Source organism: Salmo salar, chromosome 20 (genome assembly GCF_965601325.2).
Source record: "Salmo salar chromosome 20, fSalSal1, whole genome shotgun sequence".
NCBI lineage: Eukaryota > Metazoa > Chordata > Actinopteri > Salmoniformes > Salmonidae > Salmo > Salmo salar.
This window is the reverse complement of record NC_138310.1, coordinates 56,190,897-56,333,410: the sequence shown is the minus strand read 5'-3', so window position 1 is coordinate 56,333,410 and position 142,514 is coordinate 56,190,897. Positions and strand designations below refer to the sequence as shown.

General features: G+C 45.4%; 2 protein-coding genes across 2 annotated transcripts in view; both read right to left on the bottom strand.

Moving 5' to 3' along the window:
- Nucleotides 1-31,448: 31,448 nt before the first annotated feature.
- On the bottom strand, nt 31,449-136,424 carry LOC106580906 (PTB-containing, cubilin and LRP1-interacting protein). The gene is made up of 3 exons (XM_045703651.2): nt 136,223-136,424; nt 120,823-120,969; nt 31,449-32,205 (listed from the first exon to the last, which is right to left on the bottom strand). The coding sequence occupies exons 1-3, from the start codon at nt 136,250-136,252 to the stop codon at nt 31,708-31,710; spliced, it is 675 nt and encodes a 224-aa protein (XP_045559607.1). The 5' UTR covers nt 136,253-136,424; the 3' UTR covers nt 31,449-31,707.
- Nucleotides 136,425-139,695: 3,271 nt separating this feature from the next.
- The window catches only part of LOC106580885 (delta and Notch-like epidermal growth factor-related receptor), a 77,666-nt gene continuing 74,847 nt past the window's right edge, over nt 139,696-142,514 (bottom strand). The window contains exons 10-13 of the mRNA XM_045703650.2: nt 142,275-142,388; nt 141,913-142,044; nt 141,554-141,800; nt 139,696-140,986 (exon numbers count right to left, since the gene is read on the bottom strand). Of these exons, the coding sequence (XP_045559606.1) occupies nt 140,875-140,986; nt 141,554-141,800; nt 141,913-142,044; nt 142,275-142,388 (605 nt within the window). The 3' untranslated portion in view covers nt 139,696-140,874. The remainder of the gene's footprint in view (nt 140,987-141,553; nt 141,801-141,912; nt 142,045-142,274; nt 142,389-142,514) is intronic.

Below are 142,514 nucleotides of genomic sequence, written 5' to 3'. Positions count from 1 at the left end.
GCTGTACTTTTAGTTTATGGTTGTTGGACATTAGTCTATCAGCGGTGTTTAACAAGTTCAAAGGACATGAATGTGTTCAACTGGTATATACGACTTCCCACTTGGTTATGAATAAAGCATTAGTTCGCAGTTAGCATCTTAGCATACACAAGATAAGAAGTTATAGCCTTTAGCTAGCAGTTAGCATGTCTTAGCATACAGTAAGGGAAGCTATAGTCTTTAGCTACCAGTTAGCGTGTCTTAGCATACAGTATGGGAAGCTATGGTCTGTAGCTAGCAGTTAACGTGTTTTAGCACACAGCATGGAAAGCTTTGTCCTTTGGCTAAGTGTTAGTATGTCTTAGCATGCAGCATGGGAAGCTATGGTCTTTAGCTAGCAGTTAGCATATCTAAGCAGCACACAGTATGGGAAGCTACGGCCTGTTGTGGCAGTACTTGCTTGTTGCTTTAGTGGCATCACCATTCTACTACAACCTCATTATCACTGAAGATGAAAAGGACTTTGCTGTATGATGAGAGATTTGTCTTGTAGGTCTTAAATTATCCACAGAAATAACACATTATTATTTATGAGAAAGTCAATTTTATTCAAGTGCCTTATTCTGTTCTTGTTCTTGTCAACGTCACCCCCCAAAGAACAGGTTCTTTTGGTGATTTATAAATACATTGAAATGGAAGCTGTGTCATGGGAAGACAATTCCAAGTACATCAACTCATTAAAAAGCCATACCGGCTGTCTGAACAACTTGTCCAACACACCCAACTCATACAAGTTCCACCCGCAGCCTATACAGGAATCTAACAGCATTCTTTATGGAAAATACTCAGAGAATAGAATTTAATTGTGGTACTATATACAGTACTGTAGGCGTATGCATGTACTATTATGTGTATGATTTACTGCTTGATGTGATGGTAAAAACCCTTTAGTGGTCCCTTAAGCGGTCGTTGTAGAGCCCTTTCCAGAGAGGGTTCTACATGGAACCAAAAAGGGTTCTACCTGGAACCAAAAAGGGTTCTACCTGGAACCAAAAGGTTTCTCTTATGGGGACAGCTGAAAAACCCTTTTGGAACAATTTTTTTCTAAGAGTGTACGGTATATGTGTAGATGTACCGTATGTGAGTCTATCTGTGTCATGTATAGTGCATGCGTGTATGTGTGTGTGTGTGTGTGTGTTTGTCTGTGTGTGTTCCAGTCCTGAGAGTGGTGCCGTGTTGAAATGTGACATGTGAGCTGTCTTCTGTGGACACACATACACACACACACACACACACACACACACACACACACACACACACACACACACACACACACACACACACACACACACACACACACACACACACAAAGATACAAATAATTGTCATACTGTCAGGACAAAGTCTGTCTCCCCATCTGTCTATTCCTGTCCTCCTGTACATGCATGTGATTCAACCAATAAAATTAATCAATATTCTGCTTAGCGATGTGAAATATAATAACCAAATTATTTCACTCCTGTGTGCCTCAAGTACTAACACAACTGTGCTTAGAGAAAACAACATTTGCAGTGGTGCAAAACAGCATATTACAGCGTATAACAACAAAGTAGAGGTCGACCGATTAATCAGAATGGCCGATTAATTAGGGCCGATTTCAAATTTTTATAACAATCGGTAATCGGTAATCGGTATATTTGGCCACCGATTTGCCGTTTATTATTATAATAATATTTTGTTATTTTTTTTACACCTTTATTTAACTAGGCAAGTCAGATTAAGAACACATTCTTATTTACAATGACGGCCTAGAAACGGGGGTTAACTGCCTTGTTCAGGGGGGGATTTGTTTTTGCAACCTTCGGTTACCAGTCCAACGCTCTAACCACCTGCCTTACATTGCACTCCACAAGGATTAACAGGCTGACTACCTGTTACGCGAGGGCAGCAAGAAGCAAAGGTAAGTTGCTAGCTAGCATTAGACTTATAAAAAACTATCGATCTTAACATAATCACTAGTTAACTACACATGGTTGATGATATTACTAGTTTATCTAACGTGTCCTGCGTTGCATATAATCGATGCGGAGCCTGTTAATTCTCATAGAATCACATCCTACTTCGACAAACAGGTGTTGATTTAACAAGCGCATTTGCGAAAAAAGTACTGTCTTTGCACCAATGTACCTAACCATAAACATCAATGCCTAACAGGAATATTTAGACTTAGCCACCCGTTAGATAAAATACGGAACGGTTCCGTATGTCACTGAAAGAAAAAAACTTTTGTTTTCGAGATGATAGTTTCCGGATTCGACCAAAATAATGACCTAAGGCTTGTATTTCTGTGTGTTTATTATATTATAATTAAGTCTATGATTTGATAGAGCAGTCTCACTGAGCGGTGGTAGGCAGCAGCAGGCTCGTAAGCATTCATTCAAACAGCCCTTCGCTGTGCTTCAAGCATTGCGCTGTTTATGACTTCAACCTGGGTGGGTATAATTTGTGGAACGTTCCAACAGGAATCTATTCCAAAAACTTCGTTAATTATAAGGTTTCCAAAAAACAACGCATACAAAGTTGTATAGCGACAGAATAAGATACCGGATAGGGAGTGGTCTATTTCATTGCGTTTTTCACTCATCACGTTTATTCCAAAAAATGTCTGTCCTCACATGTCTATTTGCCTATGGACAAACATTAAGAATAAGCTACGTGGTGAGTTGATGCCTATTCGGCAGCTAGTTAGCTAGGTTTGTATGCGTTGCTACTTTGTATGCGTTGTTGGTTGGCAACCTTTTACTTTACGTTTTTTGGAACAGATTCCTGTTGGAACGTTCCACAAATTGTACCCACCCCTTCAAGCCTATGAAATCCCAAGATTAGGCTGGTGTAACCGATGTGAAATGGCTAGCTAGTTAGTCGGGTGCACACTAATAGCATTTCAAACGTCACTCGCTCTGAGACTTGGAGTAGTTGTTTCCCTTCCTCTGCATGGGTAACGCTGCTTCGAGGGTGGCTGTTGTCGATGTGTTCCTGGTTTGAGCCCAGGTAGGAGCGAGGAGAGGGACGGAAGCTATACTGTTACACTGGCAATACTAAAGTGCTTATAAGAACATCCAATAGTCAAAGGTATATGAAATAAAAATCCTATAGAGAGAAATAGTCCTATAATTCCTATAATAACTACAACCTAAAACTTCTTACCTGGGAATATTGAAGACTCATGTTAAAAGGAACCACTAGCTTTCATATGTTCCCATGTTCTGAGCAAGGCACTTAAACATTAGCTTTCTTACATGGCACATATTGCACTTTTACTTTCTTCTCCAACACTTTGTTTTGCATTATTTAAACCAAATTGAACATGTTTCATTATTTATTTGAGGCTAAATTGATTTTATTGATGTATTATGTTAAGTTAAAATAAGTATTCATTCAGTATTGTTGTAATTGTCATTATTACAAAAAATAATAATAATAATTGGCCGAGCAATCGGTATCGGCTTTTTTTGGTCCTCCAATAATCAGTATTGGTATCGTCGTTGAAAAATTATAATCGGTCGACCTCTTCAACAAAGAGCACAATATCAACTGTCATTGAGTGAGCAAGAAAATTAAACAACACAGGAGGGGACACGTGTTGACAGGACAGCATACATTATGTTAAAGTGCCACACTGTGCCAACAACCAGCTTGCTTTAACATATTAAAATATTTTTAAACAAACATTCTGTCGTCATATCATAATTATGGATCTTCTGTCATCATCATCCCACGCTTGGTTCAGGAAGTCGCTTCATCCATCATCACAAGGCCACTCAATAAGATCCAGCTATGACTCACTGCTCCATCTGGATTCTAATCAAGTTTCCATTGAAGATGGAGTGATATTGATTTAAACTCGTTAAGACTGACTCCAGTGAACTCTGACATGAAAAGAGTTAAATATCAATTGAGTGTAGTCTTTCATTCTTTCTTTCATCTTTCATTCTTTTCTCATGTACAGCTATTTTTATACTCATATCTCTCTTTCCTCCCACTTCCTTTCCATCTTACCCTCAAAGGTTTGTTTCTTCCCACTAGGCACAAACTGGTCAAATCAATGTTGTTTTAACGTAATTTGTCAACGTATTGTGAAGTGAAATCTACAGTGCCTTGCAAAAGTATTCATCCCCTTGGCGTTTTTCATATTTTGTAGCATTACAACCTTAATTTAAATTGACTTTTATTTGGATTTCATGAAATGGACATACACAAAATAGTCCAAATTGGTGAAGTGAAATGTTACAAAAAATTCTAAAAAATAAAAACCTGAAAAGTGGTGCGTGCATATGTACAGTGGGGGAAAAAAGTATTTGATCCCCTGCTGATTTTGTACGTTTGCCCACTAACAAAGAAAGGATCAGTCTATCATTTTAATGGTAGGTTTATTTGAACAGTGAGAGACAGAATATCAAAAAAATGCATGTCAGAAATGTTATAAATTGATTTGCATATTAATGAGGGAAATAAGTATTAGACCCCCTCTCAATCAGAAAGATTTCTGACTCCCAGGTGTCTTTTATACAGGTAACGAGCTGAGATTAGGAGCACACTCTTAAAGGGAGTGCTCCTAAGCGCAGCTTGTTAACTGTAAAAAAGACACCTGTCCACAGAAGCAATCAATCAATTCGATTCCAAACTCTCCACCATGGCCAAGACCAAAGAGCTCTCCAAGGATGTCAGGGATAAGATTGTAGACCTACACAAGGCTGGGCAAACGTACAAAATCAGCAGGGGATCAAATACTTTTTTCCCCCACTGTATTTACCCCCTTTGCTATGAAGCCTCTAAATAAGATCTGGTGCAACCAATTACCTTCAGAAGTCACATTATTAGTTAAATAAAGTTCACCTGTGTGCAATCTAAATGCCACATGATTTCTCACGTGATCTCAGTATATATACACCTGTTCTGAAAGGCCCCAGAGTCTGCAACACCACTAAGCAAGGGGTACCACCAAGCAAGCGGCACCATGAAGACCAAGGAGCTCTCCAAACAGGTCAAGGACAAAGTTGTGGAGAAGTATAGATCAGGGTTGGGTTATAAAAAAATATCAGAAACTTTGAACATCCCACGGAGCACTATTAAATCCATTATTAAAAAATGGAAAGAATATGGCACCACAACAAACTTGCCAGAGAGGGCCGCCCACCAAAACTCACAGGCCAGGAAAGGAGGGCATTAATCAGAGAGGCAACAAAGAGACAAAAGATAACTCTGAAGGAGCTGCAACGCTCCACAGCGGAGATTTGAGTGTCTGTCCATAGGACCACTTTAAGCCGTAAACTCAACAAAGCTGGGCTTTCCGGAAGAGTGGCCAGAAAGAATATAATTGCTTAAAGGAAAGAATGAGCAAACACGTTTGGTGTTGGCATGTGGGACACTCCCAAAATACAGTGAGGGAAAAAAGTATTTGATCCCCTGCTGATTTTGTACGTTTGCCCACTGACAAAGAAATGATCAGTCTATAATTTTAATGGTAGGTTTATTTGAACAGTGAGAGACAGAATAACAACAAAAAAATCCAGAAAAACGCATGTCAAAAATGTGATAAATTGATTTGCATTTTAATGAGGCAAATAAGTATTTGACCCCTCTGCAAAACATAACTTAGTACTTGGTCGCAAAACCCTTGTTGGCAATCACAGAGGTCAGACGTTTCTTGTAGTTGGCCACCAGGTTTGCACACATCTCAGGAGGGATTTTGTCCCAGTCCTCTTTGCAGATCTTCTCCAAGTCATTAAGGTTTCGAGGCTGACGTTTGGCAACTCGAACCTTCAGCTCCCTCCACAGATTTTCTGTGGGATTAAGGTCTGGAGACTGGCTAGGCCACTCCAGGACCTTAATGTGCTTCTTCTTGAGCCACTCCTTTGTTTCCTTGGCCGTGTGTTTTGGGTCATTGTCATGCTGGAATACCCATCCACAACCCATTTTCAATGCCCTGGCTGAGGGAAGGAGGTTCTCACTCAAGATTTGACGGTACATGGCCCCGTCCATCGTCCCTTTGATGCGGTGAAGTTGTCCTGTCCCCTTAGTAGAAAAACACCCTCAAAGCATAATGTTTCCACCTCCATGTTTGACGGTAGGGATGGTGTTCTTGGGGTCATAGGCAGCATTCCTCCTCCTCCAAACACGGCGAGTTGAGTTGATGCCAAAGAGCTCCATTTTGGTCTCATCTGACCACAACACTTTCACCCAGTTGTCCTCTGAATCTTTCAGATGTTCATTGGCAAACTTCAGACGGGTATGTATATGTGCTTTCTTGAGCGGGGGACCTTGCGGGCGCTGCAGGATTTCAGTCCTTCACGGCGTAGTGTGTTACCAATTGTTTTCTTGGTGACTATGGTCCCAGCTGCCTTGAGATCATTGACAAGATTCTCCCATGTAGTTCTGGGCTGATTCCTCACCGTGATTATTGCAACTCCACGAGGGGAGATCTTGCATGGAGTCCCACGTCGAGGGAGATTGACAGTTCTTTTGTGTTTCTTCCATTTGCGAATAATCGTACCAACTGCTGTCACCTTCTCACCAAGCTGCTTGGCGATGGTCTTGTAGCCCATTCCAGCCTTGTGTAGGTCTACAATCTTATCCCTGACATCCTTGGAGAGCTCTTTGGTCTTGGCCATGATGGAGAGTTTGGAATCTGATTGATTGGTTGCTTCTGTGAACAGGTGTCTTTTATACAGGTAACAAACTGAGATTAGGAGCACTCCCTTTAAGAGTGTGCTTCCAGTCTCAGCTCATTACCTGTATAAAAGACACCTGGGAGCCAGACATCTTTCTGATTGAGAGGGGGTCAAATACTTATTTCCCTCATTAAAATGCAAATCAATTTATAACATTTTTGACATGCGTTTTTCTGGATTTTTTTGTTGCTATTCTGTCTCTCAATGTTCAAATAAACCTACCATTAAAATTATAGACTGATCATTTCTTTGTTGGTGGGCAAACGTACAAAATCAGCAGGGGATCAAATACTTTTTTCCCTCACTGTACATGGAAGAAGCTACTCTGGTCAGATGAGACTAAAATTGAGGTTTTTGGCCATCAAGGAAAATGCTTTGTCTGGCGCAAACCCAACACTTCTCATCACCCCGAGAATACCATCCCCACAGTGAAGCATGGTGGTGGCAGCATCAATCTGTAGGGATGTTTTTCATCGACAGGGACTGGGTAACTGGTCAAAATTGAAGGAACGATGGATGGCGCTAAATACAGGGAAAATCTTGAGGGAAACCTGTTTCAGTCTTCCAGAAATTTGAGACTGTGACAGAGGTTCACCTTCCAGCAGGACAATGACCCTAAGCATACTGCTAAAGCAACACTTAAGTGATTTAAGGGGAAACATTTAAATGTCTTGGAATGGCCTAGTCAAAGCCCAGACCTCAATCCAATTGAGAATCTGTGGTATGACTTAAAAATTGCTGTACACCAGCGGAACCCATCCAACTTGAAGGAGCTGGAGCAGTTTTGCCTTAATGAATTGGCAAAAATCCCAGTGGCTAGATGTGCCAAGCTTATAGAGACATACCCCAAGAGGCTTGCAGCTGTAATTGCTGCGAAAGGTGGATCTACAAAGTATTGACTTTGGGGGGGGTGAATAGTTATGCACGCTCAAGTTTTCAGTTTTTTTGTCCTATTTCTTGTTTGTTTCACAATAAAAAATATTTTGCATCTTCAAAGTGGAAAGCATGTTCCATAAATCAAATGATACAAACCCCCAAAAAACAATTTTAATTCCAGGTTGTAAGGCAACAAAATAGGAAAAATGCCAAGGGGGTGAATACTTTCGCAAGCCACTGTATATGGAAAATACACTAGATTTGACTTATGTCATCAACGTAAACTGTTGCTTTGACTGTAAAATTTCAACCACAGGATTATGTCACGATGGTAACCAATTTTCAACATAGACAAACCTTATAAAATATGTTGAATTTGTACCTTTGAAACGTCAGATGTTTAATGTAATATCCACTATAAGAAACAACAATAGGCTGGGCAGCACCTTCTACTGGAGAGTTTATCTATGTACAGGAGGGATGGGCAACTGGTGGCCTCGGATCAATTCAGTTTTTCTCTTGTTATGTCAGTCACTGATAGTCAATTAGCCAATGTCAGAAAAACATTTTAGATTGCTAAGCAGTCAGCTATCTAAAATTGTTATCATGGTCGAATTTCCGTCCGGGGGGCCCCCCATTGATTTTGTTAGTCAGTCTCACTCTGACATGATATTAAAAAAAAAAACATTTCCCTCCACCCAATTGCAAAATGAGTAGAATTGCATGAAATGAGTTATAAAATTGCTAAATCTTCTCTCCGCCCCATGGCAAAATGTATATAATTACAGCAAACTTCCTTTAAAACTGCTACATTTTCTATATACCCCATTGCAAAATGTGTGCAATTGCACAAAATTAACTCTAAAATGTATCTCCACTGTCAAGAGGGGGGCCACTAAAATGTTTTGCTCACAATGTGGATACTCAGACCCACAAGCAACCGCTGCCCCTCATGATGAGTTCAGATTTTTTGAGGCTCCCATGCCCATCAAATTTGTCCATCCCTGATCTACAGCTATCCCTTTGGTCTCCAATCCAAAGTTTTAACCAAGCCCAGCCCTGCTTGGTTTTGATATTTGTCACTGACTATTGCGATCATGAGAATGATTGAGAAATCATCACTTAATAGATTCACCTTTGCTATTGAAATCATTGCAAAGGGTAGGTTCAACAGAGCAATGTAACATGTAACCATCCTTTATCAGCCATGTATCATCAATGATGCTATTTAGGCCTATATAGCATTCAGGAAGTCATCAAAAGCTATTGTTTATATTCAGCCCAGGATTCAACTAAAAATAGACAATACATATAAGCCTATGGCTTCAAGCTTTGGTTGATTTCAAATGGAATCAACAAGTTAATAATAAATATATTTGCTTCACGTCTCCATCTCAACCAAAAATCTAAGTTAAAGAATGGGATTAAATCAAATCAAAGTATTCAAAGTGCATTTAAAGTTTGACTTGATTTAGTCCTTTTCTTTAAGTTAGATTTTTGGTTGAGATGGAGACTTGAATCCAACATATCAATTATTAATTTCTAGACAAACTGGAATTAAAGCCAGACTCAGTGGCACAGATGGAGCTATCCAAGCAGAAGATACATAGCCTTCATGTTGATATTTGGTTGCGCTGACAACCAAGCACAATTTAATATCACTTTTCCAATATGGTAAATAGCCAATTAACTTGTAGACAAGTTAAATGATATGTTGGATTCAAGTCTCCATCTCAACCAAAATGAAAAGTAAAAGAATAGGATTAAGCCAGTGGCTCAGATGGAACTCTCTCCTTTAAATGTTGATATTCAATTTTACTCTTGTAAGACATTAAATAGCGTAATGGACACATTGAGGTTACTGTAACAATGAATGTCTTCCTTAATGTAATCACAGAAAGCGTGCATGTTCAGGGTCGCAGGTCTGTGGAAATGTTCACAATTGCTATAATAATCTGCACAGAATCTCAAATGGCATGTATCACTTGCACCATGTACTTTAATGTCATCTCCACTGCAATCCAGGTCATTTGGTTGTGGTATTGGATGAAGCACAGTGATAACGCATTAAGTTGTATAAATGAACAAAATATCTGACATTGTATTCCCATTTGAACTTTGTTGTGCTTTTAAATGGTTGAAAGCACAGTAAGACATTTAGCAGACATCTAAACCAAAAATCAAACAAAGATTTTCCACTAGAATTTGGTTGTTCTTTTAGATAGTTGAAAGCATATTGATAACACATATGGAATCTCATTATCTACCAAATATTACCCAATTGTCCACATTGAAATGATGTGGTGTTCCCAGTGGGCTCCTTCCATAGTCTCCCTTATAGTTTACATATGCAGGTTGCTTGGGGCCAGTTCTGCCACCTGAGATGAGTGGTTGACTGTGGCGTTCTTTACATCAACCCATATGGGAGAACAAATACATTGCAAATATATTTTTTATGGGATACATGTTAAATATTTAAAATTGTCCAAATGTATTTAGTTTTTTAAATGTATTTAATAAATACATTGTAAATACATTCCGACATATATTAAAGTATATATGCACAGTGCAGTATTCAGACCCCTTCACTTTTTGTTACGTTACAGCCTAATTCTAAATTGGATTAAAAATCAATTAAAAATCAATTGTTCAAACATCTACATGCACTACCCCATAATAACAAAGCAAAAACAGGTTTGGAAATGTATTACACTTTTAAAAATATTTTTATATCACATTTACATAAGTATTCAGACCCTTTACTGAGTACTTTGTTGAATCACCTTTGGCAGTGATTACAGCCTTGAATCTTCAAGCTTTCCACACCTGTATTAAAGGAGTTTCTCCCATTCTTCTCTGCAGATCCTCTCAAGGTCTGTCAGGTTGGATGGGGAGTGTCGCTGCACAACTATTTCAGGTCTCCAAATCAAATCATGTCCAATCAGTTGAACTTACCACAGGTGGACTCCAATCAAGTTGTAGAAACATCTCAAGGATGATCAATGGAAACGGTGCACCTGAGCTCAATTTTGAGTCTCATAGCAAAGGGTCTGAATACTTTTATGTAGCTAAGGTCTTTCTGTTTTTTATTTTTAATACATTTGCTCAGATTTCTAAAAACCTGTTTTTGCTTTGTCATTATGGGGTATTGTGTGTAGATTGATGAGGAGATTTTTTTAATGTAATACATTTTAGAATAAGGCTGTAATATAACAAAATGTGGAAAAAGTGAGGGCGTCTGAATGTATATCAAATATATATCACAATATATGTTAAATGCATAGGGAAATGTATTTAATCCATTTCAAAATACTTTCTGAAATATTGTACATTAAATAAAGTATTGTAGATTATATTTAGGTCAATATAAAAAAAAATTAAAAAAGTAATGCTTCTAACCCCCCCCCCCCCCCCTTAAAAGATTTAGATGCACTATTGTAAAGTGGTTGTTCCACTGGATATCATAAGGTGAATGCACCAATTTGTAAGTCGCTCTGGATAAGAGCGTCTGCTAAATGACTTAAATGTAAATGTAAATGTAAATATATTTGTAAATGTATTAGGAAATGTTTTGTAAAATATATTCCAACATGCATTGAAATGTATTTTTAAGAAATATATTTTTAAATGTATGGTAAATAAAACATTTTGGCAAATCATATTGTAAGAAAGTGGTGACTGTCTTAACAATGACACTTTAGTGTCATATTCAGTTATATCCGTCTCATTAATAATGCATAATTGGCAGTATACATGCATGACCTTTAATCACAGAACACATTAATGTTTAAATCATTTAGCACATGACTTTAGCAATTAGGGTGAAATGCATTACTCAAGGGTATGTGAACAGATTTTTCACCAAGTAGGCTCAGGGATCTGAATAAGAAGCTACTGGCCCAATGCTCGTTACTGTCCGCGTACCTTCCGCTGCTAACTGCTGTGCTACTGGCACAACAATCCGTCTCAATGACAAAGCTACACCTCCAACAAGTCACGCCCCCAAGTCATCTTATAGGCTGCCGTCGCTACAATATGTTTAATCAAAATGCTTTTTTATTGTGCTTGACACATACCAAAAGCATACCAGAAGCATTAACATGCATTTAAATGTTATTAAACTACAACAATGAAGAGCTGAAGAGAGGCACTTACTCTAGACATGTTCTTACCTCGAGATGGGAAAACGTGCTTTTATGAAGTTGAACATGTGCTCTTTATGACAGAATATTATAATTAGCTGAAATCAAGTTAATTTTTACTCACCATCACAATATAAATTATATCACCTTTTTTAGCCTTGGTGGCCAAAAAAAGGATCTCTATTGATCAATTCGTTAATAAACATAACGGGGGTCTACTAAGCTATATGGAATTGTTTTAAGAAGGCCATACCAAGGATCATGTTGCTATTTGATTTTGAATTGTAAGACCCCTTGTAGTATCTAAAAAATATACAAAAAAATGATTTGATAAAAAACATTTTGCCCTTACTTCTATTAGTCCATACATACATGTTCACATGTTAGTAGACACTCTTATTCAGAGTGACATACAGGAGCAATTAGGGTTAAGAGCTTTGCTTGAGGACTTACTAGTGCTCTTCCATGCCATGCCTAGAAGGGGTGTGTCACTTGAGTGGGTTGAGTCACTGATGTGATCTTCCTTTCTGGGTTGGTGCCCCCTCGGGTTTGTGCCGTGGGCTATACTCAGCCTTGTCTCAGGGTAGTAAGTTGGAGGTTTGCGGATATCCCTCTAGTGGTGTGGGGTAGAGGTCGACCGATTATGATTTTTCACCGCCGATACCGATACCGATTATTGGGGGGGCCAAAAGGCCGATACCGGTTATAGACTTAACTATAATATAATAAACCTTAGGTCATTAATATTGTCAAATCCGGAAACTATCATCTCGAAAACATTATTCTTTCAGTGACATACGGAACCGTTCCGTATTTTATCTAACGGGTGGCATCCATAAGTCTAAATATTCCTGTTATTTCGCACAACCTACAATGTTATTTCATAGTTCCGTAAAATTCTGGCAAATTTGTCCGCAACGAACCAGATTCTGTATACCCTGATTCTGCGTGCAACGAACGCAAGAGAACTGACACAATTTCACCTGGTTAATATTGCCTGCTAACCTGGATTTCTTTTAGCAAAATATGCAGGTTTAAAAATATATACTTCTGTGTATTGATTTTAAGAAAGCCATTGATGTTTATGGTTAGGTACAGTCGTGCAATGATTGTGCTTTTTTTCGCAAATGCGCTTTTGTTAAATCATCCCCGTTTGGCGAAGTCTGCTGTCTTTGTTAGGAAGAAATGGTCTTCACAGTTCGCAACAAGCCAGGCGGACCAAACTGCTGCATATACCCTGACTCTGTTTGCAAGAGAAGTGACACATTTTCCCTAGTTAAAAGAAATTCATGTTAGCAGGCAATATTAACTAAATATGCAGGTTTAAAAATATATACTTGTGTATTGATTTTAAGAAAGACATTGATGTTTATGGTTAGGTACACATCGGAGCAGAGACAGTCCTTTTTCGCGAATGCGCACCACATCGATTATATGCAAAGCAGGACAGGCTAGATAAACTAGTAATATCATCAACCATGTGTAGTTAACTAGTGTTTATGATTGATTGATTGTTTTTTTATAAGATAAGTTTGATGCTAGCTAGCAACTTACCTTGGCAACGTAAAGCAGGTGGTTAGAGCATTGGGCTAGTTAACGTAAGGTTGCATCCCCAAGCTGACAAGGTAAAAATCTGTCGTTCTCCCCCTGAACAAGGCAGTTAACCCACCGTTCCTAGGCCGTCATTGAAAATAAGAATGTGTTCTTAACTGACTTGCCTAGTTAAATAAAGGTAAAAAAAAAAAAACATAAAAAAAAATATATATATTTTTTTAAATCGGCAAATCGGTGGCCAAAAATACCGATTACCGATTGTTATGAAAACTTGAAATTGGCCCTAATTAATCGGCCGTTCTGATTAATCGGTCGACCTCTAGTGTGGGGGCTGTGCTTTGGCAAAGTGGTTGGGGTCACATCCTGCCTGGTTGGCCCTGTCCAGGGGTATCGTCAGACGGGGCCACAATGTGTCTCCCAACCCCTCCAGTATCTATGCTGCAATAGTCTATGTGATGGGGGGCTAGGGCCAGTCTGTTATATCTGGTGTAATTCTCCTGTCTTATCCGGTGTCCTGTGTGAATTTAAGTATGCTCCTTTTAATTCTCTCTCTCTCCCTCTCCCCTCCCGGAGGACCTGAGCCCTGGGACCATGCCTCAGGACTACCTGGCCTGATGACTCCTTGCTGTCCACAGTCCACCTAGTCGTGCTGCTGCTCAAGTTTCAACTGTTCTGCCTGCGGCAGAAATCATATTGTAACAAAGTGTATTTATTAAGCCCTTTTTACATCAGCAGATGTCACAAAGTGCTTATACAGAAACTCAGCCTAAAACCCGAAACAGCAAGCAATGCAGATGTAGAAGCCGGTGGCTAGGAAAAACTCCCTAGAAAGGCACAAACCTAGGAAGAGACCTAGAGAGGAACAAGGCTCTGAGGGGTGCCCAGTCCTCTTCTAGCTGTGCCTTGTGGAGATTATAAGAGTACGTGGCCATTAAGGCCAGATCGTTCTTCAAGATGTTTAAACGTTCATAGAGGACATAGGCGGATGCGGTAGATTGAGACCCATCCAATGCAAAAACATTTTTTTATCTCCAGCTTAAATTGAAGGATTTGTATGGGGATTTTTGTATTATGCTAACTCGATTTCAGCGGGGGTGCAGACATCAACCTTAGAGTGTTTAAGAAGCCGAATTAGGAACCACCTTTCCCAACCTGTAGACTAGATGGCTTAGCCATGCATTTTTGGAATATTGTCAGGTATTACATGCATTTTAGCAAAGATGTAAATGTATTTACATGTTTTTTAAATACATTTGAGGTGACATTAAATGTATTGAAATAAATGTTTTTCCGTATTGGGGGAAGGCTTTGCAAATTCTTCCCAGCCGTTGACTGAACTAAAAACATAAACAGGACATAACACTAAAATATCCTCTAAGGATAAATCTAGAGCTCTTTCCCCTAGTCCAAGTATTCCCAAACTGGGGTACGCAAACTGGGGTACCCGCAAATCCGTCGGGGGTAAAGCAGAAAATTTTTTTTTTTTTTTTTTTTTTTTTGTGTAAATATTTCTTTATTTTGTTACATTTGTTTCTTCTTCACATTTTCAAACAGTCCATTTATATTTTCCAACGGGGCTACACATTTTGGATGAGGTATTTTTCTCACCTGAGTAGCCTCGTTTCACTGGCAAAAATAAAATTAAACCATCTAGTGTTCAGCGAAATAACAACACAATGTCAAATACAGGTAGCCTAGTAAAATAATTAACATCCAATCATATTAACCGTTACTCTCTCGCGGGAATTCCACTAACGGTCCGTATGTAGCCAAACGTAGCTGCTGCTCATGTTGGTATCTGTACTGATGGTGCAAAAGCCATGACTGGGAGACATAGCGGAGTGGTAACGGGCGTCCAAGCAGTTGCTCCCGACACCACTTGAGTACACTGAAGCATCCACCGAGAGGCTCTTGCTGCCAAGGGAATGGCTGACAGCTTGAAAGACGTTTTGGACACTACAGTGAAAATTGTTAACTTTGTTAAAGTAAAGCCCCTGAACTCTCGTGTATTTTCTGCGCTATGCAATGATATGGGCAGTGACCATGTAACGCTTTTACAACATACAGAAGTGGGCTGGTTATTAAGGGGCAAAGTATTGACAAAAAAAATTAAATTGAGAGACAAGCTTAAAGTTTTCTTTACTGACCATAATTTTCACTTATCTGACCGCTTGCATGATGACGAGTTTCTCACACGACTGGCCTGTCCGGTTGATGTTTTTTCTCGCCTGAATGATCTGAATCTAGGACTACAGGGACTCTCCGCAACTATATTTAACTTCATTGGGATAGGGGGCAGCATTGGGAAGTTTGGATGAAAAGCGTGCCCAGAGTAAACTGCCTGTTTCTTAGGCCCAGAAGCTATAATATACATATAATAGTATATTTGGATAGAAAACAGTCTAAAGTTTCCAAAACTGTTAAAATCATGTCTGTGAGCATAACAGAACTCATACGGCAGGCAAACACCTGAGAAAAATCCAACCAGGAAGTGGGAAATCTGAGGTTTGTAGTTTTTTTAAGTTATTGCCTATCCAATATCCTGTGTTTATGGGGTCAGACTGCACTTCCTAAGGCTTCCACTAGATGTCAACAGTCTTTAGAAAGTTGTTTCAGGCTTCTATTGTGAAAGGGGAGAGAATAAGACCACTCACAGTAAGTGGCTCAGCTGAAAGCCTTTAGTTGTTTATTGCGCGTGGCTGTGAGCGCGAGCTCCGTTCCCTTTCCTTTCTAATGACAACGGAATTGTCCGGTTGGAATATTATTGAAGATTTATGATAAAAAGATCCTAAAGATTGATTATATACATCGTTTGACATGTTTCTACGAACTGTAATGGAACTTTTTTGACTTTTCGTCTGGACTTTGTGCTCGCGCTTTGTGCATTTGGATTACTGGACTAAACGCGCGAACAAAAAGGAGGTATTTGGACATAAAGATGTACTTTATCGAACAAAACGAACATTTATTGTCTAACATGGAGACCTGGGAGTGCAATCAGATGAAGATCATCAAAGGTAGGTGATTCATTTTAACGCTATTTCTGACTTTTGTGACACCTCTCCTTGGTTGGAAAATGGCTGTATGGTTTTCTGTGGCTAGGCGCTGATCTAACATAATCGCATGGTGTGCTTTCGCCGTAAAGCCTTTTTGAAATCGAACACAGCGGCTGGATTAACAAGAAGTTTAACTTTAATCGTATGTTAAACACTTGTATCTTTCATCAGTTTATGATGAGTATTTCTGTAATTTGATGTGGCTCTGCATTTTCACCGGATGTTTTGTTTGAGACAACGTATTTCTGAACATAAAGCGCCAGTTTCAACTGAGGTTTTTGGACATAAAGATGAACCTTATCGAACATAACACACATTTATTGTCTAACATGGAGTCCTGGGAGTGCCATCCGGTGAAGATCATCAAAGGTTAGTGATTTATTTTAACGCTATTTCTGACTTTTGTGACACCTCTCCTTCTTTGGAAAATGGCTGTATGGTTTTCTGTGGCTAGGCGCTAACCTAACATAATCGCATGGTGTGCTTTCGCCATAAAGCCTTTTTGAAATCGGACACTGGCTGGATTAACAAGAAGTTTATCTTTAAAATGGTGTACTTATGTGTTTGAGGAGTTTTAATTATGAGATTTCTGTTGTTTGAATTTGGCGCCCTGCAATTTCACTGGCTGTTGGCGAGGTGGGACGCTAGCGTCCTGAATGATCCCAGAGAGGTTTTAATGTGCGGGACAAAATTGAAGCTATGATTAAGAAGCTCTTCTCTGTCTGCATTAACAAGGACAACACACAGGTCTTTCCATCATTGTATGATTTTTTGTGTGCAAATTAACTCAAGCTTACGAACAATGTCAAAGGTGATATAGCGAAGCACCTGAGTGAGTTGGGTGCGCAATTACGCAGGTACTTTCCCCAAACGGATGACACAAACAACTGGATTCGTTATCCCTTTCATGCCCTGCCTCCAGTCCATTTACTGATATCTGAACAAGAGAGCCTCATCGAAATTGCAACAAGCGGTTCTGTGAAAATGTAATTTAATCAGAGCACACTGACAGATTTCTGGATTGGGCTGCACTCAGAGTATCCTGCCTTGGCAAATCGCACTAAGACACTGATGCCCTTTGCAACCATGTACATATGTGAGAGTGGATTCTTGGCCCTCACTAGCATGAAAACTAAGTACAGGCACAGACTGTGTGTGGAAAATGATTTAAGACTTAGACTCTCTCCAATACAACCCAACATTGCAGAGTTATGTGCATCCTTTCAAGCACACCCTTCTCATTAACCTGTGGTAAGTTATTCACAATTTCGATGAACAAATAAGGTTTTATATGTAAGATGGTTAAATAAAGCGCAAAATGATTGATTATTATTAAATTATTTGTGCCCTGGTCCTTTAAGAGCTCTTTGTCACTTCCCACGAGCCGGGTTGTGACAAAAACTCACAGTCATTCTTATGTTTAATAAATGTATCGTGTAGTGTATGTGTGGCAGGCTTACAATGATTGCAAAAACAACATTTGAGAGTGCGCTGACCCTGGTGCTAGAGGGGGTATTCAGCTGGAGGTTGAATGTTTGAAGTGGTACGGGACTATAAAAAGTTTGGGATCCACAGCTCAAGTCTAATCTTGAATTTCTTGATAAAGGTAGGGGGCTAAACATCTGAAAACTATGGATTGGGGAGCGAGATTCTATCACAGATGAATCACGGGCCATTTCCAGTTATTTTTCGTCCACGGAGCTACTGTCTGGGATTAAGGCTCTGGGGTCAGCGATGGATGGACAAACACAGCCTTTCAATCTTTGATGTTCTGTTAAGACCCTATCTGAGACCAGTGGGGAACAGATTGAGTCTACACCATATGGGCTCCACTGCTCTGCTGGGTCTCTGAGGGTCTGACTCCATCTCAAAACCTCCAGCCCTGTGCTCTAGACACGATCAAACCAAACTGGTTCACATACTATCTGCCGATCTCCCTTTTCTGGCTAAAATGCCCATGTGAAATGTCAGAGCAAAGGAGCTTGGAAATGTTCCTGCTTGCTGGTTAAATTCACTTCCCTTGGAAGCCGTTGTCAAGTAGGGCTAAGCGTAATTGAACACACCCAACTTCAATTGGTCTTCTTTAGGATGCTGAGAAGCTGGCCTGTGTTCTGAGCTAACCCCTAGCAAAGTATATTACTGTGGTGTGTGCACTCAACCTGCCTGGACTAGGGCTTGTTGACTGTATGACCTTGCCTGGCTGAGACTGGTTTTGTTAAACGACTACTTTATGACAAAAGGAAGGCCTACCAGAGGATGATTCGGAGACGACTGACTGGAGCCCAAACCAGACATAACCAGATAATTTGATGCCCTAATCTATGGATTTCTCATGACTGGGCAGGATGCAGCCATGGGTGGACCTGGGAGGGCATAGGCCCACCCACTGGGGAGCTAGGCCCCCCCCCCCCCCCCACCAGAAGATCCCGCAGGTGAAGAAGCCGAATGTGGAGGTCCTGGCTGGCGTGGTTACACGTGGTCTGCGGTTGTGAGGCCGGTTGGATATACTGCCAAATTCTCTAAAACAACATTGTTGCTTAAGGTAGAGAAATTAACATTCAATTATCTGGCAAAAGCTCTGTTGGACATTCCTGCATTCAGCATACCAATTACACTATCCCTCAAAACTTGAGACATCTGTGGCATTGTGTTGTGTGACAAAACTGCACATTTTAGAGTGTATTTTTATTGTTTCCAGTTCAAGGTGCCCCTGTGTAATGTTCATGCTGTTTAATCAGTTTATTGATATGCTACACCTGTCAGGTGGATGGATTAAGTTGTGCACAACATTTGAGAGAAATAAGCTTTTTGTGCATATGGAACATTTCTAGGATCTTTTATTTCAGCTCGTAAGTACAAAACTTTACATGTTGGGTTTATATTTTTGTTCAGTATACATACAGTATCAGTCAAAAGTTTGGACACACCTACTCATTCAAGGGTTTTTCATTATTTTTACTATTTTCAACATTGTAGAATAATAGTGAAGACATCAACACTAGGAAATAACACATATGGAGTCATGTAGTAACCAAAAAAGTGTTAAACAAATCAAAATATATTTTATATTTGAGATTCTTCAAAGTGGCCACCCTTTGCCTTGATGACAGGGTTGCACACTGTTGGCATTCTCTCAACCAGCTTCATGAAGTAGTCACCTGGAATGCATTTCAATTAACCTGTTAGGGCTAGGGGGCAGTATTTGCACGGCTGGATAAAAAAATGTACCCGATTTAATCTGGTTACTAATCCTACCCAGTAACTAGAATATGCATATACTTATTATATATGGATAGAAAACACTCTAAAGTTTCTAAAACTGTTTGAATGGTGTCTGTGAGTATAACAGAACTCATTTGGCAGGCAAAACCCTGAGACATTTTCTGACAGGAAGTGGATACCTGATGTGTTGTATTACCTTTAAACCTATGCCATTGAAAAACACAGGGGCTGAGGAATATTTTGGCACTTCCTATTGCTTCCACTAGATGTCACCAGCCTTTACAAAGTGTTTTGAGTCTTCTGGAGGGAGATCTGACCGAACAAGAGCCATGGAACGATGATGGCCCATTAGACACCTGGCGCACGAGTTCATGTTGGGTACCCTCGTTCCAATACGTTATAAAAGAGTATGCATTCGTCCACCTTGAATATTATTCATGTTCTGGTTAAAAAAGGCCCTAATGATTTATGCTATACAACGTTTGACATGTTTGAACGAACGTAAATATATTTTTCCCCCTCGTTCATGACGAGAAGTCCGGCTGGCTTAGATCATGTGCTAACAAGACGGAGATTTTTGGACATAAATGATGAGCTTTTTTGAACAAAACTACATTCGTTATGGACCTGTGATACCTGGAAGTGACATCTGATGAAGAGAATCAAAGGTAATGGATTATTTACATAGTATTTTCGATTTTAGATCTCCCCAACATGACGTCTAGTCTGTATCGCAACGCGTATTTTTCTGGGCGCAGTGCTCAGATTATTGCAAAGTGTGATTTCCCAGTAAGGTTATTTTTAAATCTGGCAAGTTGATTGCGTTCAAGAGATGTAAATCTATAATTCTTTAAATGACAATATAATATTTTACCAATGTTTTCTAATTTTAATTATTTAATTTGTGGTGTTGACTTGACTGCCGGTTATTGGAGGGAAACGATTTCCTCAACATCAATGCCATAGTAAAACGCTGTTTTTGGATATAAATATGAACTTGATAGAACTAAAAATGCATGCATTGTCTAACATAATGTCCTAGGAGTGTCATCTGATGGAGATTGTAAAAGGTTAGTGCATCATTTTAGCTGGTTTTATGGTTTTGGTGACCCTGTCTTTGAATTGACAAAACATTACACACAACTCTTGTAAATGTACTGTCCTAACATACTCTAAATTTATGCTTTCGCCGTAAAACCTTTTTGAAATCGTAAAACGTGGTTAGATTAAGGAGATGTTTATCTTTCAAAGGGTGTAAAATAGTTGTATGTTTGAAAAATTTGAATTTTGACATTTATTTGGATTCAAATTTGCCGCTCTTGAAATGCACCTGCTGTTGATGGAGTGCACCACGGGGGGGACGCTAGCGTCCCACCTAGCCCATAGAGGTTAACAGGTATGCCTTGTTATAAGTTAATTTGTAGAATTTCTTTCCTTCTTAATGCATTTGAGCATTTTTGTTGTGACAATGTAGCGGTGGTATACAGAAGATAGCCCTATTTGGTAAAAGACCAAGTCCATATTATGGCAAAAACAGCTCAAATAAGTAAAGAGAAATGACAGTCCATCATTACTTTAAGACATGAAGGTCAGTCAATCCGTAAAATTTCAAGAACTTTGAAAGGACTGCCACAGGAAAGGAAGACCTAGAGTTACCTCTGCTGCAGAGGATAAGTTCATTAGAGTTAACTGCACCTCAGATTGCAGCCCAAATAAATGCTTCACAGAGTTCAAGCAACAGACACATCTCAACATCAACTGCTCAGAGGAGACTGCGTGAATCAGGCTTTCATTGCCAAATTGCTTGAAAGAAACCACTACTAAAGGACACCAATAATAAGAAGAGACCTGCTTGGGCCAAGAAACACAAGCAATGAACATTAGACCGGTGGAAATCTATTTGACCAAGAAGGAGCGTGATGGTGCGGCATCAGATGACCTGGCCTCCACAATCACCCGACCTCAACCCAATTGAGATGGTTTGGGATAAGTTGGACCGCAGAGTGAAGGAAAAGCAGTCAACAAGTGCTCAGCATATGTGGGAACTCATTCAAGACTATTGGAAAAGTATTCCTCATGAAGCTGGTTGAGAGAATGCCAAGAGTGTGCAAAGCTGTCATCAAGGCAAAGAATGGCTACTTTGAAGAATCGAAAATCGAAAATATATTTTGATTTGTTTAACACTTTTTTGCTTACTTACTAAATTATTCCATATGTGTTATTTCATAGTTTTGATCTCTTCACTATTATTCAACAATGTAGAAATTGTAAAAATAAAGAAAAACCCTTGAATGAGTAGGCGTGTTCAAACTTTTGATTGGTACTAGACAAAAACCTCTACATCCCTTGTCTGTAACGAATGCTGAATAAAATTATATTTTAGCTTACTCTACCAATTGTCTGTGTGGTTGGTTCTTATATAGGGTGGCATATGAGACAAAATATCCAAAGGAACGTATTATTAAACACTTTCCAATTGTGGGTCTGTTGTAGACACACTTCCTCTCTCCTTTTCTTGTGTCAAAATAAACGGCCTTAACGTGCACCATATGTGAACAAACAAGCGCTAACTTTTATTTTGACATGAGGTAAGCAGAGAGGAAGTGGGTATCATGTGTGGTGGTCCATCTGTGGGGAGAAGAGGAAACCATCTGTGATCCCTGGATCTTCTCCCAGAAGATCACTGAGGAAAAAGCTCCTGCCAAAGATGGTGGATAAATAAAGAAGTCCCACTCAGGCTGTTTACCATTTAAAAAAATGGTCACAGTTCAGGTTTGCTCAAGGGGTGTCTCTCCCATAGGCACCAATGCATTAGTAGCTGGGTCTGGTCTGCTTAGTTCATTGACTGTATATGAACCAGAAAAGGAGTGAGTGAGATGTCTCTGCTACTGCTACCTTGCTACTCTGTTGTGTGTTAATGAACAATCATGCAGAACCAATAGAAAGATGTGGAATCGGAACACAGAGTCCTCAAGTTTTGGTTACTGCTCAGAGTCTGTCCAGACTCAGAGTCAGATATTTCCCCCAAAATACTCTTTCACTTGTATAAACTAGCAGAGTCAATAGCCTAGAAAAAAAATTGTAAATTGGATGTGTTCTCAAGTTTTAGACTGCTAAGAAGTTGTCCCAACACAGATATTTCCTAACAAGATAATCTTTCACTTTGTACATACACAAGCCAGTAACACCATGATGATATTTCTTTAAACAACACAACTGCACCATCCTAGCATTTGAAGACTGTTCATTTGAAAAACTGCAGTGCCCTCTTGAGGAAATGAATGTGCGGTAGCATCCAATTAGTGACTCCAGTGGGAACAGAGGCAGATCTATTGCAGTAAATGGAAATGAATGGCCACAAATTGGAATTACTCACTGCAATTTTCTAACCACATTGTATAATGTGTTGATATGATAAGATAGAGAAAACCTACAGTCCTTGTGTTCACCTGTCATCCTCAGTAGGTAACATTGAGGACAAGTTTATCGTGCCTTTCCAAGAGCTTGACTCTGATGACATCAAGTGGTGTACAATAGACTTCTGTTTTGTCAATTGACACATTTTTCATAGAAACAGAAACGGATGTAAGATGATATCAGTTGAATCCTGAAGCCCAATGCCAATGCATAGATTCTACTACCAGTCTAACTGCACGTCCCTAAGAATCATAATCAACCTCAATACAGCACCACCAACTTGTCATCAAAATAAATAAAGGTTTATAATGAGGTACATTGTTCAACAAGGCCTTAAGTATAATGTTCTGAAACACAGCATAGAGTAAAAGATTTAACAATTGGTAAAGGGCATTTTCATTGACTGGGTGTGTTTTGAGTGTGTGGGAGGTTTGTGTATATTTGTGTATACTATGAATCTGTCTGTGTGTGAGTGTATATATGTATGTGTGTGCACATTTGTGTTTGTTTGCGTATGTGTCTGCTTTGCTTTGCTTGTTTGTCTGCTGTTCTCTTTCCAGGCGGTGTTTGTGGCCCAGTCAGCAGGATGTGTGTATGTTGCGTGCTGCAGTGTTGCCCAAATCTCCCCAAGGCATCTGTGAGCAAGATGCCCGTGTGGGCAGGCAGGAATCTGTGTGAATCCCAAAGAACATTTATACTTTGAATCCCCCTGAGAGTAATGCACTGCATTCTTCTTAGTTGATTCTCTCCTGGGGTTAACACACACACACACACACACACACACTTCTGGGATCAATCATTCCCATAGCACACTCTGCTCTGAGCTCCTATTTTTCATGGATGAGATTCTCAGACATTTCCTGTGTTCTGAGCGCACGATGAAATAGGACTTGGAAATGTAGGTTCAGTGGGATAGTGGTGTGCCGGAAATCCTGGATTAACTTCCAGGGATGAGAGAATCTGGGGTCTTATGGTCAGACACTCCATCTTTCCTTTCATGAATGGTTTATGAGCCAATCAAGACTTAAGGAATGAGTAGGGATGAAGAGCTTGGACATGACTGAAACATTCTGTAAGTCAGACAGGGACCTTGTAGTCCTCTATGTTTTGTTCTGTAAAATACATCAGGTTTACTAAACTTACCTTCCTTTCTCATTCTCTATCTCGCTCTCTCACACACACACGCACAGAGGGTTGGGGAGTAAGGGATTACAAAAAAGCGGTAACTGTAATCCGTTACGTTACCAGCAAAAATATTGCAATCGGATTAAAGATACTTTTGAAAAACTAGAAGATTACTTCAAGGATTACTTTAAAATTCAGAAATGATGTTTGCGGAAAAAAATCTTTGACACTTCTCTGTTTTCTCAATGACATTCAAATCAGTATTGAAAAAAGGCACAAGTTTAAGTTTGTTCCACCTGAGCGAGTCTGACCACAAATCAGAGACCACTATGATGACACACCAAATGTTTGATGGATCGCGGGAAAAGAGCAGGAATAGGCTTTTATAGACTACAGTCCAAGCTATGTCTTCCAATGATGCGACTGCTGTCGGCATCCAAAGATTATCCAACTTGAATAAAAGCTTGGAGGTAAATTTGACAGCAGTGGTGTAGTCAACGGTGATATGGATATCACTTATCATTGATATCTACATAGCACATTAATGTGAATCACACTGCCTCTCTCTCATTTAGGTATTTGCACTTTACGGATTGTGGTTGTTGTGGATGGCTGTTCACAAATCTAAATGTGTATTTGAACCCAATAATAGTTGAATTCAAGAAGTTTAAGCTGCCTATCAATCATTGTTATTGAAACCAGTGGACAGCCAGTGAAAAATGCGCTCTTGCAGCAGCTGCATAGTGCGGATCCCAGCCTATAGAATGAAAGTGGAGCTTTTAATGCTCAATCTAATTTATGCTGATAAAAAAAAATCCATATGTCTAATGGACACATGCTCAAATTTACACACTTTTGATAAACTTAAAGGGGCAATTTGTAGTTGCTACCTCCATTTTGGACTTATAAATTATCTGTATTAATGTAAAGATATACACTACCGTTCAAAAGTTTGGGGTCACTAAAATCATTAAAATAACATGAAATTGATCAGAAATACAGTGTAGACATTGGTAATGTTGTAAATGACTATTGTAGCTGGAAACAGGCGATTTTTATGGAATATCTACATAGGCGTACAGAGGCCCATTATCAGCAACCATCACTCCTGTGTTCCAATGGCACATTGTGTTAGCTAATCCAAGTTTATCATTTTAAAAGGCTAATTGATCATTAGAAAACCCTTTTGCAATTGTGTTAGTTGAAACAGTTGAAAACTGTTGTTCTGATTAAAGAAGCAATAAAACTGGCCTTCTTTGGACTAGTTGAGTATCTGGAGCATCAGCATTTGTAGGTTCGATTACAGGCTCAAAATGTCCAGAAACAAAGAGCTTTCTTCTAAAACTCGTCAGTCTATACTTGTTCTGAGAAATGAAGACTATTCCATGTGAGAAATTGCCAAGAAACTGAAGCTCTCGTACAACGCTGTGTACTACTCCCTTCACAGAACAGCGCAAACTGTCTCTAACCAGATAAGAAAGAGGAGTGGGAGGCCCCGGTGCACAACTGAGCAAGAGGACAAGTACATCAGAGTGTCTAGTTTGAGAAACAGACACCTCACAAGTCCTCAACTGACAGCTTCATTAAATAGTACCTGCTAAACACCAGTCTCAACATCTACAGTGAAGAGGCGACTCTGGGATGCTGGCCATCTAGGCAGAGTTCCTCTGTCCAGTGTCTGTGTTCTTTTGCCCATCTTAATCTTTTATTTTTATTGGCCAGTCTGAGATATGGCTTTTCCTTTGTAACGCAACATTAACACTGTCTTTCTGATCAATTTGATGTTATTAATGGACAAAAAATGTGCTTTTCTTTAAAAAACAAGGACATTTCTAAGTGACCCCAAACTTTTGAATGGCAGTGTAATTTAATCATATCATTATATGTAGTAGAAAGAGATGGGTTAAAAGAAGCCTACATAACTAACCCATAAAGTAAAGTTGAACAGCCATATATGGCCAGCTATGTACATTTTAACATTGATTTATCCTGCAATAGATGTCGTTAAATTGGTAAAATACATTTTTATCTTCTTCTAATGCCTCTTAAAGGGAATGTAATCTAAAAGTAACTGAATGTATTCAGATTATGTTACTGAGTTTGGGTAATCCAAAATTACGTTACTGATTACGATTTTGGACAGGTAACTAGTAAATGCCGGAAATCCTGGATTAACTTCCAGGGATGAGAGAATCTGGGGTCTTATGGTTGTGATAGGCACCGGCCTCCTCCACTCAGACACTCCATCTTTCCTTATGGTCGGGATCTAAATCACATGAATGGTTTATGAGCCAATCAGATGTGAGGGATGAGCTTGGACATGACTGAAACATTTTGTAAGTCAAACAGTGACCTTTTAGTCCGCTCTGTTCTGGAAAAGACATCAGGTTTACTAAATTTACCTTCCTTTCTCATTCTTTCCTATCTCTCTCTCACACACACACACACACACACACACACACACACACACACACACACACACACACACACACACACACACACACACACACACACACACACACACACACACACACACACACACACACACACACACACACACACACACACACACACACACACACACACACACACACACACACACACACACACGCTCCCGAGTGGCGCAGCGGTTTAAGGCACTGCATCACAGTGCAAGAGGCATCACTACAGTCCCTGGTTTGAATCCAGGCTGTATCAAACCCTGATCTGTTTCACCTGTCTTTGTGATTGTCGCCTATCTTCCCCATTATCCCCTGTGTATTTATACCTGTGTTCTCTGTTTATCTGTTGCCAGTTCGTCTTGTTTGTCAAGTCAACCAGCGTTTTTGTGTCTCAGCTCCTGCTTTTCTCAGTCTTTCTTTTTCTCGCCCTCCTGGTTTTGACCCTTGCCTGTCCTGACTCTGAACCCGCCTGCCTGACCCCTCTGCCTGCCCGACCCTGCCGACCTGTACCTTTGCCCAACCTCTTGATTATTGACCTCTGCGTACCCTGACCCTGCCTGCCGTCCGGTACCGTTGCCCCACCTCTGGTTTACTGACCCCTGCCTGCCTTGACCTGTCTATTGCCTGCCCCTGCTGGATTATTAAACCATTGTTAATTCGACGTTGTCTGCGTCTGGGTTTTACCTTCATACCTGATAATCCGGCCATGATTGGGAGTCCCATAGGGCGGCACACAAACAATTGAGGATGGGAAAACAAAAAAAAAGACAAAATATTTAAGTACCTTTGAACGGGGTATGGTAGTAGGTGCCAGGCGCACCGGTTTGTGTCAAAAACTGCAACCCTGCTGGGTTTTTCACATTCAACAGTTTCCCGTGTGTATCAAGACTGGTCCACAACCCAAAGGACATCCAGGCAACTTCACACAACTGTGGGAAGCATTGGAGTCAACTTGGGCCAGTATCCCTGTGGAACGCTTTCGACACCTTGTAAAGTCCATGTCCCGACATATTGAGGCTGTTCTGAGGGCAAAAGCAGATGGTGTAACTCAATATTAGGAAGGTGTTCTAATTGTTTTGTAAACTCAGTGTATATATCCATTAAACAAAATCTCCACTTCAAAGTGATCACAGTTTTACGCAGACAGTTGGTATTAGTGAATGTCATGGAGAGCAAAAGTTATATAGAGCACATGGCAATGTCAAAATGAGTCCTCACAACTATTTACAGTCCACTCCTAATGAATCCAGGTTCAAAGTTTAAAGTGCACGTTGGAGTGTAATCTGCTCTTCACAAGTCCCACCTCAAATGTAACCATTGTATTTACTCAGATATCTGCATACTCTGTTTTAGAGCAGACATTCACAACAGTCCCAAGTCACTTACTGCACATACTGTACTCACAGGAATCACCTATATCTGTGGGCTGAGTTACGGCCTTTATACCTGAGGGCAGAGAGTGAACTGAACATGTGCAGCAGGGAGGTAGGCCAGTGCTCCGATCCTGACAATATGGAGGTAGGGCCATTTCCTTTAGTGTAGTGGGTGATGTATTTCTCTGCATACAAATGCTACACTCCTCCTCTCGCTCTTCATGAGACCCAGGCCCCCTGCTTTGGGAAAAAGTGAGTGACTGAGTGAGTAACTCCTCACTCACCTAGCCTGTAACTCCAGATGTTCAGTGAAATGATGGAGATATGAGAAAGAGAGAGAGAAATGAGAATGAGAAACGAGGGAGAGGGGAGCAGAGAAAGGGGGGAGCAGATCAGAGAGCTGTGTGCTGGCAGAGTGTTCCCCAGGACTGGACCTCAAGCATGCCGGCGCAGGGCAGGTAGCTAGGCGGTGTGGGGACCCAGCGGACACCAGCCAGCTGGAGGAGGAACAGAGTGGTATTGTATGGCTGACAGACGCCTCGTTGGAGGAAGCAGGCAGGCTCCGGCAGGGGTGGCCTCATTCTGGGCCCCGCGGGCCCCCGGCACTGACGTACTATACTCCCAGAACTAGGTCAAACATAGAGGAATACTGGAGCACAGGAGAACACTCAACACATCTCAGAGACAAAATGGTGGAGCAACTTGAAAGGTTCAGGCTGGCTCCTCAACCAAGACAGAAAGTGACACAGAGACAGAGAAGCATACTCTGACTATGTAACTGTCTACACATTAAGTGTATGGAGACAAACAGACAGAGACAGACAAGTCCTTAAGAATTAGTCAATTTGGGAGTTGTGATACAGGGCCAGAAATGGTCATTCCGCACACTTATCATATATAATGAACTCATAACACAAGTTATCCAAATATATTCTTTATGTGTGTTACTGTACGCTCTTTTATCTGACTGGGAAAGTGAGGAAGGTGTTCCTCTACTTTCCAGAAGGAGGCAGTGCTCCCATTCAGCAGTAATATACACTGTTTCCAGCATCCATTTTGCTCTCAATTCTCTGCAGTTTCTGAGCAGCAAAATGATAGCAAAGACTACAGTATGAAGATAGGCTAAAACTGCTTCTCCAATAGAAATCTCTGATCACACTTGTAGGTGATGTCATGGCGACATTGGCTAGCTAAGCTCAGGCATAGAAACACGTCATCGGGTCAAACAGCCGTCTAGCGCCGAACTGCGCATGTGCAGGACGTCAAATCAAAGGCACTCCTTCAATATCAATCTGTTTTTGACGAAAATTAAAACGTGTCAGTTTGTCACTTTCACAAGGTTGTGCCTTCAGATTTTGAGAAAATTAACAAATTAGAAATAATTTTTCACTTCTCTCTTACGATGTTGCACCTCTAGGTTTAGAAGCTCTGTGATGATAGCCAACTGTATAAGCACCCGAGTTATGGGAATACCTTGAGACTGATGTGGGCACCAAAATGGCTGCCACACATTGCTTGTGGTTGAGAAGAACTTTGCGTTCTGCGAATGTAAGAAATGGAGACAAATACAATTAATGGTAGGACTGGAGCAAACCTCTGACTGTAATACTGTATGTGTACACAAACCTAATACATAAACAGCCCTTGAAATTCACCCATGTACGATTCCTAGTACTGTGAGAAACATTTGATATGGAGGCAAAGCATCACAGCCAACCTGAATTAACATGAAAGTTTTTGTAACAAAAAAGAGACTTCATCAAATTCAGTCAGTCTTGGTAAATAGTTTATATGTGATTGCTTCTTTATCTTTGCAAATTCTGTATAGAAAACACTTGGTAACGTTTCCAGACATTTAAAGCACGTCTGAGCCTTCAGACAAGACATGACACAGTAATCTACAGCTTTATAAACATTCTCTCCTCCTGTCATCCTGGCATTTCAAGCCCTGTGTCCCGGGCTCACACACTCTTAACAGCCAGTTCTATGGAACTCTACATATTCACAATTTACTTTAAAACATTGGTGCTGTCTTTGATGTTCCCGTTGTTTATTTAAAATAGCTATCAACATTTAATGCTGTAATATTTGGAAACAGATCTTTTTTTTTTGTATTTACATAAGCTTATTGAATGAGTTTCAAATACAATGTATATATTTATATATGTATGTACTGACCAGAGCCATCTTAATAAAATCTGCTTCAGTCACAACAGAAAAATTACATGACCCACCCACTGTGAGTACCAGTCCATTCAAAAAAGTCTTGTTAGAAAAGGGGGTGGGAGGGGTGGAGCTCTTGTGCCGTGGAGGCTTCCAGTTGCCCCAAAATGGTCGCTCGTACCCTTCGACAGCACAGAGAAACTGAACTGTGTGTGTCTGTTCATGGACTCAACACGCATCCAGCCCACGAGACATAATTGTTCCCTTAAGGTGTCTGTACAGAAAACTGCCCTTGCCAACTGCACCTAATCCACATAAAACAATGTAGAAGAAATGTACTAAAAAAACAAAGTAACTAAAAGGTGTAAGGAGCTTGCAGCACAACATACCTATAGTACATTCAGCACAGGCCAATAGGCTTCAGGCATTCTTTATGGATGGCTATTTTTGGGGTCCTAGAACATCGGTTTCTGTGACTGTCACATTTACTTACCCTTTTCATACAAAACAAAACAAAAAAATGTGGCAAATGGTCACATTCCTGTTTAAATTTAAAAAGCCCTGCAGAGCTTCCCAAAATGGATGCCACAAAGGCTATGACACTTCTAGTTGGATTACTAGGCCATTATCGGTCATGCTCTCTCTCCTGACAATCCTTTTTCTTAGATCACACATTCCACACACACATGCACATGCACGACTACACACACACACACACACACACACACACACACACACACACACACACACACACACACACACACACACACACACACACACACACACACACACACACACACACACACACACACACACACACACACACACATGCACACGTTTGGGATTGCGGGACAGAGACCAGCCTTGGTATGTTAGAAGTGAGGCACAAAATCAACAGACAAGACACAGCTAAAAGACTCACTTTTGGTATGCTTCCAAAAAAGGAATAAAAATGTGATCGATAAGAGATGACGCTCTTGTGGCCTAATAAATATGTCAGGACCTCCCTCCTCCCGGCAACCTTCCACACATATATTAGAGTCAAGGCTTTCTCTTTAAATCCCACATTTAACAGTGCTACAGGCATAACTCGTAACTCCATAGTGCTGTTGTTTTAAAGTCAAAACATGAGGCAGTGATCTAGGATTCTTAGGAAGTGTTCTGGGCTTTTGATTGGGCGGGAAGGGGTGGGTAAGGGGCGCGAGGTGGGGTAAAGAGGCAGAGTCTCTCTGCACATTGCAGACAGACAGACGGACGGACAGACAGCAGAGTCGATTGGGAATGTCTTATAACCATTATTCACTAATCTCTAATGGGCAGATCATGCGCTTCAATGGCTATCCAGATGTTTGAGGACCTATTTATCCAAAGAGGCAGTGCTAGTGTAGTTTTGCTTCCCCGTATGTTACGTCTCTTGTGGTTCCTTTGTCCTCCTATTTTTCCCTTTTTAAAACTACGTCCTCGTCATCCTTTAGTCAGCGTTTGCAGTCTGTGTGTCGGTCAATTTTAGTTTTTTCCTTAAACCAGAGTAGAGTAAGAGAGACAGAGAGTAGAAAGAGTGCTCCGGCTGCCCCTGTGCACCTCCCCTCACGGCTTGCGACCGGGGAGGGGGGCGGCAACCCTGGTGCTCAGCCGTCCTCCTCGGGGGTGGAGTCATCTGGAGTGGAGTCGTCAGTGGCGAACTCGTCCGAAGAGCCGCTCTTGTGGATGCGTCCATCGCTGCGCATACTGTGGAAGGTCTTGCGGAAGGCTTCCATCATGGAGTGGGCCAGCTTTTTGGCCTCCAGCTTGCTCTCACACTCCACGGCGTGGCAGTCCATCTGGAAGGTCAGGTCGTCGTTGATTTCCCGGTAGATCCAGGCGAACACATTGGGGCTCGTGCAGTGGTCCGCCGTACAGTAGGCGATGCGCGCCACCTGGTACGTGTCCATGGTAACAGAGGCCTCGCCGCGCCCGTCCAGGTGGTGCAGGCGCACCTGGAAGGGGCGGATCTCCAGGAGGGAGTTGGCAGGGAGGTGCTCTTCCTGGGCCAGCACACGGCGGTTCCACAGGCCCACCACTGCCGACTCTGTGCAGCCCGACAGGAACTGGGTCCCTGAGATGGTCACCTTGCCCAGATACGTCACCTGTGGAGAGAACGCAGAGAGAGAGAGGCTGTTAACCATCTGACAGCATCTAGTGGTAGGAAACTATGACTACCTATGTGGCTCAACTGGTAAAAGTGTAGGACTTTCAATGCTAAGGTCATGGGTTAAATTCCTGCAGGGATCACATACACACATTATAAGCAATGTACCCTTATGCATTCACTGTACTATAAGTGTCTGCTAAATGGCATATTATATACGTATCAACAAGAAACAAATATGTACACTCAGAATCATTCAGCCGAGTACTAGTTGCAAATCAATGGTTTTCTATTGGGACACCATTTGTAAGTCTCCAGATGTGATGAGAGGTTTGTCTTTTTGTATGTGGTGACTGTGCTGACATGCTGAGGGACGTGTGTGTTATTTTCCCAGAGGGAAAACACTGTGTGGAGCTGAGAGTCTTCTTACGGCTGCAGCAGCCAGCCAACACTACAGAATACCATAGTAGTGACACACTACACACTGGGAGAGGCTACTACACTGTACTGACAGACTCTACTCTTGAGGGAGAGAGAAAGAGAAGTGGGAAGTGGGTGAGTGGGAGCAAGGAGAGGGGACAGTATGAAGGATTGAGGGAGGGAGGGGGAGAGAGAGGACAGTATAAAGGGTTGAGGGAGGGAGGGGGAAAGGGGGAACAGTACAAAGGGTTGAGGGAGGGAGGGAGGGAGGGAGGGAGGGAGGGAGGGAGGGAGGGAGGGAGGGAGGGAGGGAGGGAGGGAGGGGAGACAGTATAAAGGGTTGAGGGAGGGAGAGAGGGGGGACAGTATAAAGGATTGAGGGAGGCAGGGAGGGAGGACAGTATAAAGGGTTGAGGGGACAGAGGTTTGAGGGAGGGAGGGTTGAGGGGTCAGTATAAAGGTTTGAGGAAGGGAGGGAGGGTCGAGGAGAGGGAGTATAAAGGTGTAAACCAGAGGGCTAGAGAAAGGTGAACTGAACACAGCCTAGTATCTCAGTGGGAGTGGGTCCAGCCCAGGCCTAGGTCCAGCCCAGGCCTTGGTCCAGCAGGCACAATGGCTGACTTGAGAGCTCTCTCTCTCTCTCTCTCTCTCTCTCTCTCTCTCTCTCTCAATTCAATTCAAAGGGCTTTATTCAATTCAAAGGGCTTTATTCAATTCAAAGGGCTTTCAATCTCTCCCTCTACGTGCACTTTATGACTTTATAAAAATACACAGAGGAGGTGCCTGGTTGGAGTAAAGCACTTGCAGACTTTCTCCTCTCAGTATATGTTTACAGGGATGGGGGGATAGAGCGATGGAAGGGGGTTGGGGAATACTCTCCAGAGTTCACTCCATGTGGCCTCCTGACTCCATTCCCTCACTTCCTCAGCTGTGTGTGTAACGTATTAAATATCAGCAAGCAGGTCATGAAGAAAAGGAAAAAGTTCAAGACCAATCTCCTTTCCACCTCATTTATCACCTGATTTACTTAACAAAAGGTTCATAGGTGGTCCAGGTATGACATGGCATGGCACAAGTGTGTGTGTGGGGGCTTTCCTCTTTGTTCTATTTTTGCACCTCTATGGTTCTCACAAGCAAGGGGGAGGCCAGTGACATCAGAGTAAACACATCAGACCCACCCCTTGATTGGCCAACTCTTGAAGTTTGCAATTTTGCTCAGAACATCTTTTTTTTTATTTCCCTTAAGTGTGTGTACATTATTGCATGTGTACATGGGATATTGTTTTTCAACTGGAAAAGCTCAGAAATAGCTGGGGTATTTCTTTAAAAGCATAACATATGACATCAGAATGCATCGTACATCTCTAGACCCTAGAGCAAGCTGGTAAAACGGTGCATCATTAAGGGACACAAAAGTAAAGACACAAAACACACATACTGTACACACAACACTGTAAACAAACAACACAACAGTTACTCTGAAAGATACAGTGCTATCTGATAATATGTCAAGGACAGGGGCACACAGACGTCCAGTAGTATCAATGAAACATTGACACAGACAGGAACTATGAAGGAGACAAGCGGGTGAAAAAATAGAAAATATAACTTCTGTGACTTTTGTCTGGCCGTTTTTTTCTTCCCTCTGGAAGTTTTGTTTAGTCTGTGACCACAAGGTCTATATCTGTACCTCTCTCTCTCAGTCTCTCTCTCCCTCTCACCCTTCATCCCTCCATCCATCCCTCCTGCCCTCTCTCCTTCCTTCCCATTTAGACACTTTTTTCCCAGTCTCAGTCATTCCATCCACAAACTATTATAACCCTGTAGTGGTGAAGCCTGGGAGAACAGAGGACAGAGGAAGGTCTTCAGGCTGGCTGGCTGGTGTGGGAAGCACTAATCCCCACCACATCACACCACAGAGAGCCCAGCCAATAGAGTAACCACAGCCAGAGCCAGAGCAAGCGAGACGGACGGAGAGAGAGGGAGACAGAGCAAGCGAGACGGAGCGAGAGGGAGCCAGAGCAAGCGAGACGGACGGAGAGAGAGGGAGACAGAGAGGACAGAAAAAAAGAGAAAACAGGCAAGCAAGAGAGTGACAGAAACAGAAAGATGAATAGAGAGAGAAAACGAGAGTACAGAGAGAATCCTAGTCACTAGACCCAGCTGCTGCAGTCTCAGCCTTAGCATCAGGCAGCATGGTTGTCATCAAGGGGTGACCGCCCCGTTTCTCCCCCGAAGCTTCTCCAGCAGATTCATCATGGTGAAAACCTCTGGAGCGCCCCCAGTTGCCAGGCGGTTAGCCAACTGACCACACTGACACCCCGCTCTCAGCCAACTGACATCCACTGACATCCACCCACCAGGATATTCACAGTGGAAATACAGTATAAATCAAGCAATAATTCATTGTTATGGTCTTTTGAGGGAATTATTTCATTTTTTCTTTAGTTTTTTATCTACTTAGTAGTTGAGTGCGGGCTGGCAATGATGGCCTGTGGATGGCCTATGTACTGGACATTTGGATGAAGGCTTGATGCCAATAACGCATGTTAAAAAGTAATAATTGAAATCTACCTCAGCATTCAAATCCAATCTATGTGTATGTTAGATCTATCTGTCCAACTCAATTCTCTGACACTTTCCCCTCTCACACTGTCCCCCCTGTCCCCTTCTGTCCCATCTGTCCCCATGCCAGGAAAGTCGTACTCTGCTCTGTGTCAGGCAGCTCTGGGAGTGGCTTGGGGTCAGCAGGGACAACTGGCCCATTCTAGAGGCCCCTGGTCTACCGGTTGTACTGGGTGACCAGTGAGCTCACCTCACCACACGCATGCACGTACATATGCATAAACACACACATGGGCATACACACAAACACACATGCATACACACACACGTGCTCACACACGTGTGCACACACACACACATACACGGTATGGGAGGTGTTTGGGGTTGCTACAAGGGAACAGAGGCCTCCTCTATTCCTCCGAGGCTGGTGCTCCACAAAGAGTCCCTCACTCCTCAGTCTCACTCACTGGTCTCTGCAGTATTTCTGTCCTCAAAGCCCCTCATTGACAGCAATTCTCTTTGGTCTGTGTAATATCACACAGACTAAACATGTTTACTCTAATACGACTGAAGGGAAATGGGGCAGGGAGGGGAAGGGCTAGGTAGGTAGGTAGGTAGGTTTGTAGGTAGGTAGGTAGGTTTGTAGGTAGGTAGGTAGGTAGGTAGGTAGGTAGGTAGGTAGGTAGGTAGGTAGGTAGGTAGGTAGGTAGGTAGGTAGGTAGTGTAGGTAGGTAGGTAGGTAGGTAGAGTAGGTAGGGTAGGTAGGGTGGGTAGGCAGGAATCATGCAGTGAGGATGTACAGCTATAATTATTATTATACATACTGTAGTGAAAGGATGGGGAAACCCTGATTCTACCGGCCTCCTTTTACATGTCTTGGAGGCTCAGTCAGGAGAAGACATTCAGACAGAAACAATCCACCTCTTTCCAGAGACCTTATTAGGGTGTTTTCACATATAATGCTAATAAAAAAAACGATGTCAGTCCTCGTTAAAGTGAACTCCGGGGTAAAAAAAGCAAAGTAACTCAGTTCTCTTTGGATTCACACTGCCCTTGCCTTTATTTATTATTATAATTTTTTTTATTTAACCTTTATTTAACCAGGTAGGCCAGTTGAGAACAAGTTCTCATTTACAACTGCGACCTGGCCAAGATAAAGCAAAGCAGAGCGACACTGTAACGCCCTGGCCATAGAGAGGGGTTTTGTTCTTTATTTTGGTTAGGCCAGGGTGTTACATTGGGTGGGCGTTCTATGTTCATTTTTCTATGTTTTTGTATTTCTTTGTTTTGGGCCGTGTGTGGCTCCCAATCAGGCACAGCTGTAGTTCGTTGTTGCTGATTGGGAGTCACACATAAGGAACCTGTTTTTCCTTTGGGTTTTGTGGGGGATTGTTTCTGTTTCTGTTTAGTGTTTTGCACCTGACAGGACTGTTTGGCTGTCGGTTTTCTTGTTTTGTGTAGTGTTCTTTAGTAAATTAAACTTCAATGATGAACACTAACTCCGCTGCATATTGGTCCACTTTCTCAGACGATGACTTCTCTGTTTCGTCTGACGACGAAGACAGCCGTTAAAGAATTACCCTCCAAAAACGGACCAAGCAGCGGAGGAAGGAGAGGCACCAGGAGAAGGAAAGTAATATGGACTCATGGACTTTGGAGGAGATGGAGAGGTGCGTTCAGGATTCCTGGAGATGGGAGGAATTGCTCGACGGAGGTGGACCGTGGGCTCAGGCTGGGGAGTATCGCCGCCCGCAGTGGGAGATCGAGGCGACGATAGCTGAGAGGCGCTGGTACGAAGCGAGGGAGCGCAACAGGCACGAGAGGCAGCCCCCCAAAACATTTTTTGGGGGGGCACACGGGGAGTGTGGCGGAGCCAGGAAGGAATTCTGGGCCAACTCCCCGTGCTTACAGGAGGCAGCGCAGTACTGGTCAGACACCGTGTTATGCGGTAAAGCGCACGGTGTCCCCAGTACGCGTTGATAGCCCGGAGCGCTACATGCCAGCCCCCCGCAAGTGCCATGCGAGAGCAGGCATCGAGCCAGTACGGATTGTGCCAGCTCAGCGTGTCTGGTCTCCAGTGCTCCGTTTCGGTCCAGGCTATCCTGCGCCGGCTCTGCGCACTGTGTCTCCAGGGCGCTGGGAGGGCTCAGTTCGCCCAATGCCTGCGCTCCGCCCGTGCCGGGCAAAAGTGGGCATTCAGCCTGGAGTTTGGGTGGCAAGCCTACGCACCAGAACTCCAGTGCTCCCCCACAGCCCGGTTTATCCTGTGCCTCCTCCTTGGACCAGGCCTCCAGTGGGTCGCTCCAGCCTGATTTATCCTGTGCCTCCTCCCAGGACCAGGCCTCCTGTGGGTCTCTCCAGCCTGGTCTATCCTGTGCCTCCTCCCAGGACCAGGCCTCCTGTGGATCTCCCCAGCCTGGTGAGTCCAGTGCCTGCGCCCAGAGCCAGGCCTCCTTCATGTCTCCCCAGCCTGGTGAGTCCTGGGCCAGAGCCGCCAAAGCCGTCCGCCAGTCCGGAGCCGCCAGAGCCGCCCGCCAGTCCGGAGCCGCCAGAGCCGCCAGTCCGGAGCCGCCAGTCCGGAGCCGCCAGAGCCGCCCGCCTGTCCGGAGCCGCCCGCCTGTCCGGAGCTGCCAGAGCCGCCCGCCTGTCCGGAGCCGCCAGAGCCGCCCGCCTGTCCAGAGCCGCCAGACCCGCCCGCCAGCCTGGTGAGTCCTGTGCCTGCGCCCAGGGCCTCCTTCATGTCTCCCCAGCCTGGTGAGTCCTGTGCCTGTGCCCAGGGCCAGGCCTCCTTCATGTCTCCCCAGCCTGGTGAATCCTGGGCCAGAGCCGCCAGAGCCACCCGGCAGCCCGGAGCGGCCGGAGCCGCCCGCCAGCCGGGCGCAGCCAGGGTCGCCCGCCCGCCAGCCGGGCGCAGCCAGAATTGCCCGCCAGGCGGGCGCAGTCAGGGTCGCCCACCAGTCCTCCGACTCGGCCAGGGGCGCCACCTAAGTGGGCGACGCTGAGGCTGGAGCAGAGGCCACGTCCCGCACCTGAGCCGCCGCCGTAAGAAGGCCCACCCGGACCCTCTCCTTCAGAGTCAGGTTTTGCGGCCGGAGTCCGCACCTTTGGGGGGGTACTGTAACGCCCTGGCCATAGAGAGGGGTTTTTGTTCTTTATTTTGGTTAGGCCAGGGTGTTACATTGGGTGGGCGTTCTGTGTTAATTTTTCTATGTGTTTGTATTTCTTTGTTTTGGGCTGTGTGTGGCTCCCAATCAGGCACAGCTATAGTTCGTTGTTGCTGATTGGGAGTCACACATAAGGAGCCTGTTTTTCCTTTGGGTTTTGTGGGGGATTGTTTCTGTTTCTGTTTAGTGTTTTGCACCTAACAGGACTGTTTGGCTGTCGGTTTTCTTGTTCTGTGTAGTGTTCTTTAGTAAATTAAACTTCAATGATGAACACTAACTCCGCTGCGTATTGGTCCACTTTCTCAGAAGATGACTTCTCTGTTTCGTCTGACGACGAAGACAGCCGTTACAGACACAAACAACACAGAGTTACACTTGGGATAAACAAACATACAGTCAATAACACAATAGAAGAACATCTATATACAGTGTGTGCAAATGTAGTAAGATTTGGAAGGTAAGGCAATAAATAGGCCATAGTGGCGAAATAACTACAATTTAGCAGTTAAACACTGGAGTGATAGTTGTGAAGAAGATGAATGTGCAAGTAGAGATACTGTGGTGCAAAGGAGCAACAAAATAAATAACAATATGTGGATGAGGTAGTTGGGTGGGCTATTTACAGATGGGCTGTGTACAGGTGCAATGATCGGTAAGCTGCTCTGACAGCTAATGCTTAAATTTAGTGAGGGAGATATAAGACTCCAGCTTTAGTGATTTTTGCAATTCGTTCCAGTCATTGGCAGCGGAGAACTGGAAGGAAAGGCGCCCAAAGGAGGAGTTGGCTTTGGGGATGACCAGTGAAATATACCTGCTGGAGCACGTGCTACAGGTGGGTGCTGCTATGGTGACCAGTGAGCTGAGATAAGGCGGGGCTTTACCTAGCAAAGACTTATAGATGACCTGGATCCAGTGGGTTTGGCGACGAATAGGAAGCCAGCCCAGCCAATGTGAGCATACAGGTCGTGGTGGTGGGTAGTATATGGGGCTTTGGTAACAAAGCGGATGGCACTGTGATAGACTACATTCAATTTGCTGAGTAGAGTGTTGGAGGCTATTTTGTAAATGACATTGCCGAAGTCAAGGATCAGTAGCATAGCCAGTTTTACGAGGGTATGTTTGGCAGCATGAGTGAAGGAGGCTTTGTTGGCATATAGGAAGCCGATTCTAGATTTAATTTTGGATTGGAGATGCTTAACGTGAGTCTGGAAGGAGAGTTTACAGTCTAACCAGACACCTAGGTATTTGTAGTTGTCCACATATTCTAAGTCAGAACCGTCCAGAGTAGTGATGCTAGATGAGCGAGCGGGTGGGGGCAGCAATTGGTTGAAGAGCATGCATTTAGTTTTACTTGCAATTAAGAGCAGATGGAGCCTACGGAAGGAGTGTTGTATGGCATTGAAGCTCGTCTGGAGGTTTGTTAACACAGTGTCCAAAGAAAGGCCAAAAGTATACAGAATGGTGTCGTCTGCGTAGAGGTGGATCAGAGAATCACCAGCAGCAAGAGCGACATCATTGATGGATACAGAGAAAAGAGTCTGCCCAAGAATTGAACCCTGTGGCACCCCCATAGAGATTGCCAGAGGTCCGGACAACAGGCTCTCCGATTTGACACACTGAACTCTATCTGAGAAGTAGTTGGTGAACCAGGCGAGGCAGTCATTTGAGAAACCAAGGCTGTTGAGTCTGCCGATAAGAATGCGGTGATTGACAGAGTCGAAAGCCTTGGCCAGGTCGATGAAGATGGCTGCATTGTATTGTATTTTATCGATGGCGGTTATGATATTGTTTAGGACCTTGAGCGTGGCTGAGGTGCACCCATGACCCACTCAGAAACCAGATTGCATAGCGGAGAAGGTACGGTGGGATTTGAAATGGTCGGTGATCTGTTTGTTAACTTGGCTTTCGAAGACTTTAGAAAGGCAGGGTATTATAGATATAGGTCTGTAACAGTTTGGGTCTAGAGTGTCTCCCCCTGTGAAGAGGGGGATGACCGCGGCAGCTTTCCAATCTTTGAGAATCTCAGACAATACGAAAGAGAGGTTGAACAGGCTAGTAATAGGGGTTGCAACAATTGTGGCAGATCATTTTAGAAAGAGAGGGTCCAGATTGTTTAGCCCAGCTGATTTGTAGAGGTACAGATTTTGCAGCTCTTTCAGAACATCAGCTATCTGGATTTGGGTGAAGGAGAAATGGTGGGGGCTTTGGCGGGTTGCTGTGGAGGGTGCCGGGCAGTTGACTGGGGTAGGGGTAGCCAGGTGGAAAGCATGGCCAGCCGTAGAGAAATGCTTATTGAAATTCTCAATTATAGTAGATTTATCGGTGGTAACAGTGTTTCCTAGCCTCAGAGCAGTGGGCAGCTGGGAGGAGGTGCGTTTATTCTCTATGGACTTTACAGTGTCCCAGAACTTTTTTGAGTTTGTACTACAGGATGCATTGAGGGCATCTAACTTAGATTGTAGGTTAAGCATATCCCAGTTTAGGTCACCTAACAGTACAAACTCTGAAGATAAATGGGGGGCAATTAATTCACAAAGGGTGTCCAGGGCACAGCTGGGGACTGAGGGGGGTCTATAAAAGGCAGCAACAGTGAGAGACTTATTTCTGGAAAGGTGGATTTTTAAAAGTAGAAGCCCGAACTGTTTGGGCACAGACCTGGATAGCATGACAGAGGACTCAACTATTTTGCCAGTTCACTTCAACTATTTTGTGAACCGAGTCCTCTTTGCATTCACATTGCTATGTTTAGAAAGAAACCAAGATCTTTTTCCAACATGAACTCTGGGTATTTACAAAGTGCAGGACTAGTCATTCAATCAGAATGTGTTATCGCAAAGCTAGATATACATTCCAGTACTTACATTTTGGAAACTAATGGATTGCCTGTAGTTAAAATATGAGACATAATAATTGTAATCAGAAGGTACTATTAACATGTACATTTGATTGGTAACAGAATAAATAGCAATAGAATAACTGCAGAATAAATCACGCTGTAATTGAACCTTCTACCCCCAAAGGTAGGCTACTGCCCCTTTAAGAGATAGAGAATAGATGTTGTACCCTATGTTGTGATGTCACCAAATCTGTTGTCATCACACACTATTCAAACCCCACTAACAATAAACAGCTTATTGAGCTCTCTTGGCCTATAGATCACATATTGCAAACAAATAAACTGAAGTAAAAACTCCACACATTTTGGAATTTCTGTGCAGTCCTTGACAATCGCTAATCAATATCCAAAAACTGCACACTTTTTCTTGTTGTTATGAACCTGCACATCATCATCTTCTCTCTTTTGTGGCACAAATGTGAGGGGTTATGGCAAGGGACACATTGTTGCAGTAGTCTAGTGTGAGGGGTTATGGCAGGAGAAACAGGGTTGCAGTAGTCTAGTGTGAGGGGTTATGTCAGTAGTCTAGTGTGAGGGGTTATGGCAGGAGAAACAGGGTTGCAGTAGTCTAGTATGAGGGGTTATGGCAGGAGAAACAGGGTTGCAGTAGTCTAGTGTGAGGGGTTATGTCAGTAGTCTAGTGTGAAGGGTTATGGCAAGGGAAACTGTGTTACAGTAGTCTAGTGTAAAGGGTTATGTCAGTAGTCTAGTGTGAGGGGTTATGGCAGGGAAACAGTGTTGCAGTAGTCTAGTGTGAGGGGTTATGGCAGGGGAAACAGTTTTACTGTAGTCTAGTGTGAGGGGTTATGTCAGGAGAAACAGTGTTACAGTAGTCTACTGTGAGGGGTTATGTCAGTAGTCTAGTGTGAGGGGTTATGTCAGTAGTCTAGTGTGAAGGGCTTTGTCAGGGGAAACAGTGTTACAGTAGTCTAGTTTTAGGGGTTATGTCAGAGGAAACAGTGTGAGGGGTTATGTCAGTAGTCTAGTGTGAAGGGTTATGGCAGGGGAAACAGTGCTGCAGTAGTCTAGTGTGAGGGGTTATGGCAGGGGAAACAGTACTGCAGTAGTCTAGTGTGAGGGGTTATGGCAGGGGAAACAGTGTTGCAGTAGTCCGGTGTGAGGGGTTATGTCAGTAGTCTAGTGTGAGGGGTTATGTCAGTAGTCTAGTGTGAGGGGTTATGTCAGTAGTCTAGTGTGAGGGGTTATGTCAGGGGAAACAGTGTAGCAGTATTACAGTAGTCTAGTGTGAGGGGTTATGGCAGGAGAAACAGTGTAGCAGTATTACAGTAGTCTAGTGTGAGGGGTTATGTCAGGGGAAACAGTGTTGCAGTAGTCTAGTGTGAGGGGTTATGGCAGGGGAAACAGTGTTGCAGTAGTCTAGTGTGAGGGGTTATGGCAGGGGAAACAGTTTTACTGTAGTCTAGTGTGAGGGGTTATGTCAGGAGAAACAGTGTTACAGTAGTCTACTGTGAGGGGTTATGTCAGTAGTCTAGTGTGAGGGGTTATGTCAGTAGTCTAGTGTGAAGGGCTTTGTCAGGGGAAACAGTGTTACAGTAGTCTAGTTTTAGGGGTTATGTCAGAGGAAACAGTGTGAGGGGTTATGTCAGTAGTCTAGTGTGAAGGGTTATGGCAGGGGAAACAGTGCTGCAGTAGTCTAGTGTGAGGGGTTATGGCAGGGGAAACAGTACTGCAGTAGTCTAGTGTGAGGGGTTATGGCAGGGGAAACAGTGTTGCAGTAGTCCGGTGTGAGGGCTTATGTCAGTAGTCTAGTGTGAGGGGTTATGTCAGTAGTCTAGTGTGAGGGGTTATGTCAGTAGTCTAGTGTGAGGGGTTATGTCAGGGGAAACAGTGTAGCAGTATTACAGTAGTCTAGTGTGAGGGGTTATGGCAGGAGAAACAGTGTAGCAGTATTACAGTAGTCTAGTGTGAGGGGTTATGTCAGGGGAAACAGTGTTGCAGTAGTCTAGTGTGAGGGGTTATGGCAGGGGAAACAGTGTTGCAGTAGTCTAGTGTGAGGGGTTATGTCAGGGGAAATGGTGAAACAGTAGTCTGGCAGGGGAAACAGTGTTGCAGTAGTCTAGTGTGAGGGGTTATGTCAGTGGTCTAGTGTGAGGGGTTATGTCAGTAGTCTAGTGTGAGGGGCTATGGCAGGGGAAACAGTACTGCAGTAGTCTAGTGTGAGGGGTTATGGCAGGGAAAACAGTGCTGCAGTAGTCTAGTGTGAGGGGTTATGGCAGGGGAAACAGTGTTGCAGTAGTCTAGTGTGAGGGGTTATGGCAGGGGAAACAGTGCTGCAGTAGTCTAGTGTGAGGGGTTATGGCAGGGGAAACAGTGTTGCAGTAGTCTAGTGTGAGGGGTTATGGCAGGGGAAACAGTGTTGCAGTATTCTAGTGTGAGGGGTTATGTCAGTAGTCTAGTGTGAGGGGTTATGGCAGGGGAAACAGTCTTGCAGTAGTCTAGTGTGAGGGGTTATGGCAGGGGAAACAGTGTTGCAGTAGTCTAGTGTGAGGGGTTATGTCAGAAGTCTAGTGTGAGGGGTTATGTCAGGGGAAACAGTGTAGCAGTAGTCTAGTGTGAGGGGTTATAGTAGGGGAAACAGTATTGCAGTAGTCTAGTGTGAGGGGTTATGTCAGGGGAAACAGTGTTGCAGTAGTCTTGTGTGAGGGGTTATGTCAGGGGAAACGGTGTAGCAGTAGTCTAGTGTGAGGGGTTATGTCAGTAGTCTAGTGTGAGGGGTTATGTCAGGGGAAACAGTGTTGCAGTAGTCTAGTGTGAGGGGTTATGGCAGGGGAAACGGTGTAGCAGTAGTCTAGTGTGAGGGGTTATGTCAGTAGTCTAGTGTGAGGGGTTATGTCAGTAGTCTAGTGTGAGGGGTTATGGCAGGGGAAACAGTGCTGCAGTAGTCTAGTGTGAGGGGTTATGGCAGGGGAAACAGTGCTGCAGTAGTCTAGTGTGAGGGGTTATGGCAGGGGAAACAGTGTTGCAGTAGTCTAGTGTGAGGGGTTATGGCAGGGGAAACAGTGTTGCAGTATTCTAGTGTGAGGGGTTATGTCAGTAGTCTAGTGTGAGGGGTTATGGCAGGGGAAACAGTCTTGCAGTAGTCTAGTGTGAGGGGTTATGGCAGGGGAAACAGTGTTGCAGTAGTCTAGTGTGAGGGGTTATGTCAGAAGTCTAGTGTGAGGGGTTATGTCAGGGGAAACAGTGTAGCAGTAGTCTAGTGTGAGGGGTTATAGTAGGGGAAACAGTATTGCAGTAGTCTAGTGTGAGGGGTTATGTCAGGGGAAACAGTGTTGCAGTAGTCTAGTGTGAGGGGTTATGTCAGGGGAAACGGTGTAGCAGTAGTCTAGTGTGAGGGGTTATAGTAGGGGAAACAGTATTACAGTAGTCTAGTGTGAAGGGTTATGTCAGGGGAAACAGTGTTGCAGTAGTCTAGTGTGAGGGGTTATGTCAGTAGTCTAGTGTGAGGGGTTATGTCAGTAGTCTAGTGTGAGGGGTTATGGCAGGGGAAACAGTGCTGCAGTAGTCTAGTGTGAGGGGTTATGGCAATAGTCTAGTGTGAGGGGTTATGGCAGGGGAAACAGTGTTGCAGTATTCTAGTGTGAGGGGTTATGTCAGTAGTCTAGTGTGAGGGGTTATGGCAGGGGAAACAGTCTTGCAGTAGTCTAGTGTGAGGGGTTATGGCAGGAGAAACAGTGTTGCAGAATTCTAGTGTGAGGGGTTATGTCAGGGGAAACAGTGTAGCAGTAGTCTAGTGTGAGGGGTTATAGTAGGGGAAACAGTGTTGCAGTAGTCTAGTGTGAGGGGTTATGTCAGGGGAAATAGTGTTGCAGTAGTCTAGTGTGAGGGGTTATGTCAGGGGAAACGGTGTAGCAGTAGTCTAGTGTGAGGGGTTATAGTAGGGGAAACAGTATTACAGTAGTCTAGTGTGAAGGGTTATGTCAGGGGAAACAGTGTTGCAGTAGTCTAGTGTGAGGGGTTATGTCAGTAGTCTAGTGTGAGAGGTTATAGTAGGGGAAACAGTGTTACAGTAGTCTAGTGTGAGGGGTTATGTCAGAGGAAACAGTATTACAGTAGTCTAGTGTGAGGGGTTATGGCAGGGGAAACAGTGTAGCAGTAGTCTAGTGTGAGGGGTTATGTCAGTAGTCTAGTGTGAGGGGTTATGTCAGTAGTCTAGTGTGAGGGGTTATGTCAGTAGTCTAGTGTGACGGGTTATGGCAGGGGAAACAGTGCTGCAGTAGTCTAGTGTGAGGGGTTATGGCAGTAGTCTAGTGTGAGGGGTTATGGCAGGGGAAACAGTGCTGCAGTAGTCTAGTGTGAGGGGTTATGGCAGGGGAAACAGTGTTGCAGTAGTCTAGTGTGAGGGGTTATGGCAGGGGAAACAGTGTTGCAGTATTCTAGTGTGAGGGGTTATGTCAGTAGTGTAGTGTGAGGGGTTATGGCAGGGGAAACAGTCTTGCAGTAGTCTAGTGTGAGGGGTTATGGCAGGGGAAACAGTGTTGCAGTAGTCTAGTGTGAGGGGTTATGTCAGGGGAAACAGTGTAGCAGTAGTCTAGTGTGAGGGGTTATAGTAGGGGAAACAGTGTTGCAGTAGTCTAGTGTGAGGGGTTATGTCAGGGGAAATAGTGTTGCAGTAGTCTAGTGTGAAGGGTTATGTCAGGGGAAACGGTGTAGCAGTAGTCTAGTGTGAGGGGTTATAGTAGGGGAAACAGTATTACCGTAGTCTAGTGTGAAGGGTTATGTCAGGGGAAACAGTATTGCAGTAGTCTAGTGTGAGGGGTTATGTCAGTAGTCTAGTGTGAGAGGTTATAGAAGGGGAAACAGTGTTACAGTAGTCTAGTGTGAGGGGTTATGACAGAGGAAACAGTATTACAGTAGTCTAGTGTGTTGGGTTATGTCAGTAGTCTAGTGTGAGGGGTTATGTCAGAGGAAACAGTATTACAGTAGTCTAGTGTGAGGGGTTATGGCAGGGGAAACAGTGTAGCAGTAGTCTAGTGTGAGGGGTTATGTCAGTAGTCTAGTGTGAGGGGTTATGTCAGTAGTCTAGTGTGAGGGGTTATGTCAGTAGTCTAGTGTGAGGGGTTATGTCAGGGGAAACAGTGTAGCAGTAGTCTAGTGTGAGGGGTTATAGTAGGGGAAACAGTGTTGCAGTAGTCTAGTGTGAGGGGTTATGGCAGGGGAAACAGTCTTGCAGTAGTCTAGTGTGAGGGGTTATGGCAGGAGAAACAGTGTTGCAGTAGTCTAGTGTGAGGGGTTATGTCAGGGGAAACAGTGTAGCAGTAGTCTAGTGTGAGGGGTTATAGTAGGGGAAACAGTGTTGCAGTAGTCTAGTGTGAGGGGTTATGTCAGGGGAAATAGTATTGCAGTAGTCTAGTGTGAGGGGTTATGTCAGGGGAAACGGTGTAGCAGTAGTCTAGTGTGAGGGGTTATAGTAGGGGAAACAGTGTTGCAGTAGTCTAGTGTGAGGGGTTATGTCAGGGGAAATAGTGTTGCAGTAGTCTAGTGTGAGGGGTTATGTCAGGGGAAACGGTGTAGCAGTAGTCTAGTGTGAGGGGTTATAGTAGGGGAAACAGTATTACAGTAGTCTAGTGTGAAGGGTTATGTCAGGGGAAACAGTGTTGCAGTAGTCTAGTGTGAGGGGTTATGTCAGTAGTCTAGTGTGAGAGGTTATAGTAGGGGAAACAGTGTTACAGTAGTCTAGTGTGAGGGGTTATGACAGAGGAAACAGTATTACAGTAGTCTAGTGTGTTGGGTTATGTCAGTAGTCTAGTGTGAGGGGTTATGTCAGAGGAAACAGTATTACAGTAGTCTAGTGTGAGGGGTTATGGCAGGGGAAACAGTGTAGCAGTAGTCTAGTGTGAGGGGTTATGTAAGTAGTCTAGTGTGAGGGGTTATGTCAGTAGTCTAGTGTGAGGGGTTATGTCAGTAGTCTAGTGTGAGGGGTTATGTCAGGGGAAACAGTGTAGCAGTAGTCTAGTGTGAGGGGGTATAGTAGGGGAAACAGTGTTGCAGTAGTCTAGTGTGAGGGGTTATGTCAGGGGAAACAGTATTACAGTAGTCTAGTGTGAGGGGTTATGGCAGGGGAAACGGTGTTGCAGTATTCTAGTGTGAGGGGTTATGGCAGTAGTCTAGTGTGAGGGGTTATGTCAGAGGAAACAGTATTACAGTAGTCTAGTGTGAGGGGTTATGACAGAGGAAACAGTATTACAGTAGTCTAGTGTGTTGGGTTATGTCAGTAGTCTAGTGTGAGGGGTTATGTCAGAGGAAACAGTATTACAGTAGTCTAGTGTGAGGGGTTATGGCAGGGGAAACAGTGTAGCAGTAGTCTAGTGTGAGGGGTTATGTCAGTAGTCTAGTGTGAGGGGTTATGTCAGTAGTCTAGTGTGAGGGGTTATGTCAGTAGTCTAGTGTGAGGGGTTATGTCAGGGGAAACAGTGTAGCAGTAGTCTAGTGTGAGGGGTTATAGTAGGGGAAACAGTGTTGCAGTAGTCTAGTGTGAGGGGTTATGTCAGGGGAAACAGTATTACAGTAGTCTAGTGTGAGGGGTTATGGCAGGGGAAACGGTGTTGCAGTATTCTAGTGTGAGGGGTTATGGCAGTAGTCTAGTGTGAGGGGTTATGTCAGAGGAAACAGTGTTACAGTAGTCTAGTGTGAGGGGTTATGTCAGAGGAAACAGTATTACAGTAGTCTAGTGTGAGGGGTTATGTCAGTAGTCTAGTGTGAGGGGTTATGGCAGGGAAACAGTGTTGCAGTAGTCTAGTGTGAGGGGTTATGGCAGGGGAAACAGTGTTGCAGTAGTCTAGTGTGAGGGGTTATGGCAGGGGAAACAGTTTTGCAGTAGTCTAGTGTGAGGGGTTATGTCAGTAGTCTAGTGTGAGGGGTTATGTCAGGGGAAACAGTGCTGCAGTAGTCTAGTGTGAGGGGTTATAGTAGGGGAAACAGTGTTGCAGTAGTCTAGTGTGAGGGGTTATGGCAGGGGAAACAGTGCTGCAGTAGTCTAGTGTGAGGGGTTATGGCAGGGGAAACAGTGTTGCAGTAGTCTAGTGTGAGGGGTTATTGCAGGGGAAACAGAGTTGCAGTAGTCTAGTGTGAGGGGTTATGGCAGGGGAAACAGTGCTGCAGTAGTCTAGTGTGAGGGGTTATGGCAGGGGAAACAGTGTTGCAGTAGTCTAGTGTGAGGGGTTATGGCAGTAGTCTAGTGTGAGGGGTTATGGCAGGGGAAACAGTCTTGCAGTAGTCTAGTGTGAGGGGTTATGGCAGGGGAAACAGTGTTGCAGTAGTCTAGTGTGAGCGGTTATGTCAGTAGTCTAGTGTGAGGGGTTATGTCAGGGGAAACAGTGTAGCAGTAGTCTAGTGTGAGGGGTTATAGTAGGGGAAACAGTGTTGCAGTAGTCTAGTGTGAGGGGTTATGTCAGGGGAAACAGTGTTGCAGTAGTCTAGTGTGAGGGGTTATGTCAGGGGAAACGGTGTAGCAGTAGTCTAGTGTGAGGGGTTATAGTAGGGGAAACAGTATTACAGTAGTCTAGTGTGAAGGGTTATGTCAAGGGAAACAGTGTTGCAGTAGTCTAGTGTGAGGGGTTATCTCAGTAGTCTAGTGTGAGAGGTTATAGTAGGGGAAACAGTGTTACAGTAGTCTAGTGTGAGGGGTTATGACAGAGGAAACAGTATTACAGTAGTCTAGTGTGTTGGGTTATGTCAGTAGTCTAGTGTGAGGGGTTATGTCAGAGGAAACAGTATTACAGTAGTCTAGTGTGAGGGGTTATGGCAGGGGAAACAGTGTAGCAGTAGTCTAGTGTGAGGGGTTATGTCAGTAGTCTAGTGTGAGGGGTTATGTCAGTAGTCTAGTGTGAGGGGTTATGTCAGTAGTCTAGTGTGAGGGGTTATGTCAGGGGAAACAGTGTAGCAGTAGTCTAGTGTGAGGGGTTATAGTAGGGGAAACAGTGTTGCAGTAGTCTAGTGTGAGGGGTTATGTCAGGGGAAACAGTATTACAGTAGTCTAGTGTGAGGGGTTATGGCAGGGGAAACGGTGTTGCAGTATTCTAGTGTGAGGGGTTATGGCAGTAGTCTAGTGTGAGGGGTTATGTCAGAGGATACAGTATTACAGTAGTCTAGTGTGAGGGGTTATGACAGAGGAAACAGTATTACAGTAGTCTAGTGTGTTGGGTTATGTCAGTAGTCTAGTGTGAGGGGTTATGTCAGAGGAAACAGTATTACAGTAGTCTAGTGTGAGGGGTTATGGCAGGGGAAACAGTGTAGCAGTAGTCTAGTGTGAGGGGTTATGTCAGTAGTCTAGTGTGAGGGGTTATGTCAGGGGAAACAGTGCTGCAGTAGTCTAGTGTGAGGGGTTATAGTAGGGGAAACAGTGTTGCAGTAGTCTAGTGTGAGGGGTTATGGCAGGGGAAACAGTGCTGCAGTAGTCTAGTGTGAGGGGTTATGGCAGGGGAAACAGTGTTGCAGTAGTCTAGTGTGAGGGGTTATGGCAGGGGAAACAGTTTTGCAGTAGTCTAGTGTGAGGGGTCATGGCAGGGGAAACAGTGTTGCAGTAGTCTAGTGTGAGGGGTTATGGCAGGGGAAACAGTGTTGCCGTAGTCTAGTGTGAGGGGTTATGTCAGTAGTCTAGTGTGAGGGGTTATGGCAGGGGAAACAGTCTTGCAGTAGTCTAGTGTGAGGGGTTATGGCAGGGGAAACAGTGTTGCAGTAGTCTAGTGTGAGGGGTTATGTCAGGGGAAACAGTGTAGCAGTAGTCTAGTGTGAGGGGTTATAGTAGGGGAAACAGTGTTGCAGTAGTCTAGTGTGAGGGGTTATGTCAGGGGAAACAGTGTTGCAGTAGTCTAGCGTGAGGGGTTATGACAGAGGAAACAGTATTACAGTAGTCTAGTGTGTTGGGTTATGTCAGTAGTCTAGTGTGAGGGGTTATGTCAGAGGAAACAGTATTACAGTAGTCTAGTGTGAGGGGTTATGGCAGGGGAAACAGTGTAGCAGTAGTCTAGTGTGAGGGGTTATGTCAGTAGTCTAGTGTGAGGGGTTATGTCAGTAGTCTAGTGTGAGGGGTTATGTCAGTAGTCTAGTGTGAGGGGTTATGTCAGGGGAAACAGTGTAGCAGTAGTCTAGTGTGAGGGGTTATAGTAGGGGAAACAGTGTTGCAGTAGTCTAGTGTGAGGGGTTATGTCAGGGGAAACAGTATTACAGTAGTCTAGTGTGAGGGGTTATGGCAGGGGAAACGGTGTTGCAGTATTCTAGTGTGAGGGGTTATGGCAGTAGTCTAGTGTGAGGGGTTATGTCAGAGGAAACAGTGTTACAGTAGTCTAGTGTGAGGGGTTATGTCAGAGGAAACAGTATTACAGTAGTCTAGTGTGAGGGGTTATGTCAGTAGTCTAGTGTGAGGGGTTATGGCAGGGAAACAGTGTTGCAGTAGTCTAGTGTGAGGGGTTATGGCAGGGGAAACAGTGATGCAGTAGTCTAGTGTGAGGGGTTATGGCAGGGGAAACAGTGTTGCAGTAGTCTAGTGTGAGGGGTTATGTCAGTAGTCTAGTGTGAGGGGTTATGTCCGGGGAAACAGTGCTGCAGTAGTCTAGTGTGAGGGGTTATAGTAGGGGAAACAGTGTTGCAGTAGTCTAGTGTGAGGGGTTATGGCAGGGGAAACAGTGCTGCAGTAGTCTAGTGTGAGGGGTTATGGCAGGGGAAACAGTGTTGCAGTAGTCTAGTGTGAGGGGTTATGGCAGGGGAAACAGAGTTGCAGTAGTCTAGTGTGAGGGGTTTTGGCAGGGGAAACAGTGCTGCAGTAGTCTAGTGTGAGGGGTTATGGCAGGGGAAACAGTGTTGCAGTAGTCTAGTGTGAGGGGTTATGTCAGTAGTCTAGTGTCAGGGGTTATGGCAGGGGAAACAGTCTTGCAGTAGTCTAGTGTGAGGGGTTATGGCAGGGGAAACAGTGTTGCAGTAGTCTAGTGTGAGCGGTTATGTCAGTAGTCTAGTGTGAGGGGTTATGTCAGGGGAAACAGTGTAGCAGTAGTCTAGTGTGAGGGGTTATAGTAGGGGAAACAGTGTTGCAGTAGTCTAGTGTGAGGGGTTATGTCAGGGGAAACAGTGTTGCAGTAGTCTAGTGTGAGAGGTTATGTCAGGGGAAACGGTGTAGCAGTAGTCTAGTGTGAGGGGTTATAGTAGGGGAAACAGTATTACAGTAGTCTAGTGTGAAGGGTTATGTCAGGGGAAACAGTGTTGCAGTAGTCTAGTGTGAGGGGTTATGTCAGTAGTCTAGTGTGAGAGGTTATAGTAGGGGAAACAGTGTTACAGTAGTCTAGTGTGAGGGGTTATGACAGAGGAAACAGTATTACAGTAGTCTAGTGTGTTGGGTTATGTCAGTAGTCTAGTGTGAGGGGTTATGTCAGAGGAAACAGTATTACAGTAGTCTAGTGTGAGGGGTTATGGCAGGGGAAACAGTGTAGCAGTAGTCTAGTGTGAGGGGTTATGTCAGTAGTCTAGTGTGAGGGGTTATGTCAGTAGTCTAGTGTGAGGGGTTATGTCAGTAGTCTAGTGTGAGGGGTTATGTCAGGGGAAACAGTGTAGCAGTAGTCTAGTGTGAGGGGTTATAGTAGGGGAAACAGTGATGCAGTAGTCTAGTGTGAGGGGTTATGTCAGGGGAAACAGTATTACAGTAGTCTAGTGTGAGGGGTTATGGCAGGGGAAACGGTGTTGCAGTATTCTAGTGTGAGGGGTTATGTCAGAGGAAACAGTATTACAGTAGTCTAGTGTGAGGGGTTATGACAGAGGAAACAGTATTACAGTAGTCTAGTGTGTTGGGTTATGTCAGTAGTCTAGTGTCAGGGGTTATGGCAGGGGAAACAGTCTTGCAGTAGTCTAGTGTGAGGGGTTATGGCAGGGGAAACAGTGTTGCAGTAGTCTAGTGTGAGCGGTTATGTCAGTAGTCTAGTGTGAGGGGTTATGTCAGGGGAAACAGTGTAGCAGTAGTCTAGTGTGAGGGGTTATAGTAGGGGAAACAGTGTTGCAGTAGTCTAGTGTGAGGGGTTATGTCAGGGGAAACAGTGTTGCAGTAGTCTAGTGTGAGAGGTTATGTCAGGGGAAACGGTGTAGCAGTAGTCTAGTGTGAGGGGTTATAGTAGGGGAAACAGTATTACAGTAGTCTAGTGTGAAGGGTTATGTCAGGGGAAACAGTGTTGCAGTAGTCTAGTGTGAGGGGTTATGTCAGTAGTCTAGTGTGAGAGGTTATAGTAGGGGAAACAGTGTTACAGTAGTCTAGTGTGAGGGGTTATGACAGAGGAAACAGTATTACAGTAGTCTAGTGTGTTGGGTTATGTCAGTAGTCTAGTGTGAGGGGTTATGTCAGAGGAAACAGTATTACAGTAGTCTAGTGTGAGGGGTTATGGCAGGGGAAACAGTGTAGCAGTAGTCTAGTGTGAGGGGTTATGTCAGTAGTCTAGTGTGAGGGGTTATGTCAGTAGTCTAGTGTGAGGGGTTATGTCAGTAGTCTAGTGTGAGGGGTTATGTCAGGGGAAACAGTGTAGCAGTAGTCTAGTGTGAGGGGTTATAGTAGGGGAAACAGTGATGCAGTAGTCTAGTGTGAGGGGTTATGTCAGGGGAAACAGTATTACAGTAGTCTAGTGTGAGGGGTTATGGCAGGGGAAACGGTGTTGCAGTATTCTAGTGTGAGGGGTTATGTCAGAGGAAACAGTATTACAGTAGTCTAGTGTGAGGGGTTATGACAGAGGAAACAGTATTACAGTAGTCTAGTGTGTTGGGTTATGTCAGTAGTCTAGTGTGAGGGGTTATGTCAGAGGAAACAGTATTACAGTAGTCTAGTGTGAGGGGTTATGGCAGGGGAAACAGTATAGCAGTAGTCTAGTGTGAGGGGTTATGTCAGTAGTCTAGTGTGAGGGGTTATGTCAGTAGTCTAGTGTGAGGGGTTATGTCAGTAGTCTAGTGTGAGGGGTTATAGTAGGGGAAACAGTGTTGCAGTAGTCTAGTGTGAGGGGTTATGTCAGGGGAAACAGTATTACAGTAGTCTAGTGTGAGGGGTTATAGCAGGGGAAACGGTGTTGCAGTATTCTAGTGTGAGGGGTTATGGCAGTAGTCTAGTGTGAGGGGTTATGTCAGAGGAAACAGTGTTGCAGTAGTCTAGTGTGAGGGGTTATGTCAGAGGAAACAGTATTACAGTAGTCTAGTGTGAGGGGTTATGTCAGAAGTCTAGTGTGAGGGGTTATGGCAGGGAAACAGTGTTGCAATAGTCTAGTGTGAGGGGTTATGGCAGGGGAAACAGTGCTGCAGTAGTCTAGTGTGAGGGGTTATAGTAGGGGAAACAGTGTTGCAGTAGTCTAGTGTGAGGGGTTATGGCAGGGGAAACAGTGCTGCAGTAGTCTAGTGTGAGGGGTTATGGCAGGGGAAACAGTGTTGCAGTAGTCTAGTGTGAGGGGTTATGGCAGGGGAAACAGAGTTGCAGTAGTCTAGTGTGAGGGGTTTTGGCAGGGGAAACAGTGCTGCAGTAGTCTAGTGTGAGGGGTTATGGCAGGGGAAACAGTGTTGCAGTAGTCTAGTGTGAGGGGTTATGTCAGTAGTCTAGTGTGAGGGGTTATGGCAGGGGAAACAGTCTTGCAGTAGTCTAGTGTGAGGGGTTATGGCAGGGGAAACAGTGTTGCAGTAGTCTAGTGTGAGCGGTTATGTCAGTAGTCTAGTGTGAGGGGTTATGTCAGGGGAAACAGTGTAGCAGTAGTCTAGTGTGAGGGGTTATAGTAGGGGAAACAGTGTTGCAGTAGTCTAGTGTGAGGGGTTATGTCAGGGGAAACAGTGTTGCAGTAGTCTAGTGTGAGGGGTTATGTCAGGGGAAACGGTGTAGCAGTAGTCTAGTGTGAGGGGTTATAGTAGGGGAAACAGTATTACAGTAGTCTAGTGTGAAGGGTTATGTCAGGGGAAACAGTGTTGCAGTAGTCTAGTGTGAGGGGTTATGTCAGTAGTCTAGTGTGAGAGGTTATAGTAGGGGAAACAGTGTTACAGTAGTCTAGCGTGAGGGGTTATGACAGAGGAAACAGTATTACAGTAGTCTATTGTGTTGGGTTATGTCAGTAGTCTAGTGTGAGGGGTTATGTCAGAGGAAACAGTATTACAGTAGTCTAGTGTGAGGGGTTATGGCAGGGGAAACAGTGTAGCAGTAGTCTAGTGTGAGGGGTTATGTCAGTAGTCTAGTGTGAGGGGTTATGTCAGTAGTCTAGTGTGAGGGGTTATGTCAGTAGTCTAGTGTGAGGGGTTATGGCAGGGGAAACGGTGTTGCAGTATTCTAGTGTGAGGGGTTATGTCAGAGGAAACACTATTACAGTAGTCTAGTGTGAGGGGTTATGACAGAGGAAACAGTATTACAGTAGTCTAGTGTGTTGGGTTACGTCAGTAGTCTAGTGTGAGGGGTTATGTCAGAGGAAACAGTATTACAGTAGTCTAGTGTGAGGGGTTATGGCAGGGGAAACAGTGAAGCAGTAGTCTAGTGTGAGGGGTTATGTCAGTAGTCTAGTGTGAGGGGTTATGTCAGGGGAAACAGTGCTGCAGTAGTCTAGTGTGAGGGGTTATAGTAGGGGAAACAGTGTTGCAGTAGTCTAGTGTGAGGGGTTATGGCAGGGGAAACAGTGCTGCAGTAGTCTAGTGTGAGGGGTTATGGCAGGGGAAACAGTTTTGCAGTAGTCTAGTGTGAGGGGTTATGGCAGGGGAAACAGTGCTGCAGTAGTCTAGTGTGAGGGGTTATGGCAGGGGAAACAGTGTTGCAGTAGTCTAGTGTGAGGGGTTATGGCAGGGGAAACAGTGTTGCAGTAGTCTAGTGTGAGGGGTTATGTCAGTAGTCTCGTGTGAGGGGTTATGGCAGGGGAAACAGTCTTGCAGTAGTCTAGTGTGAGGGGTTATGGCAGGGGAAACAGTGTTGCAGTAGTCTAGTGTGAGGGGTTATGTCAGGGGAAACAGTGTAGCAGTAGTCTAGTGTGAGGGGTTATAGTAGGGGAAACAGTGTTGCAGTAGTCTAGTGTGAGGGGTTATGTCAGGGGAAACGGTGTAGCAGTAGTCTAGTGTGAGGGGTTATAGTAGGGGAAACAGTATTACAGTAGTCTAGTGTGAAGGGTTATGTCAGGGGAAACAGTGTTGCAGTAGTATAGAGTGAGGGGTTATGTCAGTAGTCAAGTGTGAGAAGTTATAGTAGGGGAAACAGTGTTACAGTAGTCTAGTGTGAGGGGTTATGACAGAGGAAACAGTATTACAGTAGTCTAGTGTGTTGGGTTATGTCAGTAGTCTAGTGTGAGGGGTTATGTCAGAGGAAACAGTATTACAGTAGTCTAGTGTGAGGGGTTATGGCAGGGGAAACAGTGAGGCAGGAGTCTAGTGTGAGGGGTTATGTCAGTAGTCTAGTGTGAGGAGTTATGTCAGTAGTCTAGTGTGAGGGGTTATGTCAGTAGTCTAGTGTGAGGGGTTATAGTAGGGGAAACAGGGTGGCAGTAGTCTAGTGTGAGGGGTTATGTCAGAGGAAACAGTATTACAGTAGTCTAGTGTGAGGGGTTATGGCAGGGGAAACAGTGTAGCAGTAGTCTAGTGTGAGGGGTTATGTCAGTAGTCTAGTGTGAGGGGTTATGTCAGTAGTCTAGTGTGAGGGGTTATGTCAGGGGAAACAGTATTACAGTAGTCTAGTGTGAGGGGTTATAGCAGGGGAAACGGTGTTGCAGTATTCTAGTGTGAGGGGTTATGGCAGTAGTCTAGTGTGAGGGGTTATGTCAGAGGAAACAGTGTTACAGTAGTCTAGTGTGAGGGGTTATGTCAGAGGAAACAGTATTACAGTAGTCTAGTGTGAGGGGTTATGTCAGAAGTCTAGTGTGAGGGGTTATGGCAGGGAAACAGTGTTGCAATAGTCTAGTGTGAGGGGTTATGGCAGTGGAAAGAGTGCTGCAGTAGTCTAGTGTGAGGGGTTATAGTAGGGGAAACAGTGTTGCAGTAGTCTAGTGTGAGGGGTTATGGCAGGGGAAACAGTGCTGCAGTAGTCTAGTGTGAGGGGTTATGGCAGGGGAAACAGTGTTGCAGTAGTCTAGTGTGAGGGGTTATGGCAGGGGAAACAGAGTTGCAGTAGTCTAGTGTGAGGGGTTTTGGCAGGGGAAACAGTGCTGCAGTAGTCTAGTGTGAGGGGTTATGGCAGGGGAAACAGTGTTGCAGTAGTCTAGTGTGAGGGGTTATGTCAGTAGTCTAGTGTGAGGGGTTATGGCAGGGGAAACAGTCTTGCAGTAGTCTAGTGTGAGGGGTTATGGCAGGGGAAACAGTGTTGCAGTAGTCTAGTGTGAGCGGTTATGTCAGTAGTCTAGTGTGAGGGGTTATGTCAGGGGAAACAGTGTAGCAGTAGTCTAGTGTGAGGGGTTATGGCAGTGGAAAGAGTGCTGCAGTAGTCTAGTGTGAGGGGTTATAGTAGGGGAAACAGTGTTGCAGTAGTCTAGTGTGAGGGGTTATGGCAGGGGAAACAGTGCTGCAGTAGTCTAGTGTGAGGGGTTATGGCAGGGGAAACAGTGTTGCAGTAGTCTAGTGTGAGGGGTTATGGCAGGGGAAACAGAGTTGCAGTAGTCTAGTGTGAGGGGTTTTGGCAGGGGAAACAGTGCTGCAGTAGTCTAGTGTGAGGGGTTATGGCAGGGGAAACAGTGTTGCAGTAGTCTAGTGTGAGGGGTTATGTCAGTAGTCTAGTGTGAGGGGTTATGGCAGGGGAAACAGTCTTGCAGTAGTCTAGTGTGAGGGGTTATGGCAGGGGAAACAGTGTTGCAGTAGTCTAGTGTGAGCGGTTATGTCAGTAGTCTAGTGTGAGGGGTTATGTCAGGGGAAACAGTGTAGCAGTAGTCTAGTGTGAGGGGTTATAGTAGGGGAAACAGTGTTGCAGTAGTCTAGTGTGAGGGGTTATGTCAGGGGAAACAGTGTTGCAGTAGTCTAGTGTGAGGGGTTATGTCAGGTGAAACGGTGTAGCAGTAGTCTAGTGTGAGGGGTTATAGTAGGGGAAACAGTATTACAGTAGTCTAGTGTGAAGGGTTATGTCAGGGGAAACACTGTTGCAGTAGTCTAGTGTGAGGGGTTATGTCAGTAGTCTAGTGTGAGAGGTTATAGTAGGGGAAACAGTGTTACAGTAGTCTAGCGTGAGGGGTTATGACAGAGGAAACAGTATTACAGTAGTCTATTGTGTTGGGTTATGTCAGTAGTCTAGTGTGAGGGGTTATGTCAGAGGAAACAGTATTACAGTAGTCTAGTGTGAGGGGTTATGGCAGGGGAAACAGTGTAGAAGTAGTCTAGTGTGAGGGGTTATGTCAGTAGTCTAGTGTGAGGGGTTATGTCAGTAGTCTAGTGTGAGGGGTTATGTCAGTAGTCTAGTGTGAGGGGTTATGTCAGGGGAAACAGTGTAGCAGTAGTCTAGTGTGAGGGGTTATAGTAGGGGAAACATTGTTGCAGTAGTCTAGTGTGAGGGGTTATGTCAGGGGAAACAGTATTACAGTAGTCTAGTGTGAGGGGTTATGGCAGGGGAAACGGTGTTGCAGTATTCTAGTGTGAGGGGTTATGTCAGAGGAAACAGTATTACAGTAGTCTAGTGTGAGGGGTTATGACAGAGGAAACAGTATTACAGTAGTCTAGTGTGTTGGGTTATGTCAGTAGTCTAGTGTGAGGGGTTATGTCAGAGGAAACAGTATTACAGTAGTCTAGTGTGAGGGGTTATGGCAGGGGAAACAGTGTAGCAGTAGTCTAGTGTGAGGGGTTATGTCAGTAGTCTAGTGTGAGGGGTTATGTCAGGGGAAACAGTGCTGCAGTAGTCTAGTGTGAGGGGTTATAGTAGGGGAAACAGTGTTGCAGTAGTCTAGTGTGAGGGGTTATGGCAGGGGAAACAGTGCTGCAGTATTCTAGTGTGAGGGGTTATGGCAGGGGAAACAGTGTTGCAGTAGTCTAGTGTGAGGGGTTATGGCAGGGGAAACAGTTTTGCAGTAGTCTAGTGTGAGGGGTTATGGCAGGGGAAACAGTGCTGCAGTAGTCTAGTGTGAGGGGTTATGGCAGGGGAAACAGTGTTGCAGTAGTCTAGTGTGAGGGGTTATGTCAGTAGTCTCGTGTGAGGGGTTATGGCAGGGGAAACAGTCTTGCAGTAGTCTAGTGTGAGGGGTTATGGCAGGGGAAACAGTGTAGCAGTAGTCTAGTGTGAGGGGTTATAGTAGGGGAAACAGTGTTGCAGTAGTCTAGTGTGAGGGGTTATGTCAGGGGAAACAGTGTTGCAGTAGTCTAGCGTGAGGGGTTATGTCAGGGGAAACGGTGTAGCAGTAGTCTAGTGTGAGGGGTTATAGTAGGGGAAACAGTATTACAGTAGTCTAGTGTGAAGGGTTATGTCAGGGGAAACAGTGTTGCAGTAGTCTAGTGTGAGGGGTTATGTCAGTAGTCAAGTGTGAGAGGTTATAGTAGGGGAAACAGTGTTACAGTAGTCTAGTGTGAGGGGTTATGACAGAGGAAACAGTATTACAGTAGTCTAGTGTGTTGGGTTATGTCAGTAGTCTAGTGTGAGGGGTTATGTCAGAGGAGACAGTATTACAGTAGTCTAGTGTGAGGGGTTATGGCAGGGGAAACAGTGTAGCAGTAGTCTAGTGTGAGGGGTTATGTCAGTAGTCTAGTGTGAGGGGTTATGTCAGTAGTCTAGTGTGAGGGGTTATAGTAGAGGAAACAGTGTTGCAGTAGTCTAGTGTGAGGGGTTATGTCAGGGGAAACAGTATTACAGTAGTCTAGTGTGAGGGGTTATGGCAGGGGAAACGGTGTTGCAGTATTCTAGTGTGAGGGGTTATGGCAGTAGTCTAGTGTGAGGGGTTATGTCAGAGGAAACAGTGTTACAGTAGTCTAGTGTGAGGGGTTATGTCAGAGGAAACAGTATTACAGTAGTCTAGTGTGAGGGGTTATGTCAGTAGTCTAGTGTGAGGGGTTATGGCAGGGAAACAGTGTTGCAGTAGTCTAGTGTGAGGGGTTATGGCAGGGGAAACAGTGATGCAGTAGTCTAGTGTGAGGGGTTATGGCAGGGGAAACAGTGTTGCAGTAGTCTAGTGTGAGGGGTTATGTCAGTAGTCTAGTGTGAGGGGTTATGTCCGGGGAAACAGTGCTGCAGTAGTCTAGTGTGAGGGGTTATAGTAGGGGAAACAGTGTTGCAGTAGTCTAGTGTGAGGGGTTATGGCAGGGGAAACAGTGCTGCAGTAGTCTAGTGTGAGGGGTTATGGCAGGGGAAACAGTGTTGCAGTAGTCTAGTGTGAGGGGTTATGGCAGGGGAAACAGAGTTGCAGTAGTCTAGTGTGAGGGGTTTTGGCAGGGGAAACAGTGCTGCAGTAGTCTAGTGTGAGGGGTTATGGCAGGGGAAACAGTGTTGCAGTAGTCTAGTGTGAGGGGTTATGTCAGTAGTCTAGTGTGAGGGGTTATGGCAGGGGAAACAGTCTTGCAGTAGTCTAGTGTGAGGGGTTATGGCAGGGGAAACAGTGTTGCAGTAGTCTAGTGTGAGCGGTTATGTCAGTAGTCTAGTGTGAGGGGTTATGTCAGGGGAAACAGTGTTGCAGTAGTCTAGTGTGAGGGGTTATAGTAGGGGAAACAGTGTTGCAGTAGTCTAGTGTGAGGGGTTATGTCAGGGGAAACAGTGTTGCAGTAGTCTAGTGTGAGGGGTTATGTCAGGGGAAACGGTGTTGCAGTAGTCTAGTGTGAGGGGTTATAGTAGGGGAAACAGTATTACAGTAGTCTAGTGTGAAGGGTTATGTCAGGGGAAACAGTGTTGCAGTAGTCTAGTGTGAGGGGTTATGTCAGTAGTCTAGTGTGAGAGGTTATAGTAGGGGAAACAGTGTTACAGTAGTCTAGTGTGAGGGGTTATGACAGAGGAAACAGTATTACAGTAGTCTAGTGTGTTGGGTTATGTCAGTAGTCTAGTGTGAGGGGTTATGTCAGAGGAAACAGTATTACAGTAGTCTAGTGTGAGGGGTTATGGCAGGGGAAACAGTGTAGCAGTAGTCTAGTGTGAGGGGTTATGTCAGTAGTCTAGTGTGAGGGGTTATGTCAGTAGTCTAGTGTGAGGGGTTATGTCAGTAGTCTAGTGTGAGGGGTTATGTCAGGGGAAACAGTGTAGCAGTAGTCTAGTGTGAGGGGTTATAGTAGGGGAAACAGTGTTGCAGTAGTCTAGTGTGAGGGGTTATGTCAGGGGAAACAGTATTACAGTAGTCTAGTGTGAGGGGTTATGGCAGGGGAAACGGTGTTGCAGTATTCTAGTGTGAGGGGTTATGTCAGAGGAAACAGTATTACAGTAGTCTAGTGTGAGGGGTTATGACAGAGGAAACAGTATTACAGTAGTCTAGTGTGTTGGGTTATGTCAGTAGTCTAGTGTGAGGGGTTATGTCAGAGGAAACAGTATTGCAGTAGTCTAGTGTGAGGGGTTATAGTAGGGGAAACAGTGTTGCAGTAGTCTAGTGTGAGGGGTTATGGCAGGGGAAACAGTGCTGCAGTAGTCTAGTGTGAGGGGTTATGGCAGGGGAAACAGTGTTGCAGTAGTCTAGTGTGAGGGGTTATGGCAGGGGAAACAGTTTTGCAGTAGTCTAGTGTGAGGGGTTATGGCAGGGGAAACAGTGCTGCAGTAGTCTAGTGTGAGGGGTTATGGCAGGGGAAACAGTGTTGCAGTAGTCTAGTGTGAGGGGTTATGTCAGTAGTCTCGTGTGAGGGGTTATGGCAGGGGAAACAGTCTTGCAGTAGTCTAGTGTGAGGGGTTATGGCAGGGGAAACAGTGTTGCAGTAGTCTAGTGTGAGGGGTTATGTCAGGGGAAACAGTGTACCAGTAGTCTAGTGTGAGGGGTTATAGTAGGGGAAACAGTGTTGCAGTAGTCTAGTGTGAGGGGTTATGGCAGGGGAAACAGTGCTGCAGTAGTCTAGTGTGAGGGGTTATGGCAGGGGAAACAGTGTTGCAGTAGTCTAGTGTGAGGGGTTATGGCAGGGGAAACAGTTTTGCAGTAGTCTAGTGTGAGGGGTTATGGCAGGGGAAACAGTGCTGCAGTAGTCTAGTGTGAGGGGTTATGGCAGGGGAAACAGTGTTGCAGTAGTCTAGTGTGAGGGGTTATGGCAGGGGAAACAGTGTTGCAGTAGTCTAGTGTGAGGGGTTATGTCAGTAGTCTCGTGTGAGGGGTTATGGCAGGGGAAACAGTCTTGCAGTAGTCTAGTGTGAGGGGTTATGGCAGGGGAAACAGTGTTGCAGTAGTCTAGTGTGAGGGGTTATGTCAGGGGAAACAGTGTAGCAGTAGTCTAGTGTGAGGGGTTATAGTAGGGGAAACAGTGTTGCAGTAGTCTAGTGTGAGGGGTTATGTCAGGGGAAACGGTGTAGCAGTAGTCTAGTGTGAGGGGTTATAGTAGGGGAAACAGTATTACAGTAGTCTAGTGTGAAGGGTTATGTCAGGGGAAACAGTGTTGCAGTAGTCTAGTGTGAGGGGTTATGTCAGTAGTCTAGTGTGAGAGGTTATAGTAGGGGAAACAGTGTTACAGTAGTCTAGCGTGAGGGGTTATGACAGAGGAAACAGTATTACAGTAGTCTATTGTGTTGGGTTATGTCAGTAGTCTAGTGTGAGGGGTTATGTCAGAGGAAACAGTATTACAGTAGTCTAGTGTGAGGGGTTATGGCAGGGGAAACAGTGTAGCAGTAGTCTAGTGTGAGGGGTTATGTCAGTAGTCTAGTGTGAGGGGTTATGTCAGTAGTCTAGTGTGAGGGGTTATGTCAGTAGTCTAGTGTGAGGGGTTATGTCAGGGGAAACAGTGTAGCAGTAGTCTAGTGTGAGGGGTTATAGTAGGGGAAACAGTGTTGCAGTAGTCTAGTGTGAGGGGTTATGTCAGGGGAAACAGTATTACAGTAGTCTAGTGTGAGGGGTTATGGCAGGGGAAACGGTGTTGCAGTATTCTAGTGTGAGGGGTTATGTCAGAGGAAACACTATTACAGTAGTCTAGTGTGAGGGGTTATGACAGAGGAAACAGTATTACAGTAGTCTAGTGTGTTGGGTTACGTCAGTAGTCTAGTGTGAGGGGTTATGTCAGAGGAAACAGTATTACAGTAGTCTAGTGTGAGGGGTTATGGCAGGGGAAACAGTGTAGCAGTAGTCTAGTGTGAGGGGTTATGTCAGTAGTCTAGTGTGAGGGGTTATGTCAGGGGAAACAGTGCTGCAGTAGTCTAGTGTGAGGGGTTATAGTAGGGGAAACAGTGTTACAGTAGTCTAGTGTGAGGGGTTATGGCAGGGGAAACAGTGCTGCAGTAGTCTAGTGTGAGGGGTTATGGCAGGGGAAACAGTGTTGCAGTAGTCTAGTGTGAGAGGGTTATGGCAGGGGAAACAGTGCTGCACTAGTCTAGTGTGAGGGGTTATGGCAGTAGTCTAGTGTGAGGGGTTATGTCAGAGGAAACAGTGTTACAGTAGTCTAGTGTGAGGGGTTATGTCAGAGGAAACAGTATTACAGTAGTCTAGTGTGAGGGGTTATGTCAGTAGTCTAGTGTGAGGGGTTATGGCAGGGAAACAGTGTTGCAGTAGTCTAGTGTGAGGGGTTATGGCAGGGGAAACAGTGATGCAGTAGTCTAGTGTGAGGGGTTATGGCAGGGGAAACAGAGTTGCAGTAGTCTAGTGTGAGGGGTTTTGGCAGGGGAAACAGTGCTGCAGTAGTCTAGTGTGAGGGGTTATGGCAGGGGAAACAGTGTTGCAGTAGTCTAGTGTGAGGGGTTATGTCAGTAGTCTAGTGTGAGGGGTTATGGCAGGGGAAACAGTCTTGCAGTAGTCTAGTGTGAGGGGTTATGGCAGGGGAAACAGTGTTGCAGTAGTCTAGTGTGAGGGGTTATAGTAGGGGAAACAGTGTTGCAGTAGTCTAGTGTGAGGGGTTATGTCAGGGGAAACAGTGTTGCAGTAGTCTAGTGTGAGGGGTTATGTCAGGGGAAACGGTGTAGCAGTAGTCTAGTGTGAGGGGTTATAGTAGGGGAAACAGTATTACAGTAGTCTAGTGTGAAGGGTTATGTCAGGGGAAACAGTGTTGCAGTAGTCTAGTGTGAGGGGTTATGTCAGTAGTCTAGTGTGAGAGGTTATAGTAGGGGAAACAGTGTTACAGTAGTCTAGTGTGAGGGGTTATGACAGAGGAAACAGTATTACAGTAGTCTAGTGTGTTGGGTTATGTCAGTAGTCTAGTGTGAGGGGTTATGTCAGAGGAAACAGTATTACAGTAGTCTAGTGTGAGGGGTTATGTCAGTAGTCTAGTGTGAGGGGTTATGGCAGGGGAAACAGTCTTGCAGTAGTCTAGTGTGAGGGGTTATGGCAGGGGAAACAGTGTTGCAGTAGTCTAGTGTGAGGGGTTATAGTAGGGGAAACAGTGTTGCAGTAGTCTAGTGTGAGGGGTTATGTCAGGGGAAACAGTGTTGCAGTAGTCTAGTGTGAGGGGTTATGTCAGGGGAAACGGTGTAGCAGTAGTCTAGTGTGAGGGGTTATAGTAGGGGAAACAGTATTACAGTAGTCTAGTGTGAAGGGTTATGTCAGGGGAAACAGTGTTGCAGTAGTCTAGTGTGAGGGGTTATGTCAGTAGTCTAGTGTGAGAGGTTATAGTAGGGGAAACAGTGTTACAGTAGTCTAGTGTGAGGGGTTATGACAGAGGAAACAGTATTACAGTAGTCTAGTGTGTTGGGTTATGTCAGTAGTCTAGTGTGAGGGGTTATGTCAGAGGAAACAGTATTACAGTAGTCTAGTGTGAGGGGTTATGGCAGGGGAAACAGTGTAGCAGTAGTCTAGTGTGAGGGGTTATGTCAGTAGTCTAGTGTGAGGGGTTATGTCAGTAGTCTAGTGTGAGGGGTTATGTCAGTAGTCTAGTGTGAGGGGTTATGTCAGGGGAAACAGTGTAGCAGTAGTCTAGTGTGAGGGGTTATAGTAGGGGAAACAGTGTTGCAGTAGTCTAGTGTGAGGGGTTATGTCAGGGGAAACAGTATTACAGTAGTCTAGTGTGAGGGGTTATGGCAGGGGAAAAGGTATTGCAGTATTCTAGTGTGAGGGGTTATGTCAGAGGAAACAGTATTACAGTAGTCTAGTGTGAGGGGTTATGACAGAGGAAACAGTATTACAGTAGTCTAGTGTGTTGGGTTATGTCAGTAGTCTAGTGTGAGGAGTTATGTCAGAGGAAACAGTATTGCAGTAGTCTAGTGTGAGGGGTTATAGTAGGGGAAACAGTGTTGCAGTAGTCTAGTGTGAGGGGTTATGGCAGGGGAAACAGTCTTGCAGTAGTCTAGTGTGAGGGGTTATGGCAGGGGAAACAGTGTTGCAGTAGTCTAGTGTGAGGGGTTATAGTAGGGGAAACAGTGTTGCAGTAGTCTAGTGTGAGGGGTTATGTCAGGGGAAACAGTGTTGCAGTAGTCTAGTGTGAGGGGTTATGTCAGTAGTCTAGTGTGAGAGGTTATAGTAGGGGAAACAGTGTTACAGTAGTCTAGTGTGAGGGGTTATGACAGAGGAAACAGTATTACAGTAGTCTATTGTGTTGGGTTATGTCAGTAGTCTAGTGTGAGGGGTTATGTCAGAGGAAACAGTATTACAGTAGTCTAGTGTGAGGGGTTATGGCAGGGGAAACAGTGTAGCAGTAGTCTAGTGTGAGGGGTTATGTCAGTAGTCTAGTGTGAGGGGTTATGTCAGTAGTCTAGTGTGAGGGGTTATGTCAGTAGTCTAGTGTGAGGGGTTATGTCAGGGGAAACAGTGTAGCAGTAGTCTAGTGTGAGGGGTTATAGTAGGGGAAACAGTGTTGCAGTAGTCTAGTGTGAGGGGTTATGTCAGGGGAAACAGTATTACAGTAGTCTAGTGTGAGGGGTTATGGCAGGGGAAACGGTGTTGCAGTATTCTAGTGTGAGGGGTTATGTCAGAGGAAACACTATTACAGTAGTCTAGTGTGAGGGGTTATGACAGAGGAAACAGTATTACAGTAGTCTAGTGTGTTGGGTTACGTCAGTAGTCTAGTGTGAGGGGTTATGTCAGAGGAAACAGTATTACAGTAGTCTAGTGTGAGGGGTTATGGCAGGGGAAACAGTGTAGCAGTAGTCTAGTGTGAGGGGTTATGTCAGTAGTCTAGTGTGAGGGGTTATGTCAGGGGAAACAGTGCTGCAGTAGTCTAGTGTGAGGGGTTATAGTAGGGGAAACAGTGTTACAGTAGTCTAGTGTGAGGGGTTATGGCAGGGGAAACAGTGCTGCAGTAGTCTAGTGTGAGGGGTTATGGCAGGGGAAACAGTGTTGCAGTAGTCTAGTGTGAGAGGGTTATGGCAGGGGAAACAGTGCTGCAGTAGTCTAGTGTGAGGGGTTATGGCAGTAGTCTAGTGTGAGGGGTTATGTCAGAGGAAACAGTGTTACAGTAGTCTAGTGTGAGGGGTTATGTCAGAGGAAACAGTATTACAGTAGTCTAGTGTGAGGGGTTATGTCAGTAGTCTAGTGTGAGGGGTTATGGCAGGGAAACAGTGTTGCAGTAGTCTAGTGTGAGGGGTTATGGCAGGGGAAACAGTGATGCAGTAGTCTAGTGTGAGGGGTTATGGCAGGGGAAACAGAGTTGCAGTAGTCTAGTGTGAGGGGTTTTGGCAGGGGAAACAGTGATGCAGTAGTCTAGTGTGAGGGGTTATGGCAGGGGAAACAGTGTTGCAGTAGTCTAGTGTGAGGGGTTATGTCAGTAGTCTAGTGTGAGGGGTTATGGCAGGGGAAACAGTCTTGCAGTAGTCTAGTGTGAGGGGTTATGGCAGGGGAAACAGTGTTGCAGTAGTCTAGTGTGAGGGGTTATAGTAGGGGAAACAGTGTTGCAGTAGTCTAGTGTGAGGGGTTATGTCAGGGGAAACAGTGTTGCAGTAGTCTAGTGTGAGGGGTTATGTCAGGGGAAACGGTGTAGCAGTAGTCTAGTGTGAGGGGTTATAGTAGGGGAAACAGTATTACAGTAGTCTAGTGTGAAGGGTTATGTCAGGGGAAACAGTGTTGCAGTAGTCTAGTGTGAGGGGTTATGTCAGTAGTCTAGTGTGAGAGGTTATAGTAGGGGAAACAGTGTTACAGTAGTCTAGTGTGAGGGGTTATGACAGAGGAAACAGTATTACAGTAGTCTAGTGTGTTGGGTTATGTCAGTAGTCTAGTGTGAGGGGTTATGTCAGAGGAAACAGTATTACAGTAGTCTAGTGTGAGGGGTTATGTCAGTAGTCTAGTGTGAGGGGTTATGGCAGGGGAAACAGTCTTGCAGTAGTCTAGTGTGAGGGGTTATGGCAGGGGAAACAGTGTTGCAGTAGTCTAGTGTGAGGGGTTATAGTAGGGGAAACAGTGTTGCAGTAGTCTAGTGTGAGGGGTTATGTCAGGGGAAACAGTGTTGCAGTAGTCTAGTGTGAGGGGTTATGTCAGGGGAAACGGTGTAGCAGTAGTCTAGTGTGAGGGGTTATAGTAGGGGAAACAGTATTACAGTAGTCTAGTGTGAAGGGTTATGTCAGGGGAAACAGTGTTGCAGTAGTCTAGTGTGAGGGGTTATGTCAGTAGTCTAGTGTGAGAGGTTATAGTAGGGGAAACAGTGTTACAGTAGTCTAGTGTGAGGGGTTATGACAGAGGAAACAGTATTACAGTAGTCTAGTGTGTTGGGTTATGTCAGTAGTCTAGTGTGAGGGGTTATGTCAGAGGAAACAGTATTACAGTAGTCTAGTGTGAGGGGTTATGGCAGGGGAAACAGTGTAGCAGTAGTCTAGTGTGAGGGGTTATGTCAGTAGTCTAGTGTGAGGGGTTATGTCAGTAGTCTAGTGTGAGGGGTTATGTCAGTAGTCTAGTGTGAGGGGTTATGTCAGGGGAAACAGTGTAGCAGTAGTCTAGTGTGAGGGGTTATAGTAGGGGAAACAGTGTTGCAGTAGTCTAGTGTGAGGGGTTATGTCAGGGGAAACAGTATTACAGTAGTCTAGTGTGAGGGGTTATGGCAGGGGAAAAGGTATTGCAGTATTCTAGTGTGAGGGGTTATGTCAGAGGAAACAGTATTACAGTAGTCTAGTGTGAGGGGTTATGACAGAGGAAACAGTATTACAGTAGTCTAGTGTGTTGGGTTATGTCAGTAGTCTAGTGTGAGGAGTTATGTCAGAGGAAACAGTATTGCAGTAGTCTAGTGTGAGGGGTTATAGTAGGGGAAACAGTGTTGCAGTAGTCTAGTGTGAGGGGTTATGGCAGGGGAAACAGTCTTGCAGTAGTCTAGTGTGAGGGGTTATGGCAGGGGAAACAGTGTTGCAGTAGTCTAGTGTGAGGGGTTATAGTAGGGGAAACAGTGTTGCAGTAGTCTAGTGTGAGGGGTTATGTCAGGGGAAACAGTGTTGCAGTAGTCTAGTGTGAGGGGTTATGTCAGGGGAAACGGTGTAGCAGTAGTCTAGTGTGAGGGGTTATAGTAGGGGAAACAGTATTACAGTAGTCTAGTGTGAAGGGTTATGTCAGGGGAAACAGTGTTGCAGTAGTCTAGTGTGAGGGGTTATGTCAGTAGTCTAGTGTGAGAGGTTATAGTAGGGGAAACAGTGTTACAGTAGTCTAGTGTGAGGGGTTATGACAGAGGAAACAGTATTACAGTAGTCTAGTGTGTTGGGTTATGTCAGTAGTCTAGTGTGAGGGGTTATGTCAGAGGAAACAGTATTACAGTAGTCTAGTGTGAGGGGTTATGGCAGGGGAAACAGTGTAGCAGTAGTCTAGTGTGAGGGGTTATGTCAGTAGTCTAGTGTGAGGGGTTATGTCAGTAGTCTAGTGTGAGGGGTTATGTCAGTAGTCTAGTGTGAGGGGTTATGTCAGGGGAAACAGTGTAGCAGTAGTCTAGTGTGAGGGGTTATAGTAGGGGAAACAGTGTTGCAGTAGTCTAGTGTGAGGGGTTATGTCAGGGGAAACAGTATTACAGTAGTCTAGTGTGAGGGGTTATGGCAGGGGAAAAGGTATTGCAGTATTCTAGTGTGAGGGGTTATGTCAGAGGAAACAGTATTACAGTAGTCTAGTGTGAGGGGTTATGACAGAGGAAACAGTATTACAGTAGTCTAGTGTGTTGGGTTATGTCAGTAGTCTAGTGTGAGGAGTTATGTCAGAGGAAACAGTATTGCAGTAGTCTAGTGTGAGGGGTTATAGTAGGGGAAACAGTGTTGCAGTAGTCTAGTGTGAGGGGTTATGGCAGGGGAAACAGTCTTGCAGTAGTCTAGTGTGAGGGGTTATGGCAGGGGAAACAGTGTTGCAGTAGTCTAGTGTGAGGGGTTATAGTAGGGGAAACAGTGTTGCAGTAGTCTAGTGTGAGGGGTTATGTCAGGGGAAACAGTGTTGCAGTAGTCTAGTGTGAGGGGTTATGTCAGGGGAAACGGTGTAGCAGTAGTCTAGTGTGAGGGGTTATAGTAGGGGAAACAGTATTACAGTAGTCTAGTGTGAAGGGTTATGTCAGGGGAAACAGTGTTGCAGTAGTCTAGTGTGAGGGGTTATGTCAGTAGTCTAGTGTGAGAGGTTATAGTAGGGGAAACAGTGTTACAGTAGTCTAGTGTGAGGGGTTATGACAGAGGAAACAGTATTACAGTAGTCTAGTGTGTTGGGTTATGTCAGTAGTCTAGTGTGAGGGGTTATGTCAGAGGAAACAGTATTACAGTAGTCTAGTGTGAGGGGTTATGGCAGGGGAAACAGTGTAGCAGTAGTCTAGTGTGAGGGGTTATGTCAGTAGTCTAGTGTGAGGGGTTATGTCAGTAGTCTAGTGTGAGGGGTTATGTCAGTAGTCTAGTGTGAGGGGTTATGTCAGGGGAAACAGTGTAGCAGTAGTCTAGTGTGAGGGGTTATAGTAGGGGAAACAGTGTTGCACTAGTCTAGTGTGAGGGGTTATGTCAGGGGAAACAGTATTACAGTAGTCTAGTGTGAGGGGTTATGGCAGGGGAAACGGTGTTGCAGTATTCTAGTGTGAGGGGTTATGTCAGAGGAAACAGTATTACAGTAGTCTAGTGTGAGGGGTTATGACAGAGGAAACAGTATTACAGTAGTCTAGTGTGTTGGGTTATGTCAGTAGTCTAGTGTGAGGAGTTATGTCAGAGGAAACAGTATTGCAGTAGTCTAGTGTGAGGGGTTATAGTAGGGGAAACAGTGTTGCAGTAGTCTAGTGTGAGGGGTTATGGCAGGGGAAACAGTGCTGCAGTAGTCTAGTGTGAGGGGTTATGGCAGGGGAAACAGTGTTGTAGTAGTCTAGTGTGAGGGGTTATGGCAGGGGAAACAGTTTTGCAGTAGTCTAGTGTGAGGGGTTATGGCAGGGGAAACAGTGCTGCAGTAGTCTAGTGTGAGGGGTTATGGCAGGGGAAACAGTGTTGCAGTAGTCTAGTGTGAGGGGTTATGTCAGTAGTCTCGTGTGAGGGGTTATGGCAGGGGAAACAGTCTTGCAGTAGTCTAGTGTGAGGGGTTATGGCAGGGGAAACAGTGTTGCAGTAGTCTAGTGTGAGGGGTTATGTCAGGGGAAACAGTGTAGCAGTAGTCTAGTGTGAGGGGTTATGGCAGGGGAAACAGTGCTGCAGTAGTCTAGTGTGAGGGGTTATGGCAGGGGAAACAGTGTTGCAGTAGTCTAGTGTGAGGGGTTATGTCAGTAGTCTCGTGTGAGGGGTTATGGCAGGGGAAACAGTCTTGCAGTAGTCTAGTGTGAGGGGTTATGGCAGGGGAAACAGTGTTGCAGTAGTCTAGTGTGAGGGGTTATGTCAGGGGAAACAGTGTAGCAGTAGTCTAGTGTGAGGGGTTATAGTAGGGGAAACAGTGTTGCAGTATTCTAGTGTGAGGGGTTATGGCAGGGGAAACAGTGTTGCAGTAGTCTAGTGTGAGGGGTTATGGCAGGGGAAACAGTGTTGCAGTAGTCTAGTGTGAGGGGTTATGGCAGGGGAAACAGTGTTGCAGTAGTCTAGTGTGAGGGGTTATAGTAGGGGAAACAGTGTTGCAGTAGTCTAGTGTGAGGGGTTATGTCAGGGGAAACAGTGTTGCAGTAGTCTAGTGTGAGGGGTTATGTCAGGGGAAACGGTGTAGCAGTAGTCTAGTGTGAGGGGTTATAGTAGGGGAAACAGTATTACAGTAGTCTAGTGTGAAGGGTTATGTCAGGGGAAACAGTGTTGCAGTAGTCTAGTGTGAGGGGTTATGTCAGTAGTCTAGTGTGAGAGGTTATAGTAGGGGAAACAGTGTTACAGTAGTCTAGTGTGAGGGGTTATGACAGAGGAAACAGTATTACAGTAGTCTAGTGTGTTGGGTTATGTCAGTAGTCTAGTGTGAGGGGTTATGTCAGAGGAAACAGTATTACAGTAGTCTAGTGTGAGGGGTTATGTCAGTAGTCTAGTGTGAGGGGTTATGGCAGGGGAAACAGTCTTGCAGTAGTCTAGTGTGAGGGGTTATGGCAGGGGAAACAGTGTTGCAGTAGTCTAGTGTGAGGGGTTATAGTAGGGGAAACAGTGTTGCAGTAGTCTAGTGTGAGGGGTTATGTCAGGGGAAACAGTGTTGCAGTAGTCTAGTGTGAGGGGTTATGTCAGGGGAAACGGTGTAGCAGTAGTCTAGTGTGAGGGGTTATAGTAGGGGAAACAGTATTACAGTAGTCTAGTGTGAAGGGTTATGTCAGGGGAAACAGTGTTGCAGTAGTCTAGTGTGAGGGGTTATGTCAGTAGTCTAGTGTGAGAGGTTATAGTAGGGGAAACAGTGTTACAGTAGTCTAGTGTGAGGGGTTATGACAGAGGAAACAGTATTACAGTAGTCTAGTGTGTTGGGTTATGTCAGTAGTCTAGTGTGAGGGGTTATGTCAGAGGAAACAGTATTACAGTAGTCTAGTGTGAGGGGTTATGGCAGGGGAAACAGTGTTGCAGTAGTCTAGTGTGAGGGGTTATGTCAGTAGTCTCGTGTGAGGGGTTATGGCAGGGGAAACAGTCTTGCAGTAGTCTAGTGTGAGGGGTTATGGCAGGGGAAACAGTGTTGCAGTAGTCTAGTGTGAGGGGTTATGTCAGGGGAAACAGTGTAGCAGTAGTCTAGTGTGAGGGGTTATAGTAGGGGAAACAGTGTTGCAGTATTCTAGTGTGAGGGGTTATGGCAGGGGAAACAGTGTTGCAGTAGTCTAGTGTGAGGGGTTATGGCAGGGGAAACAGTGTTGCAGTAGTCTAGTGTGAGGGGTTATGGCAGGGGAAACAGTGTTGCAGTAGTCTAGTGTGAGGGGTTATAGTAGGGGAAACAGTGTTGCAGTAGTCTAGTGTGAGGGGTTATGTCAGGGGAAACAGTGTTGCAGTAGTCTAGTGTGAGGGGTTATGTCAGGGGAAACGGTGTAGCAGTAGTCTAGTGTGAGGGGTTATAGTAGGGGAAACAGTATTACAGTAGTCTAGTGTGAAGGGTTATGTCAGGGGAAACAGTGTTGCAGTAGTCTAGTGTGAGGGGTTATGTCAGTAGTCTAGTGTGAGAGGTTATAGTAGGGGAAACAGTGTTACAGTAGTCTAGTGTGAGGGGTTATGACAGAGGAAACAGTATTACAGTAGTCTAGTGTGTTGGGTTATGTCAGTAGTCTAGTGTGAGGGGTTATGTCAGAGGAAACAGTATTACAGTAGTCTAGTGTGAGGGGTTATGTCAGTAGTCTAGTGTGAGGGGTTATGGCAGGGGAAACAGTCTTGCAGTAGTCTAGTGTGAGGGGTTATGGCAGGGGAAACAGTGTTGCAGTAGTCTAGTGTGAGGGGTTATAGTAGGGGAAACAGTCTTGCAGTAGTCTAGTGTGAGGGGTTATGTCAGGGGAAACAGTGTTGCAGTAGTCTAGTGTGAGGGGTTATGTCAGGGGAAACGGTGTAGCAGTAGTCTAGTGTGAGGGGTTATAGTAGGGGAAACAGTATTACAGTAGTCTAGTGTGAAGGGTTATGTCAGGGGAAACAGTGTTGCAGTAGTCTAGTGTGAGGGGTTATGTCAGTAGTCTAGTGTGAGAGGTTATAGTAGGGGAAACAGTGTTACAGTAGTCTAGTGTGAGGGGTTATGACAGAGGAAACAGTATTACAGTAGTCTAGTGTGTTGGGTTATGTCAGTAGTCTAGTGTGAGGGGTTATGTCAGAGGAAACAGTATTACAGTAGTCTAGTGTGAGGGGTTATGGCAGGGGAAACAGTGTTGCAGTAGTCTAGTGTGAGGGGTTATGTCAGTAGTCTCGTGTGAGGGGTTATGGCAGGGGAAACAGTCTTGCAGTAGTCTAGTGTGAGGGGTTATGGCAGGGGAAACAGTGTTGCAGTAGTCTAGTGTGAGGGGTTATGTCAGGGGAAACAGTGTAGCAGTAGTCTAGTGTGAGGGGTTATAGTAGGGGAAACAGTGTTGCAGTATTCTAGTGTGAGGGGTTATGGCAGGGGAAACAGTGTTGCAGTAGTCTAGTGTGAGGGGTTATGGCAGGGGAAACAGTGTTGCAGTAGTCTAGTGTGAGGGGTTATGGCAGGGGAAACAGTGTTGCAGTAGTCTAGTGTGAGGGGTTATGTCAGGGGAAACAGTATTACAGTAGTCTAGTGTGAGGGGTTATGGCAGGGGAAACGGTGTTGCAGTATTCTAGTGTGAGGGGTTATGTCAGAGGAAACAGTATTACAGTAGTCTAGTGTGAGGGGTTATGACAGAGGAAACAGTATTACAGTAGTCTAGTGTGTTGGGTTATGTCAGTAGTCTAGTGTGAGGAGTTATGTCAGAGGAAACAGTATTGCAGTAGTCTAGTGTGAGGGGTTATAGTAGGGGAAACAGTGTTGCAGTAGTCTAGTGTGAGGGGTTATGGCAGGGGAAACAGTCTTGCAGTAGTCTAGTGTGAGGGGTTATGGCAGGGGAAACAGTGTTGCAGTAGTCTAGTGTGAGGGGTTATAGTAGGGGAAACAGTGTTGCAGTAGTCTAGTGTGAGGGGTTATGTCAGGGGAAACAGTGTTGCAGTAGTCTAGTGTGAGGGGTTATGTCAGGGGAAACGGTGTAGCAGTAGTCTAGTGTGAGGGGTTATAGTAGGGGAAACAGTATTACAGTAGTCTAGTGTGAAGGGTTATGTCAGGGGAAACAGTGTTGCAGTAGTGTAGTGTGAGGGGTTATGTCAGTAGTCTAGTGTGAGAGGTTATAGTAGGGGAAACAGTGTTACAGTAGTCTAGTGTGAGGGGTTATGACAGAGGAAACAGTATTACAGTAGTCTAGTGTGTTGGGTTATGTCAGTAGTCTAGTGTGAGGGGTTATGTCAGAGGAAACAGTATTACAGTAGTCTAGTGTGAGGGGTTATGGCAGGCGAAACAGTGTAGCAGTAGTCTAGTGTGAGGGGTTATGTCAGTAGTCTAGTGTGAGGGGTTATATCAGTAGTCTAGTGTGAGGGGTTATGTCAGTAGTCTAGTGTGAGGGGTTATGTCAGGGGAAACAGTGTAGCAGTAGTCTAGTGTGAGGGGTTATAGTAGGGGAAACAGTGTTGTACTAGTCTAGTGTGAGGGGTTATGTCAGGGGAAACAGTATTACAGTAGTCTAGTGTGAGGGGTTATGGCAGGGGAAACGGTGTTGCAGTATTCTAGTGTGAGGGGTTATGTCAGAGGAAACAGTATTACAGTAGTCTAGTGTGAGGGGTTATGACAGAGGAAACAGTATTACAGTAGTCTAGTGTGTTGGGTTATGTCAGTAGTCTAGTGTGAGGAGTTATGTCAGAGGAAACAGTATTGCAGTAGTCTAGTGTGAGGGGTTATGGCAGGGGAAACAGTGCTGCAGTAGTCTAGTGTGAGGGGTTATGGCAGGGGAAACAGTGTTGTAGTAGTCTAGTGTGAGGGGTTATGGCAGGGGAAACAGTTTTGCAGTAGTCTAGTGTGAGGGGTTATGGCAGGGGAAACAGTGCTGCAGTAGTCTAGTGTGAGGGGTTATGGCAGGGGAAACAGTGTTGCAGTAGTCTAGTGTGAGGGGTTATGTCAGTAGTCTCGTGTGAGGGGTTATGGCAGGGGAAACAGTCTTGCAGTAGTCTAGTGTGAGGGGTTATGGCAGGGGAAACAGTGTTGCAGTAGTCTAGTGTGAGGGGTTATGTCAGGGGAAACAGTGTAGCAGTAGTCTAGTGTGAGGGGTTATAGTAGGGGAAACAGTGTTGCAGTATTCTAGTGTGAGGGGTTATGGCAGGGGAAACAGTGTTGCAGTAGTCTAGTGTGAGGGGTTATGTCAGGGGAAACAGTGTAGCAGTAGTCTAGTGTGAGGGGTTATAGTAGGGGAAACAGTTGCAGTAGTCTAGTGTGAGGGGTTATGGCAGGGGAAACAGTGGTGCAGTAGTCTAGTGTGAGGGGTTATGGCAGGGGAAACAGTGTTGCAGTAGTCTAGTGTGAGGGGTTATGGCAGGGGAAACAGTTTTGCAGTAGTCTAGTGTGAGGGGTTATGGCAGGGGAAACAGTGCTGCAGTAGTCTAGTGTGAGGGGTTATGGCAGGGGAAACAGTGTTGCAGTAGTCTAGTGTGAGGGGTTATGGCAGGGGAAACAGTGTTGCAGTAGTCTAGTGTGAGGGGTTATGTCAGTAGTCTCGTGTGAGGGGTTATGGCAGGGGAAACAGTCTTGCAGTAGTCTAGTGTGAGGGGTTATGGCAGGGGAAACAGTGTTGCAGTAGTCTAGTGTGAGGGGTTATGTCAGGGGAAACAGTGTAGCAGTAGTCTAGTGTGAGGGGTTATAGTAGGGGAAACAGTGTTGCAGTAGTCTAGTGTGAGGGGTTATGTCAGGGGAAACAGTGTTGCAGTAGTCTAGCGTGAGGGGTTATGTCAGGGGAAACGGTGTAGCAGTAGTCTAGTGTGAGGGGTTATAGTAGGGGAAACAGTATTACAGTAGTCTAGTGTGAAGGGTTATGTCAGGGGAAACAGTGTTGCAGTAGTCTAGTGTGAAGTGTTATGTCAGTAGTCAAGTGTGAGAGGTTATAGTAGGGGAAACAGTGTTGCAGTAGTCTAGTGTGAGGGGTTATGGCAGGGGAAACAGTTTTGCAGTAGTCTAGTGTGAGGGGTTATGGCAGGGGAAACAGTCTTGCAGTAGTCTAGTGTGAGGGGTTATGGCAGGGGAAACAGTGTTGCAGTAGTCTAGTGTGAGGGGTTATGTCAGGGGAAACAGTGTAGCAGTAGTCTAGTGTGAGGGGTTATAGTAGGGGAAACAGTGTTGCAGTATTCTAGTGTGAGGGGTTATGGCAGGGGAAACAGTGTTGCAGTAGTCTAGTGTGAGGGGTTATGGCAGGGGAAACAGTGTTGCAGTAGTCTAGTGTGAGGGGTTATGGCAGGGGAAACAGTGTTGCAGTAGTCTAGTGTGAGGGGTTATAGTAGGGGAAACAGTGTTGCAGTAGTCTAGTGTGAGGGGTTATGTCAGGGGAAACAGTGTTGCAGTAGTCTAGTGTGAGGGGTTATGTCAGGGGAAACGGTGTAGCAGTAGTCTAGTGTGAGGGGTTATAGTAGGGGAAACAGTATTACAGTAGTCTAGTGTGAAGGGTTATGTCAGGGGAAACAGTGTTGCAGTAGTCTAGTGTGAGGGGTTATGTCAGTAGTCTAGTGTGAGAGGTTATAGTAGGGGAAACAGTGTTACAGTAGTCTAGTGTGAGGGGTTATGACAGAGGAAACAGTATTACAGTAGTCTAGTGTGTTGGGTTATGTCAGTAGTCTAGTGTGAGGGGTTATGTCAGAGGAAACAGTATTACAGTAGTCTAGTGTGAGGGGTTATGTCAGTAGTCTAGTGTGAGGGGTTATGGCAGGGGAAACAGTCTTGCAGTAGTCTAGTGTGAGGGGTTATGGCAGGGGAAACAGTGTTGCAGTAGTCTAGTGTGAGGGGTTATAGTAGGGGAAACAGTCTTGCAGTAGTCTAGTGTGAGGGGTTATGTCAGGGGAAACAGTGTTGCAGTAGTCTAGTGTGAGGGGTTATGTCAGGGGAAACGGTGTAGCAGTAGTCTAGTGTGAGGGGTTATAGTAGGGGAAACAGTATTACAGTAGTCTAGTGTGAAGGGTTATGTCAGGGGAAACAGTGTTGCAGTAGTCTAGTGTGAGGGGTTATGTCAGTAGTCTAGTGTGAGAGGTTATAGTAGGGGAAACAGTGTTACAGTAGTCTAGTGTGAGGGGTTATGACAGAGGAAACAGTATTACAGTAGTCTAGTGTGTTGGGTTATGTCAGTAGTCTAGTGTGAGGGGTTATGTCAGAGGAAACAGTATTACAGTAGTCTAGTGTGAGGGGTTATGGCAGGGGAAACAGTGTTGCAGTAGTCTAGTGTGAGGGGTTATGTCAGTAGTCTCGTGTGAGGGGTTATGGCAGGGGAAACAGTCTTGCAGTAGTCTAGTGTGAGGGGTTATGGCAGGGGAAACAGTGTTGCAGTAGTCTAGTGTGAGGGGTTATGTCAGGGGAAACAGTGTAGCAGTAGTCTAGTGTGAGGGGTTATAGTAGGGGAAACAGTGTTGCAGTATTCTAGTGTGAGGGGTTATGGCAGGGGAAACAGTGTTGCAGTAGTCTAGTGTGAGGGGTTATGGCAGGGGAAACAGTGTTGCAGTAGTCTAGTGTGAGGGGTTATGGCAGGGGAAACAGTGTTGCAGTAGTCTAGTGTGAGGGGTTATAGTAGGGGAAACAGTGTTGCAGTAGTCTAGTGTGAGGGGTTATGTCAGGGGAAACAGTGTTGCAGTAGTCTAGTGTGAGGGGTTATGTCAGGGGAAACGGTGTAGCAGTAGTCTAGTGTGAGGGGTTATAGTAGGGGAAACAGTATTACAGTAGTCTAGTGTGAAGGGTTATGTCAGGGGAAACAGTGTTGCAGTAGTCTAGTGTGAGGGGTTATGTCAGTAGTCTAGTGTGAGAGGTTATAGTAGGGGAAACAGTGTTACAGTAGTCTAGTGTGAGGGGTTATGACAGAGGAAACAGTATTACAGTAGTCTAGTGTGTTGGGTTATGTCAGTAGTCTAGTGTGAGGGGTTATGTCAGAGGAAACAGTATTACAGTAGTCTAGTGTGAGGGGTTATGTCAGTAGTCTAGTGTGAGGGGTTATGGCAGGGGAAACAGTCTTGCAGTAGTCTAGTGTGAGGGGTTATGGCAGGGGAAACAGTGTTGCAGTAGTCTAGTGTGAGGGGTTATAGTAGGGGAAACAGTGTTGCAGTAGTCTAGTGTGAGGGGTTATGTCAGGGGAAACAGTGTTGCAGTAGTCTAGTGTGAGGGGTTATGTCAGGGGAAACGGTGTAGCAGTAGTCTAGTGTGAGGGGTTATAGTAGGGGAAACAGTATTACAGTAGTCTAGTGTGAAGGGTTATGTCAGGGGAAACAGTGTTGCAGTAGTCTAGTGTGAGGGGTTATGTCAGTAGTCTAGTGTGAGAGGTTATAGTAGGGGAAACAGTGTTACAGTAGTCTAGTGTGAGGGGTTATGACAGAGGAAACAGTATTACAGTAGTCTAGTGTGTTGGGTTATGTCAGTAGTCTAGTGTGAGGGGTTATGTCAGAGGAAACAGTATTACAGTAGTCTAGTGTGAGGGGTTATGGCAGGGGAAACAGTGTAGCAGTAGTCTAGTGTGAGGGGTTATGTCAGTAGTCTAGTGTGAGGGGTTATGTCAGTAGTCTAGTGTGAGGGGTTATGTCAGTAGTCTAGTGTGAGGGGTTATGTCAGGGGAAACAGTGTAGCAGTAGTCTAGTGTGAGGGGTTATAGTAGGGGAAACAGTGTTGCAGTAGTCTAGTGTGAGGGGTTATGTCAGGGGAAACAGTATTACAGTAGTCTAGTGTGAGGGGTTATGGCAGGGGAAACGGTGTTGCAGTATTCTAGTGTGAGGGGTTATGTCAGAGGAAACAGTATTACAGTAGTCTAGTGTGAGGGGTTATGACAGAGGAAACAGTATTACAGTAGTCTAGTGTGTTGGGTTATGTCAGTAGTCTAGTGTGAGGAGTTATGTCAGAGGAAACAGTATTGCAGTAGTCTAGTGTGAGGGGTTATAGTAGGGGAAACAGTGTTGCAGTAGTCTAGTGTGAGGGGTTATGGCAGGGGAAACAGTCTTGCAGTAGTCTAGTGTGAGGGGTTATGGCAGGGGAAACAGTGTTGCAGTAGTCTAGTGTGAGGGGTTATAGTAGGGGAAACAGTGTTGCAGTAGTCTAGTGTGAGGGGTTATGTCAGGGGAAACAGTGTTGCAGTAGTCTAGTGTGAGGGGTTATGTCAGGGGAAACGGTGTAGCAGTAGTCTAGTGTGAGGGGTTATAGTAGGGGAAACAGTATTACAGTAGTCTAGTGTGAAGGGTTATGTCAGGGGAAACAGTGTTGCAGTAGTGTAGTGTGAGGGGTTATGTCAGTAGTCTAGTGTGAGAGGTTATAGTAGGGGAAACAGTGTTACAGTAGTCTAGTGTGAGGGGTTATGACAGAGGAAACAGTATTACAGTAGTCTAGTGTGTTGGGTTATGTCAGTAGTCTAGTGTGAGGGGTTATGTCAGAGGAAACAGTATTACAGTAGTCTAGTGTGAGGGGTTATGGCAGGCGAAACAGTGTAGCAGTAGTCTAGTGTGAGGGGTTATGTCAGTAGTCTAGTGTGAGGGGTTATATCAGTAGTCTAGTGTGAGGGGTTATGTCAGTAGTCTAGTGTGAGGGGTTATGTCAGGGGAAACAGTGTAGCAGTAGTCTAGTGTGAGGGGTTATAGTAGGGGAAACAGTGTTGTACTAGTCTAGTGTGAGGGGTTATGTCAGGGGAAACAGTATTACAGTAGTCTAGTGTGAGGGGTTATGGCAGGGGAAACGGTGTTGCAGTATTCTAGTGTGAGGGGTTATGTCAGAGGAAACAGTATTACAGTAGTCTAGTGTGAGGGGTTATGACAGAGGAAACAGTATTACAGTAGTCTAGTGTGTTGGGTTATGTCAGTAGTCTAGTGTGAGGAGTTATGTCAGAGGAAACAGTATTGCAGTAGTCTAGTGTGAGGGGTTATGGCAGGGGAAACAGTGCTGCAGTAGTCTAGTGTGAGGGGTTATGGCAGGGGAAACAGTGTTGTAGTAGTCTAGTGTGAGGGGTTATGGCAGGGGAAACAGTTTTGCAGTAGTCTAGTGTGAGGGGTTATGGCAGGGGAAACAGTGCTGCAGTAGTCTAGTGTGAGGGGTTATGGCAGGGGAAACAGTGTTGCAGTAGTCTAGTGTGAGGGGTTATGTCAGTAGTCTCGTGTGAGGGGTTATGGCAGGGGAAACAGTCTTGCAGTAGTCTAGTGTGAGGGGTTATGGCAGGGGAAACAGTGTTGCAGTAGTCTAGTGTGAGGGGTTATGTCAGGGGAAACAGTGTAGCAGTAGTCTAGTGTGAGGGGTTATAGTAGGGGAAACAGTGTTGCAGTATTCTAGTGTGAGGGGTTATGGCAGGGGAAACAGTGTTGCAGTAGTCTAGTGTGAGGGGTTATGTCAGGGGAAACAGTGTAGCAGTAGTCTAGTGTGAGGGGTTATAGTAGGGGAAACAGTTGCAGTAGTCTAGTGTGAGGGGTTATGGCAGGGGAAACAGTGGTGCAGTAGTCTAGTGTGAGGGGTTATGGCAGGGGAAACAGTGTTGCAGTAGTCTAGTGTGAGGGGTTATGGCAGGGGAAACAGTTTTGCAGTAGTCTAGTGTGAGGGGTTATGGCAGGGGAAACAGTGCTGCAGTAGTCTAGTGTGAGGGGTTATGGCAGGGGAAACAGTGTTGCAGTAGTCTAGTGTGAGGGGTTATGGCAGGGGAAACAGTGTTGCAGTAGTCTAGTGTGAGGGGTTATGTCAGTAGTCTCGTGTGAGGGGTTATGGCAGGGGAAACAGTCTTGCAGTAGTCTAGTGTGAGGGGTTATGGCAGGGGAAACAGTGTTGCAGTAGTCTAGTGTGAGGGGTTATGTCAGGGGAAACAGTGTAGCAGTAGTCTAGTGTGAGGGGTTATAGTAGGGGAAACAGTGTTGCAGTAGTCTAGTGTGAGGGGTTATGTCAGGGGAAACAGTGTTGCAGTAGTCTAGCGTGAGGGGTTATGTCAGGGGAAACGGTGTAGCAGTAGTCTAGTGTGAGGGGTTATAGTAGGGGAAACAGTATTACAGTAGTCTAGTGTGAAGGGTTATGTCAGGGGAAACAGTGTTGCAGTAGTCTAGTGTGAAGTGTTATGTCAGTAGTCAAGTGTGAGAGGTTATAGTAGGGGAAACAGTGTTGCAGTAGTCTAGTGTGAGGGGTTATGGCAGGGGAAACAGTTTTGCAGTAGTCTAGTGTGAGGGGTTATGGCAGGGGAAACAGTGCTGCAGTAGTCTAGTGTGAGGGGTTATGGCAGGGGAAACAGTGTTGCAGTAGTCTAGTGTGAGGGGTTATGTCAGTAGTCTCGTGTGAGGGGTTATGGCAGGGGAAACAGTCTTGCAGTAGTCTAGTGTGAGGGGTTATGGCAGGGGAAACAGTGTTGCAGTAGTCTAGTGTGAGGGGTTATGTCAGGGGAAACAGTGTAGCAGTAGTCTAGTGTGAGGGGTTATAGTAGGGGAAACAGTGTTGCAGTATTCTAGTGTGAGGGGTTATGGCAGGGGAAACAGTGTTGCAGTAGTCTAGTGTGAGGGGTTATGTCAGGGGAAACAGTGTAGCAGTAGTCTAGTGTGAGGGGTTATAGTAGGGGAAACAGTTGCAGTAGTCTAGTGTGAGGGGTTATGGCAGGGGAAACAGTGGTGCAGTAGTCTAGTGTGAGGGGTTATGGCAGGGGAAACAGTGTTGCAGTAGTCTAGTGTGAGGGGTTATGGCAGGGGAAACAGTTTTGCAGTAGTCTAGTGTGAGGGGTTATGGCAGGGGAAACAGTGCTGCAGTAGTCTAGTGTGAGGGGTTATGGCAGGGGAAACAGTGCTGCAGTAGTCTAGTGTGAGGGGTTATGGCAGGGGAAACAGTGTTGCAGTAGTCTAGTGTGAGGGGTTATGTCAGTAGTCTCGTGTGAGGGGTTATGGCAGGGGAAACAGTCTTGCAGTAGTCTAGTGTGAGGGGTTATGGCAGGGGAAACAGTGTTGCAGTAGTCTAGTGTGAGGGGTTATGTCAGGGGAAACAGTGTAGCAGTAGTCTAGTGTGAGGGGTTATAGTAGGGGAAACAGTGTTGCAGTAGTCTAGTGTGAGGGGTTATGTCAGGGGAAACAGTGTTGCAGTAGTCTAGCGTGAGGGGTTATGTCAGGGGAAACGGTGTAGCAGTAGTCTAGTGTGAGGGGTTATAGTAGGGGAAACAGTATTACAGTAGTCTAGTGTGAAGGGTTATGTCAGGGGAAACAGTGTTGCAGTAGTCTAGTGTGAAGTGTTATGTCAGTAGTCAAGTGTGAGAGGTTATAGTAGGGGAAACAGTGTTGCAGTAGTCTAGTGTGAGGGGTTATGGCAGGGGAAACAGTTTTGCAGTAGTCTAGTGTGAGGGGTTATGGCAGGGGAAACAGTGCTGCAGTAGTCTAGTGTGAGGGGTTATGGCAGGGGAAACAGTGTTGCAGTAGTCTAGTGTGAGGGGTTATGTCAGTAGTCTCGTGTGAGGGGTTATGGCAGGGGAAACAGTCTTGCAGTAGTCTAGTGTGAGGGGTTATGGCAGGGGAAACAGTGTTGCAGTAGTCTAGTGTGAGGGGTTATGTCAGGGGAAACAGTGTAGCAGTAGTCTAGTGTGAGGGGTTATAGTAGGGGTAACAGTGTTGCAGTATTCTAGTGTGAGGGGTTATGGCAGGGGAAACAGTGTTGCAGTAGTCTAGTGTGAGGGGTTATGTCAGGGGAAACAGTGTAGCAGTAGTCTAGTGTGAGGGGTTATAGTAGGGGAAACAGTTGCAGTAGTCTAGTGTGAGGGGTTATGGCAGGGGAAACAGTGGTGCAGTAGTCTAGTGTGAGGGGTTATGGCAGGGGAAACAGTGTTGCAGTAGTCTAGTGTGAGGGGTTATGGCAGGGGAAACAGTTTTGCAGTAGTCTAGTGTGAGGGGTTATGGCAGGGGAAACAGTGCTGCAGTAGTCTAGTGTGAGGGGTTATGGCAGGGGAAACAGTGTTGCAGTAGTCTAGTGTGAGGGGTTATGGCAGGGGAAACAGTGTTGCAGTAGTCTAGTGTGAGGGGTTATGTCAGTAGTCTCGTGTGAGGGGTTATGGCAGGGGAAACAGTCTTGCAGTAGTCTAGTGTGAGGGGTTATGGCAGGGGAAACAGTGTTGCAGTAGTCTAGTGTGAGGGGTTATGTCAGGGGAAACAGTGTAGCAGTAGTCTAGTGTGAGGGGTTATAGTAGGGGAAACAGTGTTGCAGTAGTCTAGTGTGAGGGGTTATGTCAGGGGAAACAGTGTTGCAGTAGTCTAGCGTGAGGGGTTATGTCAGGGGAAACGGTGTAGCAGTAGTCTAGTGTGAGGGGTTATAGTAGGGGAAACAGTATTACAGTAGTCTAGTGTGAAGGGTTATGTCAGGGGAAACAGTGTTGCAGTAGTCTAGTGTGAGGGGTTATGTCAGTAGTCAAGTGTGAGAGGTTATAGTAGGGGAAACAGTGTTACAGTAGTCTAGTGTGAGGGGTTATGACAGAGGAAACAGTATTACAGTAGTCTAGTGTGTTGGGTTATGTCAGTAGTCTAGTGTGAGGGGTTATGGCAGGGGAAACAGTGTTGCAGTAGTCTAGTGTGAGGGGTTATGGCAGGGGAAACAGAGTTGCAGTAGTCTAGTGTGAGGGGTTTTGGCAGGGGAAACAATGCTGCAGTAGTCTAGTGTGAGGGGTTATGGCAGGGGAAACAGTGTTGCAGTAGTCTAGTGTGAGGGGTTATGTCAGTAGTCTAGTGTGAGGGGTTATGGCAGGGGAAACAGTCTTGCAGTAGTCTAGTGTGAGGGGTTATGGCAGGGGAAACAGTGTAGCAGTAGTCTAGTGTGAGGGGTTATGTCAGTAGTCTAGTGTGAGGGGTTATGTCAGTAGTCTAGTGTGAGGGGTTATGTCAGTAGTCTAGTGTGAGGGGTTATGTCAGGGGAAACAGTGTAGCAGTAGTCTAGTGTGAGGGGTTATAGTAGGGGAAACAGTGTTGCAGTAGTCTAGTGTGAGGGGTTATGTCAGGGGAAACAGTATTACAGTAGTCTAGTGTGAGGGGTTATGGCAGGGGAAACGGTGTTGCAGTATTCTAGTGTGAGGGGTTATGTCAGAGGAAACGGTGTAGCAGTAGTCTAGTGTGAGGGGTTATAGTAGGGGAAACAGTATTACAGTAGTCTAGTGTGAAGGGTTATGTCAGGGGAAACAGTGTTGCAGTAGTCTAGTGTGAGGGGTTATGTCAGTAGTCTAGTGTGAGAGGTTATAGTAGGGGAAACAGTGTTACAGTAGTCTAGCGTGAGGGGTTATGACAGAGGAAACAGTATTACAGTAGTCTATTGTGTTGGGTTATGTCAGTAGTCTAGTGTGAGGGGTTATGTCAGAGGAAACAGTATTACAGTAGTCTAGTGTGAGGGGTTATGGCAGGGGAAACAGTGTAGCAGTAGTCTAGTGTGAGGGGTTATGTCAGGGGAAACAGTATTACAGTAGTCTAGTGTGAGGGGTTATGGCAGGGGAAACGGTGTTGCAGTATTCTAGTGTGAGGGGTTATGTCAGAGGAAACAGTATTACAGTAGTCTAGTGTGAGGGGTTATGACAGAGGAAACAGTATTACAGTAGTCTAGTGTGTTGGGTTATGTCAGTAGTCTAGTGTGAGGGGTTATGGCAGGGGAAACAGTCTTGCAGTAGTCTAGTGTGAGGGGTTATGGCAGGGGAAACAGTGTTGCAGTAGTCTAGTGTGAGGGGTTATGTCAGGGGAAACAGTGTTGCAGTAGTCTAGTGTGAGGGGTTATGTCAGGGGAAACATTATTACAGTAGTCTAGTGTGAGGGGTTATAGCAGGGGAAACGGTGTTGCAGTATTCTAGTGTGAGGGGTTATGGCAGTAGTCTAGTGTGAGGGGTTATGTCAGAGGAAACAGTATTACAGTAGTCTAGTGTGAGGGGTTATGTCAGAAGTCTAGTGTGAGGGGTTATGGCAGGGAAACAGTGTTGCAATAGTCTAGTGTGAGGGGTTATGGCAGGGGAAACAGTGCTGACAGTAGTCTAGTGTGAGGGGTTATAGTAGGGGAAACAGTGTTGCAGTAGTCTAGTGTGAGGGGTTATGGCAGGGGAAACAGTGCTGCAGTAGTCTAGTGTGAGGGGTTATGGCAGGGGAAACAGTGTTGCAGTAGTCTAGTGTGAGGGGTTATGGCAGGGGAAACATAGTTGCAGTAGTCTAGTGTGAGGGGTTTTGGCAGGGGAAACAGTGCTGCAGTAGTCTAGTGTGAGGGGTTATGGCAGGGGAAACAGTGTTGCAGTAGTCTAGTGTGAGGGGTTATGTCAGTAGTCTAGTGTGAGGGGTTATGGCAGGGGAAACAGTCTTGCAGTAGTCTAGTGTGAGGGGTTATGGCAGGGGAAACAGTGTTGCAGTAGTCTAGTGTGAGCGGTTATGTCAGTAGTCTAGTGTGAGGGGTTATGTCAGGGGAAACAGTGTAGCAGTAGTCTAGTGTGAGGGGTTATAGTAGGGGAAACAGTGTTGCAGTAGTCTAGTGTGAGGGGTTATGTCAGGGGAAACAGTGTTGCAGTAGTCTAGTGTGAGGGGTTATGTCAGGGGAAACGGTGTAGCAGTAGTCTAGTGTGAGGGGTTATAGTAGGGGAAACAGTATTACAGTAGTCTAGTGTGAAGGGTTATGTCAGGGGAAACAGTGTTGCAGTAGTCTAGTGTGAGGGGTTATGTCAGTAGTCTAGTGTGAGAGGTTATAGTAGGGGAAACAGTGTTACAGTAGTCTAGCGTGAGGGGTTATGACAGAGGAAACAGTATTACAGTAGTCTATTGTGTTGGGTTATGTCAGTAGTCTAGTGTGAGGGGTTATGTCAGAGGAAACAGTATTACAGTAGTCTAGTGTGAGGGGTTATGGCAGGGGAAACAGTGTAGCAGTAGTCTAGTGTGAGGGGTTATGTCAGTAGTCTAGTGTGAGGGGTTATGTCAGTAGTCTAGTGTGAGGGGTTATGTCAGTAGTCTAGTGTGAGGGGTTATGTCAGGGGAAACAGTGTAGCAGTAGTCTAGTGTGAGGGGTTATAGTAGGGGAAACAGTGTTGCAGTAGTCTAGTGTGAGGGGTTATGTCAGGGGAAACAGTATTACAGTAGTCTAGTGTGAGGGGTTATGGCAGGGGAAACGGTGTTGCAGTATTCTAGTGTGAGGGGTTATGTCAGAGGAAACAGTATTACAGTAGTCTAGTGTGAGGGGTTATGACAGAGGAAACAGTATTACAGTAGTCTAGTGTGTTGGGTTATGTCAGTAGTCTAGTGTGAGGGGTTATGTCAGAGGAAACAGTATTACAGTAGTCCAGTGTGAGGGGTTATGGCAGGGGAAACAGTGTAGCAGTAGTCTAGTGTGAGGGGTTATGTCAGTAGTCTAGTGTGAGGGGTTATGTCAGGGGAAACAGTGCTGCAGTAGTCTAGTGTGAGGGGTTATAGTAGGGGAAACAGTGTTGCAGTAGTCTAGTGTGAGGGATTATGGCAGGGGAAACGGTGTTGCAGTATTCTAGTGTGAGGGGTTATGTCAGAGGAAACGGTGTAGCAGTAGTCTAGTGTGAGGGGTTATAGTAGGGGAAACAGTATTACAGTAGTCTAGTGTGAAGGGTTATGTCAGGGGAAACAGTGTTGCAGTAGTCTAGTGTGAGGGGTTATGTCAGTAGTCTAGTGTGAGAGGTTATAGTAGGGGAAACAGTGTTACAGTAGTCTAGCGTGAGGGGTTATGACAGAGGAAACAGTATTACAGTAGTCTATTGTGTTGGGTTATGTCAGTAGTCTAGTGTGAGGGGTTATGTCAGAGGAAACAGTATTACAGTAGTCTAGTGTGAGGGGTTATGGCAGGGGAAACAGTGTAGCAGTAGTCTAGTGTGAGGGGTTATGTCAGGGGAAACAGTATTACAGTAGTCTAGTGTGAGGGGTTATGGCAGGGGAAACGGTGTTGCAGTATTCTAGTGTGAGGGGTTATGTCAGAGGAAACAGTATTACAGTAGTCTAGTGTGAGGGGTTATGACAGAGGAAACAGTATTACAGTAGTCTAGTGTGTTGGGTTATGTCAGTAGTCTAGTGTGAGGGGTTATGTCAGAGGAAACAGTATTACAGTAGTCTAGTGTGAGGGGTTATGGCAGGGGAAACAGTGTAGCAGTAGTCTAGTGTGAGGGGTTATGTCAGTAGTCTAGTGTGAGGGGTTATGTCAGTAGTCTAGTGTGAGGGGTTATGTCAGTAGTCTAGTGTGAGGGGTTATAGTAGGGGAAACAGTGTTGCAGTAGTCTAGTGTGAGGGGTTATGTCAGGGGAAACAGTATTACAGTAGTCTAGTGTGAGGGGTTATAGCAGGGGAAACGGTGTTGCAGTATTCTAGTGTGAGGGGTTATGGCAGTAGTCTAGTGTGAGGGGTTATGTCAGAGGAAACAGTATTACAGTAGTCTAGTGTGAGGGGTTATGTCAGAAGTCTAGTGTGAGGGGTTATGGCAGGGAAACAGTGTTGCAATAGTCTAGTGTGAGGGGTTATGGCAGGGGAAACAGTGCTGAAGTAGTCTAGTGTGAGGGGTTATAGTAGGGGAAACAGTGTTGCAGTAGTCTAGTGTGAGGGGTTATGGCAGGGGAAACAGTGCTGCAGTAGTCTAGTGTGAGGGGTTATGGCAGGGGAAACAGTGTTGCAGTAGTCTAGTGTGAGGGGTTATGGCAGGGGAAACATAGTTGCAGTAGTCTAGTGTGAGGGGTTTTGGCAGGGGAAACAGTGCTGCAGTAGTCTAGTGTGAGGGGTTATGGCAGGGGAAACAGTGTTGCAGTAGTCTAGTGTGAGGGGTTATGTCAGTAGTCTAGTGTGAGGGGTTATGGCAGGGGAAACAGTCTTGCAGTAGTCTAGTGTGAGGGGTTATGGCAGGGGAAACAGTGTTGCAGTAGTCTAGTGTGAGCGGTTATGTCAGTAGTCTAGTGTGAGGGGTTATGTCAGGGGAAACAGTGTAGCAGTAGTCTAGTGTGAGGGGTTATAGTAGGGGAAACAGTGTTGCAGTAGTCTAGTGTGAGAGGTTATGTCAGGGGAAACAGTGTTGCAGTAGTCTAGTGTGAGGGGTTATGTCAGGGGAAACGGTGTAGCAGTAGTCTAGTGTGAGGGGTTATAGTAGGGGAAACAGTATTACAGTAGTCTAGTGTGAAGGGTTATGTCAGGGGAAACAGTGTTGCAGTAGTCTAGTGTGAGGGGTTATGTCAGTAGTCTAGTGTGAGAGGTTATAGTAGGGGAAACAGTGTTACAGTAGTCTAGCGTGAGGGGTTATGACAGAGGAAACAGTATTACAGTAGTCTATTGTGTTGGGTTATGTCAGTAGTCTAGTGTGAGGGGTTATGTCAGAGGAAACAGTATTACAGTAGTCTAGTGTGAGGGGTTATGGCAGGGGAAACAGTGTAGCAGTAGTCTAGTGTGAGGGGTTATGTCAGTAGTCTAGTGTGAGGGGTTATGTCAGTAGTCTAGTGTGAGGGGTTATGTCAGTAGTCTAGTCTGAGGGGTTATGTCAGGGGAAACAGTGTAGCAGTAGTCTAGTGTGAGGGGTTATAGTAGGGGAAACAGTGTTGCAGTAGTCTAGTGTGAGGGGTTATGTCAGGGGAAACAGTATTACAGTAGTCTAGTGTGAGGGGTTATGGCAGGGGAAACGGTGTTGCAGTATTCTAGTGTGAGGGGTTATGTCAGAGGAAACAGTATTACAGTAGTCTAGTGTGAGGGGTTATGACAGAGGAAACAGTATTACAGTAGTCTAGTGTGTTGGGTTATGTCAGTAGTCTAGTGTGAGGGGTTATGTCAGAGGAAACAGTATTACAGTAGTCCAGTGTGAGGGGTTATGGCAGGGGAAACAGTGTAGCAGTAGTCTAGTGTGAGGGGTTATGTCAGTAGTCTAGTGTGAGGGGTTATGTCAGGGGAAACAGTGCTGCAGTAGTCTAGTGTGAGGGGTTATAGTAGGGGAAACAGTGTTGCAGTAGTCTAGTGTGAGGGGTTATGGCAGGGGAAACAGTGCTGCAGTAGTCTAGTGTGAGGGGTTATGGCAGGGGAAACAGTGTTGCAGTAGTCTAGTGTGAGGGGTTATGGCAGGGGAAACAGTGTTGCAGTAGTCTAGTGTGAGGGGTTATGGCAGGGGAAGCAGTGTAGCAGTAGTCTAGTGTGAGGGGTTATAGTAGGGGAAACAGTGTTGCAGTAGTCTAGTGTGAGGGGTTATGTCAGTAGTCTAGTGTGAGGGGTTATGGCAGGGGAAACAGTCTTGCAGTAGTCTAGTGTGAGGGGTTATGGCAGGGGAAACAGTGTTGCAGTAGTCTAGTGTGAGCGGTTATGTCAGTAGTCTAGTGTGAGGGGTTATGTCAGGGGAAACAGTGTAGCAGTAGTCTAGTGTGAGGGGTTATAGTAGGGGAAACAGTGTTGCAGTAGTCTAGTGTGAGGGGTTATGTCAGGGGAAACAGTGTTGCAGTAGTCTAGTGTGAGGGGTTATGTCAGGGGAAACGGTGTAGCAGTAGTCTAGTGTGAGGGGTTATAGTAGGGGAAACAGTATTACAGTAGTCTAGTGTGAAGGGTTATGTCAGGGGAAACAGTGTTGCAGTAGTCTAGTGTGAGGGGTTATGTCAGTAGTCTAGTGTGAGAGGTTATAGTAGGGGAAACAGTGTTACAGTAGTCTAGCGTGAGGGGTTATGACAGAGGAAACAGTATTACAGTAGTCTATTGTGTTGGGTTATGTCAGTAGTCTAGTGTGAGGGGTTATGTCAGAGGAAACAGTATTACAGTAGTCTAGTGTGAGGGGTTATGGCAGGGGAAACAGTGTAGCAGTAGTCTAGTGTGAGGGGTTATGTCAGTAGTCTAGTGTGAGGGGTTATGTCAGTAGTCTAGTGTGAGGGGTTATGTCAGTAGTCTAGTGTGAGGGGTTATGTCAGGGGAAACAGTGTAGCAGTAGTCTAGTGTGAGGGGTTATAGTAGGGGAAACAGTGTTGCAGTAGTCTAGTGTGAGGGGTTATGTCAGGGGAAACAGTATTACAGTAGTCTAGTGTGAGGGGTTATGGCAGGGGAAACGGTGTTGCAGTATTCTAGTGTGAGGGGTTATGTCAGAGGAAACAGTATTACAGTAGTCTAGTGTGAGGGGTTATGACAGAGGAAACAGTATTACAGTAGTCTAGTGTGTTGGGTTATGTCAGTAGTCTAGTGTGAGGGGTTATGGCAGGGGAAACAGTGTAGCAGTAGTCTAGTGTGAGGGGTTATGTCAGTAGTCTAGTGTGAGGGGTTATGTCAGGGGAAACAGTGCTGCAGTAGTCTAGTGTGAGGGGTTATAGTAGGGGAAACAGTGTTGCAGTAGTCTAGTGTGAGGGGTTATGGCAGGGGAAACAGTGCTGCAGTAGTCTAGTGTGAGGGGTTATGTCAGTAGTCTAGTGTGAGGGGTTATGTCAGGGGAAACAGTGCTGCAGTAGTCTAGTGTGAGGGGTTATAGTAGGGGAAACAGTGTTGCAGTAGTCTAGTGTGAGGGGTTATGGCAGGGGAAACAGTGCTGCAGTAGTCTAGTGTGAGGGGTTATGGCAGGGGAAACGGTGTTGCAGTATTCTAGTGTGAGGGGTTATGTCAGAGGAAACAGTATTACAGTAGTCTAGTGTGAGGGGTTATGACAGAGGAAACAGTATTACAGTAGTCTAGTGTGTTGGGTTATGTCAGTAGTCTAGTGTGAGGGGTTATGTCAGAGGAAACAGTATTACAGTAGTCCAGTGTGAGGGGTTATGGCAGGGGAAACAGTGTAGCAGTAGTCTAGTGTGAGGGGTTATGTCAGTAGTCTAGTGTGAGGGGTTATGTCAGGGGAAACAGTGCTGCAGTAGTCTAGTGTGAGGGGTTATAGTAGGGGAAACAGTGTTGCAGTAGTCTAGTGTGAGGGGTTATGGCAGGGGAAACAGTGCTGCAGTAGTCTAGTGTGAGGGGTTATGGCAGGGGAAACAGTGTTGCAGTAGTCTAGTGTGAGGGGTTATGTCAGTAGTCTCGTGTGAGGGGTTATGGCAGGGGAAACAGTGTTGCAGTAGTCTAGTGTGAGGGGTTATGGCAGGGGAAGCAGTGTAGCAGTAGTCTAGTGTGAGGGGTTATAGTAGGGGAAACAGTGTTGCAGTAGTCTAGTGTGAGGGGTTATGTCAGTAGTCTAGTGTGAGGGGTTATGGCAGGGGAAACAGTGCTTGCAGTAGTCTAGTGTGAGGGGTTATGGTCAGGGGAAACAGTGTAGCAGTAGTCTAGTGTGAGGGGTTATAGTAGGGGAAACAGTGTTGCAGTAGTCTAGTGTGAGGGGTTATGTCAGGGGAAACAGTGTTGCAGTAGTCTAGTGTGAGGGGTTATGTCAGGGGAAACGGTGTAGCAGTAGTCTAGTGTGAGGGGTTATAGTAGGGGAAACAGTATTACAGTAGTCTAGTGTGAAGGGTTATGTCAGGGGAAACAGTGTTGCAGTAGTCTAGTGTGAGGGGTTATGTCAGTAGTCTAGTGTGAGAGGTTATAGTAGGGGAAACAGTGTTACAGTAGTCTAGCGTGAGGGGTTATGACAGAGGAAACAGTATTACAGTAGTCTATTGTGTTGGGTTATGTCAGTAGTCTAGTGTGAGGGGTTATGTCAGAGGAAACAGTATTACAGTAGTCTAGTGTGAGGGGTTATGGCAGGGGAAACAGTGTAGCAGTAGTCTAGTGTGAGGGGTTATGTCAGTAGTCTAGTGTGAGGGGTTATGTCAGTAGTCTAGTGTGAGGGGTTATGTCAGTAGTCTAGTGTGAGGGGTTATGTCAGGGGAAACAGTGTAGCAGTAGTCTAGTGTGAGGGGTTATAGTAGGGGAAACAGTGTTGCAGTAGTCTAGTGTGAGGGGTTATGTCAGGGGAAACAGTATTACAGTAGTCTAGTGTGAGGGGTTATGGCAGGGGAAACGGTGTTGCAGTATTCTAGTGTGAGGGGTTATGTCAGAGGAAACAGTATTACAGTAGTCTAGTGTGAGGGGTTATGACAGAGGAAACAGTATTACAGTAGTCTAGTGTGTTGGGTTATGTCAGTAGTCTAGTGTGAGGGGTTATGTCAGAGGAAACAGTATTACAGTAGTCCAGTGTGAGGGGTTATGGCAGGGGAAACAGTGTAGCAGTAGTCTAGTGTGAGGGGTTATGTCAGTAGTCTAGTGTGAGGGGTTATGTCAGGGGAAACAGTGCTGCAGTAGTCTAGTGTGAGGGGTTATAGTAGGGGAAACAGTGTTGCAGTAGTCTAGTGTGAGGGGTTATGGCAGGGGAAACAGTGCTGCAGTAGTCTAGTGTGAGGGGTTATGGCAGGGGAAACAGTGTTGCAGTAGTCTAGTGTGAGGGGTTATGGCAGGGGAAACAGTTTTGCAGTAGTCTAGTGTGAGGGGTTATGGCAGAGGAAACAGTATTACAGTAGTCTAGTGTGAGGGGTTATGTCAGTAGTCTAGTGTGAGGGGTTATGGCAGGGGAAACAGTCTTGCAGTAGTCTAGTGTGAGGGGTTATGGCAGGGGAAACAGTGTTGCAGTAGTCTAGTGTGAGCGGTTATGTCAGTAGTCTAGTGTGAGGGGTTATGTCAGGGGAAACAGTGTAGCAGTAGTCTAGTGTGAGGGGTTATAGTAGGGGAAACAGTGTTGCAGTAGTCTAGTGTGAGGGGTTATGTCAGGGGAAACAGTGTTGCAGTAGTCTAGTGTGAGGTGTTATGTCAGGGGAAACGGTGTAGCAGTAGTCTAGTGTGAGGGGTTATAGTAGGGGAAACAGTATTACAGTAGTCTAGTGTGAAGGGTTATGTCAGGGGAAACAGTGTTGCAGTAGTCTAGTGTGAGGGGTTATGTCAGTAGTCTAGTGTGAGAGGTTATAGTAGGGGAAACAGTGTTACAGTAGTCTAGCGTGAGGGGTTATGACAGAGGAAACAGTATTACAGTAGTCTATTGTGTTGGGTTATGTCAGTAGTCTAGTGTGAGGGGTTATGTCAGAGGAAACAGTATTACAGTAGTCTAGTGTGAGGGGTTATGGCAGGGGAAACAGTGTAGCAGTAGTCTAGTGTGAGGGGTTATGTCAGTAGTCTAGTGTGAGGGGTTATGTCAGTAGTCTAGTGTGAGGGGTTATGTCAGTAGTCTAGTGTGAGGGGTTATGTCAGGGGAAACAGTGTAGCAGTAGTCTAGTGTGAGGGGTTATAGTAGGGGAAACAGTGTTGCAGTAGTCTAGTGTGAGGGGTTATGTCAGGGGAAACAGTATTACAGTAGTCTAGTGTGAGGGGTTATGGCAGGGGAAATGGTGTTGCAGTATTCTAGTGTGAGGGGTTATGTCAGAGGAAACAGTATTACAGTAGTCTAGTGTGAGGGGTTATGACAGAGGAAACAGTATTACAGTAGTCTAGTGTGTTGGGTTATGTCAGTAGTCTAGTGTGAGGGGTTATGTCAGAGGAAACAGTATTACAGTAGTCCAGTGTGAGGGGTTATGGCAGGGGAAACAGTGTAGCAGTAGTCTAGTGTGAGGGGTTATGTCAGTAGTCTAGTGTGAGGGGTTATGTCAGGGGAAACAGTGCTGCAGTAGTCTAGTGTGAGGGGTTATAGTAGGGGAAACAGTGTTGCAGTAGTCTAGTGTGAGGGGTTATGGCAGGGGAAACAGTGCTGCAGTAGTCTAGTGTGAGGGGTTATGGCAGGGGAAACAGTGTTGCAGTAGTCTAGTGTGAGGGGTTATGGCAGGGGAAACAGTTTTGCAGTAGTCTAGTGTGAGGGGTTATGGCAGGGGAAACAGTGCTGCAGTAGTCTAGTGTGAGGGGTTATGGCAGGGGAAACAGTGTTGCAGTAGTCTAGTGTGAGGGGTTATGGCAGGGGAAACAGTGTTGCAGTAGTCTAGTGTGAGGGGTTATGTCAGTAGTCTCGTGTGAGGGGTTATGGCAGGGGAAACAGTCTTGCAGTAGTCTATTGTGAGGGGTTATGGCAGGGGAAACAGTGTTGCAGTAGTCTAATGTGAGGGGTTATGTCAGGGGAAACAGTGTAGCAGTAGTCTAGTGTGAGGGGTTATAGTAGGGGAAACAGTGTTGCAGTAGTCTAGTGTGAGGGGTTATGTCAGGGGAAACAGTGTTGCAGTAGTCTAGCGTGAGGGGTTATGTCAGGGGAAACGGTGTAGCAGTAGTCTAGTGTGAGGGGTTATAGTAGGGGAAACAGTATTACAGTAGTCTAGTGTGAAGGGTTATGTCAGGGGAAACAGTGTTGCAGTAGTCTAGTGTGAGGGGTTATGTCAGTAGTCAAGTGTGAGAGGTTATAGTAGGGGAAACAGTGTTACAGTAGTCTAGTGTGAGGGGTTATGACAGAGGAAACAGTATTACAGTAGTCTAGTGTGTTGGGTTATGTCAGTAGTCTAGTGTGAGGGGTTATGTTAGGGGAAACAGTGTTGCAGTAGTCTAGTGTGAGGGGTTATGTTAGGGGAAACAGTGTTGCAGTAGTCTAGTGTGAGGGGTTATGGCAGGGGAAACAGAGTTGCAGTAGTCTAGTGTGAGGGGTTATGGCAGGGGAAACAGTGCTGCAGTAGTCTAGTGTGAGGGGTTATGGCAGGGGAAACAGTGTTGCAGTAGTCTAGTGTGAGGGGTTATGTCAGTAGTCTAGTGTGAGGGGTTATGGCAGGGGAAACAGTCTTGCAGTAGTCTAGTGTGAGGGGTTATGGCAGGGGAAACAGTGTTGCAGTAGTCTAGTGTGAGCGGTTATGTCAGTAGTCTAGTGTGAGGGGTTATGTCAGGGGAAACAGTGTAGCAGTAGTCTAGTGTGAGGGGTTATAGTAGGGGAAACAGTGTTGCAGTAGTCTAGTGTGAGGGGTTATGTCAGGGGAAACAGTGTTGCAGTAGTCTAGTGTGAGGGGTTATGTCAGGGGAAACGGTGTAGCAGTGGTCTAGTGTGAGGGGTTATAGTAGGGGAAACAGTATTACAGTAGTCTAGTGTGAAGGGTTATGTCAGGGGAAACAGTGTTGCAGTAGTCTAGTGTGAGGGGTTATGTCAGTAGTCTAGTGTGAGAGGTTATAGTAGGGGAAACAGTGTTACAGTAGTCTAGTGTGAGGGGTTATGACAGAGGAAACAGTATTACAGTAGTCTAGTGTGTTGGGTTATGTCAGTAGTCTAGTGTGAGGGGTTATGTCAGAGGAAACAGTATTACAGTAGTCTAGTGTGAGGGGTTATGGCAGGGGAAACAGTGTAGCAGTAGTCTAGTGTGAGGGGTTATGTCAGTAGTCTAGTGTGAGGGGTTATGTCAGTAGTCTAGTGTGAGGGGTTATGTCAGTAGTCTAGTGTGAGGGGTTATGTCAGGGGAAACAGTGTAGCAGTAGTCTAGTGTGAGGGGTTATAGTAGGGGAAACAGTGTTGCAGTAGTCTAGTGTGAGGGGTTATGTCAGGGGAAACAGTATTACAGTAGTCTAGTGTGAGGGGTTATGGCAGGGGAAACGGTGTTGCAGTATTCTAGTGTGAGGGGTTATGTCAGAGGAAACAGTATTACAGTAGTCTAGTGTGAGGGGTTATGACAGAGGAAACAGTATTACAGTAGTCTAGTGTGTTGGGTTATGTCAGTAGTCTAGTGTGAGGGGTTATGTCAGAGGAAACAGTATTACAGTAGTCCAGTGTGAGGGGTTATGGCAGGGGAAACAGTGTAGCAGTAGTCTAGTGTGAGGGGTTATGTCAGTAGTCTAGTGTGAGGGGTTATGTCGAGGGGGGGGGAGCAGGGACAGTGCTGCAGTAGTCTAGTGTGAGGGGTTATAGTAGGGGAAACAGTGTTGCAGTAGTCTAGTGTGAGGGGTTATGGCAGGGGAAACAGTGCTGCAGTAGTCTAGTGTGAGGGGTTATGGCAGGGGAAACAGTGTTGCAGTAGTCTAGTGTGAGGGGTTATGGCAGGGGAAACAGTTTTGCAGTAGTCTAGTGTGAGGGGTTATGGCAGGGGAAACAGTGCTGCAGTAGTCTAGTGTGAGGGGTTATGGCAGGGGAAACAGTGTTGCAGTAGTCTAGTGTGAGGGGTTATGGCAGGGGAAACAGTGTTGCAGTAGTCTAGTGTGAGGGGTTATGTCAGTAGTCTCGTGTGAGGGGTTATGGCAGGGGAAACAGTCTTGCAGTAGTCTATTGTGAGGGGTTATGGCAGGGGAAACAGTGTTGCAGTAGTCTAATGTGAGGGGTTATGTCAGGGGAAACAGTGTAGCAGTAGTCTAGTGTGAGGGGTTATAGTAGGGGAAACAGTGTTGCAGTAGTCTAGTGTGAGGGGTTATGTCAGGGGAAACAGTGTTGCAGTAGTCTAGCGTGAGGGGTTATGTCAGGGGAAACGGTGTAGCAGTAGTCTAGTGTGAGGGGTTATAGTAGGGGAAACAGTATTACAGTAGTCTAGTGTGAAGGGTTATGTCAGGGGAAACAGTGATGCAGTAGTCTAGTGTGAGGGGTTATGTCAGTAGTCAAGTGTGAGAGGTTATAGTAGGGGAAACAGTATTACAGTAGTCTAGTGTGAGGGGTTATGACAGAGGAAACAGTATTACAGTAGTCTAGTGTGAGGGGTTATGGCAGGGGAAACAGTGTAGCAGTAGTCTAGTGTGAGGGGTTATGTCAGTAGTCTAGTGTGAGGGGTTATGTCAGAGGAAACAGTATTACAGTAGTCTAGTGTGTTGGGTTATGTCAGTAGTCTAGTGTGAGGGGTTATGTCAGAGGAAACAGTATTACAGTAGTCTAGTGTGAGGGGTTATGGCAGGGGAAACAGTGTAGCAGTAGTCTAGTGTGAGGGGTTATGTCAGTAGTATAGTGTGAGGGGTTATGTCAGTAGTCTAGTGTGAGGGGTTATGTCAGTAGTCTAGTGTGAGGGGTTATAGTAGGGGAAACAGTGTTGCAGTAGTCTAGTGTGAGGGGTTATGGCAGGGGAAACGGTGTTGCAGTATTCTAGTGTGAGGGGTTATGGCAGTAGTCTAGTGTGAGGGGTTATGTCAGAGGAAACAGTATTACAGTAGTCTAGTGTGAGGGGTTATGTCAGAAGTCTAGTGTGAGGGGTTATGGCAGGGAAACAGTGTTGCAATAGTCTAGTGTGAGGGGTTATGGCAGGGGAAACAGTGTTGCAGTAGTCTAGTGTGAGGGGTTATGGCAGGGGAAACAGTGTCGCAGTAGTCTAGTGTGAGGGATTATGTCAGTAGTCTAGTGTGAGGGGTTATGTCAGTAGTCTAGTGTGAGGGGTTATGGCAGGGGAAACAGTGTTGCAGTAGTCTAGTGTGAGGGGTTATGGCAGGGGAAGCAGTGTAGCAGTAGTCTAGTGTGAGGGGTTATAGTAGGGGAAACAGTGTTGCAGTAGTCTAGTGTGAGGGTTTATGTCAGGGGAAACAGTGTTACAGTAGTCTAGTGTGAGGGGTTATGTCAGGGGAAATGGTGTAGCAGTAGTCTAGTGTGAGGGGTTATGGCAGGGGAAACAGTATTACAGTAGTCTAGTGTGAGGGGTTATAGTAGGGGAAACAGTGTTACAGTAGTCTAGTGTGAAGGGTTATGTCAGGGGAAACAGTGTTACAGTAGTCTAGTGTGAGGGGTTATGTCAGTAGTCTAGTGTGAGGGGTTATGTCAGAGGAAACAGTATTACAGTAGTCTAGTGTGAGGGGTTATGGCAGGGGAAACAGTGTGGCAGTAGTCTAGTGTGAGGGGTTATGTCAGTAGTCTAGTGTGAGGGGTTATGTCAGAGGAAACAGTGTTACAGTAGTCTAGTGTGAGGGGTTATGTCAGAGGAAACAGTATTACAGTAGTCTAGTGTGAGGGGTTATGTCAGTAGTCTAGTGTGAGGGGTTATGGCAGGGAAACAGTGTTGCAGTAGTCTAGTGTGAGGGGTTATGGCAGGGGAAACAGTGGGCAGTGTAGGGGGGGGCAGTAGTCTAGTGTGAGGGGTTATGGCAGGGGAAACGGTGTTGCAGTATTCTAGTGTGAGGGGTTATGTCAGAGGAAACAGTATTACAGTAGTCTAGTGTGAGGGGTTATGACAGAGGAAACAGTATTACAGTAGTCTAGTGTGTTGGGTTATGTCAGTAGTCTAGTGTGAGGGGTTATGTCAGAGGAAACAGTATTACAGTAGTCCAGTGTGAGGGGTTATGGCAGGGGAAACAGTGTAGCAGTAGTCTAGTGTGAGGGGTTATGTCAGTAGTCTAGTGTGAGGGGTTATGTCAGGGGAAACAGTGCTGCAGTAGTCTAGTGTGAGGGGTTATAGTAGGGGAAACAGTGTTGCAGTAGTCTAGTGTGAGGGGTTATGGCAGGGGAAACAGTGCTGCAGTAGTCTAGTGTGAGGGGTTATGGCAGGGGAAACAGTGTTGCAGTAGTCTAGTGTGAGGGGTTATGGCAGGGGAAACAGTTTTGCAGTAGTCTAGTGTGAGGGGTTATGGCAGGGGAAACAGTGCTGCAGTAGTCTAGTGTGAGGGGTTATGGCAGGGGAAACAGTGTTGCAGTAGTCTAGTGTGAGGGGTTATGGCAGGGGAAACAGTGTTGCAGTAGTCTAGTGTGAGGGGTTATGTCAGTAGTCTCGTGTGAGGGGTTATGGCAGGGGAAACAGTCTTGCAGTAGTCTATTGTGAGGGGTTATGGCAGGGGAAACAGTGTTGCAGTAGTCTAGTGTGAAGGGTTATGTCAGGGGAAACAGTGTAGCAGTAGTCTAGTGTGAGGGGTTATAGTAGGGGAAACAGTGTTGCAGTAGTCTAGTGTGAGGGGTTATGTCAGGGGAAACAGTGTTGCAGTAGTCTAGTGTGAGGGGTTATGGCAGGGGAAACAGTGTAGCAGTAGTCTAGTGTGAGGGGTTATGTCAGTAGTCTAGTGTGAGGGGTTATGTCAGAGGAAACAGTATTACAGTAGTCTAGTGTGTTGGGTTATGTCAGTAGTCTAGTGTGAGGGGTTATGTCAGAGGAAACAGTATTACAGTAGTCTAGTGTGAGGGGTTATGGCAGGGGAAACAGTGTAGCAGTAGTCTAGTGTGAGGGGTTATGTCAGTAGTCTAGTGTGAGGGGTTATGTCAGTAGTCTAGTGTGAGGGGTTATGTCAGTAGTCTAGTGTGAGGGGTTATAGTAGGGGAAACAGTGTTGCAGTAGTCTAGTGTGAGGGGTTATGTCAGGGGAAACAGTGTTGCAGTAGTCTAGTGTGAGGGGTTATGTCAGAGGAAACAGTGTTACAGTAGTCTAGTGTGAGGGGTTATGTAAGAGGAAACAGTATTACAGTAGTCTAGTGTGAGGGGTTATGTCAGAAGTCTAGTGTGAGGGGTTATGGCAGGGAAACAGTGTTGCAGTAGTCTAGTGTGAGGGGTTATGGCAGGGGAAACAGTGATGCAGTAGTCTAGTGTGAGGGGTTATGGCAGGGGAAACAGTCCCGCAGTAGTCTAGTGTGAGGGGTTATGTCAGTAGTCTAGTGTGAGGGGTTATGTCAGTAGTCTAGTGTGAGGGGTTATGGCAGGGGAAACAGTCTTGCAGTAGTCTAGTGTGAGGGGTTATGGCAGGGGAAACAGTGTAGCAGTAGTCTAGTGTGAGGGGTTATAGTAGGGGAAACAGTGTTGCAGTAGTCTAGTGTGAGGGTTTATGTCAGGGGAAACAGTGTTACAGTAGTCTAGTGTGAGGGGTTATGTCAGGGGAAATGGTGTAGCAGTAGTCTAGTGTGAGGGGTTATGGCAGGGGAAACAGTATTACAGTAGTCTAGTGTGAGGGGTTATAGTAGGGGAAACAGTGTTACAGTAGTCTAGTGCGAAGGGTTATGTCAGGGGAAACAGTATTACAGTAGTCTAGTGTGAGGGGTTATGTCAGTAGTCTAGTGTGAGGGGTTATGTCAGAGGAAACAGTATTACAGTAGTCTAGTGTGAGGGGTTATGGCAGGGGAAACAGTGTGGCAGTAGTCTAGTGTGAGGGGTTATGTCAGTAGTCTAGTGTGAGGGGTTATGTCAGAGGAAACAGTGTTACAGTAGTCTAGTGTGAGGGGTTATGTCAGAGGAAACAGTATTACAGTAGTCTAGTGTGAGGGGTTATGTCAGTAGTCTAGTGTGAGGGGTTATGGCAGGGAAACAGTGTTGCAGTAGTCTAGTGTGAGGGTTTATGGCAGGGGAAACAGTGTTGCAGTAGTCTAGTGTGAGGGGTTATGGCAGGGGAAACAGTGTTGCAGTAGTCTAGTGTGAGGGGTTATGTCAGTAGTCTAGTGTGAGGGGTTATGTCAGGGGAAACAGTGATGCAGTAGTCTAGTGTGAGGGGTTATAGTAGGGGAAACAGTGTTGCAGTAGTCTAGTGTGAGGGGTTATGGCAGGGGAAACAGTGCTGCAGTAGTCTAGTGTGAGGGGTTATGGCAGGGGAAACAGTGTTGCAGTAGTCTAGTGTGAGGGGTTATGGCAGGGTAAACAGTGTTGCAGTAGTCTAGTGTGAGGGGTTATGGCAGGGGAAACAGTGATGCAGTAGTCTAGTGTGAGGGGTTATGGCAGGGGAAACAGTGGTGCAGTAGTCTAGTGTGAGGGGTTATGGCAGGGGAAACAGTCCCGCAGTAGTCTAGTGTGAGGGGTTATGTCAGTAGTCTAGTGTGAGGGGTTATGGCAGGGGAAACAGTCTTGCATTAGTCTAGTGTGAGGGGTTATGGCAGGGGAAACAGTGTTGCAGTAGTCTAGTGTGAGGGGTTATGTCAGTAGTCTAGTGTGAGGGGTTATGTCAGGGGAAACAGTGTAGCAGTAGTCTAGTGTGAGGGGTTATAGTAGGGGAAACAGTGTTGCAGTAGTCTAGTGTGAGGGGTTATGTCAGGGGAAACAGTGTTGCAGTAGTCTAGCGTGAGGGGTTATGTCAGGGGAAACGGTGTAGCAGTAGTCTAGTGTGAGGGGTTATAGTAGGGGAAACAGTATTACAGTAATCTAGTGTGAAGGGTTATGTCAGGGGAAACAGTGTTGCAGTAGTCTAGTGTGAGGGGTTATGTCAGTAGTCTAGTGTGAGAGGTTATAGTAGGGGAAACAGTGTTGCAGTAGTCTAGTGTGAGGGGTTATGTCAGTAGTCTAGTGTGAGAGGTTATAGTAGGGGAAACAGTGTTACTGTAGTCTAGTGTGAGGGGTTATGACAGAGGAAACAGTATTACAGTAGTCTAGTGTGAGGGGTTATGGCAGGGGAAACAGTGTAGCAGTAGTCTAGTGTGAGGGGTTATGTCAGTAGTCTAGTGTGAGGGGTTATGTCAGTAGTCTAGTGTGAGGGGTTATGTCAGTAGTCTAGTGTGAGGGGTTATGTCAGGGGAAACAGTGTAGCAGTAGTCTAGTGTGAGGGGTTATAGTAGGGGAAACAGTATTACAGTAGTCTAGAGTGAGGGGTTATGTCAGGGGAAACAGTATTACAGTAGTCTAGTGTGAGGGGTTATGGCAGGGGAAACGGTGTTGCAGTATTCTAGTGTGAGGGGTTATGGCAGTAGTCTAGTGTGAGGGGTTATGTCAGAGGAAACAGTGTTACAGTAGTCTAGTGTGAGGGGTTATGTCAGAGGAAACAGTATTACAGTAGTCTAGTGTGAGGGGTTATGTCAGTAGTCTAGTGTGAGGGGTTATGGCAGGGAAACAGTGTTGCAGTAGTCTAGTGTGAGGGGTTATGGCAGGGAAACAGTGTTGCAGTAGTCTAGTGTGAGGGGTTATGGCAGGGGAAACAGTGTTGCAGTAGTCTAGTGTGAGGGGTTATGGCAGGGGAAACAGTGTTGCAGTAGTCTAGTGTGAGGGGTTATGTCAGTAGTCTAGTGTGAGGGGTTATGTCAGGGGAAACAGTGTAGCAGTAGTCTAGTGTGAGGGGTTATAGTAGGGGAAACAGTGTTGCAGTAGTCTAGTGTGAGGGGTTATGGCAGGGGAAACAGTGCTGCAGTAGTCTAGTGTGAGGGGTTATGGCAGGGGAAACAGTGTTGCAGTAGTCTAGTGTGAGGGGTTATGGCAGGGGAAACAGTCTTGCAGTAGTCTAGTGTGAGGGGTTATGGCAGGGGAAACAGTATAGCAGTAGTCTAGTGTGAGGGGTTATAGTAGGGGAAACAGTGTTGCAGTAGTCTAGTGTGAGGGGTTATGTCAGGGGAAACAGTGTAGCAGTAGTCTAGTGTGAGGGGTTATGTCAGGGGAAATGGTGTAGCAGTAGTCTAGTGTGAGGGGTTATGGCAGGGGAAACAGTATTACAGTAGTCTAGTGTGAGGGGTTATAGTAGGGGAAACAGTGTTACAGTATTCTAGTGTGAAGGGTTATGTCAGGGGAAACAGTGTTACAGTAGTCTAGTGTGAGGGGTTATGTCAGTAGTCTAGTGTGAGGGGTTATGTCAGAGGAAACAGTATTACAGTAGTCTAGTGTGAGGGGTTATGGCAGGGGAAACAGTGTTGCAGTAGTCTAGTGTGAGGGGTTATGTCAGTAGTCTAGTGTGAGGGGTTATGTCAGTAGTCTAGTGTGAGGGGTTATGTCAGTAGTCTAGTGTGAGGGGTTATGTCAGGGAAACAGTGTTGCAGTAGTCTAGTATGAGGGGTTATGTCAGTAATCTAGTGTGAGGGGTTATGTCAGGGAAACAGTGTTGCAGTAGTCTAGTATGAGGGGTTATGTCAGAGGAAACGATGTTGCAGTATTCTAGTGTGTGGTGCGGGAATAATGACAACTTTACAGCAGTCTGTGTTCATGTCTGCTGTAAACGTTTGAAAACAGGAAATGCTTCCTCTCCTTTTCTCCTCTGATGATTTACAAGGATGAAATAATGAGGGGGTGACAGTCCTCCTCATCTGGGAAACTGGAATGTTAGAGCATTGTGTGTGTGTGTGTGTGTGTGTGTGTGTGTGTGTGTGTGTGTGTTTGTGAAAGCCCAGCCCATCTGAAGGTGGGTCTGATACCTTCCTGTATACTTGGATACACACACGAATGCACCCGTATGCACACACACACTCACATACAACATAAACACACGCATCAACACACACACATCAGTGCTCAAAGGAATCTCACAGGCAAACACCAGAAAGCAGGTGGGTAGGGGTTTCACATGGGTCTAATCTATTAATCATACAGACAGTTAGTTATCTACCATGATGTACTCCTTCTCAGGAGAGAGGCTCGGAAACTCCTCATAGACCCCATAGACAGACCATGGGCGGTATACCATATACCCATGGGCGGTATACCATATACCCATGGGCGGTATACCCATGGGCGGTATACCATATATACTGTATACCGGGGTATTTGGAAATAGCCACGGGATGGTTTTTCAATCCTGTCAATACTATTTTAGGTTTTTTTTTATACTTTTGAATATTTGTAGCTACTTGTAAAAACATGCAGTCAATTTGCACAATAAATTAGGAGATAAAGAAAGTTGCGTTCTTCATTTCACCTGACAGATAATTGTTCATTATGAAGCTTGCCAGTAGTCCCCAGTCACGTGGTGTCTGTTTACAAGTGCACAATGACAAGAGACAAGAGACCGGAGCCTTGTGAGTCAATCAGTGTTGTGCAGCACGGGACAGCTGATGTAGTTAAAGTATGGAATTCACGAATAAATGTTTGCCTGCTAGATATCTTATAACTATTAAGTTAAATGTCTAAAATGTGCTAAATGCTCTGCAGTTGTGCATTTGGTTTACTAATTTAGTAGCTACTATATCTAGCTAGGTGTTAGCTTCTTCCAAAATCAAGCTTTGCTTAGTAACAGCAGATAATTCCCTCCTGGATCAAGATCTTTGCTGTCTAATATTTGTTTTGTGCTTGTAAAAAACTGTGAGTAGCATTTTTCAGTTACTTGTATAACTTTATGAGCTGGGACGTCTGTCCTGCAAATAGTTTAAGTCAGAGACAGTATAAAATGTTCGCAATGTGCATGTTAGCATTTAGTTAGCATTCTCTGTGGGATTTTACATGTTCTTGTTAGCATTGCTAACCTCCGGATTACAGAGGCTCAGGGGGGTTTGAAAATAGTGGCCCTTGTGTTCAATGCCATTATTACCGAATATCCCGGAATGGTACAAGGTCTGTGTGAAGGTATGACAGTCTGGATTCCGCCCAAGCCGAACGGATGGACAGACAGACAGTGGCTGCATACTCTACCTTTTTACACTTACACAAATACACACACAGACTTACAACTCAATCCTCTCTCTGTGTGTCTCAGTGACGACCCAGCGGGGGTGTCAGAGACAAGGGGTCCGGGCTTGTCAGTCTGTCTGCTAGAGGGATTGACACCTCCTCAAGTGTAATGATATGATGATGTGTGTTTGTGTGTGTGTGTGTGTGTGTGTGTGTGTGTGTGTGTGTGTGTGTGTGTGTGTGTGTGTGTGTGTGTGTGTGTGTGTGTGTGTGTGTGTGTGTGTGTGTGTGTGTGTGTGTGTGTGTGTGTGTGTGTGTGTGTGTGTGTGTGTGTGTGCGTGCATATAGCGTGTGTGCCGTATAGTGTGTGCATGCTTGTGTGTATGTGTGTGCATGCATATAGCGTGACTAAAATGTAATGTAAATGTTGTATACTGTAGTGTCTGCATGATTCTGTGTGTGTGCCTATGTCTGTGCCTATGTGTGTGTGTGTGTGTGTGTGTGTGTGTGTGTGTGTGTGTGTGTGTGTGTGTGTGTGTGTGTGTGTGTGTGTGTGTGTGTGTGTGTGTGTGTGTGTGTGTGTCCTCTTTGATGAGCTGATGATAACTCATCTCAGTCCCCGTTTGTGTGCTGCAACCTCGCAGTCTGACTGGTGGCCAGGGGGCCTAAATCATGCAGCCTGGGCTCTACATAGCTCCACAGTTTCCACAGATTCCTCTCATTTCTCCCCATGTGTTTCCCCCAGCTCAGCCTCCCCTCCCTCCTCCGGCCTTCCCTCCATAGCTAATTGCTAACAGTGCCAAGCGCTGATCCTGATGAAGGCAGCATATTGGTTCCATCTGAACATTCTGAACACAGGGACCAGAAAAAAAGACCAGGGAAAGCCAAAGCCTTGAGGGCCCGAGGCAGAGGAATGCCAGAGAGCCAGAGTGGATCACTCACATACAGACGGACGGACTGACACAAGGATAGGCATACAGACAGAGCAGACAGACAGAGCAGACTCACAGACAGAGAAAGACAGACAGGAAGGCTGTGAGGCGAAGGAACAGGTGGCTATAACAGAGTTAAAGCATGGATATGAAGAGGGGACTGTGAAGGGAGGAGGGAGATGTGGAGCGATATTGTGGCAACAGTCATGTGGGTGACTGATGAGTGGTACATTATTTGTGAAATAATCTTTGTCATTTCTTCCTGTTGAATCACCAGAAAAAGACCTAACTCATCACCTGAACACAGCACATTATGAGTGACCAACACAGAGTAGAGACCAGCGATAGGTGAGAAGGACCAAAAGAGGGAGAAAAGGGGTGGTGGTAGAGAGAAAGAGAGGGAGAAAGAGAGAAAGAGAGAGAGAGGCAGAGAGCGAGAGAGGCAGAGAGAGGCAGAGAGAGAGGCAGAGAGAGAGGCAGAGAGAGACAGAGAGAGACAGAGAGAGAGAGGCAGAGAGGCAGAGAGAGGCAGAGCGAGAGAGAGAGACACAGAGAGAGAGACACAGAGAGAGAGAGACAGAGACACAGAGAGAGAGAGAGACAGAGAGAGAGAGACACAGAGAGAGAGACACAGAGAGAGAGAGAGAGAGAGGGGCCAGGGGGTCAAGAGCAAACATCCGCAGATCAGCTTTCCTAAACCCAACAGGGAGACAATTCACTGACAGGAACATCCTGCCTCTTTCTCTCCTCTCCTTTCCAGTCTCCTCTCAGCCCAGACAGAGGGTAGGTGGGGGTAGGAGGTGGGTCGAGTGGAGGTGGTGGGGTGGTTATCTGTGTGTGTGGAAGTGCGTGTGCAAGTGCGTGTGAAGCAGTAGGACACGTCCAGCAGCTGCATTCCCCCCTCCTCTGTACATCTCTCTCTCTCTCTCTATCCCAGACTGTTTACTGAATGGAGACACACAGCTGGTTTGTGTATCAGAGGAGAGAACAGAGGAGATGAGAAGAGAAAGAGATAAGATGAGAAAGAGCGAAGGACACAAGTCCAGCTGGAGAAGTGAAGTTTTGGGAACGGACTGTTATGTTCAGGTACTTGTGTTGGGAACACTTCTCATAAAAACACAATGCACTTTTCCCTGGATGCATTCCAAATCTAGGCTAACTCACATACCATACTGAGGACTGACAACACAGGAGGCTGTTGAGGGGAGGACGGCTCATAATAATGACTGGAACGGAGCGAATGGAAACCATGTGTTTCATGTATTTGATAACTGTCACGGCTGTTCGAAGGAGCGGACCAAAATGCAGCGTGTTCGATCTTCCACATATTTATTAAACGTGAAACTGAATGCAATACACTTACTAGGACCGCCAACCGCTGCTGGAGGATCTGGGCTGCAGGCCGCCTCTTAAGGCTCTGGGCTGCAGACCGCCGCCGAAGGCTCCTGACTGCAGACCGCCGCCGAAGGCTCCTGGCTGCAGACCGCCGCCGAAGGCTCTTGGCTGCAGACCGCCGCCGAAGGCTCTGGGCTGCAGACCGCCGCCGAATGCTCTGGGCTGCAGACCGCCGCCGAAGGCTCTGGGCTGCGAGGCGTCACTGGAGACCCCGGACTGGGAAGTGTCGCTGGAGGCCCCGGGCTGAGGAGTGTCGCTGGAGGCCCCGGGCTGAGGAGCGTCGCTGGAGGCTCCGGGTTGTGGAGCGTCCCTGGAGGCTCCGGGCTGAGGAGCGTCGCTGGAGGCTCCGGGCTGAGGAGTGTCGCTGGAGGCTCCGGGCTGAGGAGCGTCGCTGGAGGCTCCGGACTGGAGAGCGTCACTGGAGGCTCCGGACTGGAGAGCGTCTCTGTAGGTTCCGGACTGGGGACCTTTGCTGCAGGCTCCGTGCCATGCATCATCACTACTGGTTACGCGCCATGGATCATCACTGGAGGCTCCGGGCCATGGATCATCACTGGAGGCTTCCGGCCATGGATCATCCCTACAGGCTCTGGGCCATGGAACATCACTGGAGGCTTCGTGCCATGGATCATCACTGGAGGCTCCGGGCCATGGAACATCACTGGAGGCTTCGTGCCATGGATTATCGCTGGAGGCTCCGGGCCATTGATCATCACTGGAGGCTTCGGGCCATGGATCATCCCTACAGGCTCTGGGCCATGGAACATCACTGGTGGCTTCGTGCCATGGATTATCGCTGGAGGCTCCGGGCCATGGATCATCACTACTGGTTACGCGCCATGGATCATCACTGGAGGCTTCGGGCCATGGATCATCACTGGAGGCTTTGTGCCATGGATTATCGCTGGAGGCTCCGGGCCATTGATCATCACTGGAGGCTTCCTACGGGGAGCTGGAACCGGTCTCAACAGACTGGGGAGACGCACTGAGGTCCGCGTGCTCAAAGCAGGCACCGGCCGTACTGGGCTATGTAGGCGTACTGGAGGAAGAGTGCGAGGAGCAGGCACAGGACGTACTGGGCTATGGTGGCGCACTGGAGGAAGAGTGTGCGGAGCAGGCACAGGACGTACTGGGCTATGGTGGCGCACTGGAGGAAGAGTGTGCGGAGCAGGCACAGGACGTACTGGGCTATGGTGGCACACTGGAGGAAGAGTGTGCGGAGCAGGCACAGGACGTACTGGGCTATGGTGGCGCACTGGAGGGAGAGTGCACGGAGCAGGCACAGGGTAGACTGGGCCTTGGAGGTGCACTGGAGGTCTGGCGCTTAGGGCTAGCACAACCCGTCCTGGCTCGATGTTGATTATAACCCGGCAAGGGCGGAGCGCTGGTACAGGACGAACTGGGCCGTGCTGGTGAATGAGGGGACCGTGCGTAGAGTAGGTGCAGGATAACCTGGGCCGAAGAGACGCACTGGAGACCAGATACGTTGAACTGGTGCACTTCTCCCTGGCTGCCGGCCAACTCTAGCACGGCAACGGTGAGAAGCTTGCACCGAGCGCACCGGGCTGTGAGTGCGCATGGGCGACACCGTGCGCACCACCGCATAACACGGTGCTTCTACAGTCACTCGCTCCCCACGGTAAGCACGGGGAGTTGGCTCAGGTCTCCACCCTGACTCTGCCAAACTTCCCATGTGCCCCCCCAATATATTTTTGGGGAATGCCTCTCGTGCTTGCTTCGTTGTCTTGCCTGTTGATCTCGTCGCTGTACTTCCCTCGCTGCTTCCACCTGTTGCCATGGGAGGCGATCCATTCCGGCCTGGATTTCCTCCCACGTCCAGGATCCTTTTCCCTCCAGTATGTCCTCCCATGTCCACGACTCCCGCTGCTCCATTCCACGCTGCTTGGTCCTTTGTTGGTGGGTTATTCTGTCACGGCTGTTCGAAGGAGCGGACCAAAATGCAGCGTGTTCGTAGTTACACATATTTATTAAACGTGAAACTGAATGCAATACACTTAAATACTTGAATATACAAAAACAACAAACCATGACACAGAGAGGAAAACACACTACTCAAAAGATAATCACCCACAAACAGGATGTCACATCCTGACCAGTAAAGGGGTTATTTTTATTGTAGTTTGGTCAGGACGTGGCAGGGGGGTGTTTGTTTTATGTGGTTCGGGGTTTGTTGATATATGTGTTTATGTAGAGGGGTGTTTGTTTAGAGTATTCCGGGGTTTTGGTTATGTTCTATGTTGTGTATTTCTATGCTCTATCTATGTTGTGTATTTCTTTGTGTTGGCCTGGTATGGCTCTCAATCAGGAACAGCTAGCTGTACATCGTTGTTGCTGATTGAGAGTCATACTTAGGTAGCCCTGTTTTCACCTGTCCCTGCAATACTGTTCGTTCGTACGTTTTCTTGTTTTGTTTATTAAGTGTTCTAACTAAAAGATAAAATGAGCACTCAACCCGCTGCGCCTTGGTCCAGTATATACGACAACCGTTACACAGGAAGAGAAAAACCCCTACTTAAATATGATCTCTAATCAGAGGCAATGAGGATCAGCTGCCTCCAATTAGAGATCAACCCCAAACAATCCCAAAATAGAAATAAAAAAACTAGAACTTAAACATAGAAATAGAAAACACAGAACATCCCAAAACACCCCCTGTCACGCCCTGCCCTACTCTACTATAGAAAATGACATCTTACTAGGGTCAGGACGTGACAATAACATTTCATTTATTCCACTCCAGCCATTATCACAAGCCCGTCCTCCCCAATTAAGGTGCGACCAACCTCCTGTGACTGACAGAGAGAGGGAATCATGTCTATAAAATCAAAACACTACTCTAGTAGAAAGCCTTTCATGTATTGGTATTGTAGTTTTTGAAAATGTTCTGGGTTATACTGGTCTTATTTGGGATACTACCATTGTATCTGTGTCCAAAATGTCTCCCTATTCCCTACAGAACACAATCATGAAGCTATGGCCAAAAGCAATGTGTTACATTGCCTTCGGAAAGTATTCAGACCCCTTGACTTTTTCCACATTTTGTTACATTACAGCCTTATTCTAAAATGGATTAAAAAAATATTAAAAAGATAGCAATATATACACAATACCTCATAATGACAAAGTAAAAAAAGGGTTCTTAGGAATTTTAGCAAATATATTAAAAATAAAAAACTCAAATACCTTAGTCACATAAGTATTCAGACCCTTTGTTATGAGACTTGAAATTGAGCTCATGTGCATCCTTTTTCCATTGATCAAACCAAGCCATGAGGTCGAATGAATTGTCAGTAGAGCTCCGTGACAGGATTGTGTCGAGGCACAACATTTCTGCAGCATTGAAGGTCCCCAAGAACACAGTGGCCTCCATCATTCTTAAATGAAAGACGTTTGGAAGCACCAAGACTCTTCCTAGAGCTGGCCGCCCGGCCAAACTGAGCAATCGGGGAGAAGGGTCTTGGTAAGGGAGGTGACCAGGAACCCGATGGCCACTCTGACAGAGCTCCAGAGTTCCTCTGTGGAGATGGGAGAACCTTCCAGAAGGACAACCATCTCTGCAGCACTCCACCAATCAGGCCTTTATGGTAGAGTGACCAGACGGAAGCCACCCCTCAGAAAAAGACACATGACAGCCCGCTTGGAGTTTGCCAAAAGGCACCTAAAGACTTTCAGACCATTAGAAACAAGATTGAAGTCTTTGGCCTGAATGCCAAGCATCACATCTGGAGGAAACCTGGCACCATCCCTACGATGAAGCACGGTGGTGGCAGCATTATGCTGTGGGGATGTTTTTCAGCGACAGGGACTGGGAGACTATCCAGGATCGAGGCAAAGATGAACGGAGCAAAGTACAGAGAGATCCTTGATGAAAACCTGCTCCAGAGCGCTCAGGACCTCAGACTGGGATGAAGGTTCACCTTCCAACAGGACAACAACCCTAAGCACACAGCCAAGACAATGCAGGAGTGGCTTTGGGACAAGTCTCTGAATGTCCTTGAATGGCCCAGCCAGAGCCCAGATTTGAACCCAATCAAACATCTCTGGAGAGACCTGAAAATAGCTGCGCAGCGATGCTCCCCATCCAACCTGACAGACCATGAGAGGATCTGCAGAGAAGAATGGGAGAAACTCCCTTAATACAGTGTGCAAAGCTTGTAGCGTCATACCCAAGAAGACTCAAGGCTGTAATCGCTGCTGCCAAAGGTGCTTCAACAAAGTACTGAGTAAAGGGTCTGAATCTCTGATTAATTAGGGATTAATTAGCCAAGGTAAGTTGCTAGCTAGCATTAAACTTATCTTATAAAAAACAATCAATCTTCACATAATCACTAGTTAACTACACATGGTTGATGATATTACTAGGTTAACTAGCTTGTCCTGCGTTGCATATAATCAATGCAGTGCCTGTTAATTTATCATCGAATCACAGCCTACTTCGCCAAACGGGGGATGATTTAACAAAAGCGCATTTGCGAAAAAAGCACAATCGTTGCACGAATGTACCTAACCATAAAAATCAATGCCTTTCTTAAAATCAATCAACAGAAGTATATATTTTTAAACCTGCATATTTTGTTAAAAGAAATTAATGTTAGCAGGCAATATTAACTAGGAAAATTGTGTCACTTCTCTTGCGTTCATTGCACGCAGACTCAGGGTATATGCAACAGTGTGGGCCGCCTGGCTCGTTGCGAACTAATTTGCCAGAATTTTATATAGTTATGACATAACATTGAAGGTTGTGCAATGTAACAGGAATATTTAGACTTAGGGATGCCACCCGTTAGATTAAATACGAAACGGTTCCGTATTTCACTGAAAGAATAAACGTTTTGTTTTCGAGATGATAGTTTCCGGATTCAACCATTTTAATGACCTAAGGCTCGTATTTCTGTGTGTTTATTATATGATAATTAAGTCTATGATTTGATATTTGATAGAGCAGTCTGACTGAGCGGTGGTAGGCACCAGCACGCTCGTAAGCATTCATTCAAACAACACTTTTGTGCGTTTTGCCAGCAGCTCTTCGCAATGCTTCAAGCATTGTACTGTTTATGACTTCAAGCCTATCAACTCCCGAGATTAGGCTGGCAATACTAAAATGCATATTAGAACATCCAATAGTCAAAGGTATATGAAATACAAATGGTATAGAGAGAAATAGTCAACGCGTCATAATTCCTATAATAACTACAACCTAAAACTTCTTAACTGGGAATATTGAATAACTGGGAATATTGAACCACCAGCTTTCATATGTTCTCATGTTCTGAGCAAGGAACTTAAACATTAGCTTTTTTACATGGCACATATTGCACTTTTACTTTCTTCTCCAACACTGTGTTTTTGCATTATTTAAACCAAATTGAGCATGTTTCATTATTTATTTGAGACTAAATAGATTTAATTTATGTATTATATTAAGTTAAAATAAAAGTGTTCATTGTTCATTTAGTATTGTATATATATATATATATATATATATACACTGCTCAAAAAAATAAAGGGAACACTTAAACAACACATCCTAGATCTGAATGAAATAAATAATCTTATTAAATACTTTTTTCTTTACATAGTTGAATGTGCTGACAACAAAATCACACAAAAATAATCAATGGAAATCCAATTTATCAACCCATGGAGGTCTGGATTTGGAGTCACACTCAAAATGAAAGTGGAAAACCACACTACAGGCTGATCCAACTTTGATGTAATGTCCTTAAAACAAGTCAAAATGAGGCTCAGTAGTGTGTGTGGCCTCCACGTCCCTGTATGACCTCCCTACAACGCCTGGGCATGCTCCTGATGAGGTGGCGGATGGTCTCCTGAGGGATCTCCTCCCAGACCTGGACTAAAGCATCCGCCAACTCCTGGACAGTCTGTGGTGCAACGTGACGTTGGTGGATGGAGCGAGACATGACGTCCCAGATGTGCTCAATTGGATTCAGGTCTGGGGAACGGGCGGGCCAGTCCATAGCATCAATGCCTTCCTCTTGCAGGAACTGCTGACACACTCCAGCCACATGAGGTCTAGCATTGTCTTGCATTAGGAGGAACCCAGGGCCAACCGCACCAGCATATGGTCTCACAAGGGGTCTGAGGATCTCATCTCGGTACCTAATGGCAGTCAGGCTACCTCTGGCGAGCACATGGAGGGCTGTGCGGCCCCCCAAAGAAATGCCACCCCACACCATGACTGACCCACCGCCAAACCGGTCATGCTGGAGGATGTTGCAGGCAGCAGAACGTTCTCCACGGCGTCTCCAGACTGTCACGTCTGTCACATGTGCTCAGTATGAACCTGCTTTCATCTGTGAAGAGCACAGGGCGCCAGTGGCGAATTTGCCAATCTTGGTGTTCTCTGGAAAATGCCAAACGTCCTGCACGGTGTTGGGCTGTAAGCACAACCCCCACCTGTGGACGTCGGACCCTCATACCACCCTCATGGAGTCTGTTTCTGACCGTTTGAGCAGACACATGCACATTTGTGGCCTGCTGGAGGTCATTTTGCAGGGCTCTGGCAGTGCTCCTTCTGCTCCTCCTTGCACAAAGACGGAGGTAGCGGTCCTGCTGCTGTGTTGTTGCCCTCCTACGGCCTCCTCCATGTCTCCTGATGTACTGGCCTGTCTCCTGGTAGCGCCTCCATGCTCTGGACACTACGCTGATAGACACAGCAAACCTTCTTGCCACAGCTCGCATTGATGTGCCATCCTGGATGAGCTGCACTACCTGAGCCACTTGTGTGGGTTGTAGACTCCGTCTCATGCTACCACTAGAGTGAAAGCACCGCCAGCATTCAAAAGTGACCAAAACATCAGCCAGGAAGCATAGGAACTGAGAAGTGGTCAGTGGTTGCCACCTGCAGAACCACTCCTTTATTGGGGGTGTCTTGCTAATTGCCTATAATTTCCACCTGTTGTCTATTCCATTTGCACAACAGCATGTGAAATGTATTGTCAATCAGTGTTGCTTCCTAAGTGGACAGTTTGATTTCACAGAAGTGTGATTGACTTGGAGTTACATTGTGTTGTTAAAGTGTTCCCTTTATTTTTTTGAGCAGTATATATTGGAGGACCAAAAAGTCAATACCGATTAATCAGTCTTTTTTGGTCCTCCAATAAATCGGTATCGGTATCGGCGTTGAAAAATCATAATCGGTCGACCTCTAGTCTGAATACTTTCCGAAGGCACTGCATTTAAGGAATAGGTGGGTATTTGGTATTTGCCCATTGTCTCTACTGAGGTCCCTCTCTGTAGGCCTCCCCTAACATAACATTAATACCAAATAACTCCTTGAGAATTCTGCAATCCTGAGGCGGTTGTTAACATTCTTCTCTGCTTATTGAATCAGCCCAGTACAGCTGGCTCAGGACAGAGCTGCATGTGAAAGTGTGGGAGTTTGTTTAAAGATATTCTCTGGTGCTTTTGTATACTTTTTAGACAGTAGTTCTGAAAGTAGCTCCACGAGCCAAAAGTGGTAACTGAAAATTGCGACTTACATCACAAATGTCCAGATATGTGAACCACGTCATTGCTCTCTCGCTCTACTGTGAGTGCGCTCTTGCTAGTTGTCACTCAAATGGTGATGTGCTGAAGCTCATTGGCTGAAACTGAAATTGCTAGGGGCTGGCCGACAGAGGGGTAAATGTAGGGAAAATGGAGCCGCACAGCTTTCAGAAAACGATTGCTTTCAAAATAGGGATTTCGTGGCTAGCTAATTGAGGTAAGTAATTCTGCTCATAGATTATGCATGTATGAACTACACATGGACATGTCCAGCCCAAAGCAGGAGGTTTAAAAAATACTTACTAGTCGCCAAAGTACCGTCTTTAAGTATGTGCTTGCTGGCTTGTGTGGAAGAACAATACCTGTTTGTTTGTATGTGTTTGTGTGTGGGCGGGAGGGAGGGAGACTGGGGACGGGGGACGGGTTTGTGCATGTGTGTAGACAAAACAGACGCTGTGGGCTACATCCCAGTGAGTCCACAGAGCCACCTCAACACCCACAATGGGGTCCTTCACACTCCCAGAACCCCACAGCATCCCTGCCACCAGACCAGATGTTTTCTGTGAGATTCTATCCACTATCTGTCTCTAAGACTGCTTGTTGTACTGCACTCGCCCTTCAACATCTCCTGTTTTTATATCCCCCTCTCTCATTCAACATTTTCATTGTTCTTTTCAAAGACGAAAATACAGAAGTGCTTTGTTCTAACACTTCTCTAAAATTAAGTTAAGTGATGTTGTGAAATGCAAGCAGAGACAGGAAGAGAGATGTTGAGTAAAAACAGACTTGGGTTCAGACATACTTTGAGCGTTTGCTTGAGTCTGCCTGGAGTGCCAAATAGGCCGGTTTGAACGTTTTGGGACTTTTCTATTGGTTTATTAAAGGGATACTTTGGGATTTTGACAATGAGGCCATTTATATAATTCCCCAGAGTCGGGTGAACTCGTGGATACCATTTTTATGTCTCTGCATACAGTTTGAAGGAAGTTGCTAACTAGCGTTAGCGCAATGACTGGAAGTCTATGGTATCTGCTAGCACACCATAGACTTCCAGTCATTGCACTGACGCTAGATAGCATTGGCTGGCGAAACTACTTCTAACTTCCTTCATACTGGAGACATAAAAATGGTATCCACGAGTTCATCTGACTCTGGGGAAGTAGATAAAATCCGTAAGTATCCCTTTAAAGCAGACACACAAAGCAAACCAGAGTGAATTTGATATCAAAGGGACCAATTTGAGGAAAGCCCTGGCTGAGATTGTCAGCGTCAAGAGAAAGTAGTTCTTTAAAGCAGACATCTGCCTTACACAAACACACACACACACACCATCTCACACAATTCCATTACAATACAAAGAGACACCAGTAACACACACATCATCTCACACATATTAGAATACAAACTACAAAGCGAGACAAAAGCATCACTGACAGACACATGATCTATGATCTCACACTCGCTTCTCTCTTGTTTTTACTCTCTCCCTATCTGTCAAACACACACACGTACTACAAAGCTTGAAAATCTGGCTTGGGTGTTTTTTCTTAGAATCACACAGTGAAATAGAGCTAATGTAATATACAGAGACAGGACCGGGACCAGAGAAGAATTTCCAAGAGCTCAAGGGATTCTGTCACACATAGTACACAGCTCCCGACTGACCCAGATGGTTATGAAATAACTGTTCTCCAAAACAACTGAAAACAGACAATAATACTCCTACCCTTCCCTGGGTCTGTCTGCAAACAGAATGCCAGTATTCTCTCAAGCAGACCAAAGACTCCAGGGAAGATGTGCTCTCAAACTTTTTAAGTGTCCATGAAACCAATTGGTCAGAGTAAAATGATCAACATTACACAAAATGAAATACATTAAAATGTATACTGAACATAAATATAAACACAACATGCAACAATTTCAAAGATTTTACAGAGTTACAGTTCATTTAAGGAAATCAGTCAATTTAATTAAATTCATTAGGTACTAATATATGGATTTCACATGACTGGGAATACAGATATGCTGGTCACAGATACCATAAAAAAAAGGTAGGGGCATGGATCAGAAAACCAGTCAGTATCTGGTGTGATCACCATTTACATCATGCAGCACAACATATCCTTCGCATAGAGTTGATCAGGCTCTTCATTGTGGCCTGTAAAATGTTTTCCCACTCCTCTTCAATGGCTGTGCGAAGTTGCTGGATATTGGCGCGAACTGGAACACGTGGTCGTACCCGTCAATCCAGAGCATCCCAAACTTGCTCAATGGGTGACATGTCTGGTGAGTATGCAGGCCATGGAAGAACTGGGACATTTTCATCTTCCAGTAATTGTGTACAGATCCTTGCAACATGGGGTTGTGCATTATCATGCTGAAACATGAGGTGATGGCGGCAGATGAATGGCACGACAATGGGCCTCAGGATCTCGTCACGGTATCTCCATTTGCCATCGATAAAATGCAATTGTGTTCATTTTCCGTAGCTTATGCCTGCCCATACCATAACCCCACCACTACCATGGGGCACTCTGTTCACAACGTTAATAACGTCAGCAAACCGCTCGCCCACACAACGCCATACACATAGTCTGTGGTTGTGAGGCCGGTTGTACGTACTGCCAAATTCTCTAAAACGACATTGGAGGCAGCTCATGGTAGAGAAATGAACATTCAATTATCTGGCAACAGCACTGATGGACATTCCTGCAGTCAGCATGCCAATTTCACGGTCCCTCAAAACCTGATACATCAGTGGCAGTGTTGTGTGATAAAACTGCACATTTTAGAGTGGCCTTTTATGGTGCCCAGCACAAGGTGCACCTGTGTAATGATCATGCCGTTTAATCAGTTTCTTGATATGCCACACCTGTCAGGTGGATGGATTATCTTGGCAAAGGAGAAAGGCTCACTAACAGGGACATAAACCAATGTGTGCACAAAAGTGGAGAGAAATAAGCTTTTTGTGCGTATGGAACATTCCTGGGATCTTATCTTTATTTCAGCTCATGAAACATGGGACCAACACTTTACATGTTGAGTTTATATTTTTGTTCAGCGTTCTACAAATATATATATATATAAATCTAAGTATAACCTTGAGGTTTAAGCAGATCTGGTTATTTGTTGGGTTGAAGGGATATGAGTTCACAGGGGCAGGGGTAATCAGTCTTTCACTTGACAGACCACAATAAGACCAACTACGGAGGTTAACATAAAACAAATAAGAGAATTCCAGTAGTGGTGGTGCGTGGGTAAAATCACTGAGGAAAAAAAGCCATATTACAACCTATGTGCTGTGATAATTATGTTGTTTGCTCTATAACCCGTTCATACGCCACAATGATATATAAGGCAGAGACAACAAGACGACAGTCACGCAATGGCAGAATAAATTTAACCACATCTTTGTTTCATCACATAACTGGAAAGCACAGCTGTCTGGTGAAGTCCACAAAGCACATTACATGTGACAAACAGTTGAATGACCTACAGCATGGCCAAGCAAGTTAATGTTTCCCACATTTGATTTAGAACCACAGTGAGTTACCCCAAGTCAGAAAGAAAACAGGAACTGCCTGCGCTTAGTCTAATACAGTGACAACTTACCAAAAACAAACAATTTAGGCCTAGTCCAATCAACGTAAGCGAAATATCATGTGGCTGTCCATGGTACTGATTTGTGTGTGTGTGTGTGTGTGTGTGTGTGTGTGTGTGTGTGTGTGTGTGTGTGTGTGTGTGTGTGTGTGTGTGTGTGTGTGTGTGTGTGTGTGTGTGTGTGTGTGTGTGTGTGTGTGTGTGTGTTGCCTCACCTACTTGTAGAGGAACGACATAGAGAAAACATGTTTTGTTTTTGTTGTCCAAGACTATGCTACCTGACTTCCTTTCATGAGCAACGATGAGCCAACTAATTAACATTAGCCTACTACATCAAGCTACATATTGAACTTCCATCCTCTGTATTAATTAATGGTTGGATCAGAATCAGCATTGTAATCATTGGCGAGTACAGAGAATTAAGTAAAACCACAAGTCCAAATCCCTATATCCAAGGCTTATTTAGGAAAGGGAAGATTTTAGCTAGGTAGCTAGCCAAATGTTCGTTGGCTTCCGTTGCTATTGAATTCAATGCTACGGGCGGCAACAATGTCATACTCTTTTTGGCCAGACAGCATCAGATACATGGGCTACACATACAGAGACAGAGGAGTGCTGTTTCACTCGCTCGGATGCTTTCTCCCGTGAGATACATTCAGCCACTTGCAAATTTAAGGAAAATGATGAAACACACAAAATATATCACTTTTTTGGCTTCCCTTGGCATCCATTAGTATATGCCACTGAGAGAATGCTAAACGTTTAGAAAAGTTGTTTTTTAAAATAAGTCTTAAGATCAACTGTCTGTTCAGTAAGGCTGAGACAAGTAGAGGGTAGATAAGAGGGCCTGATGAAAGGTCTGGTGGTGTAACAGACGCCATCCTGTCAGAGAGACCACACTGCAACTGGGAACCAGTGTTTTCCAGGCCGTCTTTAACCAAAGTCGTCAAAAACACCAATTAAACAAGTTAGAGAGAGGGAGGGCAATATAATGCTAGCGGAAACGGTGGCGTGAACACAGATGTTGAAGCTTTTAGCTGACGAGCCGAGATGGCGAGCAGCAGAGTACCCAGATCCTCAGAGCACACGTGGCCTCAGCTTTGTCTCCATGGAAACACTGTGCCACTGCTGCCCTCCGCAGCCATGTCGTTATAAAATCAAGGATATGCCAGGCGATTAGCTCTCACTTTCTGGATCACATCCAAGTCACACACACTCACAGGGGGTGCTTGTATGGTTCTTTGTTTGGTTAGTCAGTGTTCTGTCTCAAAACTGGGAGCAACGAATGGAAAACTCAGCTTCCTCCCAAGCTGCAGCATCTTTTTTTCAGAAGCACACTGAAATAAGGAGCTTTCCTTATCCTCTCCCTGCGTCATTACCTGGGGGAGCAGTAGATCTCAGAGCCACAAAGTGCACATACACACACACACACATACACACAGAGTGTGAAAGCTTAGATTCCTCTCTGAAGGTAAGTAAGAGACTGATACCCCTCTGCAGCTGCTCTGAGTCAAGGTGGTTCCTACCAGTGTTGACTGAGTGACGAGGGAGTGTTTGGAACGTGGTTGGAACGCGCGTGGACCACAGCTATGGACTCCATGACAGAGATTGGGATCTGGGTTGTAGAGAGAGCAGGGTAGGGCAAAGAGAGGCCCAATCCCAAATCAACCCCGTACCACCCTAGGCACTTGTTGAGATCTGAGACGATTGTACAGGTATGAGCAATATGGTATTAACTTCACCTTGCCTCCTGACGGGCTAGGGGGAAGTTTCTCCATATTGTTTATTCCTATCCAAGGCTCTGGGGTTGGGAGAGCAGAGAGCAGGGCAGTGTCTGTGCAGAATCACTGATCTACAAATCCCCTCAGGCCAAAATAACTAGGACTATGTGATCAAGATTAGCAATTTTGTGCCTCATCTTGCTCAAACTGATCCCTTCAAACACCCTGAGAGTCTCCAGTTAGAGAGAGGCTGTGGAAGGAGAGATGGGAGCAGTGAGAAATAGCTTTTCATCCCAGCAGCCGTTAGCATTGGCAGGGTGACAGCAGTGGTTGGGTCCGTGGGTGGGTGGTTGCTAGGGCTGGGAATTGCCAGGGACCTCGCGATACAATATTATCACATTACTTAGGTGTCAATATGATATGTACTGTATTGCGATTCTCACAATTCTATATTTATTGCAATTCGATATTGTGATTTTATTTCGTTTCGATGTTTCAAACATATTGCTCACCATATGTCTTCTGCAGAGGGACAAGAGAGAGCCGTGAAAAAACGAGTTTTGATCAGTCATGGAAATAAAAGTGCTGAAAAATATAACTATAGATTTAAAAATATATATTATTAACTGTTTCTCTCTATCTCAAAATAAACAAGGGGGGGTATTTGGAGGGGGAAGAGTGGAGGGGGAAACCTGGAGCAATCGCTGACAGACCAGCTATCTCACACACTGACTGACTGACTGGCTGACTGGCTGACTGTCATGCTGAAATACACGTTCATGCTGAAACACATATATACACACACACTCAATGCCGAAATATGCACTGAAACACATATATACACACACACTCAATGCCGAAATATGCACTGAAACACAGTGAGCACACAAGCGTGCACAAGACTGCATACACACACACACTTACACACCTCCAATGCATCTGTTAGTATTCAAATCCCCGCCCCTCTAAAAAGCCTACTTCTGTAGCTGTGGAACTCACCTCTCCTCTCCTCTGCTTTCCTATTCAAACTGAAAACCCTGGAAAAGCACAGAGTCAGGGTGAGTAAGTAAAAATATTTTGTAGCTGGCATTCTCCGATAAATAGATGTAGTGGTATCCATGGCAACCAAACCAAGCTCTCTCACAGCTACCTTGAAAGGAGCAACGTCTGAGGAGAGAGGAAAAGGAAGGGGAACTGTGTGTGTGCATGCATGCGTGTATACTACAGACGTAGTATACAGGCAGATTTCAGACGTTACTTGTTCACACTGGATAGAGAGGTCCACTGAGGAGCTTCAACTAATCAGCTTTAACCTCACAATTCAGCAGAGGACAGATGTCTGGAAAAAAATACAGGCATGCACATACACCCAGGGCTAGGCTAGCCTGGCACCGCAACACAAGCTAGAGACCAAAACCCCAGCCAGTATGTGAGTCCCAAATAGCACCCTGTTCCCTTTATAGTGTACTACTTTTGACCAAAGCCTCAAAAGTAATGCAATATATAATAAAAAGGGTGCAATTTGGGATGGAGACTGTCAGTTTCCCATTGGCTGTGCTGAGCCCCAGACCCAAAGACCAAAAGCCCCACTGTTCCTTCCTCTACTGCCAGAGAGTTATAAAGGATGGCTGGTTGGGTTTCAGCAGAACATTTTCACAGGTGTTCTGGAACAAGTCGTGTCCCGACAGAGATCAGCACCTCTGCACTAAATAGTGTCTGCTCTTTTAATCAGTCAATCATGTGATCTCCATGTGCACCCCTCTTAATCTTTCTACTAGCACATAGCATAGCTGGTCACTAAAATAGAATAGAGCTTCATTGTCCATTGTGAAACGTCAAGTTGTCTTTTGGCTGTCTGTGTTCTGTGTGTTGTGATTGAATGAGTTCGATCATAAGTGAGCCAGTGGATTGGTGTGTATTTATATTCAAAGCCTTGTCCAAATGAGATGATGTGAAAGCCTTAACAAGCCTGCCAAACATCTTCCACCATCTCACCCACAAATGCACACACACACAACTGGAAGTTGCCTTAGTTACAACCAACATAACACCCTGCGCCCCTTCCACACACAACATACACACACACAAGGAAGTGTTGTCTGTAATAATAGAACGTGTCTCTCCTGTTTTTTCAACCTGCTGGCCTGTTTCTGTTTGTTTTAGGTTGAACACAGAGAATAGACTTTGACTCAGGCAGCTCGCAGGATAAAGATCTAAATTAGACAGTTATCACAGCTAGGCAAACACACAACATTGATAGAAGACACGTGCCCATAACACACACCTATGATACGTTCCAGGATTACGATTCTAACACAACCCCATCGTTCTTACAAGTGATACACACCAATGAAACACACATAACCATGTGTGTGTGTGCATGTGTGTGTGTGTGTGTGTGTGTGTGTGTGTGTGTGTGTGTGTGTGTGTGTGTGTGTGTGTGTGTGTGTGTGTGTGTGTGTGTGTGTGTGTGTGTGTGTGTGTGTGTGTGTGTGTGTGTGTATGTGTGTACCTTGTAGCCGTTATGGGTGTTTTTCTTCATGAGTGGCGTGGTAGAGCACAACTCGATGGCCTCCGGCTCGTGGAATATCACCGTGGGCAACGGCTCCTTCCTCAGTGTCAGAACGTTCAGCTTGGTCTTCAGCATCGTCTGGAAGTGCTGAGAGAGATAACATCATGGTCAATCAATCAACCAATCAAGAAATTCATAAATATGCCCATCCATCCATCCATCCTTCCTTCCTTCCATCCAACCCACCCACCCACCCACCCACCCCCCACAACATTCTTAGTTCCCACATTCCTAGTACTTTCTATTCTGATGAAATTGTGCAAGTCATGATTTAATTAGCGTGCTTGGTTTTGTTAGGCTTTTTCAAGGAAACCCAGAAAATCCACAATCCCATTTCTGCTCTTTAGGTGGGAGACCAGAACGGACATGTGGTTCTGGTCGGCCTTACAAAACCCCAGATTCCAGTTTGGGACGAGGCGCCGTGGCTCTCATCTCCTGTTCTGACGTACACTTCACATATAGAGAGAGCGAGAAGGTCCCTCATCTGCTGTCCACATGTCAGCTGAAGAACAGGAGAAGAGGGACTGTTACCCAAACCAGAGTAAAGCCACTGTGACAGGCCATCTTAAAACCAAGCACCGGAAGTGCCACAGTTACTACTCATCCTCCTACAAGACCCCACTACATCTCCATCATACAACCCAAACTCCACCTGTGAGGAGAGGAGAGAAGAGGAGGTTTGACAGAGACGAGATAAGGAGGAAAGATGATGAGGAGAAAAAAACAGGAGAAAAAAAGAAGAGACTAAAAGAGGAGAAGAGGAGAAGCAGTTTTGAAACTAAAGCCACGTGTGTGAACGCTCGCTGACCTCCACATCAGCACTTTATGGCTTCCTGACAGTGCTCCACATTCCTGTGGTCAGCCCGGATTGGAGGGTGGGTGGGGGGGCTCTCAAGGCACCGTGTGGAATAAAACTGGAATTCTATTCATAATATTTTCACTGCATTTTCATTATTTTATTATTCCTCTGGATTAAAAAATAGCCTCATCGAGTTACGAATATTATTGATTCTATTTGGGTTGGGGATGAGGAGGAGGAGTTTCTGATTCTGGGTCCAAGGAATAGACATTGATCCCAATACTGGTTGTTCTCTCTCTCTCTCTCTCTCTCTCTCTCTCTCTCTCTCTCTCTGTCTTCTCTCATTCTCTCTCATCTTTCTTTAACTCTTTGTCCCTACTCTCTCTCCCTCTCTCCCTCTCTCACTCTCCTACCCTCTTTTTCTACCTCTCTCCACTCTCTCTCTCCCCCTCTCCCTCTTTCTACATCTCCCTACTATCTCCCCATACTCTCTCCTTCTCTCCCTCTTTCTACCCATCCCTCCCTCCCTCCATCTATCTCTCTCTCTCTGACACAGCAGGCTCTGTCTGTACAGTCTGGTCCTCATGTAGCCCATTCACTGACTTCTTTAGACATGTGTTTTTAAAAGTTACACCACATTCTCAGTAACAGCCCATTTTCCTTGTAAACAATGGTATACATTTCACGCGTGAGCGAGGCACGTGACTTTTCCCAAATAACTTTTGGCTTAATGTTATGGATTGGGAGAGAGCATTTGAAAATAGAGGGGAGTAGACATTTTACACCGTTTAGAAGTGACCATTCTGGTGTGAGAGAAGGAGGATTCTATAGCTCTGTGGGAGATGAGAGGAGACACAGTACAGGGATCTTTCTGCTTTTGAAATCCTTGGCCGGGCTGCCTAAGTGTAATTTTTTTATTTTTTTAAAGTTTTGATTTAGAAAGAAACTGACAAAATGTATATTGACAAACACTAAACAGTGTTCAGGTTGGCCTAGATTGCCTCTAGAGAGTCTGTGTGTGTGTGTGTGTGTGTGTGTGTGTGTGTGTGTGTGTGTGTGTGTGTGTGTGTGTGTGTGTGTGTGTGTGTGTGTGTGTGTGTGTGTGTGTGTGTGTGTGTGTGTGTGTGTGTGTGTGTGTGTGTGTGTGTGTGTTTGTGCATGTGTCAACTATGATATGTGCCTGTACACACGAGCATGTGTGCACGTACGTGTGTATGTGTTGACTGCGTGATTATGTGTGTGTAGTTTACAGGTAACAGATGGTACGGTACACTCCCAGCCCTCAGGGAGATTTTCTTCTGGAGTAGACAGGCTCTCAGGTCAATCATAGCGTAAGCCACAGTACAACAACCTACTGACACGGCAGAGACACTGATTTAAGGGGTTATGCATAGGCTCGGGCAGTATACCTGTCACGTTCGTCATATGAAGGAGACCAAGGCGCAGCGTGGGTATCGTTCCACATCTTTATTTATATGTGAAACTATGCAAGACATACAATAAACTTTCAACAAAACAACAAACCGTGACGAAGAGGTGCAACATGCACTAACTCAAAATAATCTCCCACAAACACAAGTGGGAAAAACAACTACTTAAATATGATCCCCAATTAGAGACAACGATGACCAGCTGCCTCTAATTGGGAATCATACGAAATCCCCAACATAGAAAAAAGAAACTAGAACACAAAAATTAAACTAGACAAAACCCCCCAGTCACGCCCTGACCTACTCTACCATAGAAAAATACGAGCTCTCTATGGTCAGGACGTGACAGTACCCCCCCCAAAGGTGCGGACTCCGGCCGCAAAACCTGAAACCAAAAGGGAGGGTTGGGGGGGTGTCTAGTGTTGGTGGCGGCTCAGGTGCAGGTCGAAGAACCTTCTCATCCCGCGGATCCTCCCGCATTGGAGGCGGTTCTGGTGCAGGATGAAGAAACCTCTCATCCTGCGGATCCGCCAACATAGGAGGAAGCTCTGGACCGCCGACAGTCGCTGGAGGCTCCGGACCGCCGACCGACCGACGCTGGAGGCTCCGGACCGCGGACCATCGCTGGAGACTCCGGACCGCGGGCCGTCTCAGGAGGTTCCGGACCGCGGGCCTTCTCAGGAGGTTCCGGACCGTGGGCCTTCTCAGGAGGTTCCAGACCGCAGTCTCAGGCGGATCCGGGCTGTGGACCGTCGTTGGCTGATCCGGGCTGTGGACCGTCGTTGGAGGTTCCGGACTGTGAAACGTCGCCGGAAGCTCTGGACTGGGGACTGTCGCCGGAAGCTCTGGACTGGGGACTGTCACCGGACTGGGCAGGCGCACTGGAGGCCTAGTGCGTGGAGCCGGGACAGACCGCCCCAGACCATGACGGCTTTCCACCTCCAAATCGATCCCGCTCCAGAGTTCAGGCCTCGGTGTAACGCTCATTCCTTCGACGATAAACGCGAATCCGACCATCACCCCTGGTGAGACAAAACTGCGACTCGTCAGTGAAGAGCACTTTTTGCCAGTCCTGTCTGGTCCAGCGATGGGTTTGTGCCCATAGGCGAAGTTGTTGCCGGTGATGTCTGGTGAGGACCTGCCTTACAACAAGCCTACAAGCCCTCAGTCCAGCCTCTCTCAGCCTATTGCGGACAGTCTGAGCACTGATGGAGGGATTGTGCGTTCCTGGTGTAATTTGGGCAGTTGTTGTTGCCATCCTGTACTTGTCCCGCAGGTGTTATGTTCGGATGTACCCATCCTGTGCAGGTGTTGTTACACGTGGTCTGCCACTGCGAGGACGATCAGCTGTCCGTCCTGTCTCCCTGTAGCACTGTCTTAGGCGTCTCACAGTACGGACATTACAATTTATTGCCCTGGCCACATCTGCAGTCATCATGCCTCCTTGCAGCATGCCTAAGGCCCGTTCACGCAGATGAGCAGGGACCCTGGGCATCTTTTTTGGTGTTCTTCAGAGTCAGTAGAAAGGCCTCTTTAGTGTTCTAAGTTTTCATAACTGTGACCATAATTGCCTACCGTCTGTAACCTGTTAGTGTCTTAACGACCATTCCACAGGTGCATGTTCATTAATTGTTTATGGTTCATTGAACAAGCATTGGAAACCCTTTACAATGAAGATCTGTGAAGTTATTTGTATTTTTACGAATTATCTTTGAAAGACAGGGTCCTGAAAAAGGGACGTTACTTTTTTTGCTGAGTTTATATATACATTTGCAAACATTCCTAATAACCTGTTTTTGTTTTGTGATTATGGGGTATTGTGTGTAGATGAGGATATTTTTTGTAATATACATTTTAGAATAAGGCTGTAACGTAACAAAAAGTGGAAAAAGTCAAGGGGTCTGAATACTTTCCGAATGTACTGTAGCATTTAATGGAACTGAACCCAAAACTTTCCACTAGACGCACACACCAAGAGTCACAGACACATACACGCACACATAGACACACACCCAGTCTGAAGATGAAAGAGCAGAGTGGAGCACACTAACAGATATTTGAGAGCTGGGCTGGTGTATGTTGGCGTTAGGGCGAGACAGTGGGCCATCTCAGCTTGGTCTCAGACTGTTATCAGACTATCTCTCTCTCTCTCATTCTGGCTGGCTGGCCAGACACTCACATAAACCAACATCAGCCTTGGCCCCTCAACTCACTACAATACACACACATTTACTCCATCTGCAGCCTGACCAAGGCATTAAAAACACAGCTAGAGCAGCAGAGGACAGGTAGTCAGGAAGCCACCCACTTCAGTCAGTGGTTAGCTCCCAAACCACAAGTGGAACCCCTCTCCCTCTCCCTTAGCATGGTATGAGCCAGCCGTATCACCCTGGTCCTGTCAGACTGTGTTAACGGACTCCGCCTCTGATCCTGGACCAGTTTATGAGTGGAACCACCACGTTTCACAAGCGTCTGAGAGGGCTAAATCCAGAGAGGACTGTGGGAGGTCCTGCTCCCTGATTGGTGGCTTGGTTCTGTGGGAGGTGGGCTGTCGTCTCTCTAATTGGTGGGTCAGTGGTGTTGTGGGAGGTGGACATTGACAGAAGCCAACCACAGACCCCATCCGGCTGGCCGTAAAAACATTGTCAACTCTCTGACGTAAATAACCACAGTTAACCTGCCCCCGCATATACAATAATACAGTAAAAACAACACATTAACTACCCTGAAGGAGAGACACAATACACATGCTATATTCACAGCGTTCAATACAATAAAAAAACCACGACACCTACAAAACAACAGTTAAACAGTCGATTGGAAATGGGATATGGTAGTGTCGTGGTATAATTTACGTAACAACCCATTGGACCCTTTAATTTAAATGTATTCTCCACAAATGAAATGTGGTGAACTGATGATGCCTTTGCTTTTGGCTTCAAAAAAGAGACCAAGGCCTTAAGGCAGGAATAGTGTCACCCTTTGTCCATGGATACAGTGCCCTCTGTAATTATTGGGACAGTGAATATTATTTTCATCTTTTGGCTCTATACTTGAAATCAAACAATGACTATGAAGTTAAAAGGCAGACTGTCAGCTTTAATTTGAGGGTATTTTCATCCATATCGGGTGAACTGTTTAGAAATGACTACATCAAGCTTGTGACTCTAGAAATTAGTTGGATGCATTTGCTATTTGTTTTGGTTGTGTTTCAGATTATTTTTGTTGCAAAATAGTGTCATTCTGGAGTCACTTTATTGTAAATAAGAATAGAATATGTTTCTAAAAACTTCTACATGAATGTGGATGCTACCATGATTACGGATAATCCTGAACGAATCATGAATAATGATGAGTGAGAAAGTTACAGACACACCAATACTGTATTATACTCCCCCCCCCCCCCCCAAAAAAAAAATGCTAACCTCCCTGTTATTGTAATGGTGAGAGGTTAGCATGTCTTGGGGGTATGCTATTGTGCATTTGTAACTTTTTCCCTCATCATTATTCATGATTCATTCAGGATTATCCGTAATCATGGTTTTGGACAATTTTCTTGGGCCACCATAACTATAACTATTTTGCCAATTGGACTGGTCCCCCCTACCACACGGAACCCCACTAATCTACAGACGGAAACGCACGAGGTGGCTAAAAACAGACCTCCCTCCATCTTCTGTTAGCTTGCTACCTATGGCCCTGCTAGCTGTCTGAATCTCACGGGACCCTTATGATCACTCGGCTAAGCATGCCTCTCCTTAATGTCAATATGCCTTGTCCATTGCTGTTCTGGTTAGTGTTTATTGGCTTATTTCACTGATTTCACTCTAGCCCTGCTCATTATACCTTATCCAACCTTTCAGTTCCACCACCCACACATGCTATGACATCTTCTGGTTTCAATGATGTTTCTAGAGACAATATCTCTCTCATCATCACTCAATGCCTAGGTTTACCTCCACTGTATTCACATCCTACCATACCTTTGTCTGTACATTATACCTTGAAGCTATTTTATCGCCCCCAGAAACCAGCTCCTTTTACTCTCTATTCTGGACGTCATAGATGACCAATTCTCATAGCTTTTAGCCGTACCCTTATTCTACTCCTCCTCTGTTCCTCTGGTGATGTAGAGGTGAATCCAGGCCCTGCAGTGCCTAGCTCCACTCCCCAGGTGCTCTCTTTTGATGACTTCTGTAACCGTAATAGCCTTGGTTTCATGCATGTTAATAACATTAGAAGTCTTCTCCCTAAGTTTGTTTTATTCACTGCTTTAGCACACTCTGCCAACCCGTATGTCCTAGCCGTGTCTGAATCCTGGCATAGGAAGTCCACCAAAAACTCTGAAATCTTCATCCCTAACTACAACATTTTCAGACAAGATAGAACGGCCAAAGGGGGCAGTGTTGCAATCTACTGCAGAGATAGCCTGCAGAGTTCTGTCCTACTATCCAGGTCTGTACCCAAACAATTTGAACTTCTACCTTTAAAAATCCATCTCTCTAAAAACAAGTCTCTCACCGTTGCCGCACGCTATAGACCACCCTCTGCCCCAACTGTGCTCTGGACACCATATGTGAACTGATTTCCCCCCATCTATCTTCAGAGCTCGTGCTGCTAGGTGACCTAAACTGGGACATGATTAACACCCCAGCCATCCTACAATCTAAGCTTGATGCCCTCAATCTCACACAAGTTATCAATGAACCTACCAGGTACCACCCCAAAGCCGTAAACACGGGCACCCTCATAGATATCATCCTAACCAACTTGCCCTCTAAATACACCTCTGCTGTTTTCAACCAAGATCTCAGCGATCACTGCCTCATTGCCTGCATCCGTAATGGGTCAGCGGTCAAACGACCTCCACTCATCACTGTCAAACGCTCCCTGAAACATTTCAGCGAGCAAGCCTTTCTAATCGACCTGGCCCGGGTATCCTGGAAGGATATTGACCTCATCCCGTCAGTAGAGGATGCCTGGTTATTTTTTTAAATGCCTTCCTCACCATCTTAAATAAGAATGCCCCATTCAAGAAATTTTGAACCAGGAACAGATATAGCCCTTGGTTCTCTCCAGACCTGACTGCCCTTAACCAACACAAAACATCCTGTGGCGTTCTGCATTAGCATCGAACAGCCCCCGTGATATGCAACTTTTCAGGGAAGTTAGAAACCAATATACACAGGCAGTTAGAAAAGCCAAGGCTAGCTTTTTCAAGCAGAAATTTGCTTCCTGCAACACAAACTCAAAAAAGTTCTGGGACACTGTAAAGTCCATGGAGAATAAGAACACCTCCTCCCAGCTGTCCACTGCACTGAGGATAGGAAACTCTGTCACCTCCGATAAATCCACTATAATTGAGAATTTAAATAAGCATTTTTCTACGGCTGGCCATGCTTTCCACCTGGCTACCCCTACCGCGGTCAGCAGTACTGCACCCCCCACAGCTACTCGCCCAAGCCTTCCCCATTTCTCCTTCTCCCAAATCCAGTCAGCTGATGTTCTGAAAGAGCATGGAAAATCTGGACCCCTACAAATCAGCCGGGCTAGACAATCTGGACCCTTTCTTTCTACAATTATCTGCCGAAATTGTTGCAACCCCTATTACTAGCCTGTTCAACCTCTCTTTCGTGTCGTCTGAGATTCCAAAAGATTGGAAAGCAGCTGCTGTCATCCCCCTCTTCAAAGGAGTGGACACTCTTGACCCAAACTGATATAGACCTATATATATCCTACCCTGCCTTTCTAAGGTCTTCGAAAGCCAAGTCAACAAACAAATTACTGACCATTTCGAATCCCACCGCACCTTCTCCGCTATGCAATCTGGTTTCAGAGCTGGTCATGGGTGCACCTCAGCCACGCTCAATGTCCTAAACGATATCGTAACCGCCATCGATAAGAAACAATACTGTGCTGCCGTATTCATTGACCTGGCCAAGGCTTTCGACTATGTCAATCACCACATCCTCATCGGTAGACTCAATAGCCTTGGTTTCTCAAATGATTGCCTCGCCTGGTTCACCAACTACTTCTCTGATAGAGTTCAATGTGTCAAATCGGATGGCCTGTTGTCCGGGCCTCTGGTAGTCTCTATGGGGGTGCCACAGGGTTAAATTCTTGGGCCAACTCTTTTCTCTGTACACATCAATGATGTCGCTCTTGCTGCTGGTGAGTCTCTGATCCACCTCTACGCAGACGACACCATTCTGTATACTTCTGGCCCTTCTTTGGACACTGTGTTAACAACCCTCCAGACGAGCTTCAATGCCATACAACTCTTCTTCCGTGGCCTCCAACTGCTCTTAAATACAAGTAAAACTAAATGCATGCTCTTCAACCGATCGCTGCCCGCACATGCCCGAAAGTCCAGCATCACTACTCTGGACGTGTCACGTCCTGACCAGTAAGGGGTTATTTGTCATTGTAGTTTGGTCAGGGAGTGGCAGGGGGTGTTTGTTTTGTGTGTTTCTGTGTTTTTGGTTTAGGTTCTATGTTTTCTATTTCTATGTTTAAATCTAGTTTTCTATTTCTATGTTGGGTTTTTGGTAGGACCTCCAATTAGAGGCAGCTGGTTGTCGTTGCCTCTAATTGGAGGCCATATTTAGTTGAGGTTTGTTTCACTTGTGTTTTGTGGGTGGTTATTTTCTGTATAGCCTGGGAGCCTTATGGAACTGTTTTTCGTCGTTTGTTTATTTTGTTTAAGTGTTTTCTTTAAATAAATTAAGAAGATGAGCACTTTACCTGTTGCGCCTTGGTCCAATCCTTACGACGCCCATGACAGGACGGTTCTTACTTAGAATATGTGGACAACTACAAATACCTAGGTGTCTGGTTAGACTGTAAGCTCTCCTTCCAGACTCACATCAAACATCTCCAATCCAAAGTTAAATCTAGAATTGGCTTCCTATTTCGCAACAAAGCATCCTTCACTCATGCTGCCAAACATACCCTCGTAAAACTGACCATCCTACCGATCCTTGACTTCGGCGATGTCATTTACAAAATAGCCTCCAATACCCTACTCAATAGACTGGATGCAGTCTATCACAGTGCTATCCGTTTTGTCACCAAAGCCCCATATACTACCCACCACTGCGACCTGTACGCTCTCGTTGGCTGGCCCTCGCTTCATACTCGTCGCCAAACCCACTGGCTCCAGGTCATCTACAAGACCCTGCTAGGTAAAGTCCCCCCTTATCTCAGCTCACTGGTCACCGTAGCAGCACCCACCTGTAGCACGTGCTCCAGCAGGTATATCTCTCTGGTCACCCCCAAAGCCAATTCCTCCTTTGGCCGTCTCTCCTTCCAGTTCTCTGCTACCAATGACTGGAACGAACTACAAAAATCTCTGAAACTGGAAACACTTATCTCCCTCACTAGCTTTAAGCACCAACTGTCAGAGCAGCTCACAGATCACTGCACCTGTACATAGCCCATCTATAATTTAGCCCAAACAACTACCTCTTCCCCTACTGTATTTATTTATTTATTTGTTTTGCTCCTTTGCACCCCATTATTTCTGTTTCTACTTTGCACTTTCTTCCACTACAAATCTACCATTCCAGTGTTTTACTTGATATATTGTATTTACTTTGCCACCATGGCCTTTTTTGCCTTTACCTCCCTTATCTCACCTCATTTGCTCACATTGTATATAGACTTATTTTTTTACTGTATTATTGACTGTATGTTTGTTTTACTCCATGTGTAACTCTGTGTTGTTGTATGTGTCGAACTGCTTTGCTTTATCTTGGCCAGGTCACAATTGTAAATGAGAACTTGTTATAAACTTGCCTACCTGGTTAAATAAAGGTGAAATAAAAATAAATAAAAAAAATTCAAAAACTTCTGTAATTTCTAAACGATTCACCTGATATGGATGAAAATACCCTCAAATTAAAGCTGACAGTCTGCACTTCAAATCCAAAGTTTTGGAGTATAGAGCCACTGTCCCAATAATTACGGAAGGCACTGTAGTTGAATTCACATGAAGAAGCTTGTTTTTCTCACAACTTCCTCCTTCCACCAGAGCAAAGGCCTGACCAACCCAACCCTGACCATAGGAGCCCCAGACAGACAGACCTAGTGGTGCTTCTGACCATGAGTGACCTCAAACAGGCCCGGAAGCTGAACACATTTCTGCACTGTCAGGGTCCAGACATTATGTCTGCTCAGCCAGTTTCCCATGTCAAAGAAAATGGGAATGTAGTCAATGTACAAAATGAGAACTATGAAAGCACTGTTGGCAGTGAGAAGTGCTGAGTAAGAGGAATGTATGTATATACATTGGGAGACGGTTGTGTGTGTGTGTGTGTGTGTGTGTGTGTGTGTGTGTGTGTGTGTGTGTGTGTGTGTGTGTGTGTGTGTGTGTGTGTGTGTGTGTGTGTGTGTGTGTGTGTGTGTGTGTGTGTGGCGTGCGTGCCTGCCTGCCTGCCTGCCTGCCTGCCTGCCTGCCTGCCTGAGCACAGATCAGCACAGCACACGTTGTGAAATCGGTTGAAAATCGCTGAGCGATACCAGGGAGAGAGGGGGCTCTTGAAACTGATTCTTCAGTGGGATATGTTAGGAGAGGAATGGGAGGACGGGGGAAGAGAAGAGGAAGTAGACAATGATGCATGATACATCCTGTGTTGCAACACAGAAGTCTAACGTTGGACAAAAATATGTCTTAATAAGGCACATTTAAAGCTGTTGGTACCACGGGGGCCATTTTGTTGACACAAAGACAATGTCATGTTGTTTATGTTTCATCTTCCCTCTCTCCATCTGACACATAGAGCAGATTCTTAATACCAGCCTGAAAATGTGTCTGCTCTAACATTGGCCCATATCTCTTCTTCCTGTAGCAAGACACTGCACGTTACCATGGCAACAGAAGTGAGAAGAAAGAAAAGGAAGGAGGATACCATGGTAACGAAGAGCAAAACAGCCAAATACAACATTCTCGGATGTATAGGATACATGACAAACGGGCTATAGTGACTGATCAGTGCAGCAGCGAGCCATCGAGCGTCACCATGGCAACAGTTCAGCGGTAAGTCGCTGAGAGAACCAAAAATCTCCGTCACTTTAACGGTGAGAAACTATTGTAACTAGGCCTCTTTTTTTTTACCAGAACCTTCATTCTTACCCTATCTATTAATATCATTCAGATACAGAACTAAACGACAAGCATCGTTAGGGGCACAGGGTCACATGACAAGGGGCATTAGTGCGCAGGCAGCTAGGCAGCGAGCTGGAACAGCCCCATTACCATGTGATAAATGGCTCTCCCTCAGAACCATACGTCATCTCAGAACTTTCCCTGGGGACGTGATTGATCACAGGGCCGAGGTATGCAGAGCTGACGCCCGCCACTCTATGCTCGGTAAGCTGGGACAGGCTCCATCAGTCAACCCAGCATATGGAGTATGGAGATCAGCACCAGAACACATGCAGGCCAGGCCACGTTGTTAGTACCACTAGGCTTTAATGAACAGATCAGGGGATGCCAGACTGAATCTGAAAACCAACCTGAGCCTCCAAAAATATTTTTGAGACATGCTTAAATAGGCACTTTGGTCACATTACGCCAATATTTTGTGACCAAAAGATGAAGGGGGTTAGCACTTGGGAGGCCCCTATGAAAATGAATGATTGATTTTAACAGTCTGTGCATTCATGAAGACAAACATAATTGGCCATGTGCTGTTATAATCTCCACCCGGCACAGCCAGAAGAGGACTGGCCACCCCTCATAGCCTGGTTCCTCTCTAGGTTTCTTCCTAGGTTTTGGCCTTTCTAGGGAGTTTTTCCTAGCCACCGTGCTTCTACACCTGCATTGCTTGCTGTTTGGGGTTTTAGGCTGGGTTTCTGTACAGCACTTTGAGATATCAGCTGATGTAAGAAGGGCTATATAAATAAATGTGATTTGATTTGATTTGAATTGTGCAGAAGTAGAGGTTATGTGTATAGGTCCTTATGGACATCAGAACATGTGATGGCAATAAATTGGTTCTTTCTGGTCTGGTGGCTGGTGTAAGGTGTAATTACTCAATAATGACAATGTAATAAACCTCTTAGTGTGGTAGTATTTTACAGTGTGCAGTTCTAAAATATGTAGATAGCATTGCTTAAAACTATTTACCCAAGTTTACTATGAGATTCAATCATCTTGATGCCTGGGCAAGCACTGTGAGAGGGATTGTGCAAGTTCATTTGGCAAAGTAGTCGACCCTACATCTGGATAGCATTACAGGAAACGTGAAGCCAGCCTCAGTGAACGGCTTGCCCCGCGCCCCTGGATATCAAAATACATGTCATTAACAATTTTTCACCACTTCCAAACAGGTCAGAGAATCCGTGTTAATTACTTGAACTGTAGGCTAAGTGATTAATGACACCTCGGTTTGCTGTAATTTCATTGTGGCTATGCGACACTATAGGGCAGGGTTCCGCGACTGGCGGCCTGCGGGCTGAACATGGCCTGCAGGTGATTTATTTATTTGGCCCCCCAAGTTCTTACCCCCCTTCAAAAAAGTTTTTTTATTTAGTATTTTTATTGTTGGACATAAAAGCCTGTAAAAACACCAGCAAATCAGGTCTAAGTGATTTTAATTTCGGAAATATGTTCCATAGTATTCCCACGCATAAAGGTAGTGGTGTAAAGTACTTAAGTAGAAATACTTTAAAGTACTACTTAAGTCGTTTTTGGGGGTATCTGTACTTTACTTAACTATTTATATTTTTGACAACTTTTACTTTACTACATTCCTAAAGAAAATAATGTACTTTTTACTCCATTATTTTGCCTGACACCCAAAAGTGCTTGTTACATTTTGAATGCTTAGCAGGACAGGAAAATTGTCCAATTCACAGGCTTATCAAGAGAACATCCCTGGTCATCCCTACTGCCTCTGATCTGGCGGACACACTAAGCACACATGCTTTGTTTGTCTGCGTGTTGGACTGTACCCCTGGCTATCTGTAAATGATGTCTGAGTGTTGGAGTGTTCCCCTGGCTATCTGTACATTATGTCTGAGTGTTGGACTGTGTCCCTGGCTATCTGTAAATGATGTCTGAGTGTTGGACTGTGTCCCTGGCTATCTGTAAATGATGTCTGAGTGTTGGACTGTGTCCCTGGCTATCTGTAAATGATGTCTGAGTGTCGGACTGTGTCCCTGGCTCTCTGTAAATGATGTCTGAGTGTTGGAGTGTGTCCCTGGCTATCTGTAAATTATGTCTGAGTGTTGGACTGTGTCCCTGGCTATCTGTAAATGATGTCTGAGTGTTGGACTGTGTCCCTGGCTATCTGTAAATGATGTCTGAGTGTTGGAGTGTTCCCCTGGCTATCTGTACATTATGTCTGAGTGTTGGACTGTGTCCCTGGCTATCTGTAAATGATGTCTGAGTGTTGGACTGTGTCCCTGGCTATCTGTAAATGATGTCTGAGTGTCGGACTGTGTCCCTGGCTCTCTGTAAATGATGTCTGAGTGTTGCAGTGTGTCCCTGGCTATCTGTAAATTATGTCTGAGTGTTGGACTGTGTCCCTGGCTATCTGTAAATGATGTCTGAGTGTTGGACTGTGTCCCTGGCTATCTGTAAATGATGTCTGAGTGTTGGAGTGTTCCCCTGGCTATCTGTACATTATGTCTGAGTGTTGGACTGTGTCCCTGGCTATCTGTAAATGATGTCTGAGTGTTGGACTGTGTCCCTGGCTATCTGTAAATTATGTCTGAGTGTTGGACTGTGTCCCTGGCTATCTGTAAATGATGTCTGAGTGTTGGACTGTGTCCCTGGCTATCTGTACATTATGTCTGAGTGTTGGACTGTGTCCCTGGCTATCTGTAAATTATGTCTGAGTGTTGGACTGTGTCCCTGGCTATCTGTAAATGATGTCTGAGTGTTGGACTGTGTCCCTGGCTATCTGTAAATGATGTCTGAGTGTTGAACTGTGTCCCTGGCTATCTGTAAATGATGTCTGAGTGTTGGACTGTGTCCCTGGCTATCTGTAAATGATGTCTGAGTGTTGGACTGTGTCCCTGGCTATCTGTAAATTATGTCTGAGTGTTGGACTGTGTCCCTGGCTCTCTGTAAATGATGTCTGAGTGTTGGAGTGTGTCCCTGGCTCTCTGTAAATGATGTCTGAGTGTTGGAGTGTTCCCCTGGCTATCTGTAAATGATGTCTTTGGAGTGTACCGCTGGCTATCTGTAAATGTCTGTGTTGGAGTGTTCCCCTGGCTAAAAAAAACAAGAACTTTATGTAAGGAATTTGAAATGATTCATACTTTTAATTTTACTTTTGATAGTTAAGTATATTTTAGCAATGACATTTACTTTAAAACAAAATACTTTTACTTGAGTCATTTTCTATTAAGGTATATTTACTTTTACTCAAGTATAACAATTGGGTACTTTTTACACCACTGCATAATAGAGATATATGTGATCGTATATACAAATGTAAGCAAGGTTTGAAATGATTATGTTTCAGTCAAATATTATATCTGGTCTTCTTGCAGTCAATTTGTCTACAAATTATTTGTAATTTTGGTCTGGCACCCTGACCATTCGCTCAAGGTGATCCCTGCTATAGGATGTTCCATGACCTCTGCAACATTACTCAAACTAAAAAACAGCTTGACAGACATTGGGTCCAGCAAGTAGATGTTACACAATATAGCAAATTCTCTAAATGGTTTATCATGATGAAAAACGGAAGGCCAGGAGTCTGATAAACCTATATCTTACACTGTAACCTAGGCATGTATGAACGCGATACAACGTAGCCTAGAACTAGTCGGGTAATGGGGTTACTCGGGGGAGGGAAGAGGCAACACGAAAGGGAGAGAGGATTTGAATTAAGCAAAACGAGCCCACCATAGCGCAGGCGGCCACCTGCGTAATAAAACAATAATGTGTGCAATGATAGGACTGAAACACACAAACCATCCAGGAAAGCCTTTGTGTTTTGCATCTGAGCAAAAAAACACAAACCAAAAAAAAAAACACATCAAAGCACAGACACCAGGTTAATATGCACGATGGTTTTCAATGCCGTTAAAAATCAGACAGACAGACAAACATCCCATAAATATGCGCTGGTCAGGAATACTAATCAAACCATACCTGCAATCGCTCTGTCGCTGGCTGCCACATTTTAGTAGAATCAAAGGTTTCCGTAACTACTGCTGCTGGTTATTCTCTGTGTAGTCCAGCTCACATCTGCTTGTTCTCGGCGCTTGCTTCTCCTCTTCTGCAATCTGAAGAAAACAGACAGTGAATTCCAATGGAGCTTGATGAAGCTTTCGCCTGCGAGCAGTTCCGAGACTGGTCTGCAAGGGGCGGTAGCGACAGCTGCAAGGAATGGAAGGACAGGGGGCCAGAGAACCCTTTTTTACAGACATACATACTTTCCTGCTTGAATGTCGCAAAATAATTAAATTGACTGAATATTAAAGGCTCACATAAAAATATTGCCATTATTTCAAGCAATTTTGGTCAGTGTTGCTTGGTTTACTAATTGCTGTGTGGTATTATGGTTTGCCCAAATGGTCATGGTTTTGATGGTTGATGGCGCACTTCTAAAAACCCTGTTTTAACAACAGACACATTCCAGCCTTCTGGCGCCAGTGAAGTGGCTCCATCAGATCTGGCCATGACTCAGTTTATAGGAGTTGTGCCTACCAATGGACCCCTACGAAGGCCAAACAGTGCCCTGAGACCCTGGAGGTCATGGAAAGGGGAAAAGGGGTAGAGGTCAACAAAGGCTCCCCACTCAGACTTCAGTGTAGGGTGAACCTCATCAATAACCACTGGCTCCTCTCAGCTCCACACAGTGTATGTGTGTGTATGTATGTATGTATGTACAGTGAGGGAAAAAAGTATTTGATCCCCTGCTGATTTTGAACGTTTGCTCACTGACAAAGAAATGATCAGTCTATAATTTTAATGGTAGGTTTATTTGAACAGTGAGAGACAGAATAACAACAAAAACATCCAGAAAAACACATGTCAAAAATGTTATAAAATGATTTGCATTTTAATGAGGGAAATAAGTATTTGACCCCTCTGCAAAACATGACTTAGTACTTGGTCACAAAACCCTTGTTGGCAATCACAGAGGTCAGACGTTTGTTGTAGTTGGCCACCAAGTTTGCACACATCTCAGGAGGGATTTTGTCCCACTCATCTTTGCAGATCTTCTCCAAGTCATTAAGGTTTCGAGGCTGACGTTTGGAACTCGAACCTTCAGCTCCCTCCACAGATTTTCTATGGGATTAAGGTCTGGAGACTGGCTAGGCCACTCCAGGACCATAATGTGTTTCTTCTTGAGCCACTCCTTTGTTGCCTTGGCCGTGTGTTTTGACGGTACATGGCCCCGTCCATCGTCCCTTTGATGCGGTGAAGTTGTCCTGTCCCCTTAGCAGAGAAACACCCCCAAAGCATAATGTTTCCACCTCCATGTTTGACGGTGGGGATGGTGTTCTTGGGGTCATAGGCAGCATTCCTCCTCCTCCAAACACGGCGAGTTGAGTTGATGCCAAAGAGCTCCATTTTGGTCTCATCTGACCACAACACTTTCACCCAGTTGTCCTCTGAATCATTCAGATGTTCATTGGCAAACTTCAGACGGGCATGTATATGTGCTTTCTTGAGCAGGGGGACCTTGCGGGCGCTGCAGGATTTCAGTCCTTCACGGCGTAGTGTGTTACCAATTGTTTTATTAGTGACTATGGTCCCAGCTGCCTTGAGATCATTGACAAGATCCTCCCGTGTAGTTCTGGGCTGATTCCTCACCATTCTCATGATCATTGCAACTCCACGAGGTGAGATCTTCCATGGTGCCCCAGGCCGAGGGAGACTGACAGTTCTTTTGTGTTTCTTCCATTTGCGAATAATCGCACCAACTGTTGTCACCTTCTCACCAAGCTGCTTGGCGATGGTCTTGTAGCCCATTCCAGCCTTGTGTAGGTCTACAATCTTGTCCCTGACATCCTTGGAGAGCTCTTTGGTCTTGGCCATGGTGGAGAGTTTGGAATCTGATTGATTGATTGCTTCTGTGGACAGGTGTCTTTTATACAAGTAACAAGCTGAGATTAGGAGCACTCCCTTTAAGAGTGTGCTCCTAATCTCAGCTCGTTACCTGTATAAAAGACACCTGGGAGCCAGAAATCTTTCTGATTGAGAGGGGGTTAAATACTTATTTCCCACATTAAAATGCAAATCAATTTATAACATTTTTGACATGCGTTTTTCTGGATTTTTTTGTTGTTATTCTGTCTCTCACTGTTCAAATAAACCTACCATTAAAATGATAGACTGATCATTTCTTTGTCAGTGGGCAAACGTACAAAATCAGCAGGGGATCAAATACTATTTTCCCTCACTGTATGTGTCTGTCTGTCTGTCTGTGTATCTGTGTGTGTGTGTGTATGTGTGTGTTTGTGTGTGTGTGTGTCGATGCGCACGTGTGTGTGTGTCCATGCGTGAATACGTGTGTGTGTGTGTCCATGCGTTCACATGTATGTGTGTGTGTGTATGTGTATGTGTGTGTGTGTGTAGGCGCAGTGAGTGACGAGACGACGCCACAGCCAACCTTTATTTACAGATGTTTACTCTGGGAACATCTGGATTAAGCAGGAGGTCACCAAGGCCGTACACGGGGTAACAACACTCCTTATATGGGTATTTCCCACTGCTGACATGTTGTCTGGGGCAACTGGTTATGGAGAGACATGGAGGGACTGTCTAATGGTGGAAACATGTTGCCCATTTTCCTATGGTAGTGGGTACTGCGTCTATGGACACTCCTCATTCTGGCCAGTGTTATTGAGTTCCTATAGTGTCTCTGTATTTAGCATGTCTTTTGGTAGATTGATGCTAGATAACACCAGTACTTACAAAACCTCAGTTTTTCCTTAATTTGTTAAGACTGATTAGGTTCTCAGGAGTTGTGAAATGCCCAATATTGATATGATACAATTTTGAGTTGGTTTTCAAAGCACTAGTTTAGTCAAAAAATAGTACTTAGTCTTGTGCTTTGGAGGTTATCCAAACCCACTTCTCATGTCAAGTCGTGATAAATCATCTTTGCGACTTCAGTATTATTTTTTCCATTTCAAAAGTATTGAGATCTAATTGCTGAGGTTTTGGTCACAATACTCAAGAGACGCTGCTGGAGTTGGATTGGACAGAAGAAATACTGATTCCATTCCAAGGTTAGCTGTCCATTGGACTCCAGAAGGCAGACAGAAGAAAGGGAGGCCCATGACAACATGGAGAACAATGACGAGTGAAGACTGAACTCCAGCAACACCAGCAGAGCTGGAGCACAGCGGAGAAGACGGCCAAGGACCACAGGAAGTGAAGATCCTTTGTTGCTGCCCAATGCTCCAGCCGGCGTGACGGGATGAGTGAGTCAATGAGGTTTTACATATTAAATTCATGTTTATACACGTGTATTACAATGACCAAGTCTTGTCATAGTACATTTCCATTGAGTCAACAGAACCCTGTGAGTCAAATGTTTTCCTAGACACAAATAGACCTCTGGTGTCATAATAAGAACAAACACTACGGAACTCACACGAGACACCAGCTGGGTTTGTGTTCACTTCAACCTTTATTGTTACATCATTGAACATAGATAATAATCATGTGGTTCTTCTCTTTTAAAAAAAGACGACCCGAGTAGGCAAAACATCAGTCAAGTGGAGAGCTCACTCGGTGCTCCGGGTGGGCGGAGATTTCACTCAAGAACCAATGGAATGGTCTAAAATGTGCCGCCCATCCGGCGCCCCAAACGAATGCATCCAGGGGTTGACCCTGAGTGGAACAACACAACCGCACACAGACAGAGAGAGACACCTATACCTGGGACACAGAAGCACATATATAACTGGAGCAGAGCCACCAGCTGACCCCCACCTGTCAGTCATCCACACAAGACCCGCCCACTGGCTACTCGGACCACTCCTGCAAAAAACACAATTATTACTCTTCCTTTATTTGTACAGAACTTGCATGTAAATAATAAAAACATGACAACCAATGTTTTAAAAAAATGCTGTTTTAAAGCTTCCCCCATAGTGGTTTTGTACATCTCTTCTACCGCTACCCCACGTTGTTGCCTGAAGAAGGAGACGATTTTGCCACAAACCTGGCAAAGACACAGTAAATCAACCACAATACACGGAGGGTTTCAAAATGATGCAGAAAACATTGAATCTACCCATGCACCAAGTAAGGCAACCTACTGCAGATTTTTTATATAGAAAGATATATATCGTACTGCACTATGACAAGTGCACCTATTTCTACCACACCTGTAAGAACTCCTATCGACAGCCTCTGCTGAATCTACACTTTAAACTGAGCTCATGAGTTGGTGAGGGACATCAGGAACCACCCCTCTAGGACCCCAATGGCATCCTGGGTAATGTAGTCACCTTCTACTGGAGAGAAGAAGCAACCAAGATGGCAATATCACCCAACACCCACTAAAAAAGATACGCTCTTATGCTACAGTAGCTTAATGGATATTCCAACAGTAAAATAGATGTATCAAATTCCAGATTTGTATTTATCTTTCCGCATAACTATTGTTTTTTTTCTCCACTACATTTATTTTGTTCATTTTTATCTAAAGAAATACTAAATGGTTTTCATTAACTGAATTTGTGTATATTGGTGCACGTCCGAACATGTGCTGTTAGTTGTATGTGTGAACAGGTGATGCGTGATACTGTGTGTGGGTGGGTGTGTTGCCGCTGTGTTTTCTACAAATCTTTTGTTTTGATCAGAGTGACCAGGGGCTTGTCGTCAGGGCTGTAGTCCTCGTAGGTGATGGGTGCGGCGTCGTACATGGCCGGCCGGGACTTCTTCCCAAATCTGAGAGAGGGGAAGAAAACACATATATGGAACATCACTTCAGGTAGGACAGTTAGCTACATGCAAGACAGTTCCTAATGTTTCAAGTGTAGAGTTGCTAGGTTGAGAATGAAATACAGGTGACAGGTGAGGGTAGGGTTATAAAGGAGATGTTGCATGTTACAAACAGAGTAATATAAATATGGTGTTGTAAGAGAGGCATTACACATTTACCCACAGTGTATTACAGGTGAGTATACCCTAGTGCTGGTAATCTTCCAAGATTAGCCTGAAATCAACCGGAATGGGCCTTTGTCTCGTGTATGACATTGTTATTGAGTATTGCATTGTTGGGTTTTGAGTTTTCAAGAAAGGCATTTCACTGTACTTGTGCATTAAAAACATTGGAAACTTGAATGGGCCTTTATCTCCCGGTAAATAGCAAAGCTATAACAGGAGGTGTTTCTAATGGCTGAATCAATTTAATACATTAAATATTAACAACGTTGAGGCACTTGTATACTTATAGTAAACAAGCCTAGTCTACCCTGAGGTGTGACTGGTTCAGAGAGCTTTGTGCCGTCTCACCTGGCGTGGCGGATGGAGGCGATGGCGTTGCTGAACTCGCTGTCGATGCTACGGCAGTTGTAGAACTCCTGGTAGGCATGGCGAGACGAGCCCTGGTACTCGATGCGGCTGATACGGCAGATGCCCACGATGAGGATGATGAGCATGAGGACGAAGGCCACGCACAGGGCGCCGATGATGATGTAGAGGGAGTGACGCGGCATGTTGGTCAGGGTGTCCTCGGGGTGGGTGGTCTTCCACTGCAAGTCTGAGAGAGAAAGAGACAGACAGACTTATGAATAACCTAAGAAAGGCATGTACATGTAATCATATTTCATCATTTACTCCCACAACAAGGGGATTCTGGGTAATGTACTTACGTATCTCACAGCTGGCCCCTACCCAGCCTGGGGGGCAGTGGCAGGTGTAGGCATTTGATTGGTCGATGCAGGTTCCTCCGTGATGACAGGGATTGCTCTCACACTCGTTGATGTCAACCTCACAGTCCTCCCCTGAGATAACCAATAGTGGGGCGGGGGGGGGGGGGGGGGGGGGGGGGGAACAGCAGGTACAGGTATACTTTGAAGGGGTTCAGAGGTGGTTTGCTCCCTAGTCAGAACAGCCTACTCCCACCTGTGTCCCCAAGGCCTACTATGATAGACTGGGTGACAGACGTGTACTCACACGCACACGCATGCACACACACACACAAAACACACACACACAGAGTTGAAATGCTCACCAAGGTAACCAGGTGGGCAGACACAGGTGGCGTTGAGGCCCACACTCTCACAGTGTCCTCCGTTCTGACAGTGAGCCTTCAGACAAGGATCCCTGTAGATCTCACAGTGTCTGCCTGCACAGGGACAAACACATATGACCCATTAATGACTCACACACAGTACTCTCTACAGACCTGGGTTCAAATACCTTTGGAAATATTTCAAACACTTTAAGCATTTGCTTTAGCCTGTCTGGAGTG

Bases quoted from the DNA above. Each gene is read 5' to 3' on its own strand.
- LOC106580906 (XM_045703651.2), bottom strand. From the start codon at position 136,252: ATGTGGCAGCCAGCGACAGAGCGATTGCAG. The intron at 120,970-136,222 runs GTATGGTTTGAT...TATCTCTCTCAG, and splicing joins CAGCGACAGAGCGATTGCAG to CACTTCCAGACGATGCTGAA. The intron at 32,206-120,822 runs GTACACACATAC...TTCTCTCCACAG, and splicing joins ACACCCATAACGGCTACAAG to GTGACGTATCTGGGCAAGGT.